This window comes from Neopsephotus bourkii, unplaced genomic scaffold, assembly GCF_033783945.1.
Source record: "Neopsephotus bourkii isolate Nb327-2 ecotype Australia unplaced genomic scaffold, CSIRO-AGI_Nbou_v1 NB_1184, whole genome shotgun sequence".
Lineage (NCBI taxonomy): Eukaryota > Metazoa > Chordata > Aves > Psittaciformes > Psittacidae > Neopsephotus > Neopsephotus bourkii.
Window position 1 is genome coordinate 52,013 of NW_026901669.1, and position 121,896 is coordinate 173,908.

Genomic DNA, 121,896 nt, shown 5'->3' on the forward strand with positions numbered 1-121,896 from the left:
TTATTGTCCTATTGCCTCTCCACAACTAATTCATTAGAACCACCCCCCCCCCCCCCCATCAGTCCCTCCTGAGCAGATCTCAAAGAAGATTTCTTGTAATACCTTTGCATTTGCTTGGTGTCTATAATAGCAGATGCAGCAGCTCCCAATTACAAAACATTCTCTGTTGCACCTTATGATCTTTTTGTGCCCTTTTGGCACCTTTTTGGTGCCCTCTTGGTGGTTGTTTCTTCAAGTTGTATTCAAATGCTGTCATACTTTCTGTCACACCATGTCCCTCATTTTTTTCTGATGGAATTTTCTTCTTTTTATTTCCCAGAATTTACTGTCAAGATAAGTGTCTCTTTTGGTCACCCTGGTTACAGACATCTTAAATAATTCTTGTCGTTTCTGCCCTTCTGCATCTCCCATCCATCTTTATTCATAGCCTAAGAAAGACTATGCTAGACCACACTGATAATTCCACTATCCCTGTGTCCTGTCCTTCACAGTAGCCAAAACGAGGTGACTATGGACATAATGATCTTAAGGTCTTTTCCAACCTAAGTGATTCTATGTAAGAATAGAAGAATAGATCAAGTCCTATGGCTACAGGATTTGTTGCCAACAACCTAAACTGTGTTAATACATAAATATGGTCTACAGCATGAAAAGGTGCACGTGCAAAAAGGAGCAGAAAATGCTAGGAATTTTCTTTCTGCACAGCTGTCTCACTGTGAGACAGGCTATGGGTGAGCAGTCACATCCTCTGGAATCTCAGTCTGCTGTGATCCATACTACATGTCACCTATTGCTAGCAATGAAACTGGGGCCAGCCCCCATTTACTGTTGGAAATCGGCATGCCTGAAGCATGTTTGTGCCTACAACCCTAAGTGTCTTATGAGGCTATGAAGTACTAGTAAAGATGATGTCCCATCCCTGGAAGTGCTGAAGCCCAGGTTGAATGGGGCTTGGAGCAACCTGGTCTAGTGGAAGGTACCCGTGTCCATGGCAGGGGGTTGGAACTAGATAACCTTTAAGATTCCTTCTAACCCAAGCCATTCTATGAGTTCTTTGGCAAACTGCAAGTTAGAATGCTTCATTCATCTCTGTAGTCAGAAAGACTTCACTTTAACCTATTTGCAAAAAGTTCTATTGAGCAACAACCCCATTTTCTGGACAGTCAGTGACAAGGCCAAGAATGTATGTTGCACATTGTTTTTGATTTGATGCCTTAGGTGGCATGGCTAAGAACTGCATGAGATTAAGAGCTAAGGAAATTTTCTTAGATTGGCCACTTGAGTCCTTTCACAAAGGACAATCCAAAGTGCACATGACCAGTTCACAGTGAAGAATAACTAGCCTTGAGCTATTTCACAGACGACAGGCTGGTTTCATAACATACCTAGATCACAGGGTCACATTTTTTCTTCAGACATATATGATAATCCCCTCTGAAATTGCTAAGAATGCGTTTTTTACATCAAAAGAGAGCAGTTAGCAGCACAGTTAGCAACCCAGTCAGGTGCTGAAGATGTACTGCAGTAGACAAAAGGTTTTGCTATGTTATAGAACCCCAGTTCTGGAAGTGTCCTTGTGTGCAAATGTGCAGAATGTCTGGGCCATAACCAGCATATTCTAGAGTACCTGGTATCATGGAGAGTGCTTTCTGGCTACTGATTTATCTAAATGATGTCTGTGCTCCAGTTCAGCAGGTATGCTCTCCTTCTGAATTACCATATGGCCATAGGAAGTTAAGAGATGCTCCTGCTACTTCCAAATCAGCTGATGCAAAGCCAGAACTGAATTCAGAATTCTGAATGCACTGCATTTCCTCACATTGGGTTTCATGAGGAAAATGAAAGTCTGTGGAGGCCACCCTCTAAACAATTTTTGAAGTCATGTATAGGACTTAAGTTTCAACTCCCACTAATGTCCCAGACTAATTATTTTAATATGCTGCTTAGGAGATGGCTTAAATGACATTTCCAACCTAAAGATACTGTTAACATCCTCATTACAATGATGTTCTACAAGCTATTAATAGTTACCAAAGAGGTAGTGCATGTAGTTATGGAAAACCATTGAAAGCTGAGAAAATGCTGTCATTTTTATTCAGTGTCAAAATTAATAGGAATTATAAAATTAGACTTGTGCATAATTCAGGTTATTCCTAATATAACTTGGTCATTTTTAGTCATCTGTAGAAAGAGAGAGCTGCAGTTTAACTCTGCTTTTTTATTATTTTATATATTTGCAGTGTATGTGAACATGCTGTACTGCATCAATAAAAGCTAGTTTTTTGCTATAAGCAAGTCCCACAAGTCCATCCACCACCTCCCCCCCGGGTTCATGGCAAAACACGAAAGTACAAAATCCCTATTTTCTTTAGGCTTGATTTCACTAGAAGATGCCTACTCATCACGCAAATAAGAAATTGAGAAGGATTTTTCAGTAAGCAAGCAGAGAGCCTCAGCTGGAGACAAAACTGCCCAGAACTTCCCAGAAACAGAGGCTTATTAAAGTAGGAAAGGGAGGGCAAGCAAAAGCAAGTTTACCCAGAGACAGGCTTCTGGAGAGGCTGAAAGAAGCCCATGGAATGGTATTCATAATCCCAAATTGGCACCAATTGTGATGTGATGCTCAGCAGCTCAAGACATGTTTCACAGGCTGCTTCCAGTAACCTATGGGAGTGATAGGAGGTGAAGGCCTACATCAGCTAAATGTTCCCATCATTTGCACTCCAGTGTTTGTGACTCAGCATTCAGGGTCTTCTGCTGACCTGGGGGCCACCAGACTGATTCAGAAATCTAGCTGAATTCTTTTGTCTCTTGGATCTGAAGAAACAAGTTTAGGTATGCACAAAGGAAAACACTCCTGATGCAGGCTTGCAAAGCCAGCGTGGTTATTTGTGCTCGCAGGTTTACCGAGGAAAACACATCGAGACTGGTAGCTGCCAATGAAGCAGTCCCTCCCTAGCACTCAGATTAATTCTGTGCTGGGGGTTGGTGTGAAATTGCCAAAGTACTCACAAAACCTGGTGTCTTATGGATTGCATAACTGATGGTCAGCATCAGCTTATTCACGATTCCTCACAGGACCAATTACTCTTCCGTTAAAGAAGGGAATTCCCTGAAGAGCATAGCTTCCTAGTGGTTCCCACACTGACAGAAGCTTGTGTTGAGAGGTAGAAGTTGAGCCACTATATCTTCCCTATGGCAATTTCTCATTTCCATCTTCTCAGCAAGCTTCAGCCAACTAAAATAGACATCTAAGGCTATTGTGTAAGAAGCAGAGGCCCTGATTCCTCAAGTACATAAGCATTTAGTTACCTATCTCAGCTTATTTCAGCCACTGGCAAATCCAAGATACAAAATTTCTACATGTTTCTTGAAAATAGGTAGCTTGAGAGGGGCTTGCAAATCAGAGCCCCTGCTGCCATAAAACTAGAGGCTTAATTTGAACAATTATGGTTGTTCTGTGAGCCAGCCCATCAGCCTGTGTTTGCCAGCCAGCCAGTGCACACGTCAACAGGAGCTGCCACTATCCCTCCTAGACAGAAAAACTCATTCTTGTTTCTCAGTAGCAACAGTAAATCACACTGGCACAAAAGGTTAAATGTCTCTCATGTTAGAGACCTGGAAAGAAAAGAAAGATGTGCAGCCAGCTGGAAAATGAGAATCAGGACCTGAGTGCACCAATAGGCTCTGCAGCTCTTGCTCTCTAAGGGTCTGGCTGCCTATATACAAGACCAGCTCTAATATTGTACAGACTTGCAAACTGGGACTACTGAGAAAAAGCTGATTGAAATGGTCAATGAAAAGCCTCATCTTGTACTTCCACCCTTCACCCATTGGCCTGGGAGCTTCATTGATCCTTGCCTGAGACATTCTGCAAGTATGCTTCTGCCTGACCATTCACCTTGCTGAGCCCAATCATGTACCTGGCTTGACTTGAGACCTGCCTCATCACTGTGGATTTGTCTGGCCAGTACTGGATTCTGGGCTGGCTCTGGCTACTGCTCTCTCTTATCAGGTGCTGTGTGAGGGTGAGCTGTCAAGGAAATCAGTATTCCTGCCCTTAGCTCATGAATTCCCTTCCCTTGTGAAGTCACACTCCTCTTGCTGCTCTTTGGACAGCAAGAGAGAAAGAAGCATCCTGAAAATTTCACCTTTTCTCCTAATCTAATAGTTCCATTTCACCAATGAACTTTAGTGACTTAGGAAACCTGGAAATGTGTCTTGCATCCTCCTGACATCAGTCTCCTTGGTTTTCACAGTATTTCCACAAAGCACACTAGTCTTTTTGTGATTCCACTGTAGAAAATTTATTCATGTTAGAAAACCTTAACATGCATAGGAATACAGCAAATGCTGCTTTCACAACACTTACAGCTGAAAGAGGGATTTGGGTATTATTGGAATTCATTGGTGAAGGATGCTGTGTGTGAAAAAATGTTGGCACATATTTAGAAGAAAAATAGGTAGGTATTTGCATAAGACTTACTAAATAGAAAACTCACAGCATGTTCATGGAGTATAGCGAGCTAAAAAAAGCAGGATACTGGGGAATACTCAAGGGAAGCGTTATTTATACATGCTCCATTCTCATTCTTCTCTCAGCGTATGCTTTGCACAGGATTAGACAGGCTGCTCAGCAAGAGGGACCTTCATCTGAGGGAGCAGCAATACACACCTGTTCCCATATTGTTACGCTTAGTTTTGCATTTGAGAAATTGGGTCTGCAGAAGGTAGAGACATATCCATAAAAACTCACTCAGTTACAGTCAAAAAAAAAAAGAACAAAACCTCTTTTTGAGCTAAACCAGAATGTCAGTGGAAAAATTCTGACTATTTCTAATAGTTTGCACCCGTGCATCAGCAGATGGCAACCACAGCTTAGCAACTGTGATCAGAGTGCTTGTCTTTCAACTTCCCTATGAGAATTATAAAGTATGCAAATGAAACCAAGGTATTAGTTGTGCTTAAGTTATGTAAATTGTTACGTGAATATTGCATTGTCACTCCTTGGAAAAGAGTAATTCATGTTAAACTGAAAAACCTGTAAAATCAGCAATCACAGAGTAGAAGAGAAGGTATGTGCCTGCCACCAGTTCTCCCTTATCACTGGCAAACTGAACAGGCCATTAGAGGCCTGATACAAGACTAAGGCTCCTAAATCCCTCTCTGTGATACATGGAGTGAATTGTGTGTGTGACACATATTAGTGCATCTAATAAGCACCTGGACTTAAAAGCAATATACAGCTTCAAAGGAATAAGAATCCAGCCTTCAACTGTCAGGTAATATCTCATTTCCACAACTGAGCTTCATTTCTAGTGTATCCCACACACAACAGCTCGTGGAGCAGCACAGCAATGATGAAATTAGTTGAGATGCTCCCATGTGGGTTCATCAGGCCTCTCCTAAGAAGCAGGTGGAACGTTACGACACGTCACCCCACCTGGAATTCTGGAGAGACTGCTGATCCTGGACAAAGTACCATCTCCCAACTGAGTGACTGTGCATAATAGACAGCCTGCAGAGAATTCACTGCACATTCCCAGTGGCACAGCCCTGAGAGGGATGAGCATATGGAATCACAGAATCATTCCCTTCTCCAGGCTGAACAAGCCCAGCTCTCTCAGCCTGTCTCCAGAGCAGAGGTGCTCCAGCCTTCGCAGCATCTCTTTGGCCTCCTCTGTATTCACTCAAGCATATGGAGAGCTAGTATCTTCCTCTGCCTCCTTTTTGTCAGCAGGACAACTGCCTTCTTCACTCACTTTAAATGTCAGCAGAGCAGGGTCTAAATATCCCATCTTGGAAGGCAATGACCATGTGCAGGGAGGAAGAACAGGCCAGAAACAATCATAAATCCAGCTTCCCCATGAAATTACAGTGCAGACATAACATCACTAACAGCTCAGCTCATCCCTCAGACCTTGCCACTTGACCCAGAAGTGTATGGAGTGTGCCTTGGAGCCCCTCTTATTATGATTAAAATACCTGGTGCTGGCATTTCTCAAGATCTGCAGCTGTCCAAGGGGTGTGAGACAGGTTTAATGTACCATTTTCTGTTTGAGCTCACTGTGTTGGAGGAGCACAAATGCTCCTCGTCAGCTCTGAGCCCAGCTCCATCCTGATGTAAAACATTTTCATTTCTGATGCCTCCTTAAGGTTACTTGAAAGTCAAGCTGGGAAACAGATCCCAGGATGGCATCTCCTTTGCCTACCTACAATCCCGTATCCCCATTCCCCAGATTTGCTCTGCTTTTCTGACTCCAGACAGTATTGGAAAAGACACATCAACCAGCCTAGCTTTGACTGGCAGAATCACTTCAATTGCAGTGAAACACCACAAGGATTACCTCCCTGGAGGAAGCAAACACAAAGCAAGATCAAATGATTCACAGTTGAGTAGCAAAAGTACAAAGCAGAATTTAAAGGTCTAGGAGTTTAAAAAGCTGTTACCCTGTCGGATTGCCAGCGCAGGGACTCTGCTATGGCAACAGCACAAACATTCTCAAAAAATCAGTACAGGAGTAAATGAAATCACAGTAGAAATTTCTGTGTCGCTGTGGGAAATATAAGAAAATTGACCACAGCATTTCCAAACTGCAGGACTTTGCAGTTAGCAAACTAACCCTTGCTGCTTACTGCATTAGACACTATAGAGATCCTCTCTCTGGTGCAGACCCAGGCATGACACTCACTGAGACATGAAGAACATCTTTCTAATGGATGGCTCTTGTTTACTTATTTTGCAGATTTACATAGAGGACAGATGAGTAGAGAAGCAATTTCCATACCAAAAACAAGTGATAGGACAAGGCAAAAAAACCTCAGGCTGCACCAGAGGAGGTTTAGATTGGATACTAGGGACAATTTCTTCCTCAAAAGCATGTTCAGGCATTATAACAGGCTGCCCAGGGCACTGGCAGAATCATCATTCCTGGAAATGTTCACAAACAGTGTAGATGAGGCCCTCAGTGACATGGTTTAGTCATGGTTTAGCACGGCCTTGGCAGTGCTGGAGGAATGGATGGACCTGATGATCCTGAAGGTCTTTTCCAACCCAGTTGATTCTATGATTCTATAATTCTGTGACTGATTCTGTATCAGCAAGCTTTCCAAATCTGTTTCCAGGAACCAGCATGTATGCATATATGTGTGTTTGTGTGTGTGTAATATGCCTATACACACTTACATACATGCACACCCAACTGAAAAGAGGCAAGAGCAAAGGATTTTGGAGATGGCTGGTCAGATGCCCTTCTGAGTTATTGGCACATACTGCTGAGCTAGATTTTCAGAGGAAATATGTTTTTGTACCTCCCCGAGTCCAAACTGGCTTTGAAAAAAAAAAAAAAAAGAAAAATAGAAAAAGGTTTTGTCAGGGCCATTCAGCTCAAAACCAGCCTTTCAGAAGACCTTTTTCCTTCACCTCAGTGTACCACAAAGCCCTTCTGAAAAGAAATGTCTGTACCCCAGGAAGCCTGCTGATCACTTATGCATTGAAGGCACAGAATTACGTTGGTTCTTACACTTTGAGGCAATCCTTGTGTAGTCAAGAAGGGGTGAGCTGGGTTCTCATAGTTTAAGCACAGCCAGTAACTCAGAACCATGCAGCTGCTTGCTCACTCCTCCCCTTTTTTCTCCCCTACTCCCAGTGAGATGGGGAGGAGATCGAAAGCATGTAACTCCCATGGGCTGAGATAAGAATACTCCGTAACTAAGGTATAACACAAACCACTACTGTTACCAGCAATAATAATAAGGGAATTGACAAGGGAAGAGAATACAACTGCTCACCACCCGCCAATCGATATCCAGCCTGACCCAAGCAGTGCTGTAGCCCTTCCAGGTAACTGCCCCAATTTATATACTGGGCATGATGTCCTGTGGTATGGAATACCTCTTTGGATAGTTTGGCTCAGGTGTCCTGTTTCTTCTTCCTCCCAGCTTCTTGTGTCCCTCTTCACTGGCAGAGCATGAGAGACTGAAAAGTCGTTAATCAGGGTAAGCACTACTGAGCAAGAACTAAAACATTGGTGTGTTATCAGACTGAAGTTGAAACACAACACTGCACCAGCTACTAGGAAGGAGAAAAATAACTGCCACAGCTGAACCCAGGACATGGGTGTACCATGACCCCTACTTCCTAAAACCCCTTGTACTTTCTCCCCCACATGTTGCTCTTTTAGGGCACCAGTACAGAGCTCACATTTGCCTATGCAATGCCATCCAAATCTGGAGAGAAGCTAGGCATAGATACCCAACAGCTTCACCATCTCCAAATGGCATTTAGAAACTTCATGTAAGGTGGTATCCCAGTGTTGTACATTGCCTTTTCATTCCTGTAGAACTCAGGAAGCCAATTGGAAAGGGACGGGATGAATACTTCAGCAATATAAATCCATGGTTATAACCAAGCTCTTTGCTAGCTGCCTTTATGCTTCACTAGGGATGCAGAGAATTTTCACTCCCTTATGCACTCTCCACTCAGAAAACCCATCACTAATACTGGGTTCAGTATACAGCACCTCCTTAACAGAGTGAAAGAAGACCAGAAAACTTTTGGAGAAGAAGAGGACGAAGATCTTGACGTACTGTGTTGAAAGCAAGGCTGGAGGTAATTATCAGTAAGGATGTATCCATGTCCTTCCAACACCAGGGTCAAGGAAGCTGATCCAAAATGCAGTTTGCCACTGACAACAAAGTGTTGGAGCTGTTGTCACATGGCAATAGACCTTGAGGCATTGTCAGGCAATGGCATTTGGGAACACCTTTCTACCGAGCACTTTCTCCAAGCGTCTTTCTCTAGTAGGTTCTCCACACAGTGTTTTCATTGCCTCTGGGACCTCCAGTATGGACCTCGGGGGCACAGCACACTGTTGTGGTATTTCGGTTGTCAAGCCTGTACCCTTTCTCTTATCATCCCATGCCTGTAATCCTTTACAAAACAGAGAATGAATAATATAATCACAGAATGGTTTGGGTTGGAAGGGACCTTAAAGATCATCTAGTTCCAACCCCCTCTGCCACAGACAGGGACAGGACATCATCCGTCTCCACTTCTCAAGGCCTCTGCTGTCATACCAAACCTGTGTTTCTCTACACTACATCACTATGTTAGAATAATAAAACCATACAAAGCCAAGCAAAAGTAAAACAAATCAGCACCTTGGCAGTCAGAAAAATTGCTGTTGCAGCTAAATCATATAAAATGAGCTGCAGGCACACCTCACGAAGTTCAGGTAAAGCAAGTAACTTACTACCAAGGTTTACAAAGGTTATGGCCTGTTACTAGCAATGGCTATATTTCATCATCATGGCTTGACTTCGCGAACGAAGATTTGGGAAGGGCATTTACCCACGCTTACTACAGGCGCGCTGATGACTAAGAAGGCCAATGTGGGATAGGCAAATCCGGCTACAAAAAGCACAGCAGAAGGTCTCCTTGGGTGGAACAGGTGGGGCACGATTCTTCCTGCGTTGTCTTTTCTCCTCGAGACTAGTTCTTCGTGAACTCTCAAAGGAGTCAGCGGCATTATGTATGGTGTGCCTCCAAGTCTCCCGATTGGAGGCCAAGGTGGACCACTGATGGTAGTCAATATGGCCAAGGCTAAGGCATTGTTTCAGGGAGTCCTTGTATCTCTTCTTTGGGGCACCTCTCTTGCGGCTACCGGTGGCAAGTTCACCGTAAAACACGATCTTGGGGAGGCGGTGATCCTTCATTCTAGAGACGTGCCCTGCCCAGCGCAGCTGCAGTTTCAGCAATGTGGCCTCGATGCTGGTGACCCCTGCCTGTTCGAGGACAGTGACATTAGACACATAGTCAGTCCAATGGATGTTTAGAATTGTACGGAGGCAGCGCTGATGAAAGCGTTCCAGGAGTCGCAGGTGATGACGGTAGATGACCCATGATTCAGACCCATATAAAAGAGTAGACAATACAATGGCTCTGTAGACACTGATCTTTGTACTTTTCTTCAGGTGTTTATTGCACCAGACTCTTTTATGGAGTTTTCCAAAGGCTGTATATGCCTTTGCTATTCTGTTGTCTATCTCTTTGTCGATCGTGGCATCCGAGGAAATGATGCTTCCCAGATAGCTGAACTGCTGAACTGTCTTAAGCTCTGACTCGCCGATGGTAATATGGGGATGGCGATAATCTTCTTGGGGTGCAGGTTGGTAGAGAACTACTGTCTTCTTCAAGCTGACTTCCAGCCCAAAAACCTCAGCCGCCTCCGCAGAGCAAGATGTTAAACGCTGCAGAGCTGCTTCTGTGTGGGCAACAAGGGCGGCATCATCAGCAAAGAGCAGTTCACGGACAAGATGGTTTAGGGTCTTAGTGTGGGCCTTCAGTCGCCTTAGATTGAACAGGCTACCATCGGTACGATATCGAATATAAATGCCGTCTTGTTCGTCGAGGTCTGCTGTAGCCCTTTGGAGCATCATGCTGAAGAAGATTGTGAATAAGGTCGGTGCGAGAACGCAACCTTGTTTCACCATTGGTTATTGGGAAAGGCTCAGAGAGTGCATCACCATACCTGACTTGGCCTTGCTGATCCTCATGTAACAGAATAATCATTTTCAGGAACTTGGGGGGACAACCTAATCGTTCTAAGATCAGCCACAAGCCTTTCCTGCTCACAGTGTCAAAGGCTTTGGTGAGGTCAACGAAAGTTACGTATAACCCCTTATTCTGTTCTCTACACTTTTCTTGCAATTGTCTGAGAACAAATACCATGTCTGTGGTACTTCTATTAGCCCTGAAACCACACTGGCTTTCAGGTAGAAGTTCTTCTGCGATAGCAGGTACTAGTCTGTTCAATAGTATTCTTGCAAGAATTTTACCAGCAATGGAGAGCAGAGTTATACCACGGTAGCTTGAGCAGTCTGACTTGGCACCTTTTTTCTTATACAGAGTGACGATGATTGCGTCACGAAAGTCTGACGGTATTTTGCCTTGTTCCCAACAGCACACAACTAGCTCATGAAATTTAGCGTGGAGTGCTTGGCCTCCATGCTTCCATATTTCAGGTGGGACTCCGTCAACCCCAGCTGCCTTGCCAGTTTTCACCTGCTGTATGGCCTTAAGAGTCTCTCCCATGGTAGGGGCTAAATCCAATTCGTTTTTCACCGGATGTTGCAGAATGTGCTGGATTCCTTCACCTTGGACTACACGATTAGCACTAAAGAGGGTTTGAAAATGTTCAGACCAACGATTCAGGATGGAGATTTTATCTGTAAAAAGCGTTTGGCCATCTGCACCAAGTAAGGGGCTTTGAACCTGGAATGTGGGTCCATACACTGCCTTCAGAGCCTCATAGAATCCTCTGTGGTCACCCAAATCTGCACATAGTTGAGTCTTTTCTGCTAGGTTGAGCCACCACTTGTTCTGGATGTCTCTAAGTTTCTGTTGGAGTTTGCTACATGCAAGACGAAAGGCTGCTTTTCTTACATGGCAGAGTGGCTGAGCGAGGTGTGCTTGATGAGCAGATCTCTTTTTTGTCAGCAATTCCTGGACCTCCTGGTTGCTATCGTCAAACCAGTCTTTGTTTTTCTTTGAGGAGAACCCAGTGGATTCTACGGAGGACTGCAGGATGCTGTTTTTGATATGTTGCCAAAGCGCTTCAGGAGAAGAATCTATAAGTTGGTCTTCAAGCCTAGTTTGAAGGTTAGCCTGAAAGCTGTCCCTCACTGCAGCTATTTGAAGATTATCAACATTGAGCCTCCTCCTCGGAATGCCGCCCCTCTTAGGTTTGGGCTTGAAGTGGAAATTAAGTTTGCAACGCACAAGGCGGTGGTCTGTTTGGCATTCTGCACTAGGCATCACTCTGGTCTGGCAGACATCACGAATATTTCTCTGGCGCACTAAAACATAGTCAATAAGGTGCCAATGTTTAGATCGTGGATGCATCCAGGTTGTCTTCCAGCTGTCTTTCTGCTGGAAGATAGTGTTGGTGATGGTAAGCTGTTGCTCTGCACAGAACTCTAGTAAGAGACGACCGTTATCATTGCAGTTGCCAACACCGTGCTTGCCTAGTACTCCTTTCCAGGCTTCAAAGTTCTTACCTACTCGGGCGTTGAAGTCACCAAGGATTATGATCTTGTCTTCTATAGGAACTTTCTGAGTGAGGTGACGCAGGTCGGAGTAGAATTTTTCTTTTTCTGCAGGGTCAGCTTGCAGAGTTGGAGCATATATGCTGAAAAGAACAACGTGTTGCTTATTGTGCAGTGGAAGACGTAAGGAGATAATACGGTCGGAATGACCTATTGGCAGATTTTCAAGTTTGGAGGCTATGGAGTTTTTAATCATGAAGCCGACTCCAGAAAGATGACTTTCAGTTTTGGGTTTGCCTGACCAGTAGAGTGTATAGCCAGCACCATGTTCTTTGAGGCTAACTTTGCAAGTGTGGGTAAACCCTTCGGGCCTGCGCAGTGGATTTATTTTAGGTGAGGCACAGCGTGCGCAGAACTGGCCTCACCCTTTACACCTGAGGTTTATCTGCCAGGGCCTAGCAAGCTTGGACGGTGACAGCAAAGTCCTCAGGTCGTAGGTTTAATTAGAGTATCCTTCTCTTAGATGGATGGCCTTACAGGGCTACACGAGCTCCATCTGCCCGGGTTTGAAGTTGGAGTTGTCCTTCTCCTAGGATGGTTGCCTGAAGGCTAGTGAGCCCATCCTGCCCATGGACACACTTTGTCTGACCCTTCATTTGAGAGCTGACTGGCATGGGAGACCCTACCGGAAGCATAAGCCACCACCAGCATAACTCCCAACTTCACAAGGGCACGCAAGCTCTTTCCCCACGACAAGGGGGTGTCCGTGAAAGAGATTTCATCATAAGGCTACAAAGTACTACATAATTCCCAAATACACCTCTTGATCAGAAGGCCGTCTGGCCCAAGGTCTTGTCTCATGGTATGGCCAAAAATGGGAATCTGCAGGACAGTTCAAAAACAGGGGAGCCAAGGAGCAATCCTTCCTCAGAATATTTTTCCAGCCTCCAAAACTGTGTGTGTCAGTGATTCCAGCAATGTTCAACAAAATATGTCATGACTTCTCAAACATGGTGGATAACAGCTTAGCAACTTCATCTGCCAACTCCTTCAGGACCCACAGATGCATCTCATCGGGTCCCATGATGTCCCTTCAGGTTCCTTAGATGATCTCAAACTCGATTTTCTCCTGCAGTGACAGTTCTTCATTCTCCCGGTCCCTGCCTTTGCCTTCTGCAAATTGAGCAGTGTGGCCGGAGCTCTTGCTGGTGAAGAGCAAGGGTTAGGGTTAGGGTTAGAGTGAGGGTGAAGAGTGAGGCAAAAAAGCCATTGACTACCTTGGCCTCTGCATCTCCTGGGTAATGGTGTCATTTTCCCATGTCAAGGAAGTGATGGAAAAAGGACCTGTTTGGAGTTCTTCTACTGCTGGTTTTATGTCTAAGCAGTTCCAGGAGCTGCAGCCAGGCTTTTGGGTGGGTTTAACCCATGTGCACTTTAGTGACAGAGTGCTCCCAACAGGCAGCAACAGCTCAGCAGACATAGCTAGGGTCTATGTTTCACTTCTAATCTGCAGATATTTGCAGGTCGGATACACAAAGTCGTTCTTTCTCCATCAAAGACCTGAATTCGAAGCAGGACTACTACGCCAGACTCAGCACAGCACCTGAATGTGACCTGAGGTTAAGGTGCCATCTTTCATACACATATTGCTCTTTGCTTCTTTAAACCATCACTCTCCCCTACCACCAATCCCTATTTGGATTGCTCTACTGAGATACATGAAGCAGGAGTATAGGTACCAAGCTGCTAAGGTCCCAATCTCTTTGCTTTTTTAGACAAAGAACATAACTATAGTAGACAGAGAACTGAGTGTTTCAAAAGCCACTTTCAGAAGGAATATCTGTGTAACTGAAATCACAAATTACATGAGTGTCTCTTGGTTTATGTCTCTGTTCTATGGCAATAAATGCTGTCCTGTGAGGAAGGCAGCTTTTACTTTTCACACAGGCAGCTTCATACAGCCCATGAGTGTGGTAGGTTGTATCCAAAGGAATTCCACATATCAGCCAAAGGCTGTTAATGCCCAGGATATAAAAACACAATAAGGTGTGGTGGTTGTCATGGTGAATTTCCCTTACACTGGGCATTTGCAGATACTTGGGAATAATGATTCAGGAGTTGAAATGCAAGGTGCTGTTTCAGAATGTGGTATTTTAAAAGCTGCTCTTTGTGTTAAATAGAGTGTCTCTTCTGATTTACCATGGCAGCTTAAAAAAAAAAGAAAACAAACAAACAAAACCAAACAAAAAAAACAAACCACCAAACAAAAAAACCCAACAGACTGAATGTACTTGAATCCCTTATTTGTAAAGAAGAAAATCCCTTCTTTATAGTTCTGCTAACAGATTTCAGCTTCTTCAGTCTAGGAGCTTTCAGGAATTTTGTCCTGTAGAAAGACTTCAGATACCTCTAACACTCCTTGACATGACATAAAACCTTTAAGCATAGTTCTCTTGAAGAACAGTAAGGAATAACAAATACCAGTTTCTGCTGAAAGGACCATCAAGAGTTTTTAACTTGGAAAGGTAATAAGGACCCTGAGGACAAACTACCACTTCCCTTCAGAGGAAACATGGTATTCATGTACAATGATATAGGAATAAATTGTAACTAATAACTTTACTGTAAGGATGACCTTGTCAGCCATCCAGACTTTTGTGATGATGCACCTCCTTTCAAAATTCACAAATATTTTAGATGCCCTCTAAACAATTTCACTGAAGACACGTTATGTGTGTTCACCTCCTGTGTTACCTTTCCAGGTTGTGACTTTGCTTCCTGAGAGGCAGCTGAAGGATGAGCAGAGCTAATGTGATAAGCTGCATGCATGAAGCAGCTCCTGCTATATGCAAATGTGCGTAGCCATAACCACAACAAGTGCCCGTTTCTCTGACATTTGCCAATATAGATGAAGATGGGATCCATCCACATTGCCTTGTCCTGCAGCAGGGTGCTGTTATCAGTAACACAACCACAGCACAAAAGTCTCTCATCAGACATGGGAACGAGGGTCATCATTTGCAGGTCAGTGGTAAGCTGGTACTTCACTACACATTCTCTACTGTGGTGCTCTTTTGAGTATGACTTGCTGTCCTCTAACAAACATCCCCAGCACATACAACCCTTGCACACCCCATAATCTTCAACATTCTTATGTCAAAGGTGTGATGAGTGGGTAAAGAAGAGCCTCACCTTGTTGTGCTTTATCACCCCTGATGGGTGACCAGTGCAGAGATGAAAGGAGAGATGAGCTCAGTCCTTCACAGAGTTGTTATTCCTGAAGTCATCTTCAATAGTCATGTCTTTTCCTGGCAAAGAGATGCTCAGGACATGTACAACAGGTTGTAATCAAAGAATCATTGAATAGTTTGGATTGGAAGGCACTTTCAAAGGCCACCTAGTCCAACACTCCTGCAATAAGCAGACATCTTTAACTCAAGCAGGTTTCTCAGAACCACAGCCAGTCTGTGTGTGAGCAGCTGCTTCCCAAAATACCCCCAGACTGAAGCATTCACTCTTCAGTTGCCTTGGCACTTGACTTGTCAAGATGCATTCATCCAGGGAGATTCTTCAAGCTCCTTGCTGGAAGGTGGGATTATCCCAATGCCCATCCCATTGCAAAGGGAAAGTTAACCTAAAGGAATCACCCTCTCATATGTTTATGTGTCTCACACCAGCAACAGAGACTCACCCTGCGGTTTCCACATTGGCATCCTGTTCTGGGAGTGAGCTCAGAGCCCTGCCTGCTGCACCAATAGCTGGGTCACAAATCAGTGTTAGCATTAACTGACCCCGAGGAGTGATTTGTGAGGTCCAGCACTTCCCTCTGGCTGGTATCTACAGAAGTAAGAAGGAGTGAGGACACAGGCTCACCAGAAAAGTCTTGGGCAGAGATCACAGTACCACCACTGCAGAAAACAGGAGGGGAAAGAGTTTTGTAATACTTAAACAGACAGTGAGGGAGACATGAGGAAATACTGCACAAGACACCTGCCCAAAGACCAAACAATACCTTCTGTCTGGCTCCATGACATCTAACACTAGTGTTTCACCTGAACAAACCTGCCACATAGATCCCTTCTCCAGCCTGTAATTACCCACATTGCCAAGGTAGTCTTGTGGCCATTGTAGCCCAAATAAGTGGGCCTGTGGCCATTTTCTACTGAACTAAGCCTGAAGTATCCTTGAGGAAAAGAATTAAGACAAGGTCAGGAAGCAAAGATTTTGGAACAGAAGAAACTAAAGCAAATAACGGCCCAAGAAATTACAAGCTAAAGGGTGACAAAAAAACAGAAGGTGGAAGATGGAATTGTCTGAGAAATACCAGGGAAATATTAGCTGGAAAATGCTGCTTTTCATGTGTAGGCACAGGCAGGTGGAGAGAATGACCTAGAACAGTTTCTCAGACAGGTGGCTGCTTTACCAAAAACAAAAACTGGGGATAAAGTAGAAGACAAAGGAAAAGGAAGCAACACCCCATCAGATGAAATAACAGTTAGGAAGGTCTTGTTTAAAAACTTAGCTTCTAATTCAGTAGGAATTCAACAGTGACCCAGTATTCAACAGATTCTACAGACAGATCCACAAACTAGTAACCTAAGATGAGGCCAGCTCTCTGCAGGTCTACATTTAAAGGCTACAGAAAGAAGAGACAGAAAGGGGCTTCTCTCATCATCAAAACCAATCCCTCTATAATGGGCAAATACACCACTGAATCCCTTCTGTAAATCCACAGAAGGGAGACGAGTCTTTTGGTGTCTTTTACTATTTTCTCAGCCATGATGACAGTATCTGAGAACTGACAAAACAACTGTCACAAGACATTCCAGTGAGAAGAGATCAGCTGGGTTGAAGGTCTTCATCATGGTCAAAATCAGATTAGAGGCTGGAATGAAAACTGATCATGAGGTCGTGTATCAAAAGAAACTACCCACTTTCTTCTTCCTTCCCAATACCACTGTCAAAACTGTCTCCTCTGTTGTATCTGAAAAAGAACATGCTTTCAAGCATATGGAGAAGAATTAAGAGGGTGATCTGAGTTTGTGTCTTGGACAACCAAGAATTCAGCTTACAGTCCCAGTCTATACTACTTCAGTGTGTTTGTAAAATAAAGCCTTATGGTTTTACCTAATACAAGAAAAGTCTGTAAGAACATGTTGAAAGGGAAAAAAATACAGAATTGAAGTCTCTGTAATATGTGAATTAAAAAAAAAAAAAAATTCATTCTGACAAATTCAGGTGTCAATTTAAGACAATTCCTGCTTCAAAGCTGTGTGATGAAGCCAACATCTGAGCCAGCCATTGCAAAGACAACAAATGCCCTCTAAAGAGGGACTGAGATCTAGGCCTAGATTTCTGATATGCATGGGACCTCACAAATTCTAGTAAGTTTTCAGTCATGTAAACTGCATGCAAGAAGTTCTATCCATGCAGCCTAGCATCTACAGGTGGGTTAGCCTTATGCAAGTTAACTATATCACTTTTCAGTAGACTGCTTCTTGGATTTATCAGATATTCTGTACTAGCAGAAAGAGATCTTTTGTTTCTCAAAGTCCATTCTGACCTTGTCAGTTTTCATCAATATCCTATGATCGTCCCCTTTTACTGGGCACTGGTGAGGCCGCACCACAAATCCTGTGTTCAGTTCTGGGCCTCTCACTACAAAAGACACATTGAGGTTCTGGAGCGGGTCCAGAGAAGGGCAGCAGAGCTGGTGGAGGAGCACAACAGTGATGAGGAATGGCTGAGGGAACTGAGGGTGTTTATTCTGGAGAAGAGAAGGTTCAGAGGGGACCTTATTGCTCTCTACAACTGCCTGAAAGTATGCTGGCGCCAGGAGGTGGCTGGTGTCCTCTCCCAAGGAACAAGTGACAGGACAAGAGGAAATGGCCTCAAGCTGCACCAAAGGAGGTTTAGACTGGATATTAGGGACAATCTATTCCCCAAAAGTGTGGTCAGGCACTGGAACAGGCTGCCCAGGGCAGTGGTGGAATCGCTGTCCCTGGAAGTGTTCACAAACTGTGTAGACAAGGGCCTTAGTGGGATAGTGGTAGACTTGCCAGTGCTGAGGGAATGACTGGACTTGATCTTGAAGGTCTTTTCCAACCTGGTTGATTCTATGATTCTACAATTCAGTTCAGCTTCAGCATCTTGTGCCTGAGTATCTATTTCCTGCTGGGGATTATGTGTTTAATTTGTTTGAATTAAGTAGCTGTTTCTTGCTTCACTGTAGATTTAAAATATCAGTAACTATGTGATTGCACTAACACTGCACTTGGCCAAATAGTATGCAATGAGAAAGTACCTTTAATTAGACCACCCAATAGCACAGGGAAAACAGGGAAGTTTGGGAGAGAAAGGGTCCTTCTTCCCATTTGGACAGTCTTTTAGAGACAGTGACAGAGACAGAAAGGGGTAGGGGGAGTTGGAAGAGTGGGGGAGAAGGAGAAACAGAAAGTCTGAGAGGCTGAGGAAAAGAACAGAGAAACACACAGAGTTAGAAAGAGTGGAGGGAGAAAGACAAGACATGCCACAGGATATGGACAGAGAGAAAAGCAGAAGGCAGGGAGAGATCCACAGAAAGTAAGAACATTAGTGTGCCACAGCAAATACTTTGGTGTCCCCTTTTTATCAAATAACATCATATCTAGAGTTTGGCCATGTTTTATCATAAATGCCTGAAAATTTGTTTTCTATTCTTTCTCTGCATTTAAACATTCTTCTACAATAAATCTAGTGTAAATCTATTGGACTTCAATCTCATTCTTCATAAATACTCCTGTTCAGCCCTCAAACTTCATTTAAGGAGCTTAATTTTACATTTTACATGTATCTACTTTTAGTGCCTTTTTCTTTTCAGAAATCAAGCATGTAATTTGAAATTCGCACAAACTCTATTCATTATTTCAGTCACCCAAGGAAGAAACTGAAATAATCCAAAAGGTGTTCTGGACTGATCAGAGAGGACTGTGCATATTTACAATGAATAAAGATTAGCTACAGAAATTTCACAAACACTTAGCAAAATAATAATGATTTTTTTATTACTTCACAGACAATTAATGAACTAGAGGGGGTAAAACAAGTATACTTTGTTATACAAATTTTACACTGTAGAACGTTCTGTACTGATATCTGGGTGATACACGCCTGGCAGAGAGAAACAACAGGCAGATTTTAAAGGCTTTAAAGGAAGATCAGCTCCCTCTGTAGGGCTTAGCAAATAATTGAGAGTAAATATTATAAACTATGAACTATTTTTTCTATTTGCAGATTGCCTTGAACATCATATAGTTAATTATTTGAAGGCAGATTCCGCCCATCTAGCCCAGTAACAGAGAGGACATTTTAGACCTGGAGTTGGTTTTCATTTTCCTTTTCCACAGAAAACAGAGGAGGGGTTTTATTTATTTATTTAAATAAATAAATAGATAGATAAATAAATAAATAAATAAATAAATAAATAACGCGTAAACAAATAAATACATAAATAAAATACATATTTTTGAGAAATACCTTTGACTTCAAAACCTTATTTTTGAGAAATATTCTAGTCTGCCAGAGTAACCTGAAGCATGTCAAGAGTGACCTATGGGGCAAGGATGAAAGTGAAGGGGATGGGTGGGCAGGGCGTGTTTCCTGAATCCCACCAATAAAGGGGAAAAGTTTAAGCAGAATTTGACTTATTGAAGTGAGTAAGCAGCAATGGTAGGGTGCTGCAATGGAGTGATACAGGCTTTTCATGAGCGGTAAGGTGGGAATATGAGGAGCAGAGATTGCACCAGACATGAAGAAGTAGCTTGAATGTATATTGGTTTGCCTTTGGACAGGTGACAAAGCAGTATAGAATTTGTAGGTAAGGATGAGAGGACAAACCAGCAAATGTGATGCTTTCGTAGGTGTCTACTACCTGAGCAGGAAAAGGAGGCAGACGAAACCTTATTTAGACAGCTGGAGGAAGCTTCACCATCACAGGACTTTATACTTCTGGATTACTTTAACCACTTGAACAGCAATACAGCTGGTGGCATCACCAAACTCCAGGAAAGAAACTCTCCAGCCAGAATGACAGGTTTGTAACTGACATAACTTTATTATGGTACCGCGTGCATGGGGGATCAATCCTCCTGTCACACACATCGAAGAGACAGTTCACAGCTCATGTATCTTCATTACATACACATTCATCATAATTCTGTGAAATCCCCACCCAATTCCTGTTACTCATTGCATATGGTAACTTGGGCAGATAAGGCTGTGGGGAAGGGGCTGTGAGCTTGAGGAGTTTTCTCTGGGGGTTGCAGTGCTTGTCTGGGGAGAAATACCCCCACTTGGTTTACCCTTCTATGAAAATCCATTAGTTAAGGACACTGGAATGTGTTTAGTGTTTCCAATTAACTACATGCTCTTGTTTGGGCTAATTTACGACCCTGAGACGCTCCTCGAGCTGTTTTCTTTCACAGCCGTTCACCTATGTGTCGGGCCTTACCAACACCGAGGAAGGCCTACATTGGTTTGAGAGAAGACATCTGGTTCTCTTGTTGCATGCCTTATCTCTATATCCTCTATACACAGTCTCTATCTATAAAGTCTCTATGCCCAGTAAAATTCTAGTTTAAGAATCCTTGTAGCACTGTCTATGTCTAAGTCTCTATATTAGTGACATACTATTTTCATTTGATATAAATTGTACAGTGAAATACTAATTTAATTTGCTAACAGTGGCAAGGCAGCACAATATATTATTTCTACAGCAAATATAGGGCTGTGGAGTACAAGATCCTGAGAGGAATGAACAAGACAAAGAGCAGAATTACAACCCTGAACGTGAGATGAACAGAATCTGTATTGTCCAGGGACCTGCTTGGAAGAATCCCAAGGGGAATTGCCCTGGAGGTTAAAGGGACCTGGGAGAACTGTTTGATCTCCACAGTCAGCCCAATGCAAATAAAGTCAAGCAAGCACGGCAGAGTGATAGTATGGGTAAACATAGAGGTTCTGACTGAGCTCAAACACAGAAAGGAAGTACACAGCAGATAGAAGCAAAGGCAGACTACCTGGAAGGACTACAGAGACACTGCCTGCTAACACAGTTATGGGAATGAGAAAGCCAAAGCTCATCCTTCCCTTCTGTGCTCCCTGGTCATCTTAATGACCTGTACTGAACTGCCTCCAGAATGAATACCTTTCTTCTAAGGGGAATAGAGGTGGGTTGAGATCTGTCTTGCAATGACATTTGCATCCTGCTGAATGTATGCCATATGGTCCCACGGCCTTGGTGATATATATCACCACGGTCTAGGTGATATATAACTAGCCCTAATTTGTTTCCTGCAGACACTACTTAATTCCCTTAGGGAAGCTTAGGGACCTGAGAGGTCTGAGGACACGTCTTACCATGCAAAACTGAGGCAAAATGGCACTGAATGTGTCAGCCCTTCCCATGTCCCTTTTCATTAGATCTCCTGCCTTAAGCCCACACTCTCCTTTGTCTTTCTTTCGCTGCCCATTTTCTTATACAAATCTTTCTTTTTGGTGACATAGACAGTGGGATAAATACCCTCAGCAAGTTTCTGGTGACACCAAGCTGTGTGGTAGAGTTGATACACTGGAGGGAAGAGATGGGATCCAGAGGGACCCTGACAGGCTGGAGAGAATGTGAACCTCGTGTAGTTCCACAAGGCCAGGTGCAAGGTCCTGCCCCTGAGTCAGAGCAGTCCCAAGCACAAATGCAAGCTGGGGGAGGGACTGGATGGAGCAGCCCTGAGGAGAAGGACTTGGGGGCATTGGGTAACAGAAGCTCACCATGACCCACAGAGTGCACTTGAGCCCAGAACCCTGCCATATGCTGGGCTGCACCCCAGATCGTGAGCAGCAGGTTGAGGGAGGGATTCTCCCCCTCTGCTGCACTCTGGGATGAACCCCCCTGCAGTTCTTAGTCCAGCTCTGGGGCAGCAACACAGGAGGGACGTGGAGCTGTTGGAGAGAGTCCAGAGGAGGCCACAGAGATGCTGTGAGGGCTGGAGCAGCTCTGCTCTGGAGACAGGCTGAGAGAGCTGGGCTGGTTCAGCCTGGAGAAGAGAAGGCTCCTTAAGGGGAGACCTTAGAGCAGCTCCCACTGCATAAGGGGATTGACAAGAAGCCTGGGGAGGGGCTTTGAACAAGTGCCTGTAGGGACAGGACAAGGGGAATGGCTTTAACCTGACAGAGGGGAGACTGAGATGAGCTCTTAGGCAGAAGTTCTTCCCTGTGAGGGTGGTGAGGCTTTGGCACAGGTTGCCCAGAGAAGCCATGGCTGCCCCATCCCTGGCAGTGCTCAAGGCCAGGCTGGAGAAAGCTTGGAGCAACCTGGTCTAGTGGAAGGTGTCCCTGCCCACCATAGCAGGGGATTGGAACTGGATGAGCTCTAAGGTCCCTTCCAGCACAAACCAGTGATTCTATGATTAGGGTGCTCAAATATCAGATGACTTTGCCCACAGAATTTTGAGCATTTCCATCCTTAAAAGTAGCTCCAACCCAGCTGGACACAGCCCTAAACATCCCAGTCTGTTTAGAGCTGCTTTGAACAGGCAGCTGGACTACACGACCTCCGGAGGTCTCTGCCAATCTAAATTATTCCCCATGAGTCTGATACCAGATTGGCCTTTAAAACAGATGCAGACAAGTCTTGCAATTGAGGTCTGAGCTGAGTTTCCCTTACCAAAAAAAAAGTATTTTGGCTAAACCCACGCTGTTATTTAGGATCAGTACTGATTAGCCCAGCCCTCAGGAAATAACCTTCCCTTCAGTGTTCTCACCAAACCTGCAGTAAGGTTTGCTCTTCCTTTTGCATATCGGCACTAGGTTTTAGCACAGAGAAAGAAGCAGGGGTAAGGACTGAATAAGGGCCAGATTAACTACCTCTAAGGCAATCAAACTGCCAGAGCTATTCAGAGGGAGCCATGGGGTTGCCCTCTTTGAGGGTATCTGCTTAAAAAAGCACCTTTTTACTTCACACGCCTGATTCAGAAATATATACACTTTCAGCCTAACTTTGTCTCTCAAGAAAGGCTACAAGGCATGATGTTCTTAGAATCATGATCAACTAGCAGCATCACCACATAACGTGTGGTCACAACTCAGCGGAGTCGAATTTTATGTATGACATTTAAATGCATTTCAGTTACAAGTGATGAACTTGAAACTCCAGTCTCATCAGCAGTTTACTGAGTACCAAATATAATAAAAAAAGCTTGAGAAGACTGTAGTTCATAAAAATGAATACAAGTCTGATCTAAGCAGTTAGAGGTGGCCTAAATGAAATTATTTACTAAAATTGAATTCATATAAGCAATGACCTTTCTCAGCAGCCTTCATTAGCCAGGTTCTGGATTGATCCTTCTATTTTTGCTCAATATAATTCTGTTGGAGTTGAGTGAGGTGAATTGGGGCTTGGGCTACACAGTAATTCATAAAATCACTGGATGGGAGCATATGTCACTCAGAGTAGCAATGATCCAGTTGTCTTTTTTTAATGCAGAGGAAAAGTATCCACCTATTACTGTGAAAGAAAAGGTCTGGCTATCTTGAGCACATCATAACCATAGTGCAATCATAGGGAAGACAGCTCTCTCCTAACTTTTCCAGTAAATATTGCAGGGAATTTCTTTTTCCATTTGGAAAACTGTCTCCACAGAGCACCTTTGGATCATCTAAAAGCACAATCCTTGAGATCCTCTTGAGTGGTTACGGAGTGAATCTTCTAGCAGGAGTTTTGGGAAAATTTGCCATTGGGCTTCTTTGTAAAGCCTGCCGTTTCCTTTCCCTCTCTAACAGGAAGCGTCTGACTTGCAGCACAGCAGGTAACCACATGGAATCCCAGTGGACCATGCCTATCTGGAGCACAGAAGAGAATTGCTTTCCAGGGAAGCCTTTTGCGAAAAGCACACCTCAGCATCTTATGCTTTCCTGTTCGTCTGCCTGCTATTCGCTGCACTTAAGACCTGGCTGATGACTGTGGTTCTATGGCAGAAACACAGATAAACAAATGCTGCGCTCCTTATGACTCCATTGAAAACATGAACAAAGGAGCAAATTTGCACAGTTTCTCTGCATCCATAACTGAAAAACTATTTGCTGTTACCAATGCAGCTCATGCTACCTGATTTTGTACGCTGCTCCTCCTTGAACTCTATTCTAGTTGCCATGCAAAACAGAAAACATGTAATCCCAGGCCTAAAGAGCTTAATTTTTAAGCATGAAGCAGGAAACAGCCTGGGAGAAGCCACAAAACATTTTTAGGTAGCTAATAACATCTGGAGTTTCAGTATACCACCAGCTTCACGTATTCGTTTTTGCTTCCTCCTAAGCATGGAGAAAACTCTTTTGTGAGGGTGAGTAAGAATACAAGGATTGTGACTGAGGAAAAAGATGTTGTATGATCATGCAGGGATGGGATTAGAAAAGCCAAAGGCCACCTGGAGTTCAATCTACCAAGGGATGTGGATGGCAACAAGAAGAGATTCTACAAGTACATAGTGAAAGAAAGGCTATTTTATGGTGGGCTCACCACTAAATGGAGCAGGGACCATGGTGCAAAGGAAAAGGCCAAGGCACTCAATGCCTCCCTTGACTCAGTCTTTACTTGGTAGGACTAGCACTCAGGGACCAGAAAGAAAAATTCGAGCTGGGGAGACTGACTCTTGGTGGAGGAGGGTCAGGTTAGGAACCAGACAAATTGTACACTCAGAAGTTAGCATGACCTGACACCCTGCACTTACAAGGTGCTGAAGGAAGTTAGTGGATGACATTGGGAGGTCAATCTTGATTATCTTTGACAGGTAACTGGGACAGGTTCTGGGGATTAGAGGAAAACAAACGTTAACCCTATCTTCAAGAAGAGCAGGAAGAGTCAGGGAAGCACAGGCCAATCCAGCTCTCCTTAATCCCTTACAGTTGATGGAACTAATCCTGGAAACCATTTCTAGATACATGAAGGACAAGAAGGTGCTCAGGAGTAGTCAGGATGGATTTACAATGGGAAAGTCATGTTTAACTAATTTGATAGCCTTCTCCAACAAGTTGACTAACTTGGTGAACAAAGGAAGAGCAATGAACATTACTTACCTTGACTTAGGTTGGATTTTAATACTGTGTTCCATAACTTCTTAGAAGAGAAACTGGCAAAAACCCACAGATAAAGTAAGTGGGCACTGATGTGCATTGAAAACTGGTCAAGTGGTCAGAGGTTGTGAACAGTGGCACCAAGTCCAGCTGGAGGGTGGTCATCAGTGATGTACCCGCTAGTGTCTGTCTGTTCAGTATCATCTTCATTAATGCTCTGGACAACTAGGCGCAGTGCGCCTGCAGCAAGTTTGCAGCAGTCGCAGAAGTGGGACCAGTAGCTCATGCACTAGATGGCTAATGCTGCTGTTCAGAAGGACATCAGTAGGCTGAAGAAATCAAACAACAAGCATTTAATGATGTCCAACAGAGAGAAATGTGAATTTATACATCTGAGGAAGCATAACTCCAGGCACATGGCCAGGTGAGGGAGGTGATTCTTTCACTCTGCTCAGCACTGGTGAGGCCATGCCTCAAGCACTGTGTCCTGTTCTGGGCATCTCAGTTCAAGACAGACATGAACATACTGGAGAAAGGACAATAAAGGGCCATTAAGGTGATGAAGAGACTGGGGCATCTGACATGTGAGGACAGGCTGAGCAAGCTGGGACTGTTGTGGAGACTCAACTCCTGGAGCTTTTCAAAATCTGACTAGGCACAACCTGCTTTAGCTGACCCTGACGGGCAGAGGAGTTGGACTGGATGATCCCAAGTGGTGTCTGCCAGCATCAACATGTCTGTGGACAGGCCTAGGCTTGGTAGGCTGCAAAGAATCTTCCAGCTTTGACTATAATTTTGATAGCAATGTGTTCTGCTTGCACATTTTCTCAGATGGAAAAGGAATAAAAGAAAAGGGAAAAGGAAAAGGGATAAAACCTACTGATGATCAGACTAACTAAGGTCAAGCACTTGCCTCCTACTGTAATGATAAACTGGATTATGTACAGCACATCTAACTCCTGTCTTCCTAAAGGTTTCTGGGCAGCTCTGGGGTATGTTGTTACAAATCCCCACCATTTCAATCTTCTCCTACTTGCTAGGGATTATAAACTGGGTAGAGCTAATTTAGGGAAGCAATTTCTTTTTCTATTTCTAATTTCCACCCTGTTCCTAAGATCTGATCTTTCATGCCCCAGAGATATTTTATTCTTGTGTAGTGGCATTTGATTCCATAATTCCCAGGAGGCCAAGGAACTCTGTTACTCACGTTTTGTTTTGGGTGGCTGAGCAAGGTGTGAATGACCTGAACGAGGTTGTGTGAAGACTTTGGGGGTGTCCTGTCACTGCACCGTGTGTGTAATGTTCCTGCAAATGCACCTACAAGTGGGCAGGAAGGAAATACAGTCATTTCTCGAATTTACTTGATGGCCACTGGGTGTCAGTGCTACTCCATAAGAGCTTATCCTTGCAGAACGAAAAGGGCCGGTAATGTCAGCAGCGAATAACGAGGCTGTTCAGGGAACCCTGCAGCCGTTCGAAGCAGACGTTGTCTGTGAAAGTTCCGTGACGGCTTGATGAAGGGTGATGGTGAGTCAGAAGGAAGTAAGGTTTTCCAAAGCAAGGAAGTAGAAATGGGGTGGGATGGTTATCAGAGAGCACTGGAGTTCAAGGTGGGGAAAATGTGAACCTTACTGGGAGTTTCAAATACATCATCAGCAGAAAAGCTGCTCTCTTTTGTGTAAAGAAGGGCAGTCCTGGAAAGACACACAGTTTAGGAGACCATAGCCTTGCTGTTAGCCAGGTGGTGTTTGTGCTTGCACGTCCCATGGGAGCAGAGGGTGTGCAGGTTCCCACCTATATAGGCTGCAGCCATGCTATCACTCCGGTTGGCTGGAGCATCAGTGGGAACAGCCTGGGTCTCCTCAGGCTCAGCTGTATCTACTGTACCACCGTATCTCAGCTGTGGAGCAGATGGTCCAGCTTGTTGCCCAGGGTCCTGCCATTCAAGCGCTTGCTACTGAAGGCTTCACAGGATGCTTCCTGGCACTGCCACTTCCCCATTCTTTGCCCATGATCTGCCACCTTCCGTCAATATATCCTTCCTCAACTGCAAAACATTCCCTCCTTGTGCCAAGCATAACACCGGGGTTCCCAGGACCCTGCTCTTGACAACCAAGGGGTTACAACAGCCTAGAGATTCCCATCACTCAGATGAGAGTGTGACACTGACAAATTAAGTGTAATAGGATGCAGGACTGTAGTTCTGCATTCAATTTTTTAGCTGTACCAAAGCAACTCTCAGGATGGTATTTGGATAGAGTGAGACGGTGGAATTTGTCTCAGTGGTGAACGAACTCAAGTCTGAGTGCTACCTCTGAGCTCCCTATTGTGAGGAGCCCAAGGCGGCTGACACAGGCATGTACAGTACAAGCTCTTTCCCCAACAACAATTTAGCTCCACAGCTGTCAACATTTTTGGAGGATCAAGGTTATGGAAGATCTTGGTATCAGAGGTTACTACTGTACTAAATAACAAGGCATAAGGAGGAAGAAGAACCAAAAATGTAAGACTGAAATTCTTGATAGAACACACAGAGCCCTATTGTCACTCTGTAAGAGCCAGCATAACTTCAGTTTCATTATTTTGGGTCACTAGCTTTAACTCCAGCACCTATTGGGTTTTATTTCTGTACAGCCTTTGTCAGTACCTGTTTGCCTTCTCTGACTGGAGTGGCTAGCTAAAACCTAAGGTCTTTGGCAAGTATTTTCATTAGGAAAAGAAACGACATAAGAAGGAAGGTAACGTTCCATTTCTAAGGGAGGCACATTATACCTATCCTAAAGGACAACAGGAGGTAAAAAGTGGGAGTGCTAACCTAAACCCCCCACCTCAGCCAGCACTTAAACCATAATCTCTCAGCTTCTTGTTTTTCCTCCAAGTCAGGACTCTGCACAGCTCTGCCTTTCCCAGAAATCACTGCCAGGGCCATGGGTGGGTATGTGTTTGGGGTGAATGATGATTTTGTTCCAGTTTTCTGACTGCAGCAGGGAGTGAGAAGCCATCAGACAAGGGTGGGACCAGAACTGTTGTGAGGTCCTGCCATTACGTGGCTTGCCAAGAGCCATGTTCCAAGCAACATTCAGGCCAGGATGATTGCTATATAAAGGTCTAACGTCCAAGACTCCCTGTTTCCTCCACCTGTCCCACCACAGCAAGCAGCCCAGGAAGGTAAGGGACACTCCAACAGGCTGAGCTGTCTGGTTTCTGTACCTGCTTTGGCTTAGTGCACTGTCTCATTGCACTTCCCCATACTCAGTGTGAGCTGAACCTTCCTGTTCCTCTCAGCTGCAGAGATTAGAACTGCTTGCTTGCTCCTCCAAATGAGCTATCCCCAGGCTCAGTGTACCAAGGAAGACTTCCAGCTGGCAGGAACACTGTGACTTTTTCTTTTCCTTTGGCTGTCATAACACCCAACATCTCTCTCAGTGACTCATGTGCTGCTCTGCCCTGTTCAGGAGTCTCTTCTCTACCATGTACAAGCTCATCTCCAGACATTTCCCATAGGTCCCCACCCTGGCTCTGCAACCCCCAAGTTGTGCAGTGTGCTCAATGATAGACAACACTTGGAGGGAACAGAGGAGCGGAACCACCTTTCCTAAGTGCAGAACGAAGACACACAGCTCCACTTGGGCTGAGCTGTGCTTTCTCTTTCTTCTCTTCTTGACATGTTGTAGCTGTGGTGAGAAGTTCTGAGCACATGTGGTTCTTCTTCAGTGTCCCACTAAGGAAGGACTGGCACTTTACCATTAATTGTCTCCCTCATTCCCAAAAATAGGGCATAAGGCTTTGCCTTTCTGTTTTCTCCTTTTGGCAGGTGTCTCCTGGAAGCACAGGGAATAGACAAAACCCTCATCTAGGCAGTGCTGAGAGGTACAGCTCCATAAGGGCTACAGGAATGCTTGGTTCCTGCACGGTGAATGCCAAGATACGTGCTCCATCCTCCTCTTGGCTCTGTGGCAGCAGGAGCTGTATGCATGGTTGCATGTATGCATGGCACCAGCCTGGCTGCATGCAGACCAGACCAGCATGACCCTGGTGCACCAGAAAAGAAAAGGCTGCAGAAATAATAGGAGGTGGATGATGAAGGTCTTCTATCCCTTGCATTTGCCAGAGATGGCAGTTTATAAGATGTTCCATGACAGGAAGCTAGTCTGTGGTACTGTGGGACACACACCCTGCGTGGTACCCTAACAGAACAAACAAAAAAACCCCACAACTATTATATTAATAAAAAATAATAATAATTTAAAAAAGGACAAGATTTCTCACCGCTGCCCATGGACAAGAAGTTTCTCAGGGATCAGAATCACATGAGCTGAATGCCTTTTTTGAGTACTCCTTGTGGGATTTGTTTTTTAAAGCCTGAGTTAGAATTAATCCTTAAAATTATTTTAAGTTCAATTTATGCACATTTAAACAACCTTCTTAGAGAAGGGAGCTGAGAAACCTCTGGAAATGCTCCCTCTTCTACTAGTTTACAGTGTAGAGGTTTGTTGACTGTGTCTCCCCATAGGTCTAGCATTTTTCAGGACAAAACCACAGTGAACTCTCCACAGCTTCTGGAGTCTTTGGTTATTGTCTTATTTTGATTCTATTAGGAGAGGGTTTATGGTATCAATAATGTCCAAAACTTACACCAGGCTACTGTAGACTGGTTGAGCCAGTTTAATTGCAATGACAGCAACAGTGTAAGTGATAACTGCCATATACTCGGCACACACCTTTATGCTTTTATCTGTGTTAAGGCATGCATGAATTACTTCATGCTAAGTACAACTTCATACCATCTCTGGCCTAAAAAACACCCCAAGTTTCAGCCACATTTATCATGCAAACCTATCTCAGCAAACACAGTTGTCTGTTGACATCGTAAGAGAAACAAACTGCAGAAAGAGATGAAAGAGAAAGAAGGTATCACCGAAAATAAGACAAAATCATTATCCAACTTTTACAACATTTTTAAAAATGTAGTTTTTTTCACTGCAGAATCCAGTTTACAACAAAAAGGTTTAGCATGCCAAGGAGATCAAATATTTAGAAAAAATCCAACTACTCCACTTAAAAAGAGGAATGGGAGAAAATCCAGTGAAAATGTAGATACCTAGCTCTTTTAGCACCTCTTTAAAGACAAAAGGTGGTACCCACTGAGTAGGCTGAAACTGGCAAGAGAAAATTAGGGCAGATTTCAGTTTCTCCATCAAAAGGTGAAATCAGCCTTTTCTGCTCTTCTCACTGGATAAACACTGGGTTTCTGCCTACAAAGATTAGTTGTTCTGTGTTCCAGATAACCATTTTCCTTTGCAACTTGATTAGACAGATTACAAACGTGGTCTTTCCTTGTGAAAAGAGGAAAATAAATACTGCCATTCACCAGAGTATCATAGAATCATAGTTTTGTTTGGGTTGGAAACAGTGATGAAACAAGGGTTAACGGGTTCAAATTTACACAGGGGAGATTAAGGTCAGATATAAGGAAGAAATTCTTCCCTGTGAGGGTGGTGAGGCCCTGGCACGGGTTGCCCAGAGAAGATGGGCAGGGGGTAGAAACTGGGTGAGCTTTAAGGTCCCTTCCAGCCCAAACCAGTCTGGGATACTACGATTCTATGGTTCTATCATGAAGTGTTTCATTGGACGTTTGTTTCTAGAAAGGCAGGTGGATTTCCAGGGTACCCTGCTATACTGACTTAGACCTACAATGGTCTAAACCTGGGAGAGAGAGCCTTAAAATTTACCACACGCACACTGGGGAATATTTTGGAAGGACCCATTCTTCTCTTTCTAGATGGAAAATATGAATGGGCTTGTCAGTGAAGAATGTAGGCGGAATGGAATACAGGAGCACAAGGTCAAAGAGTCTAGTCCTTCTTCAACACATCACAAGCCTCTGCCCACCATGCCTACGCTATATCTGCAACAACATAGCACCCAGGGGATGATAAGAGTGAAATCATAGGAATGCGGCTCAACTTGGAGGTGTGGATACCTGTTTCATCCACTGTGAAAATGTGCAAGGGAAAGCTGGCATTGTTCTCCACTTTTCCTACAGACTAACAGCAGGGTCAGCTAAGCTTTCTGACCAGTGAATGCTGGGAATGTGGCAGGGTTTGGTTGGGTTTTACCAAGTCAAACAGGAATTTCTGCCCTATATATAAAAAGGAATGATTTGTGCAGAGTCACTTGATCTGTGGTTTACACAAGCAGCCTCTGAAGCACATTGCCCACTGAGCAGATAACTAAGGCCATTCCAGGAGACTGGATCCTCAAAACACAGTTCGTACTGTTTGAAGACACAAGATGCAACTAACTACCAGCAAGTACTGTGGTTTTGCCTAAAGTCCTAGCTCCTGAAGTCACATCATCTGACTTGCTCCTTACTAACAGAAAATTAAAGTTCTGTCCTTCACAGTTGGGAAAAAAAAAAAAAAAAAAGAGATTTCAGGAAGAAGGCAGAATGTATTGATTTACAATTTTAAGTAAATTTCAGTATGATTTGAATGCAGAGGACTGAAAATACTTTTCAACACAAATAGTTGAAAATTACTTTGCAAAATAACTGAAGTTTTCTGAACTCTTGGGAATTAGAAGTGCACTGTTTTGCCCAATTTCTTCTTATTAGGAACTTAATGTTAAGTTCCACTAGGAAACTTTGTAAACAGACTCTCAGTTTATAGATAATGGTTTCTAAGCTGAATTTAGTAATACCCTTTTGAATGGAACATGATAATGAAGCACAGCTTGGGTCCTTTTCATAATGCTTGAAAAGTCTTTCCTCTCCTGAATGACAGATTACGACCCATGCACAAGCTTTGAGCAACACGTTATTTTGTGGCATATGCTCTCTGGGTTAATTATCAGGAATGGGTGTTCTTGGAGCATCTGATGTGCAAAAAACAATCCCAACAATAAAGAAGCATAAACTACACTAAAGCTCCTGAGTTATATTATTCCCTCTTCCATCAGAAGGTAAAAAGCTTTAGGACAGGCTTTCTACTGGACTTGGAGAAATGAGAACATCGAGAATGGTGCTACTGACATAGTGCTTGAGGTCACAACAGTGTGCTTCCTTGCCAGCACTTGCAGGACAATGGTTGGCTTCTGAGATCACAGCAAGGCTGAAAACCTCCTGTGGGATTTCCACTGTAGAAGCATGAACCGCTTCTTGAAAGAATACAAGGGTGCTTGTTGCACCTCTTCCCAGATCCGCCAATGATGGTGGAGCTTGTTACAGCTCCCGCAAGACTCTGGGCATTATCCCCCTTGCCATGTTGCTTGTTCCTTTGATGCACTGACAAAGCCACTGCCCCGGGACCACTACAGGACTGCAGCAATCACAAAGAGCCAGGCTACCCTGTTTCACCAGTGAAACTTTCCAGCAATTGCTGTTAAAAAGCACAACGTTTCACACATCTGCTTCCCCTCAACAATGCATGATTGCTAGATATGAAGCATAACCAGTGTTCAGACAAAATGTGACTACAGCAGGAGAAAGGAAAAACCTGTGAGGGAGATCTTCCAACCCTTTCATTTTTTTCAAACAGCCTCAGCAACTGGAATTTTCTCTGACATGTGTAGCTTCATATCCTAGTCAGCAAATGCTATGAGACAACCACATAGGTTTGGTTTGGTTAATTGCAGACAGCTCTTTTTCCTGTTGAGAGAGAGCTTTTTATATGACACCACCCTCTCTGAATTATGGAGACCAGAACAGAGCAAAAGAAGATGTTTGTCATGCCAGGCAGGATTTTGGCAGGTGTTCCCAGAAGGAGCTCATGAATGTTTTCTTAAGCCCCAAGAGTGGAACAAAAAGATTCAACTGACATTTTTTGTTTTGCTGAGAAAGGGGAAGATTTCAGTGAAACAGGTTCATTTGCTCGAATGCAAATCTATCTGGTCAGCAAGAAGGAAATGGTTTGGTTTTCTCCCAAAATGTCAGATATTCATGGTAAAAAAAAAAAAAAAACAAACAAAAAAAAACAACAAAAAAGCAAACAACAACCAACCAAAACAAAATAAAAAAGAAACAAACCAACAAAAAAGATTTTACATTTTCAATCTGTAACAAGAATTAATTTCTTTGGTTTAGCTGAATCTTAATCAAAAACAAGAGGCATGTTTTGCTTTTGACTGCAACTTTCTGCCCCTCATCAAAACTCTTAAGGGCTTCAGGTGGTCAGCAAGACAGAAATTATTATTTGGTTGGTGAGCTTTTTGTCAAACTAAAATGAAATGATTTTTCATCTTGGCTGGCATATTAAAATCTCTGTTGATTTTTTTTTAGCCTTTTTGCTATGGAATACTGTTTCTAGTAATGTGCACCCATCCCAAGCCCACTATTTTTGGTTGTATAAAAGTCTACAAGCTAAAACTAAATTATTTGTTCAGGAATTAGGACTCTGTTCTGATAACTTAGTATGGGGACCTCCAAGAAGCTGGAGTAACTGCAGTGAGGATCCAAGTGTGAACTGAAGACTGTCCAGATCACAAAAAAGCTCATCAGATGACAAACCAGCCATATAGGAAGAGATGAAATAGATGAAAAGGGAAATTACATGCCCTGGCACTTTAATGGCAGGCCTTGGAACTGAGGTTCTGCTGCCTATCCAACATCATCCTGAACACCACCTCACCACTCTGCACAGCCAGCAAAAAGCTGACAAAGAGCCAGGCTCAGAACCATAAATTACACTTGAACTTTTTAAACAAACATTTGCACAGAAATAATGACCTTTAAAGAGACTAGTTGCGACTGGCTTTAATGGAAAATTTGCCTGCATGACTGCCTTCCATTTGAGAAACACCTTTTAGCTACCTTGTGTAAAACAAATGATATTCTCACAGGTACTGCGCTGTGTTCAGTTTTAACTCACATGGGCTGCTCTGAGCTGGTGGTAAGAAGACTGGAAAGATTCCCTTCACTAACAGTAGCAATCAGGACAATTTATTAAATGTTCCAGAGCCTGGAGCAGCATGGCCAGGTGAGAACAGGAAGTCCTGTGGCCCCTTCTCTTCAGAGCTGTGACTCTGACCTACAACATCTTTGTAACAGCTAAAAATTGCTCAGAGGTGGGAATGAACTACACAAAATGTGGCATTTTTGCCGCTTCCACACTATTTCTAGGCAACTAGTCATTGTCCACACATCCTCCTGCAGAAGAGCCAAGACTTCTCCTTCCAAGGTGTGTATGTTGTTATCATGTGTCAATTTCACTCTCCTGCCCTACCCATGTAACAGTAGCTTTGGTCCTGAGTCTGTCTGCCGTCTAAGATAGGAGCTATGCGCTGCATTTACTACCTGTACCTTGCACCTTCATCACCTTGAGAAATATGACACCAGCAAAACTCTGAATGGAAAGCAAATGTAGTTCTACATTTACAAATGGGACTAATGAATGCAAACAAACCAACCAACCAACCAACCAAACAAACAAAACCAAACAAAAAAACAAACAAAGGCAAGGAAACATGTGAAAGACATCAGGGAAAATAAATCCTGTGGAGGAGGAAAACATTTATTGCCTCCATTTATTACAGTTTTTAGCACATGTGAAGCAAGCAAATGCCTCCACGGGCTCAGTTTTTCACATGAAGCACTCTGCTTGAAGATAAAGTGACAGTTCCTGTTTGCCAGTCCAAGGCACTCAGGACAGCAGAATTTATCACATGTCTTCAGAGTTCCATCACCTTTTTGCTCATTAACTGTCCTGGAAACAGTAGAAAGGTGCTAGGGAAAAGAACCCCGTGCTTTACAGCACATCAGCTCCAAGCACACATTATCCTATGTGTCCCTCAAGCCCTGAACAAGCATTGCTGCAACTCTCCTGTGTGGTGCTTGCAACTGGAGTTCGAACAAAACCTTGGGCTAGGCAGACCAAAGGAGCAGTGCTAGAAAATGCATGAGTTGGTCCAGTCAGTATCTGAGCCCCATAACAACCTGCTCCTCCCAGCATGCTAGGCCCTGAGCCCCACCATCCTGCCAGTGATCAGAGCTCTTGTCCACCTGGACTGCAGGATACTTTTGCCATATCAACAGTATATATGTCAGGTCCAAAGCTCCAGCATGTGGATTTTTATTTTATCTTGAAGGTTAACATTTGATTCATGCTGGCATGGAACATACAGGTAGGAAATCAGGATTAGTCAGACAGGGACACAGAACAGGATCACAAGAATGCCAATCCCAGTCAGATTTTTATTATTATGATACAATTATGATGATGATGATGATGATTATGATTATTATAAGTCCTCTAGATCTCACTTTTCCCTGTACCTTCAGTGAACATTTCTCATACCCCATTCCCAAGAACTGGGGTATGAGATTTTTACTGCTTCTTTAAAGTGCACATTCAGCCATCAAAACCTATGAGTCTGGCACTGCTAACACTGATAACACTGCTTCTTGGTGACTGTCCTAGGAAGCAGCTTCTCACCAAACCCGAATTTCCCCAATGTGAAAGACTTAGCTTTATTTAGGAGAACCTGCCTCCAGCTTCCCTTGAAACTTGGTCTTACTGTCCATAACCTGTCCTTTCATCTTCTGGGGAGGCTGTGTTTACCTTGATGTGTTATGACACCCATGCTGGCTTCTACTGCTGTACCCACAGTAGTGAGATAAAGAGCTGTGGAGAACTCTCAGTCACGTCAGTGAAGAGGTAACAGTGCCAGAGCCAGCCAATTTAAAGGGAACTTGGCTTTCTTTAAAGCAAATTTGTCTTGGTCCCTTCCTTGCTGCTGCAGATGAATTCTGGACACTTGTCTACAGCTCTTCTCAGTTTTTGCACTCCTCAGCTCCACTTCCACTTGATACATCCTAGCACAGTCTAGATGGCAAGACCTGAATAAAATCCTTTGATGGCCTTCTTTACTGTCCCTAAGGTTAGTTCATGAAGGACTCACTGAAGTACTCTCTTATTCTTTCATCTGCAGGTATGCAGACTTTCAGGATATGGCACAAGTTTTTTCTGATAGTATCCTTGGATCATAGGGTCCTTGCAGTCTTGGGAAATGTATTCGTGTTTCTCCTTCCAAAAAGAAATTTGGATAGAATTAAGTGAGAGCATGAGAAAGTGGAGCAAATCCAAGATACTGTCTTTTTATTGTCTTATTTCCAAAAGAGACAGTGGAGGATTTTGATTCCATGTATTTTATCTTCTCTTACTTTCTAGAGAGCAAATCTCTTGTGGTCTCTCTTAGAGAACATAATACTCTCCTGAGTCCTTCTGAAAGACGTACTGAAAGAGACACAGGTTAAAGAACAAATGCAACACACCTTGATTAAAGTACTAACGGACTAACAACAAACATTCAGGTGCAGATCATCTGGGTGTCTGCTGAAAAGGAAAAGGGAGTCATTCTCTGCTGACCTCTTCAGGGCAAATAAAACTTAAGTCCCTAGAGACTAAGTAAATACAATATAAATAAAAGGAAGTCTCTAGTGTCAGTGGTGGAAGGGAATGAAATCACTCCTTTTCACCTGTCTTAAAGAAGCAGCATTTATTTCTCTCTGGCAAAAAGTTAGTATGTGCTGCTCACATGGTCATGACTAACCTAACCAAATTTGGGCTCAGGGGTGAATTATTTTTCCATTTGACATAGAAAGGGACTATCAGGGCTTGGGTGGAGGCGACAAGAGTACAGGATTTCCTGCAGAAGTGTGGGGAGCAGTTCCTTGTGTTGAGTCCTCTAGGAGTTTTATTCAACAGTTCTCCCACTGCTCTCAACAATTGAGCACCTTGGACTTAGATATTAAATGTTCTATGTTTCTGGAAGTGGCTATAGGTACGAAATACTGCTATTAATTCTGATATGAATGATACCACTTACCAATACATTCTTCCCTGTGAGCACACTGATAAAATTGCACAAATAAAGGAATGTTATGCACATAACATTTGCACTTCTCATCTGTACATCTCTGTGTACAGAAGCCACACCCTAGAGCCATCAAATAGCCTTACGAGGAGAACCCCTAAGGACTGAGAGAGAGATGTAGAATTGAAGTGGTAAGGTTCAAAGTTCTCTCAGAGAAGAAAGGCCCAACAGTACAACTAGAATGAATATGAGAGAGCAACAACAGTCAGCAAAATAGCAACGTGTGGGTTTACTCCATACCGATTTCAAGAGGGAATAAGCATATGTTTAAATTCCAGGAATTAAACTCAGAATACTCCTACACATTCAGTCTGGACAGTAAAACTCACACAAGCAAATGCAAATGGATGTCAAGAGACCTAAGGTTAGGTTAGCTTAAGCCTAAACTGGGTCATATGCTTGGCTGTGCCAAAGAGCAGCCACCTGTTAAGTGCTGATGGACATCCCAGATCCAATGGAAGTGGCTGGAAGTTGTCTGATCACCAGCAGCCAGAGCCATCTGTGGTCAGAGCCCTCTGACTGCTGTCCTGTCCTTTGACCTGCTCCCTTTGGAATGCTTGAGGCAGTTCTGAGAGCTGATTTTTACTTGCTCTCACCTGTATCTTTCAAAAAGGCAAAGATTGGTCTGTGTCAGGTACCAGATTTAGCCAAATACTGTCAATCTTGTCATGTGCTGGGCATGCCATTCTCACACAAGTATCACAGCTTCTCTTCCTGACTGCAGGTTTTTGCCATACAGCAAAGTTGTGATTATCTTTTGCTGCTCATTCACTGAGTACTATGTGCCCTTGAGTTCTGCTGCTCAAACAGAAAAGCCAGTCATCTGCAAGGTGTAAAAGCACATACATACACCCCTTTTTCTCTAGGCCGTTAGACTGTCTACAAAACAGAGCAACAGTTTGCTAAACACAGTGGACTGCATCACCAAGAGCATGGAATTGGAGTTTGGTGTGATAACTGTACCTCCTTGTTAGAACAACTCCATGACCTAAAGGGAAGAAGGAAGCAGGAGTCCTGCTTACCATGCCATGTCCCATGACATGCCACCCCTGAAATTCCTCTGACAGAGGAAGAAGTTACAGCCCATACAAGTGGTTCCAATTCTGAGCCCTCATGCAGGTTTGCTAATACTTTCCTCACCTTCAGCTGGGGCTGAAGTCCAGAATGACTGCATTCTCAGTTTCTCAACAGCCTCAGAGCTCTCTGCTTCAGGACAAAGTCAGCTTCTCAAATACACTATGGCCCCTATGGATGAAGGAAGATCTTGGTTGAGTTAGATCCCAATTGGCTAGGTACTAGAGGGAAGGGAAGTTCTGAATTTCAACGCTTTCCAGTGCATATCCAAAAATCCCAGTGGTGTCTTTCTACATTTTAAGTGCAAAGTAGCTTTAAAAAGCTGACCTCCCTCAAGTAAAGACTGGCGAGACCTAGCTATTAAAATGGCTTTCAAAACTAGGCTGACAAGAATTCAGGTAAGCCTACTGTGTGTTTCAGCATCTCTGAATTTCTTTTGGTTTGCATAACTTCATAGAATCATTTAATGCTTTGGATTGGAAGGGACCCAACCCCCTGCCATGGGCAGGGACACCTTCCACTAGACCAGGTTGCTCCAAGCCCAGTCCAACCTGGCCTTGAACACTGCCAGGGATGGGGCAGCAACAGATTCTCTGGGAAACCTATTCCAGCACCTCATCACCCTCACAGGGAAGAACTTCTTCTAAGATCTGAATCTCCCCTAAGTTTGAACTCATTACCCCTTGTCCTATCACTACACTCCCTGATGCTCAAAACAAAAAACTTTCTTGAACAAAATCTTTTTCATACTAAAATGTTCTTGTCCACTCTCTCAAAGGTGATATATATTGCTCCTTTACGAAGTATTTCAATTTGGCTATGCTGGGGTAACTGAAATACACAGAATAAAACATTATAAAAATTATTAGAATTTTTCAAGAGAAGAGAACACTTCTGTTTTGTGGCAAAGTGGGTAGATGTTATCCTAAACTACGCTACGAGGAGTGTTGCCAGGAGGCTGAGAGAGTGATCATTCTCTATTCAGCATGGGTAATGTCTCACGTGGAGTACTGCATCAAGTTCTGGGCTCCTAGTACAAGAGGGATATGGAGCTACTGGACAGAGTCCAACAAAGGGACACAAAGATGATGAAGGGCCTGGAGCATCCTTCATATGAAGAAAGTCTGAAGAGATAGTACTCTCGCAGAGAAAGCTCAGGGGTATCAGCAAAGTGTATAAATATCTGAAGGGAGGGTGTAAAGAAGAGGAAGCCAGGCTCTTTTCAATGGTGTCCCATGACAGCCAGTAGATGCAAACTGCAGCACTGGAGGTTCCCTCTGAACACCAGAAAACACTTCTTTACTGTAAGAGTGACTGAGCACTGGCACAAGTTGCCCACAGAGGTGGCAGAGTGTGCCTTCTTGAAGGCCTTCAAAAGCTGCCTGGTCATGGTCCTGGGCACATGGCTCTATGTGGCCCTGCTTGGGTACAGGGGTTGGACCAGCTGACCTCCAGACGTCCCTTACAACCTCAGACACTCTGTGATTCTGTGACAGATGTTGTAAAGTATTGAAGACATGCAAAATATCCTACATGCCACTGAAAGTCATGATGGACCTTCTAAAGGTCTCTAGAATTATACCAGATACATGTGTTTAAACACCTGAATTACTCCTTGAGTGCGTCTTGCCAGTAACTTATCCACAGAGCAAACCTGTTAACGCTCAGTGTTGCATCTGTGGAAGGGCAGGGCCAGGATGTGAATCCTGTTGAAGATGTTTGACTTTAAGGTGTTGGTTTGTTTGGTGTGCCAAACAACACTGAGGAAATTCCTGCTGATTTTTTTCCCAAGCTTGAACTACTTACAGTTGTTTTTTCCATGTGTTTGTGTGGTTTTTTTCCTTGGTCAGGTTTTGATTCTACAGTTTGGCAGTTTGGATTCTTGTAGGATCAGGTAAGTGTTTAGCTTTTATGGTGCCAAGGGACAGCATGAAATGTGTGGCCTCAAGTGTCAAGACAGAAAAGGTCTGGGAGCCTTTGTCACATTAATAACCTTGATTCCTGAATGGATCTTAGACCTCTTTTAACATGTAAGGGAGCTAATACTCATCATCTGTTTAAATCTGAGCAAGCTACTTGGTTGTTAAGCCTGTAAGCCTATGGATTTTCCACAGAGTTCCCATACATTGCCCTCTAAACCGAGTCCCCCAGGATCCCCTTTCCACTCCTGTCAGTCTGTCCAGGCTCTTACATGGGGGATGCAAAGAACCAGTGGAAGGCCCCAGACAACCTGAGGAGCCCCTCACCACAGTACTTGGTAGAAAACACCTTGTTCTGTCATACTGGAAGCTTAGACCTTTCATTTTCCATTGGTAACTCAACTGCCCTGACAGTTAAACTGGATTAATGCAGTGTTGCAACTGAGCACCCACGAACTACATAAGAGTACCTGCTCTTTTCTGAGTGGTTTTTGTACACCTACCATTTTCACAGGCACAGCCTGGAGGCAGATAAAGGGACAAAGAGAAGGGTAGAACAGGAAAAGCAAGTATAGCGAGGTTAATTCTTTAATCAGATATTGCTTGAAAAGGGCCTTCTATTCCTCCTTGCCCCAACGAAAAGGGAAGTAAGTATATTCCAGAAGGTGTCAGAAGAGTTAACATTTACTCTCAACTTCATGCATCACCAGCTCAGGGGCTCTGAATTCCCACACAGAAGCAGAAAATTCCTTCTGCAAAACTTCCAAGTCCGTGTTTCAGTTGAATTGAGTGAATTCTGGTTGAATTGAGTGAACAGTTGGGAGGAATTCAAATTTCTGCCAACTTAATAAAGAAAATATCAAAATGTTATTAAAAATGTAATGAATTGTTAATCTGTGGACTGAGTGGGAATGGGGCAACAACATTTTACCAAGTCTTGTTCCTTAAAAAAGAAGCCAGAAGACAAGGCCAGATATGGCACATGAATGTCTGGTTTTGTGTGAAAAGATAGGCACTCAGGCACAAAGAGAGTGCACATCCTTAAAGAACTCACAAGCCCAGTCAAGATTAGGGAGAATACAACCACATAGAAGTTTGTCATTTGTGCAGAGAGTGATGGACATACTACAGAAATGACCTGTTGCTACTCTGAGCAGAGGGGCAGTGAGGGAAAAGCTTGTCAAAGGTTTATTTCATGCATTCACCAGACAACACTCCTGCATAAAGCCTTACACTTCATAGAATCATGGACTCACAGACAGCTTTGGGTTGGAAAGGACCTTAAAGTTCATCCAGTTCCACTCCCCTGCCATGGGCAGAGAGACCTTTTACTAGACCAGGCTGCTTCAAGCCCTGTCCAACCTGGCCTTGAACACTGCCAGGGATGGGGCAACCACAGCTTCTCTGGGCAACCTGTTCCAGGGCCTCACCATCCTCACAGTTCTTCCGAACTTGTGCCTAAGATCTCAAACAGCTCCACATCCCTCTTGTGTTATTGACCCAGAGCTGGACACAGGACTGCAGGTGGGGGCATCTCCCCAGAGCACAGCAGAGGGGGCGAATCCCCTCCCTCAACCTGCTGCCCACGCTCTGGGGATGCAGCCCTGCCCACAGGGGGGTCCCAGCTTCAAGCACAAATGACCAGGTCATGTGCAGCTTCTCCTCACCGCACACCCCCAAGTCCTTCTCCTCAGGGCTGCACTTGGGTGTTAACGTGCCTCTGCACATACATGTGCAGAGCCTGCCTGAGAGTAACAGTGCCCTTCCAGCTTTCACAGCCAAGACAAAGGTACACAGTAATTTGGTGCAGAGCCTCAGACACCTTCAGGGCACTTTACTGTACCTGTGAAGCCTATGGCTGTGTTTTCCTGCCCACTGGGGAAAACATCAATGCAACTTACATGGCATAGAGGACCAGGACAAGAACACTTGACTGTCCCTACAAGCACCTGAGCATGCTCCATTGTCTGAAGGTGTTTGCTCAGTTTTCAGAGTGGACTCAAGAATGTCTCAGGACAACATCCCATGTTCTGGGGCTCCAAGCTTCAGGGAGAGCAAAGGACAGAGACCTAGCTGGGAGGTAAAGCTAACATAGAAATGGCCCAGTGGACACAGTTCCTGGCAGACTTAAATTTTCCACACCAATACATAACACAGCACTAAAGGAACAATTGAGTTAAATAAATGACTTTACATTAGTGTCAATCCAAAACAAAGGCCCGTCCTTCTGGGAGTGGATTAATCATCCAGACAGTAGGAAGTAAACACCCTGTGCCAGAAGAATTATGAGTGAGATTTGGAGAAGCAGGATGACAAATGCTAATGTGGAAAAGTACAGTAAGAAGGGACTTGGGCTTGAGGAAGACCAAAAGGAAATTTGGGCTCTTTTTTCTGTGTAGTATTGTCCCAGGAAAAAAAAATGGAGCCTCAAGTACAAAACCTAATATCCTTTTTTTGTCAACAGTGGAGATATTTTAGAAGCCAAGTACCTGATACAGTGAAACGTGAATACAGCTTGTTTTCTGAAACCTCTCACAAGATACCTGCTTATATACTTACGTGTATGCATACACCTACCAACATGCATAATGCAGCCCCAAGAGAAGAAAATATTAACAGCAGAGCTCAAATGAATGTTCCAATGCAGAGAATCACTCACAGCCATAAGCATGTGTGGAGCATGTAACTTCAGACACAGAGTATAACACTGGAGGGCTTCTGATTAGACTGCAGACAACTAAAATGTTTTTCTGAGACAGAAAACAGCAAAGGATATCACAGTTAAAATGCATTGTGAAAGAAGAATCACACAGATATGTAAGTATGTGAGAAACAGGGAAAAGAAAATACAACATACAGATCACAGCAAACTAATGAAGTAACTCCTTGTTCTCTGATCCTACAAGTGCCCACTCTTGTGAAGTCTTTTGTTCTTGGTTTATTGTTCTTCTTTTTCTTCTGATGCTTTCTTTAGCAGCCTGCCTTGTAGATATATAATAGGATAAAACGAGCAGTTAGAAACACACTGTGCTAAGAGAATGCAAAAACTTACAGAATGCCATGGCTACAGAGGAATGCATTAATACAGACCTTAGCAGAGCAACCTTGATCCCATGTTAGGAATGGTTTGAGAAGGGCGATTACAGGAGTCCTTTGGGATAGGGCAAACACGCAGGCCACAGGACCTGAAAGCTGTCGGAGCTGCAAACAAGCCATGGCAAAACACAGCTTGAAATGGTCTGTGTGAAGGCAGGAGGAAGCTGGAATGAGATTTCTAAAGGCCTGGCTGACTCTGTCCTCCATATCCGTGCTTGTTTGAGGTAGGTGCTTTACATGCTTCCCAAGATCCTTGCCTTGACACAAGGTGCTGGTTCCTCTTCATGGAAGCACAGACTGGTTTGGGCTGGAAGGGACCTTAAAGCTCATCCAATTCTAGTCCCCTACCATAGGCAGGGCCAACTTCCACTACAGCAGGTTGCTCCAAGCTCTCTCCAACCTGGCCTTGAACACTGCCAGGGATGGGGAAGCCACTGATTCTCAGGGCAACCTGTGCCAGCGCCTCACCACCCTCACAGGAAGAACTTCTGCCAAGAGCTCATCTCAATCTCCCCTCTGTCAGGTTAAAGCAATTCCCCCTTGTCCTGTCCCTACAGACTTCTGTCAAAAGCCCCTCAAAAGGTTTCTTGCCAGTCCCTTTATGCAGTGGGAGCTGCTCTAAGGTCTCCCCTTAAGGAGCCTTCTCTTCTCCAGGCTGAGCCAGCCCAGCTCTCTCAGCCTGTCTCCACAGCAGAGCTGCTCCAGCCCTCACAGCATCTCTGTGGCCTCCTCTGGACTTGCTACAACAGCTCCACATCTCTCTTGTCTTGGAGGCACCTCAAATAATCATAATGCCCCTGTACTGGGCACTGGTGAGTCTGCCCCTCAAATCCTGTGTTCAGTTCTGGGCCCCTCACTACAACAGAGACATTGAAGTGCTGGAGTGAGTCCAGAGAAGGGCAATGGAGCTGCTGAAGGGCCTGATAAGGAACGGTTGAGGGAACTGGGGAGGTTTAATCTGGAGAAAGCTCAGGGGGGACCTTATCGCTCTCTACAACTGTCTGAAAGGAGGATGGAGCCAGGAGATGGCTGGTCTCTTCTCCCAAAGAACAAGGGATAGGACAAGAGGAAATGGCCTCAACCTGTGCCAGGGGAGGTTTAGACTGAATATTAGGGGCTATTTATTGCCGAAAGAGTGGTCAGGCATTGGAACAGGCTGCCCACGGCAAGGGTGGAATCACCGCCCCTGGAAGTGTTCACAAACTGTGTAGATGGGTCCTCAGTGACATGGTTTAGTGGTGCCCTTGGTAGTGCTGGGGAACGGTTGGTCTTGATATTAATGGTCTTTTCCAATCCGGATGATTCTGTGATTCGATGGTTCTATGACACCGTCACGGCCTTCGGAATCGCGGTCTTACCTCTAGGTCCCCACTTGGGCCGCCTCGGTCTCACCCGCCTCAGCCGGGGCTCGAACCACCCACTCTCCGCTCCCCTGCCCCGCGCTGGCAGAGGGGGCGGTGCGTGCTGCGTGGGGCGGGGCGGGGCGGGGCAGGCGCCCCCGCCGTGTCCGCCGGTCCCGCTTACGGTGCCGCTGCTGCCTGGCCACGGAGGAGCCGCCGGAAAGGGGGTCGGTGCCGCGGTCCCGCCGCTCACCATGGGAACCAACGCGCCGCCACGCAGGGAGCCGCTCTCTCGCGGCCCGCACGTAAGTCACCGGTAACGGAGATCGGAACGGGTCCATAAGCGGGCGTGCCGCCACGCCGGGGATGCGGGAGCCTCCTTGCCCCCGTTTGTTACCCGGGGCACGGGACTGCAGCCGTGCTGGAAGATGTGCCGGACATCGGGAAGCTCCCTAGAGAATGGAACTTAGGGGCTGGCTGTTCCCTCTAAGTCCTTGTTATTCAGTCCATAGTGAGCTATGGAGAGCTAGTGTTCCATAGCACTTTATTCCTTCACACTGACTTCCTTGTCTGTATCTGGGAGAGACAGGGTTTCGACCTATTAGGCTGCTAACTGGAGGGTGTTCTCGTCAGGGTCTCTTAATGTGTGCTTGAGCCCAGAACCACCACCACCACTACCACCCCCTCCCCCCCGTGTCTGTGCTGGGCTGCACTCTCAGAGCATGAGCAGCACGTCAAGGGAGGTGATTCTTCTCCTCTGCTGCGCTCTGAGGAGGACACCACTCCCTCGGCCCCCCGCCCTCCCCGTAGTCCTCCATCCAGCTCTGGGGCAGCAACGCAAGAGGGACTTGAAGCTGTTGGAGCCCAGAGGAGGCCACAGAGATGCTGTGAGGGAGACAGGCTGACAGAGCTGGGCTTGTTCAGCCTGGAGAAGAGAAGGCTCCTTAAGGGGAGACCTCAGAGCACCTGCCAGTGCCTAATGGGGCTACAAGAAACCTTTCAAGGGGCTTTTGACAAAGGCCTGTAGGGACAAGACAAAGGGGAATGGCTTTAACCTGACAGAGGGGAGACTGAAATGAGCTCTTAGGCAGTTCTTCCCTGTGAGGGTAGTGAGGCCCTGGCACAGGTTGTCCAGAGAAGCTGTGGCTGCCCCATCCCTGGCAGTGTTCAAGGCCAGGCTGGAGAGAGCTTGGAGCAACCTGGTCTAGTGGAAGGTGTCCCTGCCCATGGCAGGGGTTGGAACTGGGTGAGCTTTAAGGTCCTTTCCAACCCAAAGTGGTCTGTGATGTCTGTGATTCTGAAATACTGCCTCAACAGCCACGTTAGTCAGAAAGTGATCTGTAACTACATGATTTTGGGTGACCTCCTACACCCTGGCACATAGGTGGCCTTGGGAGAAGAGACTGCTGCTCTTCTGGTTGTGCATGGTCTCTCCAGAAGGACGCAGCATAGCCCACGAGTGCCAAACTTAGAACATTTGTAGGGAGAGTTGTCCTTCCTGCAAAATCAGGGAATATTTTAGCAGTTGCTTTTGTTTCTATGTAATTCTGCGCTTTTATTAAAATAAAAGCTTTATTAGAGGATTATGATGGCAAATCTAGCCGAGAAAATTAGACCACTGAAAGTTAAGTTATAATAACAGCTGACTCTGACAGTCTTCATGAGTGGTTTTTTTCTAGGTAAGTATCAAAAAGAAGGAGGAAGTAAATGGCCATTTAACATGCTTGGTTTGGGTTTTTTTTTTCTTTCCTAAGTGTGATCCTACACTCCAGAGCTTTGCTCTTCATTCACAGGGTCCTGGCTTCCTGTCCATTTACATAAGGTTTGTGGTCGAAGGCTTTCTGCGTGCTCTTTAGAAACAGTAGCAAATTAAAGTTGCATGGTTGTTTTTACTTTTCCTTCACTTCTGTTTCTTGTTTGGGAAAAAAAACCAAAACAAAACAAAATAAAACCCCCCCAAAACAACAACAACAAAAAAAAAAGTTGCTGGTAATGAAAATAAGGACTATGGATACCCTAAATAAAAAATGAGGACATTTTATTGCTGACCCAGAATTAAAAGCAAAGATGGACTTTTGTGTAATGCCTGATACAGAAAAAACTGTGCTCTTGACTGGCATTTGAGATAAAAAATCTGAAGTTATTCCAGGAAATTGTAAGAGTCATGTAATGGTTTAAGATTTATGAGTACTCTGAAAGTCACATGAGTAAAGAAGACATTTGAATAACTCAGGTAACGATACCTAGTGTGTCACAAGCTCCCAAGAGAGGAAGATTCACCTTTTGTTTTATTGAACACCTATGCTACAGCTACAGTTCCTTGCCTATTTTATATTCTCTGTCACTCAAAATTTCCTCATCTGTCTTTGAAACTGTAAACTGATTATATGCTTTGTGCTGTAACCATCTTTAGAATCACATTTTCTTCTTCCATCACATTTTTTTTTGTCTTTGTTCATATAACATCCGAAGTAAAAATCCACAGACTACACACAAAACATATTATATGGAAAAAAGGTGGAAATACATGTTTACTGTTACCATTCTTTAGTTCTGTCATTACAGCTCTGCCTCACGGGGCTGGCTGGGTTTGCTGGGTTTTTTTTTGTAATTATGTAGTAGCATTACTACCCCTTAAAATTAGGAATTACCAGTGAAGACATAATATTTGACATATTTATCAGATGACAGTCACATTGAAAACAGCCACATGCAAGCAGGATGCCACAGAGCCTCAGAAGGGATAGGAAAGATGTAAAAAAGAGATACGAGTTAGACAAGTGCGAATAGGAACTTCTAGATCTGTTTGCAACAGAGGAGGTATTTAGTATGAGGCAAAAGTCTAATGCAGTATTCATTACTGCCAGCCATTTAGCTTCCTTTTCAACACTGTATGTCAATTTTAAGTGTAAAAAACAGGCAGTCTTATTAGATGATAATTTCTGGCTCCTCTCCTCCTTTTCTCTCAGCTTCTGGCCTGTTGCACTTCCTGCTCAAAGGACAGTTCTTGCACCTTTGTTAAGAGCTTGCAAGGCTCTGCACAGCCACAGACACAGCAGTGCATCTCTGGACAGGTAATACGATCTACACTCAGTCTCTCTGCACTCATTGGAAGGAGTGTTGGAATGAGGGTGGAGGACTGCACGGGGCAGAGGAGAACACAAGGTTAGAATCACAGCAGTCCTGGAAGGTGGTAATTTTGGTGCCTTCCATCCTTAAAACTGTAATAACACTATAGAGCAAAGCAGGAACAACATAGGGTTTAGCTTCCACTGAAAGCTGGATAGAATTAAGCTCAGCCTTGCAAACGTGCCTCTTTAAAGAAACCTACACAACTTGTGACTCTGATAAAAGCCCAGAGTGAGCAGAACTGAGAAAGCTTAGCAGAACTTGTTTTCTGGTCTTTCATGTATGACAGCATTTGCAAGCAAGTTGGCTGTTTCTTCTGCATGGTTTCCTTGACCAGGTTTGCATAACAAATAACTCTCCCACCTGTAGCTGAAGCGGAATCTGGACTCTTAGATTTGGCAAATTGACCTATTGTCTTTCCTAGTGATGACAGCTTCCAATCAAACTGATCCCTTTGTGGCATTTGTCCAAATACTCTTGAGTACATACAGCAGCTCTATTCATCCCGGTCTGAACATACCTTGAGTTGTTCCAAGTAACCATGGAACAACTTGTCTGCTGATCAAGGGGTTTAGGTGCACAGTACAGGTACCAACACAGCAGGAGGAAAAATTCCACCACAAGAATCGCCCCAGCCTACACTGCCATCACTGTCCAAGACCAACTGGTTTTGAAGCCAGCTTGGGTACTATTCCCCATGGGTATTTGATGTGAGCCATCAGCACGAGCAATCATATTTATTCCAGCAGGACTGAACAAGGAGTTCAGAAGTAACAGACAAACCATGTGCTTAAGAGCTTTTAATCCAAGTAAAGAAAGCAGACCCTTCTGAAGGATTAAACAGATCACACAGCAGAGAGAATCATAAGGACAGCAAAAAGGGGATCAGTTCCACTATTTTATTTTTAGAGAGATGGAGTGGGTAAGTTTTGGTTTCAGATGAAAATAAGATAAAGGCTTAAGTTGTTAAGAGATTGAATGAATCTATTGAGGTAGCTAACACTCTTTCTAGTGCTTTGCATGGGTTTCAGATGCACACTTATCCCACACCCCCTACCTTCAACTAAGGAAGCCCCTAGAATGTTGTTTTTCATCCAGTGCCTCTATTGCATCCTATAACTGCCTATAACTTGATTCAAATTTTATAGGATATAGACAAATTAAATTACATTGTAATATACCAGACCGGCATATGCAATTTTTCCAGTAAGAAAGAGGCTTTTCATGTTACAGAATGTTGGCAGCTCTAAATATGTGAGAGATCTATGTTGTGCTGAGGAAAGAAAAAAAACCCGAATCTCCCTTTGCTTAGCATGTATGTCATTGTCTTATCTTCAATCTCTTCCCTTCCTCTGAGACATCAGATAAAAGCTACAAGCCCGTGATGTGATACTGGCCTCACTAACACACTGGTGTGGTTGCTTACAGTTACTATTAACTGCACAGCTCACCCAGTAGCTTTAACCAGGAAGAACAAACAGGAAAATGCAGGAAGGTGATATCTTGTTATGTTTTCCTTACTGTGTGCATGTTTATATTATCCTATATCATGTAGTATGCATTACTTGGTCTTTTCCTGCAAGAGATTTTCATAATGGAGTGCATTCACAGCAGCTCAGCATTGCTGTGCCACAACCTCCACAAGTTGTTTGGCTGTGTCAGAAGTACCTGCTCTTCTGAAAGCACTGTGACCCATACCTTTAAAATTCAAGTTTCAAGCGTTTTAGGCAGGAGAGTACAGAGTTGACATGGACATATGCTTCTGTGATTTTGAAAATCTTAGCCTAAGTTTTCACTTTCTTACACTCAGAAGCTATTTATGTTTTTTATAAATAAAACAGATGTAAATGACAAGGAAAGAATTAGAGCTCAGCTCATGGAGATGTTGATTTTAAAAATATATACCCCTTTGCTTTCAGGAGGGAAAAAGTAACATGGTGCTTAGCCCCAGAGGAGAAGATCACAGCGCTACTGACACTGTCTACACTATCCATCTCTGGATTTAGTCATGCACTGACAAATCCCTGTCAGACAGTTTAGCACCTTTCACCTCTTTCAGGATAGATTTCCAAAAAGTCTGATCTTCGAGCCAGCAGCAAACCAAACCAGATGATCCTGGTTCTTCTGTTCAAATCTGAAGCAGCATGACCTCTCTAAAAAGTGTGTTAATGTTCATTTAGTCCCTGAAGGGCTGTTACCATTTCTGCATAGCTTTTGATGAGAAGGCCAATCATAGAATCAGCTAGGCTGGAAAAGAGTTTAAGATCATCAAGTCCAACCTCTACCCCTGGACTGCCACATCCACCACTAAGCCATGTCATTAAACCATGTCACTAATAGATTAATGTGAATAATGACACCCTTCTCTAACAAGCCCCAGTACTGCCTAAAGACTTGGCAAGCACAGGAGGTCATCTCAGAATCAATCATAGAATCAACTGGGTTAGAAATCAATTTGATTGACCTTTAAGACCATCAAGTCCAACTGTTAACAATCTGATCTTCACAGTGCCAATCTTCACAGTGTCATTAGAGATTTTGAGCAGCAAAGGGCAAGGCTGCCTGGAGCAGGCAGATTATCATAGAATCACAGGATCACAGACTGGTTTGGGTTGAAAGGAACCTTAAAGCTCATTGAGTTCCAACCTGTGCCATGGGCAGGGATGACTTCCACTAGACCAGGTTGCTCCAAGCCCCATCCAACTTGGCCTTGAACACTGCAAGGGATGGGGCAGCCACAGCTGCTCTGGGCAACCTGTGTCAGTGCCTCACCACCCTCACAGGGGAAAGAACTTCTTCCTCAGACTTCATCTCAATCTCCCCTCTGTCAGACTAAAGCCATTCCACCTTGTCTTGTCACTACATTATGAATGAGGCTTCTCTTCCCATTTCATTTTTCTGGATAGCATTTTCTCTCTGCTGTAGAGATGACTTGGGGCCCAGCTCAGTAACACAAGATAGATTTCATCCTATACATGTACTATGTGAGGTCTGTGGGGGAGAAATAACCCCAAAGGAGCATAAACTTTCACCCTTGTTCTGTAGCTTGTGTTGCAAAACACCATTACAACATTTGTGGGGAAAACACATCACAAAATGCACTGGTTTTGTAAGAGTAATTAGCTCTCAATGTCGTAACTATGTAAGTACTAGTATAATTCAGAATTTGTGAATATGTACACTTTCATACACTCATGCACAAACTTGATTCAGGCTCTTCCTCAGCATTTTGTTTCAGTGAAAGCTGCTGTAGATTAATTGCTGAACTTATCATAAACCAAAAGCATTTACAGGAGATAGTGCCAACTTACTTAATAGTGACATCTCCAGAACATGCACAGGTTTTTAAGCAACGTGCAATATACATAAAGGGAATCTAGTGATGAAGGGAACAATGAGTGGAATATGAATTGAACCTAAGGTGCCTTAAAGTTTCTATTACTACCACTGGTGAGCATTTCAACTGAAGATCCCTGCTAATAGGAGATGTGGGTGTGCTGCTATGTTCTCAAAACCCTTGAGGATGTCAGGACCTGACTCACTGGACCACAGCTGTCTAAGGACTTTCCAAACGTCACCATGTTATTTCTGTCTCACTTGGGCAACAGTAAATTCAGAATTTTAAATTCCCAAGAGCAGGTCTTAAAAGTTTTGGGTTTTGGTTTGTGTTTTTTTTTTTTTTAATTTACTTTTAAAATTACATTGCCATAGTTCCTGTTTTATATATATATGTGTGTGTGTGTTTTTTAGTGGTATTTGTTCCTCAAAGGCTTTCTAAACAAATATTCGTAAGTGCTAGAAACATCAAGTTTTTCTCACCAGTAAAGGCCAGGAATGCAACCATTCGCAGTTCATAGAGTGATCTGGGTTGGAAGGGACCTTTGGAGATCACCTAGTCCAACCCCTAGGGTTGCAAGGCGTTTCCACCACTCACATACTCCACACCCCTGGACTTCCACACAAATTGTGAAAATAGGGATTTTAAATCCTTACCTATTCAGACTTCATTGCACTTTCTGAGCCTCCTTGTAACCCTTCCATGATTCAGTGCTTTATGTGTACTGAGATGGGACCCATTCCTGGCATCATGCACATTCCTTACATCTAGTTTCTTCTACGTGTGTGAGAAACAGGAGTCACTATTCAGGTTAATGTTTTCTGAAAAGTAGAGGGTGAAAGCAGAAGCGATTTGAGACACCTCATTATTTTATGAATGAATAAAGATACGATTTGGACTGAAAAGCTGTGTCAGGTACCAAACATCTGAGTGTGGCACATGATTGTTAGGGCAGATGGCCCTACCACGCTGGACAGTCACGTTTCAGCCACACGAAAATGAGATCAACCAGAAGGTGGAAATGGGTGAATAATTATCATTTTGCTGTGATTGTGTGCACCAGCCACCTTTATTTATAGGTGCTTCCATAGTAAAATACAGTGGGCATGGGTTGCTGCTGATACACACAGTGCCTTGGGTATTGAATCATAGAATCGGCTAGGTTGGGAAGACCTGTAAGATCATCAAATCCAGTTATGCCAGCACTGCCAAGGACACCACTAAACATTCCACAAAGGACCCATCTACAGTTTATGAACACTTCCAGGGTTGGTGATCCCACCACTGCCCTGGGCAGCCTGTTCCAATACTTCATGACCCTTCTGGGGAAGAAATTGTTCCTAATATCCAGTCTGAACCTCCCCTGGTGCAGTTTGAGGCAGTTTCCTCTCTTCTTGTCACTTCTTCCTTGGGAGAAGAGCCCACCCCCCCTCCTGGCTCCATCCTCCTTTCAGGCAGTTGTAGAGATCAATGAAGTGCCCCCTGAGCCTTCTCCAGACTGAACACCCCCAGTTCCCTCAGCTGTTCCTCATCACAGTTGTGCCCCAGGCCCTTCACCAGCTTTGTTGCCTTTCTCTGGACCTGCTCCAGCACCTCGATGTCTCTCTTGCAGTGAGGGACCAGAACTGAACACGGGATATGGAGGTGCAGCCTCATTAGTGCCCAGTCCAGAGGCATTATGATTATTCCGTATTTAGACCGGCAACGGCAGCCTGTCCTAGTCTGAGATACGCTTCCTCGTTCTGAACCTCGGAGCCGCTCGCAGACCTGGGGTTCGCCAGCTCTTCAGCAGGGCCCGGCCCTCAGCGGCTCGGGGGCGGGACGGGGCCTGCGCGCCAGCTCTCATTTGATGTGCTGGGATCCAGCGCCGCTGCTGCGGACTCGGCAAGGGGCTCGGTGACCGCGGAGCGGAGAGGAACAGGATAAGACAAGAGAAGAGAGGCCCAGGCCACGTCACGCCGGGCCGCTCGGGGTGTCCGGGCGGCCAGAGGGTAACAGCGGGGGAGGGGGAGTAGCGCTGCTGAGCCGCGGGTGCCGCGTCACCGAGCGGAAAGGGGGGGAGGGGGAGGGAGGGCAGGAAGGGGGGGGGGGGGGGAGGAGATGGGGCGCATGCGCCGGGTGGGCCGGAGGGGTGAAGCCCTAGCGGAGGAGCGCAGCCGCTGAAGGGTCGGGGAGCTTCTTGTGAGCACACCGCTGAGGGGCTGGGATTGCGGGGCGGGGGGCGGGCGCGAGAGGTGGGAGCATGCTAACCAAATATAGTTTCACAAGGCCAGGTGCAAGGTGCTGCCTGGGTCGTAGCAGTCCCAAGCACAAACTCAAGCTGGGGGAGGGAATGGATGGAGCAGCCCTGAGGAGAAGGACTTGGGGGTGTTGGGTGAGGAGAAGCTCCCCATGACCTGCAATGTGCGCTTCAGCTCAGAACCCTGTGTCACGTGTGCTGAGCTGCAACCCCAGAGCATAAGCAGCAAGATGAAGGAGGGATTCTTCCACTCTGATGCACTCTGGGATGAACCCCCCTGCAGTCCTTCGTCCAGCTCTGAGGCAACAACACAACAGAGACGTGGAGCTGTTGGAGAGAGTCCAGAGGAAGGCACAGAGATGCTGTGAGGGCTGGAGCAGCTCTGCTCTGGAGACAGGCTGAGAGAGCTGGGCTGGTTCAGCCTGGAGAAGAGAAGGCTCCTTAAGGGGAGACCTTAGAGCAGCTCCCACTGCATAAAGGGGCTACAAGAAGCATGGAGAGGGGCTTTGGACAAGTGCCTGTAGGGACAGGACAAGGGGGAATTGCTTTAACCTGACAGAGGGGAGATTGAGATGAGCTCTTGGCAGAATTTCTTCCCTGTGAGGGTAATGAGGCCTTGGCACAGGTTGCCCAGAGAATCTGTGGCTTCCTTGTCCCTGGCAGTGTTCAAGGCCAGGTTGGACAGGGTTGGAGCAACCTGCTGTAGTGGAAGGTGTCCCTGCCCGTGGCAGGTGCTGGAACTGGATGAGCTTTAAGGTTCCTTCCAGCCCAAACCAGTCTGTGATCCTGTGATTTAACAGGCTTGTAGAGGAAATGACCCTGCAGATGGGTAGACACACAGAGGTATGTTTCATGGAGGGAGTGTTTTCCATGCAGGGGTGTTTCTAGTTTGTATTGTGGGTGTGGAGCAGGAATGGTCTGTTGCAGTTGTGTGAGTAAAGGAAGTTCACAACAGCAGACCCTACACTTGGGTAGTAAATGTCTTTATATAGAGGGGTTGATCTCCTGTACCACATGGGGAATGATGTGTGGTGAAAACATTCATCCCGTTCCTGGGGGGAAATGATGGGAAGAGTTTCTTGCCTCACCATGGGATAGCATGTGCACAGAGTGATGGTGAGAGTCCTTTTGCCTCTCATACAGATGTGTTGAAAGACCTGGTTTTGTTTATGGTCGATTGCCAGAACAGGCCCTGATGTGTGTGTATGAAGTTGATACAGAAGTAATGGTTCCAAGGGTGGCGTGAAGGCGTGAATACTTACACTAGTACTAGTTCTCCCTAGTACAGATGTGGGAAGAGTTTTAGGCAGAATCATCTACATGCAAACCACACACCAAAGCATATGATAACCATAAATGACACCGCAGACACACAGGCATATACAGAGTGTACAGACTGTAAAAGAGGAGCTCTCTGGTTTTGAAAATCAGCACTTTGGAAATGTCAGCGTGGAATATACGGGTGATATCCTTTGTTGGTGAAACACTAATGGAGTTTTCCATGCATTTGAGACTGCCAATAAAAATAGTAGCTACTTGGTTGCTGTAAAATCTGATGCAGAATTTCCCAGCCTTAAAAAGTCCTTAAACTCTAGTAGTCTAAAAGCTTTAAGATGGAATATGGAAGAGCAGTAGGCCAAACCAAGTAGAGATTAATTATCTCAAGTAGTCTTTTGTAGAGAACTGTCTTACTTCTCCTCCTTTCTGCTGAAGAGTACCAGTCCCAGCAAGATGAAGAGGTGGACCTGGGAACAGGACAATCCTAGACAAGAGAAGGCTGTGTAAATCAAACTCAGTGTATCATCCGACATACAGAAACTAGCGAGCAACTGTCAGTTGGGCACAGGATAAGGGAGTAGCAAAATGAACTTACCCAGAGTCTGCTCACTCCAAGTTACTTACCTGAGCTAGAACCATCACTTCTTGTCTGACAAAGCAGTTATCTTTTAATTCATGCAAAGCAGGTTTTTAAGAAGTGCAAATTTTCTGTCCTCCTTGCTCTTCAAGCAGTGTCTATAATTCTAGAACCCTCATTCCAAATCCAGAAAAAATACTGTCTCCTAAAATCGTAGGTTAAAAAAATGAAAAAATATCATGGTTCACCACAACTAGAGATGTACCAGAACTGAACTGCTGGATCACACATCTTCCTGGCCGCACAGATCACATTTAATTACAGCTGCTAGTGGCAATTTTGGAGGTAGATGTAGAGATGCTTCACATGCATATGAACTGACCAAAATCAGAAGCAAACCTTTGATAAGTTGGGATAGATTCTTGACCACCCTAGCATTACTTTCCACCAAAACATTTTGTGTGATAAAACCTAATGAATGTTAAAAATAGGGAAATCTTTGAAAAGTTGTTGGATTTTATAAGTTAAGAGTGGGATGTCACAATAGCCTTTCTTAAAAATAATTATGAATAAAATACAAATGTAATGCACAAAGAGCATGAAATTGGATGTCAGTATTGTCACACCTGCATAGCAGCTGCTCAGAAAGAGCTTCCTTAGTGATCTGAACCAGCACAGAGAGTGATGCTGCTCAGAGATGAGCAGTCCTTGTTCGTTGAGCTGGAGTAAAAATCTGATGTAGCATTAGATTTCATACTGAAAGGATTGTGCTTACTTAAAATAGTTATTTTCAGAAGGAGAACAACAAAAACCTTATAAATGGCTGGTCTGACAACCTCTGCTACCACCTCAGTAGTTTCTTTTTATCAGGGAAAGGAAATTCATGTTATTTTGGGGAGTTAATTACTGTATCATTTTTCAATGGGCTTTTCTTTTTCTCTGTGTGTTTTTTTTTCCAATTACTAAATGAAAACAAAAAAGAAAACCCACTAACCTATACAATAAGAACAAGGCAAAATGGTAAATGGAGGATAGGTGAGCATTTAAAATTATTACATAATCAGAGACTAAGCAAGCTGTAAAACTGGATTATAGAAAATATCTTGTTACAGTAGCTGTTGATGTTGCTTGTGAAAATGCTGAGTTTGTGTGGCATTTCAGTTGTCAGAAAACTTTTTGGTTTTGTTTAGTAGCCTCCAAATTGCCTGATGCTAATCATTATTTGTCTACTTGTTTACAGAAGTTGTGGCCTTAATGTGACCTGATACTGTATTACTGAATATCTTGACGTACTTTGGCTTCCAAAACAGTATGGAAGGATTCATAAGTCAATGGTTCACCCACTTCACCTCACCAAAGCATGTTTAACATAAACTGACTCAGGAAAAAACTTTCTGTTCACACAGCCTGTCAATGGATGTCTCTTTAGCAGTTTGTCCCATTCTGTGGTTTTGGAATATTAGATTTTTCATTTTTTTCTTTCATTTACTAAGACATCAAGAATTTTCCCATTTATACAGAAGTTTCCATCTGGACAGGGAAAAGTCATTTTACTATTTAATTGCAGTTGAACTTTCACAGTACTTAAGTTTGGTTTATATAAAATTTTTATATATTATTTCTAGAAAGAGAGGTGTTCAAATTAAGTGAGTTTGAACTATAATAAATAAATCTGCCCTTTTCTAAAATCTTCTAATATTCCAAGATATCAGCTGCCTGTTATCAGTGGATGAGTTAGTGTGTGCCCACTATACTGGTCTGCACTTGTGTATGCTGTTCATGAAGTATACCATTCAATTACTATAAGGATTATTATTCCTTTTTTTTCTGTTTGTTTGGAAGGGTTTTTTTCCATATCATTTCAGGAAGTGTACTTCAAGAACCTTTCAAAGCAGAAACAAAAAGAAGTCATGGAGAAGAATGGAAACAACCACAAACTTCGTGTTTGTGTTGCAACTTGCAACCGTGCAGATTATTCCAAGTTGGCTCCCATTATGTTTGGTATTAAGGCAGAACCACAGTTCTTTGAGCTCGATGTTGTGGTGCTTGGTTCCCATCTGATTGATGATTATGGGTAAGGTGCATTTCTCCATCTCTGCTGATCTGTTTCTGGGATGTCAGCGATAACATAATGAACATTAGGTAACAAAGTCCTTGTTGTTACTAATGTACACAGCGAATTTTTTTTTTTTCAGATTTTATTTAATTTTGCAGCTCCTTCTGAGATAGCATATTTATGGTTTGGGGTTTTTTTTGTTTTTTTTTTTTCTTTTTTTTTTTTTTTGCCAATCTTGGTTTAGAAAATTTTTTGTAAATGCTGTAATTGAGATCTTCACCAGGATCACAGACTAGTTGAATTGAGAAACCCAGCTTACGCAGATATCCCTGAGAGTCTGATGATTATCGAATGAAGATGTGCTACAGTTCTTAATTTTCACAGGGAAAAGATAACCTTCAGTCATTTTAAGTTGCAGCTCTTTTTTGCATTAAAGAAAGTACTTACATATTCCATATCCCAGAGGAATATTTTTAGTTCTTACTTCTAGGATTGTGGAGAAAGGAAAGGGTGGTTGTCTCTTTCTGACAAAATGAATAACTGATAGATATATTAGGTAGGGTTTTGCAGGAGAGTTTAGGGTCTTTTCCATAACACCAAGTAGGCAGTTGGATCACCTGCCTGGGAGGATGGAACGTCTTGGTCCAGATCCCTTCCTTTGGAAGGACTTCCCACATTCCTAATGAATATCCCTGTGTTTGCTGGGGAAGAGGCAGAAGGAACAGCATGCGAATTGTTGATGGTGGTGCGGTAGTTTGGTTGGTTTTGCTCAGGCTACATTTACCAGTAAGTGGTATAGATTGGAAAATGCTTACTTTGCAATCAGACTTCGGGATAAGACTGGCAGCATATCAGCATCGTTGAATTTTTAGAAATATTTTGCACATCTTCAGTTGAAGATGTATTGTGGACTTTCCAATGGGAAATTTTGGCACTTCATAACAATTCATAGTATTCAAGGAATGTTTTAATTTTATCACTATGAAATGAAGCTAGTAGTATGTGTGGAAAACCTTTTCCCTTTCATTTTAAAGCCTGTTTCCTTTGAACTTAAGGCCTCTGTGCAGTGATTGCTTAAGTGTGTGAGTATACAAGTCTTCATATATCTGAAATACAGAATCTGAAAAATGGATGCTAGCTGCAGGATGTCTTCCTTGAACATACAGGCCTCACCTTTGCATAGCATCTGTTGGGATTTATATATTTGTCCAGCAAAGTCAATACACTGCTCAGGAGTCAACACACCTTTATTGAAAGGAAATCTTATGAAGTGCCAGAAGTTCTCATTGGGAAGTTGAAAACGTGTCTAACTGAAGATGAAATCTATTATCTGAAAGGCTCTGAAAACACATAAACAAAGAGTTTGATATATGAACACATTCATCAAAGCTTCTGCTTAAGGGTGTCTAGAAAATCCTTATGCTTGGAATATAAGGGAACATACTCATATATGTCCATATTTTAACATTCTGTTAAAATCTTAAAAAAGTTATCTCAAGTGAAGGAGATGCTGTAAGTGGGCCTTTGTTCAAACCCAGTAGAACTATAATACACACTTACTTTGTCAAACTGTGTTGCTGTAAACCCAAATTTTATTTACTCTAACCCCTTTCCTTTCCCTTCAGTAATACCTATCGTATGATTGAACAAGATGACTTCGATATCCATACACGACTGCACACCATTGTGAGAGGGGAGGATGAGGCAGCAATGGTGGAGTCAGTGGGGCTTGCATTAGTCAAGTTACCAGATGTCCTGAACCGCCTGAAGCCTGACATCATGATTGTTCATGGGGATAGATTTGATGCTTTGGCCCTGGCCACATCTGCAGCCCTGATGAATATTCGCATTCTTCACATTGAAGGTGGAGAAGTCAGTGGGACTATTGATGACTCGATTAGACATGCTATAACCAAACTGGCCCACTACCACGTGTGCTGTACAAGAAGTGCAGAGCAGCATTTGATAGCCATGTGTGAAGACCATGACCGCATCCTTTTAGCAGGCTGTCCCTCATATGATAAGCTTCTCTCTGCAAAAAACAAGGACTACATGAGTGTTATACGTATGTGGCTGGGTGAGCATACTACTTCTAATGTTTTTCATATGACTTTCAACACCAGACAAACTCAGTAACTAGGTTATGAGCTTGCTGACCAGTGGCTCTTAAGAAAAGTACAGGGAAAAAGAGACTTTTTGATAGGAAATTCAAGTTTGCTTAATTGGAGTTAAATATCAAACACCAACCTGATGCTTCTCAAAAAAACAGTGTATTTATTAATAGTTTCTAGTATTTCTTTGTTTCTTTATACATTTTCACTTGTTCTGTGTTTTACTGTCTATACCTAGAAAGCTACAAATCTGTTCTGGTAAACACATCTGGTCCTTCTGCCACATCAAAAAATACAATTCCTTAAATCGGTTATTTCTCTGAGCTGAACAATTTAAAATGGAATCATGGAATCATAGAATAGTTAGGGTTGGAAAGGACCTTAAGATCATCTAGTTCCAACCCCACTGCCATGGGCACGGACACCTTGCTCTAAACCATATCACCCAAGGCCTCGTTCAGCCTGGCCTTGAACACTGCCAGGGATGGAGCATTCACAACCTCCCTGGGCAACCCAGTCCAGTGCCTCACCACCCTAACAGGAAAGAATTTGCTCCTTATATCCAATCTAAACTTCCCTTGTTCAAGTTTTAACCGATTACCCCTTGTCCTGTGACTACAGTCCCTAATGAAGAGTCCATCCCCAGCATCCCTGTAGTCCCCCTTCAGATACTGGAAGGCTGCTATGAGGTCTCCACGCAGCCTTCTCTTCTCCAGGCTGAACAGCCCCAACTTTCTTAGCCGATCTTTGAATGGGAGGTGCTGATCATTCCCGTGGCCCTCCTCTGGACTTGTTCCAACAGATCCATGTCCTTTTTTTGTTGAGGACACCAGAACTGAACACAATACTCCAAGTGAGGTCTCACAAGAGCAGAGTAGAGGGGCAGGATCACCTCCTTTGACCTGCTGGTCACTCTCCTTTTGATGCAGCCCAGGATACGGTTGGCTTTCTGGGCTGCAAGCACACACTGCTGGCTCATGTTCATTTTCTCATCGACCAGCACCCCCAAGTCCTTCTCCGCAGGGCTGCTCTGAATCTCTTCTCTGCCCAGCCGGTAGCTGTGCCTGAGATTGCTCCGACCCAGGTGTAGGATCTTGCACTTGGCATGGTTAAACTTCATGAGGTTGGCATCAGCCCACCTCACAAGCATGTTGAGGTCCCTCTGGATGGCATTCCTTCCCTCCAGCGTATCAACCGAACCACACAGCTTGGTGTAATCAGCAAGCTTGCTGAGGGCACACTCAATCCATTTGTCTATGTCAGCGAGAAAGATGTTAAACAAGACTGGTTCCAACACCGATTCCTGAGGGACACCACTCGTTACTGGTCTCCAGCTGGACATCGAGCCATTGACCACAACAATTTGTGTGCGGCCATCCAGCCAGTTCTTTATCCACCGAGTGGTCCATCCATCAAATTGATGTTTCTCCAATTTAGAAACAAGAATGTTGTGTGGGACAGTGTCGAACGCTTTACACAAATCCAGGTAGGTGACATCAACTGCTCTACTCCTGTCCATCACTTCTGTAGCCCCATCATAGAAGGCCACCAAATTGGTCAGGCAGGATTTCCCTTAGTGAAGCCACGGTGGCTGTCACCAAGCACCTTGTTGTTTTTCATGTGCCTTAGCATGCTTTCCAGGAAAATCTGCTCCAAGATTTTGCCAGGCACAGAGGTGAGACTGACTGGTCTGTAATTCCCTGGGTCATCCATTTTCCCCTTCTTGAAAATGGGGGTTATATTTCCCTTTTTCCAGTCGTTGGAAACTTCACCTGACTGCCATGATTTTTCAAATATGATGGTCAGCGGCTTAGCATCTTCATTTGCCAGCTCCTTCAGGACTCATGGATGGATTTCATCAGGACCCATGGACTTGTGCACGTTCAGATTTTTAAGATGGTCTCGAACCAATACCTCTCCTACAGTGGGCCCAAGGTCTTCATTCTCACAGTCCCTGCATCTGCCTTCCAAGACTTGGGTGGTGCGGTCAGAGCCTTTGCTAGAGAAGACTGAGGCAAAGAAGTCATTCAGAACGTCAGCCTTCTCCAAATCCTGCGTAGCTAGTTCACCTGAGAGCTTCCTGAGGGGGCCTACGTTCTCCCTAATCTGTTTTTTATTTGCTATGTACCTGTAGAATCCCTTCTTGTTATCCTTAATATCCCTAGCCAAGTTTAATTCTAACTAGGCCTTAGCTTTCCTAACCTGGTCTCTAGCTTCCTGGACAACATCCTTGTACTCATCCCAGGCCGCCTGTCCTTGCTTCCGCTTTGTATAAAATTATTTTTTCATTTGAATTTTCCTCAGGAGCTCCTTATCCATCCAAGGAGGTCTCCTGGCCCTCCTGCTGCACTTCCTTCTGGTTGGGATGCAACACTCCTGAGCTTGTATCAGGTGATCTTTGAAGACCAACCAAGAGTCTTGAGCCCCCTTGCCCTCTAGGGCTATATCCCATGGAACCTTACTAAACTTCCTTTTGAAGTTTAGGGCAGTGAGCTTGCTGCACACTCTTCTCACTGTCCTGAGGATCTGAAATTCAACCGTCTCGTGGTCGCTGCATTCAAGGCTGCCCTGCAGACCCACGTTTCCAATGAGCCCTTCCCTGTTGGTGAGCACAAGGTCAAGCATGGCACTTCTGCTTGTCAGTTCCTCTATTACTTGCAGAAGGAAGTTTTCTTCCACACAATAGAGGAACTTCCTGGATTGCTTGTGCCAGGCCGTACCGTCATTCCAACAGATGTCAGGGTGGTTGAAGTCACCCATGAGAACAAGGGCCTTTGAGCGTGAGGCTTTTCCTATCTGCCTGTAGCGTGCTTCATCTGCAGATTCCTCTTGATCAGGGGGTCTATAACATATCCCCACAGTAATGTCTCCCATCGCTGTTTTCCCTTTAACCCTGACCCACAAGCTCTCTATCAACTGCTCACCAGTCCCCAGACAGACATCCATACTCTCCAGCCTATCCCAAACATAAAGGGCAACTCCCCCTCCGCGCCTGCCAGGCCTGTCTTTTCTAAAGAGTCTGTAACCTTCCATTCAAACACTCCAGTCACAGGAGCCGTCCCACCATGTTTCTGTGATGCCTATAATATCATAGTCCCGTAGACGAGCACACATCTCTAATTCCTCTTGTTTGTTCCCCATGCTACGGGCATTTGTACAGAGGCATCTGAGCCGAGCTCCAAATGAAGCCAGCTCATTGGCTGGAGCAGCCAGAATATCTCTGCATTGCTCCGAGCATTTATTATAGGTGCTGGCAACTGACTGGGAGTGTTGGGATGGAGTGATGCCCCCCTCCCCCAACACATCTAGTTTAAAGCCTCCTTGACCAGTCTGGCAAGCCTCCTACCAAAACTGCTCTTCCCCTTCTTGTATCGGACCAGCTCCACCAGCCCCTGCTAGACTTGGCCTACAAACTTGGGTTCCATGTTCAAGACGCCCAAATCCCTGACTGTGACACCACCCTTTTAACCATTTATTAACCTGGCTAATCCTCCTAGCTTTTTTTAGGTCCTCCCCTGTGTCCTGGAGAATAGACGGAAAGACAATCTGAGCTCCAGAGCCCTTAACCACCTCTCCCAGGGTGCTGTAGTCCTTAAATAGTCTTGTATGAACCATTATTTTGATATAAAGGATGTATTTAAGTAGAATCAAAGCTGTTAAGGGCTAATTAAAAAAAATCAAGGTGAATTTATATTACAAACATTCTTTCGATGAATGTACTGCAACAGGACATGTGCCAAATGCTTTTCATGCTTCACTGACTTTAAATTGCTGTGGACAGCAGGGTTATGTGTTTTATCATTAACAAAAAAGTCGCCTGTACGGCACATTAACCTGTGTAGTTGGAAGCTGGAATGTTCTTAGATCAGTAGGTGAATATTTTTCAGATAAACGTTTTTATCAAATATACTAAATCAAGTATGACCGACTTTTTTAAAACAATGGGGATGGAGTCTTTGATTGAGGATGGACAACAGACAGAAAACCTGAGCAGCTTCAGGGGTTTCATGTTATTCCAGATTATCACTGATGTGAGAACAGGCTGTTGATCCTGTTACAGTCTTGCAGAACTTCAGATGTCAACCTGCAAGTTAAAGAGTTTGTTGGGGTTTAGGTAGTGGTCTCTAAAGTTCGAGACTTGCTTAGAGAGGCAAATACCAAGCTAGATCCTCCTGTTACCCTGTTGAGTTCTACTGTAGGATTAAAGTTTGTGCTAGATATCCCATTCAGTGCCTTGACTGATTAGGATTTCACAGCAGTAGTTTCAAAAGTATGTCTACAGTTCTTCCTGCTGTTCTGTGCCAATTAAAAAAACTTTTCTTGGACTCCATTTGGACAGGTGAAGATGTCAAAACCAGAGATTATATAGTTGCTCTGCAACATCCTGTAACCACAGATATTAAACATTCCTTAAAAATGTTTGAGCTGACACTAGATGCACTCATCTCCTTCAACAAGAGAACGCTTATTCTGTTCCCTAATGTGGATGCAGGTGAGTAAAATACCTTCACAACAGAGGGACATAGATTGTTTTTAAAGCATGTGTTGGTTCTTCTGGAGTGCTTTTATTCCTGAATTTCCAGCCAAATGGAAATAGCTGATAGTCTCAGCATCACATATGCATCTGCTGCACCTCCATCTTCACACTGCTGAAGCATGTTGCATCTTTTCAATGTGGGTAGGAAGATGAACGGAAACCATGTAGGAGCAATATTAGTGCCTCTTAACTAAAAACCACAAACAGATTTTTGCAGTGTATTTTGGGATCTAACCTGGGCTTACATGCCCAACTCCGCAATGTACACTGTGAGGATAAAAGGAGAACAAAAACAAATGAAAGCTGGTAACTCCATGAACTGCTGCGAGCTCCTTTGCATGTTCGGACTTTTATCAGTTAAAGATAGAACTTGAATCATTCATTCTACCTCTTGTTTTTCTGTAGGAAGCAAAGAGATGGTTCGGGTGATGAGGAAGAAGGGCATTGAACATCATCCCAACTTTCGGGCAGTAAAGCATGTCCCATTTGACCAGTTCATTCAGTTGGTTGCTCATGCTGGTTGTATGATTGGTAACAGCAGTTGTGGTGTCAGAGAAGTGGGAGCATTTGGTACACCTGTCATCAACCTGGGGACACGTCAGACAGGGAGAGAAACAGGTACCTCTTTGCTTGATGACTTTAATTTCCTCATGGTTCTGAGTTTTTTTCTTTCACAGGATAAAGTCAAGTGAATGCTTGAGAAAGGCCATCTCACAGTATCAGTGCAGCATAAGTTTTGACCCATTTTAAAACTTCACTGGCTACTCCTGTATGCTAGTGCTAGTGTGTGTTTTACCTAAGATAATGAGGCTTTTGTCTACAGACACGCTAAAATACGTACCCATCTGCGTTGGATTCCGTTTAGCAGAATAGGCAGCTAATTGTTTTGCCTTATAGCTAGTTTGATGTGTGACGTGTATTAAGATTGTGAATTTTTCACCACTTCAAGAAGTGACTGTATTGTGATATTTCACAGATATGACACAAATAGCCAGTTACCCTGTTTTTATTTGTGTGTTTTTAATTTAATAATAGAATTGTGTTGAAGGCTAATATTCTACTCTGCTGTGTTGTAATACATGACAGTGTGTCATAGGTGTCACCATGGTTTCTCTGGGAGCTAGGGGAGGCATGTAACTAATGAAAAGCCATGTTGATCTAACTGCAGTCTTCTTCCCTGCTCAGCAGAAATAAAAATAGTTCTTAAATTCTAAAGCAGTTCTTATCCCATACTGTAGTTTGAGGATCTGATCTGTCCTATTATGTCTACTTTTGTCATCTAGGTGAAAACGTTCTTCATGTTCGTGACGCTGACACACAGGATAAGATCCTGCATGCTCTGCAGCTGCAGTTTGGTAAACAGTACCCATGGTAAGTACATTCATCTTGCTTCATTGGAGGGCATGTTAAAGCAGGAGGGTAGAAGGCTTTTAGTCCTGAAGTGGTCACTGTATTTAGTCAGAGAGCTTTTAATGCATTAATCTGAGGTTAGTTTTTCATTTCACATACCTCATTCAGAATTACAGCGCAATGTCTGGTATGCAGATTGGTATTTGTAGAGCAAAATGTAACTAGTAATGTTTTGATAAAACTAGTAATTTAACATCCAACAGGAAGTTAAGAGAGCAAAATTCATGTGTTAGCTTAGACTAGGATGGTTAAGAGACCCCATCCCATTGGAGCAGCATGGGGAGAACACCCTGTCTGCCTACCTCTGACTTGTGCCTGAGGGGCACATGGCTTTATAGCTGGGTTGACCTCAGGGACGATAGACAGAGTCCTGAGTACAAGCTTCCAGGGGAGTTGCAGGACTGTAGCAAGATGCTTTCACAGTATCACAGTATGTTAGAGATTGGAAGGGACCTCAAAAGATCATCTAGTCCAGTCCCCCTGCCGGAGCAGGAACACCTAGATAAGGTTACACAGGAACGTGTCCAGGCAGGTTTTGAATGTCTCCAGAGAAGGAGACTCCACAACCTCCCTGGGCAGCCTGTTCCAGTGTTCTGTCACCCTCACTGAGAAGAAGTTTCTTCTCAAGTTTAAGTGGAACCTCTTGTGTTCCAGTTTGTACCCATTTCCCCTTGTCCTATCATTGTTTGCCACTGAGAAGAGCCTGGCTCCATCCTCGTGACACTTCCCCTTTATATATTTATATACACTAATAAGGTCACCCCTCAATCTCCTCTTCTCCAAACTATAGAGACCCAGCTCCCTCAGCCTCTCCTCATAAGGGAGATGCTCCACTCCCTTAATCATCTTAGTTGCCCTGCGCTGGACTCTCTCCAGCAGGTCCCTGTCCTTCTTAAACTGAGGGGCCCAGAACTGGACACAGTATTCCAGATGAGGTCTCACCAGGGCAGAGTAGAGGGGAAGGAGGACCTCTCTCGACCTACTAACCACCCCCCTTCTAATACACCCCAGGATGCCATTGGCCTTCTTGGCCACAAGGGCACAGTGTCGGCTCATGGTCATCCTGTCGTCCACTAGGACCCCCAGGTCCCTCTCCCCTACACTGCTCTCTAACAGGTCGTTCCCCAACCTATACTGGAACCTGGGGTTGTTCCTGCCCAGATGCAGGACTCTACACTTTCCCTTGTTATATTTCATCAAGTTATTCCCTGCCCAACTCTCCAGCCTGTCCAGGTCTCACTGGATGGCAGCACAGCCTTCTGGTGTGTCGGCCACTCCTCCCAGCTTAGTGTCATCAGCAAACTTGCTGATAGTACACTCAATTCCCTCATCTAAATCATTGATGAATATATTAAATAATACTGGTCCCAGTACCGACCCTTGAGGCACTCCACTAGATACAGGCCTCCAACTAGACTCCACCCCATAGACTACAACTCTCTGGCTTCTCTCCTTCAGCCAGTTCACAGTCCACCTCACTACCCGATCATCCAGACCACACTTCCTCAATTTAGGTGCAAGGATGCTGTGGGAGACTGTGTCAAACACTTTGCTGAAGTCAAGGTAGACCACATCCACTGCTCTGCCATCATCCATCCACCGTGTTATTTCCTCATAAAAGGCTATGAGATTGGTCAAGCATGACTTCCCCTTGGGGAAGCCATGTTGACTGCCCCTCATAACCCTCTTATCCTTGATATGCCTTAAGATGGCACCAAGGATAAGGTTTCCATCACTTTCCCAGGAATGGAGGTGAGGCTGACCGGTCTATAGCTACCCGGGTCCTCCTTCTTGCCCTTTTTGAAGACAGGAGTGACATTTGCTTTCCTCCAGTCCTCAGGCACCTCTCCCGTTTCCCAAGACTTGGTAAAGATGATGGAGAGCAGTCTAGCAATGACCTCCGCCAGTTCCCTCAGCACCCGCGGGTGCATCCCATCTGGACCCATGGATTTATGGATGTCCAGATTGCTCAACTGGTCTTTAACCCATTCCTCATCGACTAAGGCAGACCGCTCCGTTGACCTGTCTTCATCTGAGGTCTCAGAGGTACAGGGCTCTTCAGGACTGCCTCTGGCAGAGTAGAAAGAGACAAAGAAGGCATTCAGTAACTCTGCCATCTCTGTATCTTCTGTCACCAGGGCACCCGTCCCGTTCATCAGCGGGCCTACATTGCCTCTGGTGTTAATCTGCCATGTATTTGAAAAACCTCTTTCTGCTGTCCTTGAACCCTCTCGCTAGCTTTAATTCCAAGGAGGCCTTAGTCATCCTAGCTGCTTTCCTACATCCTCTAGCAGCAGCTTTATATTCCTCCCAAGTGGCCAGCTTTCCACTATTCTTCAACCATACAATATTAACCCCTCAGTTCTTTAACACAGAAGTTCTTGAAAACTTCAGGACATAGTATCAGTCTAGTTAAAGACAAGATTCAAAAAGAGTGTTTCTGAAGAATCTCAGTAGAGCAATAAAACTGAATTCTGTAATACCAAATGTTTGATACCATGTATGATGGTATGTTAAAACCAGACTTGCATGTTGAAAACTTGACATGACTGTACAGTGTATTATTATGTAGTTATCACCTGTGTCATAAGTACTTCTTATTTGGACTTGTAGCACAAATGTAAACTTCTGTAATTTTAGAGCTTTACTATATGGGTCCTTTCATTAAACTCTTAATATTATTCTTTTTTGGCATCATTAACGTTCCAATTTTCTACATTCCCTGTGTTGTATTCCAAAATGGAACTAATACCAAACTTGCACTATCTGTTGTATGATACTCAAACTGACACTGTCTGCCATATTCCATGACAGACACAAGTAGTTTGAACTGCACTATTGTTGTAATAGCCATATCATACTTTTGTAATGATAGTGTTGCAGCCGTCTGTCATATCAAGAACTTTATAGATTGGAGTGTTATTTCCAATTTAATTGATTGTTTTTTTTATATTATAGCTCAAAAATATATGGAGATGGTAATGCTGTTCCAAGGATTTTGAAGTTCCTTAAATCTATCAATCTCAAAGAGCCATTGCAAAAGAAATTCTGTTTTCCTCCTGTCAAGGATAATATCTCTCAAGATATTGACCATATTCTAGAGACACAGAGTGCTCTGGCTGTGGATCTAGGTGGAACAAATCTCCGAGTAGCAATTGTCAGTATGAAGGTAATGTCCTGTTGTGCTTTTAGACATTCTGCAAACTCCACTGGGCTTTGTGTTTCTGTTCTGCAGTGGATATAGGGGTTTACGATGCAAAAGAGCTCCAAAACAAAGCAGTCATACTGGCTTTTGCTTTTGAAAGATAATACGGATTTTTCCCTTTACTGTACGATTGGTTGCGCCTTTCATACAGTCTCAATACAAGTTGCCTGCTGGTTTACTCTTATGAGACTGCTGTTAAACTAGCAAAGCCCTCCCTCTGCAGGGAGCCATACAGACCTCATATGATAGGACCACTTTCATATGCGTTGGTTCCCCATAAAAGGTGACTTAGTCACCTTGTACCTTTTTACATGTCAAGTGAAAAAGGGAGAGACTCCAAGAGCAGTCTTTTTACTTCCCCATTGCCTTACATGGCCATGTAATGGGCACACAGAACCAATCTGAGCAACAGCCAGCATTTAGCAAAGCTGAGGGAAAGTGGGTAGGTTCGGGATAACAGAGCTTTGCATCTCTTCTACGAAGAGAAGAACAGCCAGAGATCAAAAAAAATTCTCTTTATATTCCTGCTTGGAAATACAGTACTGAGCCTCAGCTGGAACAGTGGTCACTATAATGCATCACACCCCAGAGATGTAGCTCACTTAGAGAGAGAATCAGGAGAAAAACCAGCAATAATTATTACAAACATGGAAAACAGGGAGAAGTTGAAGAAACTAGAATTGCTTAGAGAATACTGACAGAAAAAAAAAGTAGCCTTCAGAATGTAAAAGCCTTTTCGATTAAGAGAAAAATGAGATTCATGTGTGCATGAACAAGCAGTAAAGTATATAAAAACAGCGGAATGAAAAATTATTTAAGTTTTTCTTACTATCTAGCTTAGCTGTCAATGCAAGAAAGGGCTGGAACAGATAGTCTGGAAGGATATGATGTTTTCATTGCTGAAATGATAAGAAAACATTTAAAAAGGTCTCAAAACCAGCTGAATTTTAGGTTTTTGATCTGCATTGGGAAAGAGTGGTGAATTTGAGTTGTTTGATGCTCTTCTAAAAATCCTATCAGGGCTTGGCTGGTTGGTTGTTTTCTTTAAATCAGAGTGAGAAGGGTCAGACTTTCAAAATAAAATTTATACAACAGATGTAAGCATTTAACAGGAGATGGCAGAGTTGAAGGTGTATTTCTTTTCATGAAGAAAAAAATTAGTTTCTCCTTTTAAAAGCTGTTGTCTGCTGATGTTTGCTGCAGCCTTGTCTTCCAGGATAATTTCCTCTTGATTCCTCTTACCCTCCAAAACAAAAGTGAAGAGGAAACAACCATAAAAAGTCCTCAGTCCAAACCATTCTATTATGGTGCTGAGATGGTGGGATCTAATTCTCAGACCACTGACATCTTGGAATTTTCTGTGTTGTTTTGTCAACAATGATTCAGGCATGTTGCACATAAACTTTTGTTATGCCTTTTTGCTTAGTTGTATTAATACACTGCTATTCACTTAGATATACTGTAAAGTACAAGGGATATAATAGGGAGAATATTATTGCTAAGCAGCACATTTTCTGCAGTTTCCTGGCCTAATCCTGTAACTTTCACATTATGTTAAGATTAGTTACTTACTACCCATGGATTCAGGCATCATCATGAATGCTTTCATAACCACTGTAAGACTCCAGAGGTTGAAAATAATCCTTTCCTCCTGGACCCTCCCTCCCCCATACAACATACATCATAGAAGATGCAACTCCAGAAATACTTCCAGTGACTCAGAAGTACAATTGCTGGGAAGAAAAGTTATTTCTGAACAGATAGGAAATGTGGCATTGAAATGTCTAGCATTTCTGTCTGTCTGATTCTCTCCTGCTGGTAAAAGATTAGTGTCTGTGACACATGCAAAACCTTCTTGTAGTCAGATTGGAAACATTTTGTTCTTCAAGTACTGTGGGATTTCTGTCCTTCGTAGCAATTGCTGCTCTCTTCCTCTTTTTTCCTTTTTTTAAATACTTTAATGTTGAGCTTAATTGCATTGCTGTATCATGGTTTACTCCTAGTAACAGTTTCAGTAGCTCCTGTAATATGTTTGCTTACACAATCCATGTGTTACTTCCAATATCTATTGTATTTCACATGGGGTGTTGATCACAGTAGCAGAATGTAATGTCTGATCTTGCAAAATTGTCCCTCAAGAGTTGTCAGGAATCTTGCACAGAACAGCCTGTAAGACCAAGATCTAAGGCATGCAGCTCTATTATTTTTCCAAGGAGACAAGTTATGACTGTTCATTTTCAAGTTGATCTCTAGTTTAAAGTGAAAAGAAGTTTCATCATGAAGTACATTTCTGTGGGGTACCTTTTGTTGGTTTTAATTTCTAGGGTGAAATAGTTAAGAAGTATACTCAGCTTAACCCTAAAACTTATGAAGACAGACTAGAACTGATTCTAAAGATGTGTGTGGAGGCTGCGTCAGAGGCAGTAAATGTGAACTGCAGAATTTTGGGAGTAGGTAAGTTAACAAACACTAACTTTGTCTTTTCATCCAAGTTTTTCGACATGAAATGAAATCGCTACTGGTTAATTTAAAACACCTTTCTGAAACAGATTTTGTCTATCTTAAGCTCTTAAATTATATTCTTCACACACATACTTTTTTAAATGTCTGAAAATGAGAGGCTGACTGCAAAGACTGAAGTTGTTCCAGTCTGCAACAGCAATGAAAGCAATCTGAGTTATATCTAAACTATATCTAAAATGTGTGATGTATAGACTTTGTGTAGATTTTCCCTGCAGTCTCAGAATGATGAATCAGATATTTAGAATATATTGAAAAGCTCTTGAAACAAACGCAGCTGAATCCTGTACTGCCTGTGAGCCTTTCCTCATGGCCAGGATCAGGTGCAGCAGAAGTCTCAGTTGCACGAGAGCAGACGAAAAAGGCTAAAACCTTAGATTAAATCTGCAGCTAACAAAGACAAAAGCAGACTTTTTGTTCCTTTCAAGTTTACTTACACTGTAGTATAGTTTCAAGTTAAACTTTGTTTTTATACAAGGCAGAAATCAGTTAATGATGATGGGGGCTTTGGTCTTAGATACTACAGTATATTAATGTGACCATGATTTTTGAAAAGGACATAAAATCCTCATTTAAGCTAAGAAATGCTCCAAAAGAGAAGTAGTTTGCTCCAGACAAAAGCTTGCTCGAATCACACAGTATGAAGAAAAGTTAATTTGAACTTCTATTAAAAGTATTTTTTCAAAACAATGTTAAGTACACAAAGCTGTAGGGAGAAATACGTCAGCCCTTCAAACCAAATCCTCCAGATTACACAGTGGGATACACATGACTTAACCACCCTGATTATCGTGTCCTAATGCTAAATCTAAAACCTCACAGTCCCTGTGGAGAGGATGGTGATCTCTGCAGTGCTCTACTATTGGAGATACCGAAGAAAATTTTACAGTCAGCTACACTTATTATGGTAATGAAACAGTAAACTGGTTTACAGAGGTTTACATGTTGGGGAAAAAAACTTGCCTTTTGTTTGTCATTTTACGGAAATTACAGTCTTATTTATTCTTCAGTGCCCTTCCCTCTGCAACTCATTCTTTACAGTTCAATTACTGACTTATGAGGGGAAAAGTTGTACCACAGAATAAAAAATTTCTCACCTGGATATTTCTATTAGCTGTTCTTTGCCACATGCAGACTCATAGTTTGAATCGGAATACTAGCTGAAATTGAAAGTTCTTTTTAAAGAATGGCATGTAATTCCTTTGGGAATAATTAATGTATTAGATTCTAGTCATTTCCTTAAGATTAATAATCATAAAAAGGAGAGTTCCCGTAACTTTGGAGAAATTTTTGCAAGACCGAGCAGAAGGGCTGGGGTTAATCATGGACTTTATCAGTAACACTGGATTTCTTCCAGCTGTCATAGGTAAGGGCAGAAGTAATAGCCACTGGAAATGAAGAAGCAGGAAGAGCTAGCAGAAAGCAGTGAAAAAAAAAGTGCTTTCCTCCGTTTAGTCCTATAAACTGCTGTCTGCACTCAAAATACTGTGTACATGAGCATAAATTTGATTGAAGAGCTCTCACTAATACAAAACAGGTTTGCAGGGTGGTTAAAAATTAGGACTCTGGAAAAAATGTAATTTTCAATATCTTTTTGTAACGATCATCAAACAAGTTTAGATTGCAACAGCTGTGCAGTTAGTTTTAGTTTTGTTACATTTGGTGGGTTGTTTTTTTCTTTTTTCACTCGATTTATATTAAAAACAGCATTCTGAAAATGGGGGAAATTAAAGACTACCAGGCAAAATAAACTAGCAGCTGTTACTGATGTTTTGGGGGTTTTGTTGTTTTTACTTTTATAAAACAAAGGAGACCCAGATCTATATACAAATGATAGAAGTACTTAGGAAAGCTGTATCTTTATATATATCTAATATAGCTATTATTTGCTATATTAGGCAGTATTTAAGTTACCTTTCTGGAGGTGATAGTAGAGAAAAGAAGATGAAGAGATAACTTCTGCTAGTTCCTATAGCTGTTTACATCAGTTACAGAATCATGGCATTTAGACATGTTCTACTAAGCTGTTGCCGAGTTAGCAACTAAGCTAACTCCTCCCCCAGGCTTTTAATATTCAATTCAGCTGTTTTCCCTGTTGCTTACGTGGCTGCTGTCTATTACAGTATTAACCCTGTGACTGTTTTATTTTTGTCTGAGCATCTTTAGATAAGGGACACAATTATATAATCTCTGTACAAGAATAATACATAAAATGTTCAAACTTTTTTGTCCAGAACTAAATACATCCATAATAGAGTGTCTTTTTGAAATGTCCTGACAGAGTCCATTAACTTTGGAAGCATCTCCAGCTAGAGAAAGCTGGTTTGGCTAATAATGCCTATTACTAACCATTACCCTGTTCAGTACAGTACTGAAAAGCAGTGTATTTTTTAAGTAGAAATCACTACTCCAAGTCCAGCTATTATATTTAGTCATTCTAAATCTTGAGATTTACAGGAAATTTCAGGACAGTTCTACTGTTCCAGGGTTTTAACAATTTATTTTGTACAGTTTGTTTTTGTATGTCTTTCATACATGACTAAAAAGAAACACAAGTATTATGTGATTTGCTGAAATCTTGCCTGAAGTAAGAACATTAACTCTCTGACTAACACTAACCATTACCTATTTAGTTAGTCTTAAGATAATGGGTGCATTGTGATTCGAGCAATGGAGTTCTACGTATTACTTTTACGTGCCAGAAATTGCACTGACTTAGAAATTTGTATTTTCACAGTCTGCTTCAAAGCCTCATACTAGAAGAACAAATAATTGTCACTGAAAAGAGAAAAACAATTATTTATTTAAGTGTAATGCAGACTTAATTTTTGTATCTGGTATTTCTGGGACTTAGGTATTTCCACAGGTGGACGGGTAAACCCCCGAGAAGGAATTGTGCTCCATTCTACAAAACTCATTCAGGAGTGGAGCTCTGTGGACCTCAGAACTCCAATATCTGATGCTCTGCACCTGCCAGTCTGGGTGGACAATGATGGAAACTGTGCTGCTCTAGCAGAAAGGAAATTTGGTCATGGAAAAGGAATAGAAAATTTTGTAACACTCATTACTGGTACAGGTGGGTATGTTATTATAGTAACTCAGGGGCTCAGCTGATCTTAAAAGCACAAACACCACCACTCTGCTAGGAAAATATTATTAGATTGTTAATATTAGGTTCTTAAACCAAAAATCCTTTTGCCACTATATCTATTTGTTTCTTTTAGGGTACTTTTTAATAGATTCAGGGAATTGAAACCTTTTGCATAGTATAAGCTTCTTGATAAAAGAAGTTACGATGATACAGCTGTGCAGGCTAAGCATTTTTTCAAAATTGGGGAAATCTGAGCAACTTTAGCTGGAGTAACTTTGCTTTTTTCAGCTTTATAGCTTAGTTCTCTTCCAGCTGCAGGGACGCAAGTCAGCTCAGGATGTATATTTAGGAGATGAGGAACTGAATAGAAGATATGCTTATTATAGCTCAGATTCAAATGTGGGGTAACTTTTTTTATTTGTTAAGCACATGAATCCACCCACGGTTTGGGAAGGGGCAGTAGAGCATTGCAGATTTAAATGTCCTGGCTTTTTAGCACACAGGTTTAGCTGTCTAAATACAGCATTAAAACATCTCCTGTGACATGCAAAATTGTAAGGCCACTTGAAAGGTTAGTTTTGTGCATAGAAAGCACGGCTCACAAGCTTGAAAGAGCTGTCAGTACCATCCATATGCTTCTTAAGAAAGGAGCTTTATATAACCATTCTGATATCCATGTGAACATGAGGGAGCTGTGAGTGTGGTTATCAGGTGTGTCAAACAGAGAACAGTTCTTCAATAACTGTAATTTTCAGTTTCCAGTGCAGAAGATCACAGATGCACATATTTTGTCTTGTCTGTATTAGAATAAGCAAATGTCAGTCTACTGCCCAATTGGGACCTTTAAAACCTGTTTGATTTTTGTATATTTTTTTTCCTAATCTTTGCAGGAATTGGAGGTGGAATCATTCATCAACATGAATTGATCCATGGCAGTTCTTTCTGTGCTGCTGAGCTTGGGCATATTGTTGTATCTTTAGATGGACCAGAGTGCCTGTGTGGTAGCCAAGGATGTATAGAAGCATATGCCTCTGGGATAGCATTACAGAGAGAAGCTAAGAAACTGCATGATGGTATCTGTGTACTTTATTTCTGAAAACTTGATTGCTAAATTTCAGCATAAAAAGACATTTGCAAAGATGACATTAAGAAAAAAAGACTTGGCATCTTTTTGTAGGAGTACAGTCAACCAGACAGGGTTCCTCCGTAAGGCCACCCAGGAGGCACCACAACCTGCATAGCACAATGGAGTTCTTTTTCAGTAGTGGCAGTACCCAAGCAAGCCACATTTAGAACGTCTCAAAGTTAACAGAAGCAAGTAGTAGACTTTAGTCTCTCCCTTTTAAGCATGCTGTAAGGTAAATCTGACAGGCATTCTGTGAGGTTTGGTTTCACAGTGATTGTCTTTCAGCAGTGGCTTCTCAGTCTTTGAGAACATTTGTATTTTTTTTTACAAAGCTTTGGGGATGACAGTACTAGTGAAATAATTATACTGTAACTGTTTGAATTTGATGCCTTGGTTCTGCAAGCAGTTCCCTGACTAACACAGCTGTGACCACTTACCTAAACTCAGGGTTGGACAGATGGGTGAGGATTCAGACTTCAGTATGCAAGTAAAAGAGATGTAAAGATCTTAAGTGCTTGTTTGTCACCCTCCATGTCTTCACTTAACACATCACCATGTTTTTCTCTTGGCTTTCTCTTATCTTCAAATAGAGGATCTGCTTTTAGTAGAAGGAATGTCAGTGAAGACAGAGGAAGTTGTTAGCGCTGCACATCTCATTCAAGCAGCTAAACTGGGGAACTCAAAAGCAGACAGCATCCTCAGAACAGGTGAGAACACATCCCAAAGGGTGGAACCTTCCTATTACTGTATTTTCAGGAATATGGAAATGGTAATGACCTGTAACGCTACAAACACAACTTGGGGCCTCGCTATAAAAAAATTACTAATGGCAGTGAAATGTTAAATATAAAAATTGAATAAATTGTGAGCAGAAGTGTGTAATAAAAGTGTTCAATTAGAAGATGAAACGTTTCTGCAAAGATCAACAAACATATTGGAAAATCTGAGGACATTTCTTTGTAGGGAAGTGAACGGCTAGTCTGAGCAAGCAAAGACAATTTACATACTATTTTGTGTGGGATAGTTTACTATTTTACTAGCTTTAAAGACAAGCCTCTTCCTCATACATAGCTAATAGCATTAAGATGGTAGAGTAATACTTTCCTATTTTATCTTAGCTTACAAGTTTATGGTAATGATTTGCTTTGCCTTTCGCATCCGTATAATTGAATAATGCATTATTGTGCAATAAGATTGCCTTTTTTATCTTTTACTTTCCGAAGAAAAGTTAATGGCAAACTCATATTGTCTGCAACACTATAAGCTCAAAACTAACTGCCATATGAAATAGAACACTTTCCTGACAGTGTCATTTGCTGCTAACAGACCTGTTTCAACTGCTGATGCCTGGACTGCTTTGAGTATTCTCAATTTCTCTTTTATCTTTTCAGCGGGGACAGCATTAGGCCTTGGAGTTGTGAACATTCTGCACACCATGAACCCATCTCTTGTGATCCTTTCTGGAGTTCTAGCTAGCCACTATGTTAATGCTGTCAAAGATGTGATAAATCAACAGGCTCTGTCCTCTGTTAAAACTGTGGATGTGGTGGTCTCAAATCTAGCAGATCCTGCTCTTCTTGGAGCTGCTAGCCTGGTACTGGATTATACTACACGTAGAATATACTAGGTACCTGGAAGAATGACAGAAATGGTCTATTCAGATTCCTAATGGGTGGAGGGAATACTTTGCCCCAGATTTTTATTTGACGAGAGCAGCTGCTGATTCAGAGTAGTGTTCTGAACAGTTAAGTGACTACTTCAGCATTTCCTATTTGAGGTATTACGTTTTTGTATTTTGCCTAAAGTTTATCTGAATTCATAGGAACTGATGTACAATTCTGTTGTTTTTAATCTTAAACCCTTTCTGGGGGTGAGCCTGTATGTTGCTTTTAAGTGTATCTGAATTATTTATGAGAGTATCTTGATGTACGGTGGGGAATGTTGGTATGGTGTGTCTAACTATAGCTGACACGTGGGGATCCATATCTCATTTTCCACCTATGTGAAATGAGAAGGCTACAAGGTGACCAGCTTTTCCGTTTTCAGGCTTCCACCCACAAAATAAACACAGTGTAATCACCAATAGCAGGTAATAGTTTCAACAGTGGCTGGAAACAAGGAAAGTTGCCTCTACAATCAGAAAAGCTGCATCCAGAAATTGTGGTTCATTAAGGAGCTGGTAGAGGCAGTTATTTATTTTTATTACATCATTTTTAGAGGGCAGAGTCCCATTTTGGAGTCTTTGCACATGAAGGAAAAACACAATGGTCTACAGAGCTTACAGCCTGCAGAGTAGTCCAACCACACTGACCGGTATAGCAGTGAGCATCTTTGTCCTCTGGCTATGGCCAGCAGTAAATTATTTCAGTTTTATTGTTTAGGATTTCCTCAAGGGACTCAGTCCAGTACTTTGGCAAATGAGCAGAGAGGGTACTTTTTATTCTGTGGCAGCCTGTTAGCTGGATTTCAGCTCTGTCTCACATCTGATCATAAAGACTCTACTTTTCAAGAAAACTCTTTCAGTGCAGTGACACAGGGCCTCTCCTCAGCAGCTCTGGTGACTGGAGGTACGCTGTTCTTGTCCTGCATTCACCATCAGATCACAGGATGGAAAGTCAAATCTGAGCCTCATCCTCACCTTCAAGACATTGGGAAGGCTGGGAGCAAAGTTTCTGAAATGCCAATGAAGGTTTGCCTGGCTAAATCACGGTCCTTCTTGATATATGGCTCTGTCTTTATTCAGCTGGTTTTCAGCACACTTCCAAGATACTGTAGTAATAACTAATTGAAACAAGGAGAAATTAGAGAACAGACTCATCTAGCTAACGGGCCATCCCAGAAAGAAGGTACCTGTGGAGAACAGTCACAAAACCATCCTCTCTCATGCATTTAATGGTTTGTTTTGACATCTGACTCAGCCACTGATGATATTCTCAGAAGCTAGTACTAGTACTTTAGGGGAATTAGAAGAGGCTCTTTCCACATTCAGACTTCTGCAACTATAATGAACCAGTTTTCTGCAACCACTGCCCTCTGCTGCACAATAATCTTAGCCTGAATAGCTGTTAGTGGTGAACGACTCCAGTGGCTAATTCTGGGATATAATCTACACAAGTTGCCTTCACTTCATCCTCTCTTACACAAGGAATGCTTACTGAGAACTTGCATCTTTACAGCTGATTTTAGAACCACCGGATCTCCTTGATGTTTCCAGGAATAACACTGCAGCCTCTATACCATAGTTTTTCTCAGAATCAGCAAATACTGGCTCTTAACCATTTGCGAAGTTGTAGTAGGCTTTGTGGCACCAAGGGTTCTTACTTCTTTTCCCTTTTTGTCTTGGTTTACTTGGTGATTCCTATTGACTTCAGTACCAGAACGGCAGCTCCTCAAGTGGGTCAAGGAGAAATAGCCTCTAGCATCATAAGTAATCCTGAATAAAAATGGGACCAGACTTTTGCTTTCCAGACCTTGTGAAGTTCTGTATTTTTCCTGTCTCTATTTCAGATATGTTTTTCCTCAGAAGCTGAAGGGAGGGTGCAGGCACAAAGAGACTAAAACACATCTGAAAAGTTTTCTGTAAACACCTTTAATGTTTTGTGTTTTTAAGAAACTGGTTAAGTGTATTTGAAAACATTGGGGGATTTTTTGTCAACTGGACAAGAAGCTGCTGCATATGTGCATGTGGTGCAGAAGTCCTTGCAGTTTTCCCTGAGAAGTTTGTGGGTTTATAAAGTTAGAAAGAATTAAAAAATCATATTTAATAGCATAGTAGTGCTTTTACTTGGTTTTCCTTCCTTCCCTGTTCAGAAACCTCCCTTACATTTCAGGGGCTTTCATGTGGACCAGAGGTTTTAGGGACATGAGGTCCAAATGGTATCTTTCCAACCCCAGGGGAAGTGAACATCAGATGCTCACAGAACATCTGCAGGACTGTGTGATCCCTGTTTACTTGTTGCTGGCACTGTCTCCTTTGGAACAGCCAATACCATGGAAGTCATAACTCCAGTGACAACAAATCTTTACATCCATTTTCAGGAGGAAAGAAGGGGAGTAAAAACATAAGACAATGGCCAGAATCTCCTTCCCAGCTGTTACCACCATTTGAGAGCTTAAAGCTGCAGTGTGTTCTCATTACCTGCCTATCTATCTGTTGGAGGAGGAGGTTAGCTTTTGCAGGCAGTATCCTAACTGCTGAAGCTTTAGCAAGTGTGCCACTTTCCAGCCCTTAAAACAGAACTGCATAGGACACTTGAGCTTGGGTAGGGGGAGACCTCTCATGGACATGCGTGTTTATAGTCAGCATTGCATGAACAAGTACCAGCAGAGTGCCAAAAGATTAGAAAGTGACTTGAAATTGGAGTTGTGCTGTACCTTGTAATCCATGTGACCAGTGCAAGACCTCATTGCTCCTTATCCTTGTACATGGTGAAACTCAAACTGCTCTGATCAAGACAGCTCTGCCCAAGCACAGAACCACAAACAGCACGGACTTGGGACCATAAGGAACCCCCTTGAATTTTGTTAGCTATTTTTTTACAGATCATTGCTGATGCTTTGTAAGCCACATAGCAAATCTGTACCACATCATCTTTTTGGTCTGACCAGCAAGATTAGTTATTCAGTGTTCTGAGTCTCATATCTGCCATGTAGACCATGCAGGATTAATAAATGCCTCAGCCTTCTGGTGGTCACTAAGCACTGTCCTTCCTCCATTTGAGTGTATCAAACACAGGCATACTACCAGTGGAGTCAATGTCAAGTTTGTATCACAAAAACGCATCACACAAGCAAGGTACAGATGGAGCTTATGCTCCAGTCTGCATCAGTGAAATCTAGTCACTGTGTCCTTGTGGAATGCTGTGGAAAGCTCACTGGCATTAGTAAAGGTCAGACACTTGGGCTGTATGTGTACCCCTCAGAGTATTCCAGATAGGTGTTTGGAAAATGGTTTCTCAGAGGCACATCAGAACTATTGCTTTGGCAGCTGACATGCTGGAGTCATGTTTTTAGCACAGTTGGTTTAGTCAGGCACCAAGCTATATTGCTTCATAATCTGAAAGCAGATGCTTTGCACTGTGGGCACACTGTATTCAGTAAAAATTAAACATGCGCATGAGATTCTGAAGAACACACAAAAACGTTTTTCTTAGGCCTTGCTTAAGTTTTTTTTTAAGCCTTGACAAAGTTTGCATGTACAATTGTAGCTGGATTTCTGGGCTGGATCATTTGGCAAATTCACACAACACAGGATCAACTCATGTACTTTACGGTGGTGCCAAAACCACCCACTGCCATTTGGTACAAAATTGGATGGAAGTGACTGCTATTTCAGGCCGAGCATGGCAACAAGACAAGTAATACCAACAGTTTTTTCTGCTGCTTTCATAAGTGAGGAAAGCTTTTGGTTTCACACAGATTATCAATAAAACCCTTAACTAATCACAAACCACTGTTAGGCTGTTGCCACTGACTGAATAAAGCTTTGCATGCTGGAAAGCATGCGCTTTTCTTTGTCAAGTCTAAAAAGAGGTAATTTTTTCCACATCACTTAGGCCTTGCTGGTAGTACTAGACCACCACTGCTGTAGGTCTGTATCTGCAGGTGTTCTGGGTACTGGGTCTTCCAGCTTTTTCTTCCACGAAGCACAAAACGTGCATTTAAAATTTCTGTATAAAGTGACAAATTAATAAAGTGTGCATAGACTGCATTTAAGGTAAAATTTTGGAGGAATAGCGGGATATTTTTTTCTTTTTGTTACTGAAAGTCTCTTTAATTTCACAACCCTGTGATAAATATGGATACAGCACCTTAAAAAGCTGGTAAGATTTTACCTCATCCATAGCTCAGGGCTCAAGCCAGGTAAATTTTCTGCACATTGTGACAGGCTGTAGCCGGTAGAGAGCCACATGAATCAAGTGGTAAAATGTGTGCTTGTAACTGCAGCCAAAGAATTCACAGCACGGGAATCACCCATCACCATCTGTGAAACTTGCATTACTGATGCAAGGTCCAAAGCAGCACTCCTGTTCAACAGTGATGAGCTGCCCTTCCTTTCTCGGACTACAACATACTAAGCATTCAAACAGACGATTCCCTACTAATCATACTACTAGGGCCTAGAATGTCAGCGACACATGAGGATCCTGCAGCCCGAGGCACGGTACCACCCAGTGCCACAGTGTGGTGTTGCAGCACAAACTTCCTATACGGAACGGGCAAGTCCACAGGACAGTGAGTAACAGAGGAATCGTCTTGTCAAAGGCAGCAGACAGCCACCTGCTCCATTCTAAAATACAAGCGAGTAAACCATACATCTCCCTATTTACCAGCTGCTCAGAAAAAAGCATCAGCAAAAAAAAAGCAAACAGACAAGCTGCAACATGTTGGGTTATGGATACCTAAAACTGTTGCCCATGTTCCTCACGCTCAGGGGATGAAGATGCAGCACTATCATCTTCTTCAGGTTCCATGACCTCCTCATCCCTCCTGTTCTCTATGTTACTACTTCATACTGGTTTGCTGCTGGCTGCCATCCCATCATAAGCTAACTCTTGGTTGATATTCAAGGATAACCTGCTACAAGCTCAGGAGTATTGCATCCCAACTAGAAGGAAGTGCAGCAGGAGGGCCAGGAGACCTCCTTGGATGGATAAGGAGCTCCTGATGAAAATGAAAATGAAAAAAGAGGCTTATAAAAAGTGAAAGCAAGGACAGGCAGCCTGGGATGAGTACAAGGATGTTGTCCGGGAAGCTAGGGACCAGGTTAGGAAAGCTAAGGCCCAGTTAGAATTAAACTTGGCTAGGGATGTTAAAGATAACAGGAAGGGATTCTACAGGTACATAGCAAATAAAAAACAGACTAGGGAAGCTCAGGGAGAACTAGTTACAGGATTTGGAGAAGGCTGAGGTTCTGAATGACTTCTTTGCCTCAGTCTTCTCTAGCAAAGGCTCTGAGCACACCACCCAAATCTTGGAAGGCAGATGCAGTGACTGTGAGAATGAAGACCTTGGGCCCACTGTATGAGAGGATCTGGTTCAAGACCATCTTAAAAACCTGAACATGCACAAGTCCATGGGTCCTGATGAAATCCATCCACAGGTCCTGAAGGAGCTGGCGAGTGAAGTTGCTAAGCCACTGTCCATTATATTTGAAAACTCATAGCAGTCAGGTGAAGTTCCAAACGACTGGAAAAGGGAAATATAACCCACATTTTCAAGAAGGGGAAAATGGAAGACCCAGGGAATTACAGACCAGTCAGTCTCACCTCTGTGCCTGGCAAAATCTTGGAACAGATTCTCCTGGAAGGCATGCTAAGGCATATGAAAAACAACAAGGTGCTTGGTGACAGCCACCGTGGCTTCACTAAAGGGAAATCCTGCCTGACCAATTTGGTGGCCTTCTATGATGGGGCTACAGAACTGATGAACAGAGGTAGAGCAGTTGATGTCATCTACCTGGACATGTGCAAAGCATTCGACACTGTCCCACATGACATCCTTGTCTCTAAATTGGAGAGACATCAATTTGATGAATGGACCACTCGGTGGATAAAGAACTGGCTGGATGGCTGAACACAAAGAGTTGTGGTCAACAGCTCAATGTCCAGCTGAAGACCAGTAACAAATGGTGTCCCTCAGGGATTGGTGTTGGGACCGGTCTTGTTCAACATGTTCGTTGCTGACATAGGCAGTGGGATTGAGTGTGCCCTCAGCAAGTTTGCCGATGACACCAAGCTGTGTGGTTTGGTTGATACTCTGGAGGGAAGGAATGCCATCCAGAGGGACCCTGGCACGCTTGTGAGGTTAGCTAATGCCAACCTCATGAAGATTAACCATGCCAAGTGCAAGGTCCTACACCTGGGTCAGAGCAATCCCAGGCACAACTACAGGTTGGGCAGAGAAGAGATTCAAAACAGCCCTGGGGAGAAAGATGTGGGGGTCTTGGTCAATAAGAAAATGAACACGAGCCAGCAGTGTGCGCTTGCAGCCCAGAAAGCCAATCGTATACTGGGCTGCATCAAAAAGAGTGTGACCAGCAGGTCAAAGGAGGTGATCCTGCCCCTCTACTCTGCTCTTGTGAGACCTCACCTGGAGTATTGTGTGCAGTTCTGGTGTCCTCAACATAAAAAGGACATGGATCTGTTGGAACAAGTCCAGGAAAGGACCACAAGGATGGTCAGGGGACTGGAGCACCTCCTATATGAAGATAGGCTTAGAAAGTTGGGGCTGTTCAGCCTGGAGAAGAGAAGGCTGCATGGAGACCTCATAGCAGCCTTCCAGTATCTGAAGGGGGCCTATAGGGATGCTGGGGATGGGCTCTTCATTAGGGACTGTAGTGACAGGACAAGGGGTAATCGGTTAAAACTTCAACAGGGGAAGGAGGAAATTCTTCCCTGTGAGGGTAGTGTGGCACTGGAACAGGTTGCCCAGGGAGGTTGTGAATGCTCCATCCCTGGCAGTGTTCAAGACCAGGTTGGAAGAAGCCTTGAGTGAGATGGTTTAAGTGTGAGGTGTCCCTGCCCATGGCAGGGGGGTTGGAACTAGATGATCTTAAGGTCCTTTCCAACCCTAACAATTCTATGATTCTGTGATTCTATACCAGGACATATTCACGAGTCTCCAGCTTCTCCTATGTTCAATGAAATCACGGTGCACATGCAGTGGGGGTTTGTTTAAAGGACAAGAACAGCCCAGGATGTCTTTTTTTCCAGATTCCACTGACGCTAATGCAGTTTTCTGCATCAGCTACATGGTATGGAGACAAGCAGCAACACTGGGAAGTTAAGGAAGGACAGAGGAGTGAGTGTGGTCAGCTAGGCCAGAGGTAGCACAGAATTGTCACATGAAATCACAGCACAACAGATGTTGCTCCTGAAGGAAACCTGTCAGTGTTCAGAAGCACAGAAAAGGGCTAGGATTTGCCCAAATAAAGCTGAGTATTCTTTTGTACAGTGTCACAAGATCTGAGTATGTAAAATAATTCCAAGACACAGAAGGTCTGAGTAGAGCTCTAGTAAGGCAGCAGTACTGGCACAGGCCACATCTATAGTGCTGGCCTTATCAGTACAAAGACATGGACAAAGTGGAGAGATTCCAACAGGGGCCCACAATGATGACAAAAAGGACAGGAGTGTCTCTCCTGTGAGGACAGGCTGACAGAGCTGAGATGTTCAGCATGGAGAAGAAAACACTCCAGGGGATCTCATCAGTGCATACAAATACCTAAAGGCAGGCTGCAGAGAGGACAAAGCCAGACTCTGGTGGTGCCCAGTGACACCACCAGGGGCAATGGGTACAGACTGAAACACAGGAGGCTCCACTTTCAACATCAGCAAACACTTCTTCACAGTGTAAGGGTGACTGAGCACTGGCACAGGTTGCCCACAGAGCTGGTGGGAGTCTCCCCCCTCAGGGACCTTCAGAAGCTGCCTGGACGTGGTCCCGGGCACATGGCTCTAGGTGCTGACCCTGCTTGAGTAGAGGGGGTTGGACCAGATGACCCACAGGGCCCTTCTAACCTCAGCTCGTCTGTTATTCTGCAACAGCACATATACATGAGGTAAGAAAAAGACAGTGAGCTAGCACACACGAACAGAAAATTAAGGCAGAAGAAAAAAAATCTACAGAATCTCAGCACAAGAGCTAGAGGAGGCAACCAAAACCCACACAGCTATGTGTGAAGTGCTTCAGCTGGATGGTATACACAAAACCACCTGCACAGTTAGCTCCTGCAAGCTCATCTTGTAAAATGCTGCTTTAACTTCTGTAACATTGCTTTGTCCTTCAACTTGAGTGTCTGCCCATTCTCTTGGACTGCGGTTCAAAAGCATGCCTTCGGCAAGGTAAGTTGTCCTAGAGATAGGACAGTGTGGTGATTAGTAAGTTCCATAACTTAGTTTGCAGCAACCCCTCTTAATTGGTGATCTTCTGAATTCCCGTAAACTGAAATTAACAGTTTAAACACTGTATATGTAATGCAGTGGACTTTATTTCCCAATTCATTTTAGAGGCCTTTGCAGAATTTTGGGTGGGTAGTAAAAAGGATGTTTTCAGTTCAGGTGAAGGCTAGCACTGAGTACCAGTATTCCATGTACTTGCTCTATGCTTCAGTCCTGTTAAACTTACCTGTGGTATCCCTGTAAAGTTCAGAAAATAATTTCCTGCTTTAATCTTCCACTTCTAGATTCAACTTCTAGACTTCTGGTCTACTGTCATTTTCATCACCACTTATTAGTAGCTTGTGAATACACGTGCAAACACAAGCTTATCACCAACAGACACAGACAACAGCAAAGTATTTAAGCCCAAGTGGCAACCGTTTATGCAGTATTTTACCCACCAAAGGGACATAGCTGCTGCACAGCACCTCCCTGAATGTTCGCAAGTTTACATCTGCAGCCCTCTTCAAACTGCTTGGATTAACCTTTACAATGGGTACTGCAGCAGTTCTGTGACACACCAGTGAAGCTACTGTGTCTTTGATAAAAATAGTAAAAAAATCATAGGATCAGTTAGACTGGAAAAGACCTTTAAGATCATCAAGCCCAACCATATATCTAACACTGCCAAGTCCACCATTAAAAAATGCCACCGAGCATCATGTCTACACATCTTCCACATACCTTCAGGGACAGTGATTCAATCGCTGCCCTGGCCAGCTTTTTCCAATGCTTGACCACCTTTTCAGGGAAGAAATTATTCCTAATATCCAGGCTAAACCTCCCCTGGCACAGCTTGAGGCTGTTTCCTTTTATCCTATCACTTGTTCCTTGAGAGAAGAGACCAGCCACCTCCTGGCTCCATTCTCCTTTCAGACAGTTGTAGAGAGCAGTAAGGTCCCCCCTGAGCCTTCTCTTCTCCAAACTAAACATCTCCAGTTCCCTCAGCTGTTCTTTATCACACTTGTGTTCCAGGCCCTTCACCAGCTGTTCCGCTTCTCTGGACCTGCTCCAGCACCTCAATGTCTCTCATGTAGTGAGGGGCCCAGAACTGAACACAGGGTTTGAGGTGGGGTCTCACCGGTGCCCAGTACAGGGGGATGATCACTGCTCTGGTCCTGCTGGCCACACTATTGCTGATACAGTCCAGGATGCTGTTGGACTTCTTGGATGCCCGGGCACAAGCTGGCTCATGTTCAGCAGCCATCAATCAGTACCCCCAGGTCCTATTCTGCTGAGCAGCTTTCCAGCCACTCTTCCCCAAACCCAGAGCATTGCATAGCGTTGTTGTGGGCCAAGTGCAGGACCTGGCACTTTGTGTTGTTCAACCTCACACAATCCTGTGATCCAGCCTGTCCAGATCCCATTACAGAGCTTTCCTGTCCTCCAGCTGCTCAACACTCCTGCCCAATCTGGTGTCCTCCGTAAATTTACGGAGGGTACACTTGATACCCTCATCCAGATCATCAGTGAAGATACTGAACACCAGCCCCCGTACTGAGCCCTGAGGAACACCATTAGTGACTAGTCACTGACTTGATGTGATGTCATTCACCACCACTAATATAACATGAGACTAAACAGACTACTCTCACAAGTCTTACCAGAGCAAGGCTAGAACACAGCCTTTGTGAATGCTGGGTGATAGTAGAGAGCCAAGGAAGCAGCAGAACAGATTTTCTGGATCAGTTTGTTTCAAAATTTAACCACCCTGGCAGACAGAGCTCCGAGCTAGTAAATAACGAGTAGTAAGGTCAAGTCTTCCCTTCTCTCACTCTCCAAATCTTCAGTACACCACCTTAGTGGGAGAAAGTGTCTGCAAGAGTCAGTAAGGACAAGGACACAGTTAAGAAACACCGAGACAGCCCCTGCACAGGAGGACTTTTGAGTGTGAAGCCAGGACTGGGCACATGACACGACAGAACATGCAGTAGAATGTCAAAGGCATTTTAACTGCTCAGTACGTTGTACTGTATTTCCAGCTTAAGATGTGCACCTGGAGTGACAGCAGGAAACTACACAGGACTGCTTACCTGAAGAAGACATTATCCTCAGTTCCACTACATGTGAGATAAGCTCCTTAACCAGCCTGCTGCTCCAGTTTCTTACAGCTTCCAGTTTCTTACAGCTTACATCTTGGGCGATAAATTGGATGGAGAAGCAGTTTTTAAGCTAAAGCTCTCAAGAGCTTTAGGAAAGCTTATAGAGACATGCAGGACAGCCTCCCGGAGATGAGGAACATCACTGGCTGGACAGTCAGTAGCAAGGTGAAATCAGCACCAACTGAAATAAATATCTGCACACACTCAATTCAAACACCTCCTGTCGAAAGGGAGCAGATCTTAATTCACCCAAAGTCAAGACATTTTGCTGTTTAAAAGATCTTTAATATCAGTAATGTGGGAAGTGACATCTCTGTGCACAACAGCACAGAGACTAGTTTTGGAGATTGTGCTGTTTTAGACACAGAAACGAAACACAAGGAAGAACATGCAATCAAACAATCATCAGCTCTAGAAACATGATGATGTTTGGTCCAAAAAAAATAAATTGAAACAATTAATCAATTACTGCAAACGTAGCTTCTCTGAGTAAGGTCAGGATATTGCATTTGTAGTGTTTTCATCATGCTCTCCTTCAGCGAACCAGCGGAGCCTGCTTGAGTGAGATGAGGACTGAACGCATGCGGGACACATCTTTTGCCTGCTTACTAGACTTGGGATTAAAGTCACAGAGCTGAGCCACACGTTCCCACTCAGTGCCCGGAAAAATGTCTTCTGCATCATTCACAAAGGCTTCTTCAGCTGCCCTAAAAGCAATGCAATGCACCTTGTGTTAATGTCCAGCACAGAAGGCACTCCTTCCCTCTTACAGGATGCAGTTTCAGCATGTTTCATAAGAAATGTGACCTGGCAGCTGCTGGCGGACATTATGGCCACTTAAGCTCCCACTGCCCTAATGCTGGAGATGAAAGTACGTTGCAGTAGTGTGCTATGCACAAGCAGAGATTGCTATGTAAAATGTTGGAATACAGGTGTTTGGTTCTAAGAATCATTACTGAGTCACCGTGCAAACTGCCAGGCAGTAAGGTACCCCTATGTAGGCATTTTATTTATGGAGAAACACGCAAGTCTTAACTAGTTAAGACTTTGCCATCTGACAGCTTACACTGGACACTTGTCAAATGGAAATTTACAACCCCTTGCAAGTAAAAATAGATTCCATTTGAGGGTTCACATCAGCCCCAAGACCTACAGGCCATCATAAAACTATCTGCTGATTACTCCCAGTGCTGTAGCGAAGCAGCATGAATCAAAAGGAACTTAAATTAAGTCCCATGCTTGTGGGTGCTACAGCCTAATGCATCCCTTAGCAGAGGGGATGACTCACTGAAGTCAGCCCACAGGAGCTCCCTAAGGGGACTCTAAAGAGGCTTTGTACATAACATCCAGGTTAGTGCCAGTGGCTTCCCAGCTGTATCCTTTCGTCATCACTATGCTGCCAGCAGCATTGCTTCAATGCAGGGGTAACATTCCAGCATCAAGTATACATGAACTCCAGGGCACTGTCAGTTGTCTGAGTGCAAGACCATTAATGCATCAAGAGATCAAACCAAATCCATCTACTCCAACAAGCAGTACAGAGAAAGCAGTGAAGATGACGCTCCCATGAGCACTATTCACAGGGATGAGGAGGTTACAGACACCACTGAAGACAAGGGTCACTACGACACTGCTATTTTATATGACACGACACTTTTAGGGGGCAGCGAAGATTTTTTTTACTTAACTGTTCTAGGCTGTAGCAAGGATGATTTATGTTTGTGCTTAAAGGTGAAGAGAAGAAAAGAAACAAGGAGAGAAACTTTAAGTCAGATATAGAAAATGAGAATGAAGATGATCAGCAGACTGTACATGCATCAGTAGCTTAGCCTACATTCAGGAAGCAGGCTGCTTGTTTTATGCAGCACTCTCACTGCACAACTGAATTGGATGTATGAAAAGAAGGGGTTTACTGGGAAAAACATCTATTAAAATCAACTCCAGGAGAATTCCGAAAAATCAAACATCACCTGTAAATCCATTATTTCACAAGTCTTGTTTTACATCCAGCAACAATTAGGTAATGAATTCCACACTGGACCATCAATATTGGTGCACTCAAAGCCACACCATGGCTCACCAATACACCTTTTAAAGGTGCCACCTTTGTGACATGGCTATCTTTTAATTCAAGTCTATAAACTGAGAGAAAAAAATAAAACAAGCCAATGAACACTGCTATCTTTCCATCCCACAGAAGCTGGCATAGTCATGGCTGCATTCCCATTGATACATTAGGCTTGCAAAATGCCTACAGAGCTACTCCTGTATGTTCTCCCAGCAGCTAATGCTGATTTTGAAATACCACTTGCTGTACTTTTCATGTGCGCTCTCACAGTATCCTATTCCTATATACACATACCTCTTCTAATCTGATTTGTGGCAGGTGATTCCCTTCTACCTTTCTTGGTTTGTGGAGCATTTGAGAAAGCACAGCTCGAATGTTTTCCTGATTATGTAGGCAAATGAGCGCAGTGGCTGTTACAAAGAAACAATTAAACATCGTGTTGCTTCGTGGAGGTTATTAGGGCTAAGTAAAGAACCCACGTGAGACTGCAGACACTAACCCACACACCCAGCAAAGCATCTTGTAAGCAGTGCTCACTGGCCTGGAAACAACTGTAAACCCCTACACTTAAAGACTACCGAAGTCATCACCATAATTCCAGTAGTATGTGAACTACATGACTTCATCTGAAAGTGCTGGCTGTTGTGCAGTGCATAGACAGGAAAACTGCAGATCAGAGTCAGTCTAAAAAGTAAAGGCTGTTTAATGGCTTATACTGCCTTGAAGTAATGAAGCAGTCACCCTCAGGCATTCCGCACTATTTCTGATCATCCTTATTTGCCTAGTTGACTAGCAAAACAGAATTAGTAGTTAAGCAACATACACATAACCAATCACGTCAGCGAAGGGTTGTTTGTAGAAAGCTTCATCTGCCACCCTATGTAGCAAGTAGTCCAACAGGCAGGCAAGCAGGCAGGAGAAAAGAGATAAGGATGAGAAGTACAGAACAGAGCTGAAGTCAGTTTTATCACTTTAACCTTGTTGCATCAAGACTTACTACAGGAAAGCAGCTATTATAGGGAATGTATCCATTAAGCCCCTACCTCAGAGGGGCACACAAAAGCTCTGCTACATCCTGCAAGTTGGGACCAGCTAGTTTAGGACTAGAGTCGCAGGGTGCGCATTGGGCTGCTTCCAGTGGATAGGACCTACATTATGACAGATGTGAATGCCAAATACTGTGTAACACTTGTGGACCCTGCTCCAGAAGGTATACCCACATTCAAAACACTGGCCATAATAAAGTCATAGGGGCATCAGGCCACCAGCTAGAGCAGTGCCAGTCCCGTTCCCTTTCTTGGCCTAACCAGTAGACTACACTTCAGTGTATAGACATGTCAAATCCAGACTTCTGTAGAAAGTAGTCTACCCAGGACTCTACTTACCTGCTGTTCATTTTTGTAAGAGAAACAGCAGTTCAGTAAAACAGTTTATCTTGAAATTTGTGGGTTCCCAAAGTATAAAGCAGCCCTGATGACTACCTGGACAGAGTGACACTAGTAACCCTGGGTTAGAACTAGAGACCCAAGTGGTATTAAGTCAGTACCATCATATTTACCTTTACGTAGCTTGAAGTCAAAATCCCACAGGGAACCTTCTAAGAAAGTCGAAGTGCTTACCACAGTAGTAGTCATTAGCTTTTGCCCCAGTCATTAGTTTCTGCCAGGTTGGGTTGAAGTGCACAATTCAAACCCAATCTAGGCAGAGTCAGCATTTAGCTCTTCACTAGAACTGAGCCAGGTTATTTCTCAAATGTTTCCAAAAGGAGCAGCCAGAGGTTTTAAGATACCGAAATGATCTGTAGCAAAGACTAACTATAAGGCCACTTAAATGTATCCTGCTGACAGCAAATAAGATTGCAAGTCTCAAGGCAAGTAATTACAGTCACTGTAAAGCTTGAAGCGTGCAACAAGTGAGTAGATAAAAACTTTTTCTCACCATATTCAAACTTGGTATCTTAAAGGATCTTCAGTAATTCTGGTTCATTACCTTAATGCTTTCTTTTGGTATTCTTGGGACATGTTATCTAGATAAGAAAACCTAAAAAGATGGTCTACTACAAGAGACCCATTTCTTACTAAAAGAGGTTACTTCAATGGTCTGAAAGACTAGTGTCATAGGACATACTATAACTATTCTCACTCTGCATTGCTTTCATACCCAGTACCATAGTTCTTCAGATGACTGGAGCAATCTTACCTGTTGCTGGCTTTTGTTTTCTGGAGCTTTTCATCTTGTCTTGCATACCACTCCTCCAACTCCTTTACTGCTTTCTCCTTCCATTCTGCTTCCTGCTTTCTTGAGTTTGCATCTGAAAGTTTAATTACTTTGTCAGTCCTTTTTGTTCCCGCTGTATCTTGCTAACATCTCAGCTGATGGCTCAACGTGCACTCTAGTGCAGACAGTTGCTTGATCTACTCAGACAAGGGTTAGGAGATCTCCTGATGTAGGCCATGAGGACTCTAAATACCAGGAATACTCAGATAATTAGCTGAACAGAATGCCTGTAGTGCTTAGCTGGGACAGTCCACTTCAGTTTAGGATATGCATTTGTAGACTAATTCGGGTCCAGTGGGTCTGTTGGCCTGCAAACTTTTTACAACCAGAAACAGTGACCTTGCTATACTAGTGCTAGAACAAAGTTAAGTAAAACCTCTGTGCTTAGACAAAGCAAATGAGCCTGGCACTCAGCACACTCCTGCACCCGGCTTACAGGTCAGGACAAGCTCTTCAGCCATAACTAGCTCAGAAGAGCAGCAACAGGGTAAGCTCTGTCCAGAATCACACTGCCTTCTCACTAATTTAAGTGGAAAGCATACCAGTTTGTAGGCTGTCAGAAGCTGTCGACAGACAGATATCACTGCATTTGACAGCTGTTTAGTTACCAGTCCATTGCTTAGCTCTTCGATTAAAATCTGTGACAAGTGACAGCCTCGGTATTAAAAAATGAGCAATCTTCATCCTTTGAAAAAAAACAAAAGTGGCTGCAGTGTTCATTCACTTTTCTGCTGATAAAAACTGTTCATTTTCTGTCAGTTTATTTGTAAGTAAAGGGCAGGATATAAGAACGCTCTTTAAGGTTCAGGAAGCCACTTGCTTGCTAACTCCTACATTAGTACTAAGTCTGCTTCATGGAAGACTTAATTCAGACCTGCTGCTCAACCTCAAGAAGCAGTTTTCAGTTCACAAGAGCTGGAAGACATAGTTGAGAATTCTGCTGCTGAAAAAGCTGCCTTTAAGTTATTCACAAGCAAGAACATTACTTCAACAATCTCCCTCCTTACCAAGTTGCTCCAGGCGCTCCTTTTGCTCATCTCTCCACTTACGAATGCTCTCTGGCTCTGATTGCAGTCCATCTACCTGGCACGTGGCAGCAGAGGAGTCATTTGTACCGTTACTCTCCTTAAAGAAAGGGAATAGCAATGTAGTTTATATATGACAATTGAATATTTCAGCCACGTGGAAGCTACATAAAATTGGACTCTACTTAAACTGAGCGCATAACACATTTATCTGATGTGATACCACATTTAACATGAAAAAGGTCTGACCAGATTACTGCAGAATTGAACCCCATTAATACAGCACTGCCTCTAGCAATCAGGGCTCAAACACAAGTTCAAGCTGACAGGGAAGCCACGCTGTGTCAGAGCTCTACAACTGAAGAAAGCAGAAGAAAATGCTGAGCACCACATTGAGCCGTGTAGCACCTAGAGGTCCCCCAGTTTGTTTCACCTTAAATATTTGCTGTAAAAGTAGTCTTTTTATTTTGCTGCTGTTTTGCACATAGGAGTTTAAAATGTTCTCTGTAACTTATTTGTCTGCTTCAGAGACATTTATGAACTTACTCATACTAAAAGCCAATGTCCTTTTAAAGACATAACAGAATTTGGATTGCATCTTTTCCATCCCTAACCATTCTGTGATTCTGTGATCTCCTCCCTTTGTCATTAGTATGGATGACTAATGTGCTATGGTTGAGCTATTTAGCCACCAGCTTAATTTCATGAAACTTCATGTCACAAAGAAGTGTATAAAGTTTTCAGTCAAATACTTATGAGACCAATCTTGACAAATTATATCTTTAAAGAACAAGTAATTGAGAAAACCCTACTTTAAACTAGGAAGTCAGAGCATGCTTCAGCTTATTAGCCAGTGGCAAGTCAGTGTTATGTCATACCAGAGCCTGTCAGTCTGCTTACAGCTACGTCCTATTAAGCCATAATTCAAAACGGACTGCTGCTTTAAGTTGCCTCTAAGTTCAGAAGAGAGGCATACTAATAACTTTAAGAAATGAGCTGACAGAAGCTCCTCTTCAGAGATGAGATAAAAGTACAGTACCGACAAGAAACTGAAAGTAATAGTCTGGATTAAGATAAAGTTCTCAGAGCAGAACAGCACATAATACTTCTGTCTTACCTGACAGACTTCTCCATTAACCACTCTATCAACAGCACCTGTAAAGAAGTTACTGTAGTTTAGCCATTTGAGAAAAGACAGAACAGCCAGATTTACTGATTTCAGTAACTTGTATGGAAAGCTTTACTGGAGTATCTAACATGGGAGTTTGCAAACGGGTGTTACTTGATGCCCTACACTTTCTTATCTCTGTGCTTTTCTGGAACAAGAAACTAAGTGAGCCATTATTCTGCAGAACCAGTAACACACCATCATTTCTTCACCACTGAGATAATGCTTCAGACTACATAAACAGCACCGCTGATACTGCTGACAAGCTGCCATGGACAGCATACAGTTCCTCCCACTTTCCCTGTCTCAGAAGCTGATTCCTAGACAACTGTTCAGGAGGTATGAAGTGCAACTCGCTGCTTTAGTCTCTACCTGGAAGATTAACAATCCTGCAGCCAACACTTGGTAATTCTCATCCTACCCAGGTTACCTCCTAATTTGTAATCAGCTCAGAAGATGTAATTAACACTCCTAGCAAAGTCACCTCCTGTGATGACTGACATGTTTGATAGGTTATTGCTGGCAGCATTATTCCTTCTGAAGCGACACCAGCAGCAGAGCCTCATGAACAGCATCAGCTAGGAGTCCTTGCCACAGAACCCTACAATTTCATGTTATTAAAACACAGCCATAGTGAACACATCTCAGTTACGAGACAAACACTTGAGTGTGTGAAACTAAATCTCCAGACTATGCAAAACACACCAAGATTTTTCAAGAACTGATACATCTCAGCAAAGCATCTCTCTGGAACAGTGCTATGTAACATCCGCCTGCATGATACAAGTCTGTTACTATGTTTGTTTCACCCATAAAGCGGCCATAGATAAACTTACCACACAGAAGTGTCTCTGCCCTGTTAATACACTCTTCAGTAGAGACTGCACCAAAGTAACCCAACAGTGAAGAGAAAAATCAAGTTATTTTGCCATCTTAAATGACAGCTAATTTACCTAATAGCATTATGCTGCTGTATCCTCTATTCCTTTGTGGCTGTGTATGCCCTAGTTTTCCATTAGTAGTGTTAATGGCACACTGGCAGTTCTTCATGCTCATTTATGAGGGAACTAGACAGGTATTATGAAGCCCTTATCTCTGAGCCCTGCACAGCAGTCATTAACTGTATTAGGCAGAGGACTGTAAAGTCATCAGTTCAAACCTAGAAGCTAAGTTGGAAAACACTAGTCTCCAAGAGCATAGTTAGTAACTCCAGTTAACAAAAAAAAAACAAACAAAAAAAACACAAACAAACAAAAAAAAACCACAAAACCCCAGACCATAAAAACCACACACACACACAAAAACTTAAAAAACAAACCACAAAACTTTTCAGTTATGAGAACCTGGACTACTATATCTGAAAGGTGGTAGCTGCTTTGTTTGATTGCTCCCCCTCTGCAAGTTATAGGAGCCAGCAAGAACGGGTCTGAGAAGCACACAAAGCTGACAGCATCTATCTGCTCCACAGCAGCCACCCTGAGCATCACTTCACATTGGTATGTCAGCTCCCTCAAAGCAGGTTTGTAGAGATCACTGCACAAACTCTGACTTGAGCAGTTACAGTTCTGCTAAACAAGCTTATGAAGACTAAAGCCCACAAAGAAAACATGCTCACACTTCACTGTCCTTCAGTTTAATCCCATCTGCACTACAGGTGCATGCTGTGGCTGTTCACCTTGTCTTGACAGGGCTGAATTTAAAAGCCAAGCCAGTGTCTGCAACTCAGACTGATAACTAACAGCTTGGATAAGCCAGATGCCCACTCTGTCTGCCTTGGAAGAGCAGAGTAGCTTACACATGATCTTGAACTTGTCCAGTCTGATGGTCTGAACAAATCCCAACAGATGCTAGCTTTTTAATACATGAAGTTCTCATCTCCAGGGGAAAAGCAGTTTTTTCGTGAGACAAACTCCTTTGGAAGCACTGGCTCACCAGACAGGTGAAAGGGATGAGCCTTGAAGATTCTTCTAATACCTGTGAGAATATAACCAGGTTTTTCTGTTACACCAAAACCCAGGAATTAAGGTTTCAGCACTTCGGCTGGTCATCTGCTGAGGACTGTAACTGAGATAAAACACGCATTCGTATTGGGGGTGCTTTTCTTTTGCATAGAAAAAGCCATTAAGTGGCACACAGCAAAGTCTCTCCAGAGAGGACTCGCATTAGAAGCATTAAAACTATTATTAAAACAAGCTTCCCATCTGTTCTGAGATCCCCAGAACTAGTGATTAAGATGCAGAGTCAGCATGCTGACAGAGTGTAACACCAGCAGAAGAGGAAACGGATTCACAAGCACACTAACTGGAACAAGACCAACAGCCAGGCCTTCTCTTATTTCAGCTCTCCAGTCTCAGTACTTGCATAATTCAGGATGAAGTAAAAAATCTGGCTGCTTCCCAGACTTCAAAATGCTGGGTGCGTGTCAAATTTCTTTGTCCACAGAAATATTTCATACCTGACCCCCCACAAAAAAAGTAAAAAAGCCTAATACTGTTGCTGCTATCCTCGTGTTTTCATCAGCCATAAATAATGTGCACACTCCACCGGCTTCAGAGTCCATCATAGTCTATCACAGCATTGCACCTTGAAGCTCCTGAAGTTAGCACTGCACACTGTAGTTAGTAATGATCCATGTTCCTTGGTGTTCACTTCTGAACTTAAGATAAAGTTTTATTTCCAAGAATATTGTTTCAAAGAACATGTCCAACCATCTACAGCTCTAACACATGCTGACAATAGCATAATAACAAACTTCCACACAGCAACCCAGATAGTTTAGAGTCTGGAAAGGTTTGGAGAGGATAAACTGTATCAGTGACCTTGCATTCACAGGAAAGAAACAACAACACAGCTTGTCAGAAACAGACAGGGAGTGTCACTGCCCTTCACACATACCATACCTTACCAAAGGAAGGGCTGGGTAGGCTAGGAAACGTAACAACAGCTTGGTCACTTCAGTACTACAAATAAACATAGGGCTTCAGAGGCTTATCACAACAATTATCAACTGCTCTGAATGCAACTACTTGCATTAATACCAGATTTGGTACTACCTGCCATATAACGACTTTTGCTTAACCTTGTTAACTAGTCTCTCTGAAGCCTTACTTTTAATGTAAAAAGACAACAGCTATCAGGACAGAGGCAGGACTTCGCAGAGGCAGCTCTTCTAACATGAGTCCAACCACTTCCTAACATATCAATTAGATCCTCCTAAGGTCTTCCTATCCATCTGTACTTTGGACAATAGCCTTATGCAGGAGAAATGAGCTTCAGTATGACCACACAGTCCTCACGATTAGAGGACTGACACATTTTTCTTACGTTATTTTAAAATAAAAGTATTTTTATGAGCTACTTTCAGTATTTCTTTTAAATAATAAGTACTCTACTTCTTCATTGCTACTTTGAGTGAACTAGTACCTACAGTAGAAACAACAGAAGAGCATAACCAAGTTTCTTATAATCCGGCATAAGGTTGAGTAACTTCAACACTCAAAGCCTAGATTGTCATCATTTTTCTTCTGGGCACAAATCATTCTTCCTCTTCACATACCTCTCATCCATAACAGATGAGAAAGAAAAATCTTACCCAAAGATTTTGCTTAGATAGCCATGCAAGAAACTTTGAACGTTATTCTCCTTAAGATGCTATTTGACAAGCTGTCACAAGGTTTTTGTATTGACATACTGGTTCTAGAAGCAACAGCACTTCAACCTGAGCTCATTCTCTCCTGCTCAGAGGATACAGCAAGTGAACTGCTATAACATGAAGACATAGTACTGTCAGACCAGGGAAACTTAAGGAATTTCACTGTAGATAAACGCAGGTATTGATTCATCACCAAAACAAAAATCTCATAAAAGACCAAGTTACTAATAAGTAGGCAACAGGACTGTATTCCTGTTTTCTGAAGCAGTAATTCTGGTTCATCTTTCAAGGGAAATTAGATTAGTTTTCATGTCAACAAGATGGCTATTTACATCACCATAAAAGTCCAACTGGTTCAGGCCCGTATTACAACCCTGGCCAAGGCAGTATGAAGCGATGCTGAGTGAGACACATGAGCATGGCAATATTCTGCCATTCACCCCATACTCACCCAGTACCCACCACTACTGCCATTAACAGAAATACAAACATCAGTTTTCTGATATTGATATTGACAGTTCATGAAGTCCACTACTGTCCATGTACATGTCTATTCTTTAAGAGACTGCAGTTTAAAAACTGTGTCTTGTATGAGGCACCGTGTTTCTTACAAGTGTATTTCAGGAAGTTCATGACTGCTTCTCACAATATCTGAAATTAAGATTTTTGAACTTCAGTTAAGAGTTGCCTGAGTTAGGCCTTCTGGGCCAGTATTTAGAAAGAAAACTCACCCAACAGACCTGTGAATAAGGAGTTAAAAAGGTTACGGTTAAAAAAAGTAAATCCACAAATCCCTGGTCATGAGGCTTAAAGATTAACGTAATTACAATACAGTTTAATAAACTAATATGCACTAGAGATAAAAGCTGTTCAGATGGTAAGAAATCTCAAACACAAATGGCAACAGAAGTCTTTAGATCATGTCACCATGCCTGGACCAGTACATTTTGCACAGCTGCAGTCCACATTAACAAGGAGGGTGTGAGAACAGGCTCCAACAGTCAGCAAGTGGATGTTCTACAACCCACAGCACAATCTGCTACACCTCCTGAACAGCCCAGAGAATAAATGTAACCCCAGTGCATACAAGAAAGCAAGATAACATACAGATCACATCTTCACTTCCCAAATCTTGAGATCATATTGTACTGTTTTATGGCTCTCTTTCCCTAGGGAGTTCTCCAATAACAGCTTTGTACTCCATGTCACCTGAACTTATGCAACTTGAGTAAAAGATCTTGAGAAGCAGGCTTAAGAACTGCTTTTACATAGTAAGACAATCTAGAAGAATTTAATGACTTTTTTTTTTAAGGAATCATTCTGCAACAGCCACACTGCATGCACAAAGAGAAGAGATGGATCTAGTTGGTTCTAATAACTTGTAAAAAAGGCCAATGACAGAACTTTCTCCAAGCAAATTAGTCCTTAAGCAGCTACTTTAATGTTCTAGAGCCTGTTTAGAACCTGAAGACTACCCAATGCATAATGTTTGTCTGACGCCTCTGAAAGCAGGAGGGGAAGTGTTCACTGTGCCTGTTCCTGCAGTATACACAGAATACAGAAGCCATGTGTGATACTAAATCAGGATGTGTTCTGATAACAAGCTGTGCCTGGGGGAGTTTAGGCTAGATATTAGGGACAATTTCTCTCCTGAAAGGGTGGTCAGGCATTGGAACAGGCTGCCTAGGGAAATGGTGGAACTACCATTCCTGGAAATGTTCACAAACCATGTACATGGGTCCTTAGTGACATGGTTTAGTGGTCGACTTGGCAGCGCCAGGGGAATGGTTGGACTGATGATCATAAAGGTCTTTTCCAATCTGATTTTATTCTGTGATTCTATAAATAAATCCTCATGTTCCAGCTCTTGAGGAAGTGACTCCACTGCAAACACTCTTTTTACAGTAAGCACATAGTCTGTGTATTTGAACTCCATGAAGGAGCTAACTAAGGGCTATGCTACCACTGAATAAGCACTGAAAGAAGCAGTTTGTCTGTTTATCTAGTTGGGCTTTATTCCAAAGGATACTATGAACCTACATCCTCATACATTAAGATATGACAGTAATATCAGAAATCAAGTTGCATAATGAAGACTTAATTCTAAATATGTTCTAACAGTGAGCTGGGAAGCAAAGATATTCAACTTAGCCTGAAGAAGAATGGAATCTTCCCAAAGTGACAAAGGAATGTCCCAAGAGCAGACACATTCTTATGGACCCAGTGACAAGCACAAGCAGTCTTCCAAGAGTGTTGAAACATCAGTTAAGTGCAGTGCCATCCTACATTCAGAATTCCTTTCTACTTCAGTTAAAACCCCTAAATCCTTTGTAATCACAAGTATCCAGAGGGCTACTGTAGCTATTCTGTTAGACTAGCCTCCAGCTCCCAACATACCTCCTCTGAATCCAACAGTGTCAGCCATCTCACATGCAGTACAAAGGTTACGCAGGAACAAAGGCGAGAGGCCTAGTAAACACTAGCTCCTCTGCTTATACTTTGAAGACTAAGATCACTGCCTTTGAAAACAGAAGAGGCAGAACACAACATCATGACTTACCCTGCTTCGTTTCAGGCACCCCTGGATCAGTTACCCAGCAGCGCTCTCCACACTTGGGGGAGCGTGAGCCCTCGGGCGCTCCTATAAAATCTTTCAGAAGCGCCTGTTAAAAGCCATGACCACTCCACCCGCCGGCGCTGGCAGATGACCTGGCCGGAACACAGCACATAGCTGCACGGCCCAGCCCAATCCAGGCGCATCCCCAGCCCGCCTGCTCGGAGCGAGGGCCCCGCCAGCCACGGCGCCTCCACGGGAGCAAAGACATTGCGGAGCCGTGATAGCAGGCCCGGGACCGCTCCCCTCCCAATCGCCCGCTGTACCAGGGTCCAGGCCCTCCGGGATCTGCAGCTCCACCGGCACCTCGCCGTTCTCCAGGATGTTGTAGCCCTCGTCGTTCTCGATGCCCGCGATCTCGTTTTCCTGCTGCGCCAGGAAGGCGGCAGCAGGATCCTCCTCGGTGCCTTCCAACAACCCGTTACCGGCGGCCGCGGGCTGCTGCTGGCTGCCCAGGAACTCTAAATCCGCCATGGCGGCGATACCAAGCAAGACTGGCAGTTCGCGCGCTGCTGCGGCGCCACAAACCCGCGCGGAAGGGGCGAACGACCCGCCCAGCTCCTATCAGAGTCGGGGATCGCCGTGGCGCAGCCAATCAGTGAGCGGCAGAGGCGGGGATAACGGTACTTTATGCCTTATAACTTGGGCTCGAGCCAATCAGCACCAGCATCGCAGCTGGACGCCGGGAGCGCCTCGGCGCGGGTGGGCTCGTTTTCTGGTAGGCGGGAGGGTGGCTTTCCCTCAGATTTGCCTGCCAGGAGGAGCACAGTAAGGTCATTTATATTAAGTGATCTCCCACAGCACAGGGAAATCGGAGGATTCAGAGTAACAGCAATAGCAACAGAAGGGCGCGATCTATAACAACAGGAAACACGAAACGTCACAAGGCATGTGTTGCACTCATAGAAACCCGCTGGCCTTGTCCCGTCACCTCGTCTGACTCACTCTGCTGTCCTCATATCTAAACAAAGTTGGAGTATTCACAGCTTCCCTCTAACTGTGAACATTGGATTTTGGATGACAACTTCCTCTTCTGCCCTTGCAATGGCTCTCAGGCCCATGGGGGACTTTTGATCACTTAGTGCCACAAACACAAATGGAATATTATGAATTAAAATGAAAAGCAAATCTAGTTACTTACTTGTCTTAAGGTTGCAGGACAGGGAGGAAGGCATATGAAATATAAGCAGTACTACAAGTTTGCAAATGGCCCAGGAAAAGCATTATGTGTGTTCCACCAGAATGGGAAACTTAATGTTACTATTTTCAGATGCAAAGATAAAATACACTGACTCAGTAGCTCTTTTTTTATGATGAATGCCAAAAACTGTATGCTGGCTATAACTCGAGTACACACTTTTGCACTATTAAAGCCTTTTTTTTTCTTTTTTTTTTTCTTTTTTTTTTCCTGCTTTCTCACCCTGCAAAAGAAGTAAAGGTACCACCTTTCAGGGCAGGTGTTAGAGACCATTACAGAACACCATCCACAGTGGTTTGTTGATGTGTCACACTGAGGTGAAGAGTGTATTGCAGGAGAATTACATGAATAAAATCTTCATGAAATGACAAAAAGGCAAGCAGACTACAAAAGGCTTTCGGGATGGATCTGTTTCTCTCCATTCTGTGAAAGAGGTGACATGTAATTCCAATTTCCAAATGTACTGAGATCTGGTTTACAAGTAGTTTAAAAATATGATTGTTCCAAGCCCTGTCCAACCTGTCCTTGAACACTGCCAGGGATGGGGCAGCCACAGCTTCTCTGGGTAACCTGTGCCAGGGCCTCACCACCCTCACAGGGAAGAACTTCTTCCTAAATCTCCCCTGTGTCAGGCTATAGCCATTGACCCTTGCCCTGTCCCAACAGGCACTTGACAAAGCCCTCTCAGGGCATTTCATCAAGCTCACATATGTAGGCCATGAGCATGTAGAACACGCAACATTCTCCACAAGGAACCTGATGTTAAAACCAGAGCTGTGAGCTTTCAGGGAATCACACTTGTGCTACATTCCCATCTTCATCAGATCCTCCATAGTGGTCCAATTTGTTGTTTTCTCTTCTGTGAAATGCATCTTCTCACATGGAGGCAGAGATGACAGCATTCTGCCTGTGCCTATTGTCTATGTGGTCCACTACAAATGATGCTGTCATTGCTAGTCAGAAACTGGAAGTTACCCTTGTCAGAACACAGAATTGGTGAGTTTTCAGGCTTGTTTGCAGCCTGTGCGAATTTGCAGTGTAAACTTGAGATTGGTACCAGGTGTCTTGTTATCATGTGAAGTTTAAGTGTGGGATAATGCCAGACACCTTGAAGATACATGCATAGCCTGAAAATAGAGGCCACAGGGCTGTAAACATCTCACTGGCAGTCAGCTTGTGGTTATTGAAGAATTATAACTTCAAGAGCTGGGGACGCTGCTGTAGGTATAACAAAAAGGATAAAGCAGTCAAAACACTGGAAAAGGCAAAGGGTGAGCTCAGGGGAATTTAACTCCTACCAGCATTGTACATACAGCTTATAGGCCAAGGAAAGGAGGCAAAGACTTAAAATCCACCAAGAAACTCAAAGCATTTTATAAATGGACTAGATCTTGGTAGTTGAAAGGGATTGCAACTGGCAAATGGTCATCATCACTGAATCATCATGGAATTCTTTTCCTATAAACTGCTGAAAGTATATTACCTGCTTCAAGTACCATGACTCTTCATAGGTTTTTTATCACACCAGCCAAGCTCCAGAGCTGTATAAAAGTCTGTTTGTGTCTGAGTGCATAAATTACATGTGCTTGTTGTCTCAAGCTTTGTAATTCATCCGTAAATCATGTAAATTCTGTTTGGCTAGCGTGATAACTGTCCATGTGGCAACTATCACTTTGATCAGCCTTGAAGTGGTCAGACAGTTGTACTGTAGATGATACTTTTAGGTCCCTTACAACTGGAACTGGTTTGCTCTGTTCTGTTCTATTTTATTCTACTCTTAGTATACTTATTATTGTGTACAAATACATCCATAAAATCCCCAGTGTGGGATGGCTCTCCCACTGATACAGAAGAAAACCCTGGTTTAGAACCAGGGGTTTAGAGACCACAGAAAGTTCCACAGAATACAATTTTGGTGCTTTCATGCTTTACATTAGAATTGTATATGTATGTATGTGTATATATATATCTGCATAACCTTTTATCTCCAATTCTACTGCTTCAATACAGGATAAAGAGGAGCACAGGAGCTCAATCTTCTGTTATTTTAGTTTGTGATAGGCAAAATGGTATTCTGGCATTGTAAAACCATTCTAGAAGTTAATTATTTGTGTTCTGGAGGCATCTTTTTCCTGCTGCTTTACCTGACGGTTGAACAAGGAACTTGCCCAAGAAAGAAGGGTGCTCCTGTTCTGTGGGGCTGGTGGTAAGCTTTGTGTGAGAAGAACCTAGAGAGCCCAATGAACTTGAGGAACAAGTTGGGGCTTCGGACTGCAAGCCATATTGTTTGGTTGGAGGAAGGTCTCATATCATGGGTATCCTGTAGTAGATTTGAGTATAAAGCAAAAGTCAGTGAGACATAGCACATTAGAGACTTGCTTCAAATATTACAATTAAGAAATACTTTCTTAATGAACAGCTCTTTCAACCAGCTGCCTTTTCAGGGGACACTTCTTTATATTTTTTCCTCAGCATTAATGTGCATTCTGCATTAAGGTTACACTCACAAGTTGTTCTGCATGGACAACAATAAGTGTGGGTGTTTAAATAAATGGTTGGTTTATGTTTAAAGTCTTAACATCCAACAGACTATGGTGTGGCTTTCAACCCTATATAATTCCTGAAATCGTATTATTATTATAACCAACTGTGGGGTATATTAGTAATGCCTGCAATGTACTTTAAACTTTTTGTGTTTTCTCTAGAAACTGTGCATGAACATACAGAGCGTGTATTACCCATTTCACAAAAGGTAGTCATTTTTGTAGGTACTGTATTTCGCTCAGACCTCTTTCTGTACCTGTGGCCTAGCATTCTTAAATAAGCTTTTCCTGCATTTGTATCCACCATGACGGTAGTCAGTGTCATTGACCAGTGAATATTGATAATAGAGATACAGTTATCATGAAACTTTCCTGGCTGGTGAAGGGCCTGGAGCACAAATTTGATGAGGAACAGCCGAGGGAACTGATTGTTTGGTCTGGAGAAGGAACAGGCTTCCCAGGGCAGTGGTGGAATCACTGTCCCTGGAAGTGTTTACAAACTGTGTGAATGAGGCTGTCAGTGACATGGTTTTGTGGCAGCCTGGCAGTGCTGGGGCAATGGTTGGACTTGATGATTTTGAAGGTCTTTTCCAACCCATTGATTATGTGATTCTACTCAACTTGGTTAGCTACTGGATGATATACATAGAACTCCATTACACTGAAAAGTGACGACATTAAGCTTTGATAAAAATATTTCCTGACTGCCAGAAACAGGAACTCATTAGAAAATGAGATGTCTACACCAATGTTAATAGCTCAGCATCAGCACTGTGCATGCTGCTGCTGCAGAGCAGAAACACTGCTGCAGTTAACAATTAGCACGCTGCTTTTCTGAATACAGATTTATTAACTGTAGGTCTAAATGAGTTTCAGTGCTGGTTTAATTCCATAATGCCATGTACCTGCTGAGTTCAGAGGGGCTTTGCAAAACCATGTGTAAGGTTTGCCACCGTGTCTTTGATTTATTTTGGTGTATCACTGACAGCTTTAGCTAAACCAAGCCCTTCCTGTAAACCCTCTATCAACCATCATATGGGGTCTCTCAGTGTGTGTTTTCTGGGAAGGCGGCCCGTGCAGCTGCCCCGGACCGACCGGTGTCCCACAGGTGAAGCCCAGGGCGGGTACGTGGCCGAACGCTTCTCGGTCCTCAGGCCGGGCCGCTACGTGTCACCGGCACTGCGCTGTACATCTCCAGAACCCCATGCCTCCAGCGAGGCCAGGCATAACCCGCCGCGACTACCAGGACCCCGCCTGTCCCCGCCCTTGCCTCACCATTCCCTCAGCGCTCCCCGCCCGCACAGCGCCCCCTGGCGGCCCAACCAGCATGGTCTCCGGCAGCCGCGCTCCCTCCCTGGAGCTGGTCAATGGGGAGTGCGGTGATGCCGTCAAGCCCCGCCCTGCGCGGCGCGGATTGGCTGTTCCGCCGCAGGCCGAGGCCGTGGCGCTGCGGCAGCGGGCGAGCTCAGCGCGGGTGGGCGCCATCATGTCGCGGGAGTTCGAGCTGTGTCCCGGGCGGCGAATTGGTGGCGATCAGCCATGCTTCATCATCGCAGAGATTGGGCAGAACCACCAAGGCGATCTGGACATCGCCAAGCGCATGATTCGCATGGCCAAGGTGCGCAGCGCTGTTTTGCCGCCGCTAGCCGGGCGGTGGGCGGGCGGTAGTGGGGCTGCCCCGCGGACGTGGACGCTGCCTTCGCCTCTGGGTGCTGAGACCGAGGTGCGGGGCAGCGGGAGTGCGGTGGCACCGGCGGCGGGCAGGGAAGCCGGGGAAGGGCTGGAAGTGTTCTATGGAGGCAGTGGGGTGGGATAGCAGGGAGAGAGGGGGCTCTGCCCCTCTGCACCGCTCTGTGAGACACACCCCCCCTGCAGTCCTGCATCGAGTTCTGGGGCAGCAACACAAAAGGGACGTGGAGCTGTTGGAGCGAGTCCAGAGGAGGCCACGCAGGAGGAGGTGCTGTGAGGGCTGGAGCAGCTCTGCTCTGGAGACAGGCTGAGAGAGCTGGGCTGGTTCAGCGTGGAGGAGAGAAGGCTCCTTAAGGGGAGACCTTAGCGCAGCTCCAGTGCCTAAAGGGGCTACAAGAAACATGGAGAGGGGCTTTGGACAAGGGCCTGTAGGGACAGGACAAGGGGGAATGGCTTTAACCTGACACAGGGGGGAAACTGCGATGAGATCTGAGGCAGAAGTTCCTCCCTTTGAGGATGGTGAAGCCCTGGCACAGGCTGCCCAGAGAATCTGTGGCTGCCCCATCCCTGGCAGTGTTCAAGGCCAGGCTGGACAAGGCTTGGAGCAACCTGGTCTTGTGGAAGGTGTCCCTGCCCATGGCAGGGGGTTGGAACTGGATGAGCTTTAAGGTCTGTGACTCATGATATACAGGAGGAATTTGTAAAACACAGTAGCTAGCAGGAGGAGGTGTTGGTGGTGAGAAGCAGCAGAGCAGGTGATGACTTTGTAGCCCTCGGTCTGTATTTTGCAGTCTGTGGACGTTCTCAGGAAGCCCCCACCTCATTCACAGTACATGTATCTCTCTACACACAGGCAGATTACACAGCCCCCGTGGGGCTATCAGCAGCCTTCCAGCTGTGTCACAAGATAACTGTGAACACTGGAAGAATCAAGTAACTGCCCCTGATGAACCTCAGATTTGATTCCGTTGCAGTAGAGTGCTTTTAGGCCATGTCAGCCTGTAAGGCAGCCAGGCTGCTTTGAAATCTGGTATTGTAACCATTAGATATACTTCTGTTAGAAAACATCATCACTGAAGAAGTCAGGGCATGATGAATTTAGACCTGTGACTGGAGTATATGTACAAAATAATGTGGTCAATTTAACTGCACCATTTGTGTTGCTTCAGAAAAATTTCAGGTTTGAGCTCCTTGCTCTACAGAATCCTGTTGCTTGTTTTCATGTCAAGTTACCATGTGGCAGCTACGCTTCAAAAACACCACAGAAGTCCACTTCAAATAAAGAGGCATGCATAGAAAGAGGCAGTTCAGTTTTTTAGTTTTGGTGTGTTTTCTTTCTAGACTGCTGCTCTACTGCATATGGAGGCATTCTGAAATAGAAAGACTTATGTGTTGGCAGGCTGTCCGTCACTCATTCCTGTTCATACCAGACTGATGTGATGATGATGTTGAATTTGATGATCTTAAAGGTGTTTTCCAACCTGGTTGATTCCGTGTGAAAACTCCACTGCACACAAGCCCATCAGCTGCACGGTCCTTGTGCTCAGGCTCGGGGTCAGCGTTCAGTGTGTACCCACTTGTTTTACAGGAGTGTGGAGCAGACTGTGCCAAGTTCCAGAAGAGCGAACTGGAGCACAAGTTCAACAAGAAGGCTTTAGAAAGGCCCTACACGTCTAAACACTCGTGGGGAAAGACCTACGGAGAGCACAAGCGCCACCTGGAGTTTAGCCACGACCAGTACAGAGAGCTGCAGAAATACGCTTGGGAGGTTGGCATTTTCTTCACGGCTTCTGGCATGGATGAGGTACGTAAGCTGTGCTGGAATGACAAGCAGAGTCTAGCTGTTGTGTCGTGTCGGTTGTTCGGTGTTCTTACATAAGAATATAAAATACATGGGAATGTTGAATTTCTAAATCAGAAGAACAGAGTAATTGTAGTTCTGCAAGGTCACTTGTATCTACTGAGTGATGGCTGAACATCTAGTGAGATGACTGAACATCTTGGGAGACCTGCATGTATGCTGAGTTGTTTATGCACAGTAAATTATATTAGAGAAAAGGCCTCTGTTGAACTTCATAAACAATCAAAAGCTTTGAGAGTTTAGAACAAGACTACAACCTGACCTCTCTCCAGTGTTGACTGGTATATTGGCACCAAGCATTTCAAACCCCTGTATTTAAACCAGATTCCTTTCTCAAGTTATTCTCAACATAAACCCTTTTATTTCTCTCTTTTTTTTTTTTTTTCCCTGTCTGCTGTCTACTAGGCCCCAGTTGGTATTTCCAAGCATCAGAAATGCTTCTATTCCTTTTCTTTTACTTCTCTCATGGGGAGGGTCTCCACTTTGCACTGTTGCTACTGAAGCATTTAGTGCTTTTTTGTCAGTGGGCCACTGAACAGTCAGTCACCAGCTTGTGGACTCCATGGAGCTCATCTGGTGCTTTTCATCCATAGGGTATGAACAGTTTAATTCTTATACATTACCTGTCTCAAAATTATGTTAGTTACATTGTTTTGCAACTAATTTTACATCATGCTGCAACAAATGCAGTGCACAGTTGAAATGTGTAAACTGGAAAGATCAGGAGCAGTTAAACTGCAGTACAGATCAGAGGTTACAGATTGGTTTACTTTTCTTTGTGGCCTAGAAAATGCAGAGAACCAAACAAAGAAGTAAGCTAGCCACTCTTGCATCAGGTAGGCACAGCAATGTTCCTGTCTTTCTGCAAGTAGCCTTATCGAGGGTAGGATTTGTTCAATGTTTTAAAGGTGATCTGTTCAGTGCTTCTTTCTCCTCCCTGATATATCAGCTTAAGCTCATTTCTCACAACTGACAAAATTTCATTCTTTCTTTGTATCTCTTCCCTGTGTATTTGAGCACTATGGTCACATCTCTTGGTTTTTTTTTTTTTTTTTTTTTTTTTATCTGGACTAAGCAACTTCAATTCATTCAGCCTTTTTATCCTGTCTTTTCTAGTGCTCTGGACATTCTCACTGCTTCTATCAATTTACTGTCTGTTGACCAAGATCCATAAATTGCTGTGCCCCAGCTAAGATGATAGGAGCACCAAACACCATGAAAAAATTACTTCGCGGTTTGACAGACAAAATGATATTTTGCATGAATTGCCATAGCCTGATGCCATGTGCTGAGAAACAGATCTGTGAAAAGAGGGTGTTGTGATGCTTCTTTTGTTGTACTCTTCATGTCCAGAGGTCCTCCTGAACAACACATACTCTTTTAAGAAAAGAATAGTTAAGTCCAAGAGTCTTGGAGTATCTGGAACCTTGAAGACCAAAATGCCTTTAGCGGGGGGGAAGTCACACTCCTTGATGTTAAAGCCTCCAGCTTATAAAGGCTATCGTGCAGTGCAGAACACCTTTCATGTGCAGCAGCTAAGATCACTTTCCACCTTTAGGATCCCTCTTTTTTTCAAGATGTTGTGCTTCTTTGTGTGTGACCTCATCAGCTAATTAACGGTACTGATACATGTTTGTGTCTTTTTTTCCTGGTGGCATTTCTGTTAGATATGAGCTTGGAACTCACATCAGACATTGCATAAATGGATGTGATGAGTTCCTGAGAATACATTGACTTCTGTAAATTGAACATGATCTCTGGAACTCCAGCTATGTTGAAAAGGTTAAATTGTGTGTTTAACTGTGTGATGAAATCAGTGAAGTGATGTGTGAAGTAAATATAGAGTAAACACCTTTATCTACCTTGTGTACTGGAGACAGAACAGGATCCTGTGGAACCACTCCCTTTAATGTCCCTGTTGTTTAAGATTACTTACTGATCCTTGAATCCCTTGCAGAAAAGCTGCCACTTTTCAAGAGATATTTACCTAATGAAGTGACTTTAGATAAGGGGGTCTGTCAGTTATACTTCATTTTGTGCAGACTTCTTCAGATATCTGTGGTTTTCTAATAGCGTGAATTCATTGTCTTCACAATGCATCTTAGTGAATAAACTCTATTGAAGAGGTGTTATGCACAACAAAAAGTTGAATCCGCATCATTATGATGGTGGAAAAATTAGGCTGAAGAGGATGTGATTCTCTTCTGGACATTGCTACTCTTTCTCTGGCAGGAAGTAGATTTGGCTGCCACAGTTAGAGCGGAGGAAATTAAAAATGCTTGTGGGTGGTTGAAGGGGGACAAAGTTAGATAACTATTTCATTGTTTCCTCTGGATGTGATTAGAGAATTTTTGTATCTTGCCTGTGGTAGATTTGTGATTTTCTTCCTTAAAAGTACCACACAGCTTGGTGTCATCATCAAACTTGCTGAGAGTGCACTCAATCCCACTGTCAAGTCACCAACAAAAATGTTGAACAAGAACAATCCCAACACCGATCCCTGAGGAACACCACTCACCACGCTTTCCACAAGTCCAGGTAGATGACATCAACTGCTCTACCCCTGTCCATCACTTCTGTAGCCCCATCATAGAAGGCCACCAAATTGGTCAGGCAGGATTTCCCCTTGGTGAAGCTATGCTGGCTGTCACCAAGCACCTTGTTGTTTTTCATGTGCCTTAGCATGCTTTCCAGGAAAATCTGCTCCAAGATTTTGCCAGGCACAGAGGTGAGACTGACTGGTCTGTAGTTCCCTGGGTCATCCATTTTCCCCTTCTTGAAAATGGGGGTTATATTTCCCTTTTTCCGGTCATCAGGAATTTCACCTGACTGCCATGATTTTTCAAATATGATGGCCAGTGGCTTAGCAACTTCATTCACCAGCTCCTTCAGGAACCGTGGATGGATTTCATCAGCTCCCATGGACTTGTGCACGTTCAGGTTCTTAAGATGGTCTCAAACCTGACCCTCTCCTACAATGGGCCTAAGATCTTAATTCTCAGTCCCTGCATCTGTCTTTCCAGACATGGGTGGTGTGCTCAGACCATTTGCCAGAGGAGAGTGAGGCATTAAGAACCTCACCCTTTTCCAAATCCAGGGTAGCCAGTTCTCCTGATAGCTTCCGGAGAGGATCCATGTTGCCTTAGTCTGTCTTTTATTCACTACATACCTATAGAATCCCTTCCTGTTATCTTTCTCATCCCTAGCCAAGTTTAATTCTAACTGAGCCTTAGCTTTTCTGACCTGGTCTCTCGCATCCTGGACCACATCCCTGTATTCTTCCCAGGCCGCCTGTCCTTGCTTCCACCTTTTGTAAGCTTCTTTTTTCCCTCTTAAGTTTCCCTCTAGGGTTCCTATGGAACCTTACTAAGCAGGTTCCTGAAGAGGCCAAAGTCTGCTCTCTTGAAATCCAGGGCAGTGAGCTTGCTGCATGCTCTTCTTACTGGCCTGAGCATCTTGAACTTGACCATCTCATGATTGCTACAACCAAGGCTGCCCTGGAGCATCACATTACCAGCCAGCCCATCCCTGTTGGTGAGCATGAAGTCAAGCATGGCACCTTTCCTTATCGGCTCCTCTATTACTTGCAGAAGGAAGTTGTCTTCCACACAATTGAGGAATCTCCTGGATTGCTTGTGCTGGGCCGTACTGTCCCTCCAACAGATATCAGGGTGTTTGAAGTCCCCCATGAAGACAGGGGCCTGCAAGCATGAGGCTGTTCCTATCTGTCTACAGAGTGCTTCATCCACAGAGTCCTCTTGATCAGGGGGTCTGTAACAGATCCCCACAGTAATGTCCTCCACTGCTGTTCTCCCTCTGACCCACAAATTCTCTGTTGACTGATCACCTATCCCCAGACAGAGTTCCATGCTTTCCAGCCTCTCACTGGCATAAATAGCAACTCCCTCTTCCCGTCTGCCTGACCTGTCTAAAGAGCCTGTAACCTTCCATTCCAACACTCCCAAGTTATGGCAGCTATCCCACCATGTTTCTGTGATGCCACTGATACCATATCCCTGTAGGGGTGCACACATCTCTTAACTCCTCTTGTTTATTCCCCATACTACAGGCATTTGTATAGAGGCATTTGAGCTGAGCTCCAAATGAACCCAGCTCACTGGCTGAAGGAGTTGAAGTATCTTTGCATCACTCTTGAGTGTTTATTACAGGTGCTGGCAGCTGACTGGAAGTGTTGGGATGGAATGATGCTCCCCTCCCCTATTACATGTAGTTTAAAGCTTTCATGACCAGCCTGGCAAGTCTCCTGGCAAAGCAGCACGCAGACCAGCTACACCAGCCCCCAGTAGACCTGGCCTACTAAATTGAATCCCATGTTCTAGATACCCAAACCCCTGGCTATGGCACCACTGTTCTAATAATTTATTAACCTGCAAAATAATCCTAGTCTTTTTAAGGTCCTCCCCTTTGTCCTTCAGAATTGATGAAAAGACAGTCTGAGATCCAGAGCCCCTAACCACCTCTCCCAGGGCTCTGCAGGCCTTAATGTTCTCTGGGCTACTGCTATCTGTATCCCTAGCACCCGCACGGACCACTAGAATTAAGTCAGTGGGGCTTCCTAGACCAGACAGCCTCTCTGCAACATCCCTGATCCGTGCCCCTGGAAGGCAACACACCTCCTTTGAGACTGGGTCAGACCGACAAATGGATGCCTCTGTCCCTTTCGGAGTCCCCTACTACTACAACCTGCTGCTTTTTCCTGGCAGCACCGGTAGTGATCATATTTACCAGTGCATCAACCAGTTGTTCATGTAGTGAGTGTGTTTTCTCGTTAGCCCCCTGCAGAACTGTGCAGTGATTCTGGGTGAAGACAACAGATTTAGGAAGAAGCCACTTGCTGTTAATTGTCCTCTTCCTCCTCTTTTTTTTTTTTCTTTTTTTTTTTCTTTTTTTGTTGTTACTATTTCCCATCTTCCTCGGTTAATGCTCTCCTTTCCTGCATGAGCTAGAGTGGACGCTTGAAGCCCCTGCACAGTTTGGGCCTGGAGCAAGCAGTGCTGCTTCCTCTCAACTTCCCTGACATCTTTCAGCCTAGTGACAGCGTCCCGCAGCTCAGCCCTTGCTGCAGGAGGAACTCTGCCAGGGAGCACCGAGTGCAGCCCTGCCCATTGTGCAGCCTCCCCTCACCAGACCAGTGCAGGCACTCTCTACACCCCGAGCTCTGCGCTGCAGCCTCCCCTCATTGAGTCTGTCTGGTGCCGATGTTCCTACTGCCGGGGCAGCCACAGCAAAGCTCCCAAAGCGAGAGCAGCCCGAGACCTGGGCCCTGACGGTCCCCCCCCCTCCCGCCCACGCCAAATGCTGCGCCACGCTCTCCCTGGGCCGGGTTTTCCCCGCTCGGAGCGGGGCCGTCCCTCCTGGCTCCGCCCGCTGTGAGTTCCTGCTCGCCTGAGCGGAGCTGCGGCTCCTTGGGCAAGGCGGGGCGAGGGCTCGAGGCTCCCTCGGTGGCTCTGGCCGCTCAAGAACTGAGGCTCCTGGACGCTGAGCTGCCGCGCGCTGCAGGGTTGACGGCTGCTGTCTGGCTCATTTTGGATTTCCCTTCTTGGGGCACTGTTTCCCAGGTGCTTATTCAGTATACTCACACAGGTTTTCAGAGTGACAGACCTATTCAGGAAAACTTCTGTTTGCAGTGTAGTAATTCTGTCCTGCAGGAAGTGTGTGGCAAAAAGACTGCTTGTGTGACTAGAGTGTGTTTTTTATTCTGCGGGGAAGGTCCCATCTGCAGGTAGTTGCTGTCTCTGATAGTACCAAAAAGAAAATGCTGTGGCCCACAGGCTCATTTTGAAGCTAGAGAAGCAGCTGAGCTCACCTGAACTAGGCAGCTGTACCTACAGCTTGACCAGCTACGGCTGGGAGACCAGAGAGCCTGGCTGGAGACAGGGATTCCAGTCAAAAACCTGTGTGACATCTGCTTTTGGAATAGAGGTTTGGAAGAAAGCACTTCGTTAATATTTCACCTGGAGGGAAATGAGAAACTAATCTCCTTGCAATAGTAAATACTATTTCAGGAGCTACTTGGGATATATACATGTATGTCCGTGTGTATGTATATAGGTATACACACATATATATGTGTGTGTGTATATACATGTGTATATACGTATGACCTACTAAATTTGGTCAAAACTAAATTTGGTTTTGCTGTTTTGAAGGGTTGTTTGTATTCCAGCATGGTAGTTCTTCAACTTTGATCCAGCTGAAGTGGTGAGTTGAAATTCAGTGATGTCTTTTCCTTGCAGATGGCTGTGGAATTTTTACATGAACTGAATGTTCCATTTTTCAAAGTAGGATCAGGAGATACAAACAATTTTCCCTATTTGGAGAAGACTGCAAAGAAAGGTATTCATTTCCTTTCGAGCTGCCCCAGTGTGTCCCAGTAGATCAGTTATTAGATATTTCCTCCTGTTGATTTTGGGAAAAAAAGTGTAAAAATACCTTTAGAGGAAAATCCCCCTCAGACTCAGAGAGGCAGGGGGAGCGGGAAAGGTTCACCCAGCTTTCTTTCCTAGTTTAACTGAATTAATTTACCTCAAAAATTTAATTTAATCTCACATAGCTTTCTGACAGACCTAGGACAAAACATGTACATATTTTCTAATGGGTAGGTCGCCCGATGGTGATTTCCAGCGGGATGCAGTCAATGAACACAATGCACCAGGTTTATGAGATTGTGAAGCCCCTCAATCCAAACTTCTGCTTCCTGCAGTGCACCAGTGCATACCCGCTTCAGCCAGAGGATGTCAACCTCCGCGTTATATCGGTCAGTAACCCAGAGTGTGCCCTGTGCAGGGTACCACTTTCACTGAGATCCAGATCTTAGGCATGCTGGAATTTGCCTCTTAGAAGTTAGAAAGATGTGTAATTTTCCTGTAATTCATGCAAGTGCTGAAGTAAAGATACCCACTGTATCCTTTTTCAGCAGAACTCAGCTTTAAGGAACATTATAAAGGGTATAACCTGGAGTATTCACGACTAAACAGGGAAATATGACATATGGTTATGTCATATGACAGGTCAGCTGCTGGTAGTGCGAAGAAAAATTATGTAGACTGTTACCATTAAGAAGGTACATGGAATTGATAACATAATTTTAAACAGCGGGCTAGAAGAGAAAACTGTTTAAAATGCTTCATGTGAGTATCAGAGTAATGAAGAAAATGGATTAGGCCCATGTATAGTTTCCTTGGCTGAAGATATTTCTTGGATATGCCCAATAAAAATTCAGGAAAATTTTCCAAAATTGGCCAGTGTTCAAGCACATGCCTATCTTTATGCACATATAGTCTGTTATTTTTTAGTAGAATTTTTAGTGACTGTGTTTAGTTGACTTTATGATTGAGCAACTGTCCCTTATGCATGGATGAAAGGATTGCTTCAGATTTTAAATATGTGGTTGAAGGAGTCTGCTTTGGCTACAGGTTAAGTTTAACTGGTCCACTGTTTTTGTGGATGAAAATAGAGCACTACTCTGTCAGTGTAACTGACAGTGATGTTAGTTACGTTTTGAACCTTTCAGGACCTTGAGGAGTACAACTGAATTAAAAGGAAAAGCATAAGTGAAGTTGTAGAAAAAAACACACCATCTTTTTCTTGTCAGCACTGAATTCTTAGTAAAATTCTTAGAACATGATGATCAGTAATGCAGTGTGACATGTTGAATGCAAGAAAGATCAATTTTCAGCGTAACCAACTGCTTGTTTTGTGGCACAGTAATTTGCCATGATTTTTATTGCAGTTATCACTGTTAAATTTGCTTTGTCTTTGAAATTGCTACCTTGATAATTCAGATCAACTCTGTCACGATTCAAGGCCTATCAGTCAGCTTTTCCTGATATCCCCATTGGCTACTCGGGGCATGAAACTGGCATCGCCATTTCGGTGGCAGCGGTTGCGTTGGGAGCTAAAGTGGTGGAACGCCATGTGACTCTGGACAAAACATGGAAAGGAAGTGACCACCAGGCATCCCTGGAGCCAAACGAATTGGCAGAGCTGGTGAAAGCCATCCGTACTGTGGAAAAAGCAATGGGATCTCCAGTCAAACAGCTACTGCCCTGTGAAATGGCTTGCAACGAAAAGGTAGGTTTAGATTTGTTTCATGTATAGCTGGAACTTACTTAGACCTATGGTTAATAAGTCTGTATTCAGAAAAGCAGTGTTTTAATAATTTATTGCAGCAGTGTTTCTGCCTCTGCAATCAGAAATCTCTACTCTGCAGCAGCATCTTGCGCAGTGCTTACGTTGAACCGCTGGAGTGGGTGCAGACCTGTCATTTTCTGAGAGTGTTTCTGGCAGTCATGAACTATCAAAGCATAATGTGGTCAGTGTTCATTGTAATGGAGTTCTGTGTCTGTCATCCAGTGGTTAACTTAGTTGGGTAGAATCATGGAGTCATTTATGCTGGAAGGGACGTTTTGAGATCATCGAGTCCAGCCATTGCCCCACGACTGCTAAGACCACCACTAAACCATGTTGCCTGTACATCTAAATACCTCCAGGGACGGTGATTCCACCGCTGCCCTGGACATCTTGTTCCGGAGCCTGACCACCCTTTCAGGGAAGAAATTGTTCCTAACATCCAGTCTAAACCTCCCCTGGCACAGCTTGAGGCCATTTCCTCTTATTGTATCATGTGTTCCCTGGGAGAAGAGACAGCCACCTCCTGGCTCCATCCTCCTTTCAGATTGTTGTACAAAGCGATAAGGTCCCTCCTGAGCCTTTTCTTCTCCAAACTAAACCCCCCCAGTTCCCTCAGCCATTTCCCATCACACTTGTGCTCCAGGCCCTTCACCAGCTCCGTTGCCCTTCTCTGGACCCACTCCAGCACCTCAATGTCTCTTTTGTAGTGAGGGGTCCAGAACTGAACACAGGATTCAACGTGCAGCGTCACCAGTGCCTGGTACAAAGTACTTGGTAATAGTCATAGGAATATTGGTTCTCTGTGACTGTTTATGAGCTACTATTACACTAAGCTAGAATACCAGTTAGTCTAATGAGATTCTCTCTACTCTGATTCTGAAAAATTACAGTGATCCATTATCTAATTTCAGAAAGAGAGCCTAGTTACAGTGAGGTTACCACTCAGCCTTCACTTGGAATAGGAGTTAATGAGGAGGGAAGTTCTATACAACTTATTCCCAAGTAACTGCAGAATATTCCTTAGCCTTTTTTTGCTATACTTTTTTGCCTATGAATGTGCTTGACTTATTTTTTAATTTTCTGTTTTCCTCCCCTGTAGCTGGGAAAATCCATTGTGGCAAAAGTAGCAATTCCTGAAGGTGCAGTACTCACACTTGACATGCTGACAGTGAAGGTGGGAGAGCCCAGGGGATTTCCCCCAGAAGCAATCTTTGATCTGGTGGGCCAGAAGGTTAAATTAAATATTGAAGAAGACGAAACCATCACTGACCAAGCAGTGGAAAATCACGTCAAAAAAGTAAAGTGCTAAATCAGAACACTCTATTCTGTATTTCATCATATATATTTAAGTATAGCAGCATTGTAGATTAGAAGGAAAGAGTGTAATTATGAGGATTCAAGCAGGTTAGAATTTTCAGGTTCTCAAGTTGCTGAAGCAAGTGGAGATAAATTACGAAGGGTAATTTTATTAGAAATAGTATAGCATTGCATCTAGAAAATACTGTGCTCCTCCTGTCTCCATTCCTTTTAACCTAGGTTAATTTGGAGGTTTGCCACATGTAGAACCACAGTCTGCTACTGTCTAACTTCCTTTTCTGGTAAGAACACAGTAAATCATGATAATTTTGTCTGCAGTTTGAGTTGTTCTAACTCTGTACTTTTTGGTGTTCCTCTTTATTTCTTCCTCACCCTGTGATAACAGCATGCTAGTTGGAGTTGAATTTAGATAGATGCTGCTGAACAGTGTAACCTGCAGTTCTTAGGAGACAGTACCCAGAAAGGAGGCAAATGGGATATGTACAAAGGTCCCATTTAAGGGGCAAGGAAAGAGCCTTTTTGTACTTTTCGTGAACTGAAAGGGGAGAGGGCAATCAGACAGATTAAGGAGGGAAGAGTAGATGCAAGATGGATCTGTGGAAATAAACTTACCATACACTTCAGAAACATGTCAGAAGAGTCTGTTGTGAACTGAGTGAAGCCTGAAATCTTCAGTCAATTTGGATACCTCTGGGGATACTATGTTGGGGCAGCTTTTCTGGTAGGAAGCCAAAGGCTGGTGAAGATTCAGCAGCTCCTTTCCTGGACTAAGCCAATACATTGGGTTGGGTTATTTCCCCTAACCCTGATTTTGGAAGCAGCTGAAGCTGAATGCTTGACCAGATCACATAACTGAGCTTCAGCTTGTGGTCAGTGCTGCTCTTGTGTTCTCTGTGCCTGCAGCACAGCTGCTTGCTTTTCAGGTATGAAGTGCAATCCTACTTCTGTCAGCTTGCTGCTCTTCCCTTTGTCCAGGAACGAGGCCTGTGACAGCAGTTGAATCTCTCAGCACTTTTAGTACAGAGATGCTTTGGTGTAATTCATCTCCATTTTTCTTTAGTGGAATCATTTACCTAGTGATGGTTATTTGGAACTTGCTACCTCTTGGTCATGAGCTGATGAAGTGTCTTGAGTTTGGTGGTAGTGTTTCTGTGCCTGTGAGCTGTTGACTTTCAAGACGTTTACCCTTCTGCAATTCTGAGGAAGCTGTGTTTGCACCTTTAAACTGAGAAGCAGAGATCATTCGAGTCATGTGCTTGACCATATGTGAGCTCTGACTGATGCAGTACGCTTGCCTTACATTAAGAAAACTGCTCAATTGTTAAAATGATTCTTTGTTTCAAATTGAAAAATAAATTTGCTGTATAAAACAAGGTACTGTTTCTGCGTTTCAGCCTGTGGTCAGACCTTGCCTTTGCCAGCACCAGTGCCATGGTTTCAAGGCCTTCAATATTTGAATACTGTCAGGATGACCTGACCTCGTTCAAGCAGCAGTGGTTCTTCACTCCAGCAGGGCTGGTTCTAGAGCCTGCTGTAAATGTAGACAGAAATGTGCAGGAACTTTAATAATGTATTGGGGAAAAAAATAAATTACCCCTGTACAGAAACTTGGAGCTGTCTCCTTTTATGAGAGCATACCCTTGTGCAGTTGCAGTTAAAGAGCCTTTGCAAATAGGACACACAAATAAATGAATCGCTGACCCAGTGTTTTTATTGCCCCTGTGAGTCCTCCAGGCATCTCATCTTCTCTTGGGCGTGGTACATGATTTCCTCATGGTTCTGCTCTGTGCAGGAAGCACAGGGCTATTCAGAGGCCCAGTTCAGGGTCTCTGTCACAGGACCAGCTAGCTAATGGCTATTGAGCAGGGCTGCAGAAGCTCCTACTTCAGCTTTATGTGAAGGGACCATTCCAAAAGTTGGTGCCAGTCTTTGATTTTTATGAGATGATACTTAATTGTGAGCGAATTTGCTCAGTGCACTTATTATCCAAATCTGACCTTTTCAACTATAACAATATGCAATAATATTGTTATATTACATACACAATATGTTACTATATACAGACTTGAAGCCTGAACCGACCTAACTGCAGATCCTTCCCAGAGCCTCAGGGCTGGGTACACGAGTTTTATGAACCTGCAGCAGAAGGTGTTCAGGTGAGCCATGCCATTGGTGACATTGTAGAATGAAAGGATTCCTGCTTCATAATCCAGGAAAACACCAGTGTGATTGGGATCATCTCCTGTGCGGAGGGATTCTCTCCCCCTAGTGAAATGCTCAGTATGCAAACTCATTAAAGCACCAGGATGCTCTGTTCCAGCCGCATTGGCAGGTTTTGGAGTCTCCTTTCTTGTCAATGGAAGGGTAGGCTGCACCAGCCCGCCATCCTGCTCCAGTGTGGAGCAGGTCCGCTTCCCAGTAATGGCTTCCAGAGAGGAAGGCATCCCTGCTCAGCACTTGCCATAACTTACTGAATGTGGAGCAGGTCCACTTCCCAGTAATGGCTTCCAGAGAGGAAGGCATCCCTGCTCAGCACTTGCCATAACTTACTGAATGTGGAGCAGGTCCACTTCCCAGTAATGGCTTCCAGAGAGGAACGCATCCCTGCTCAGCACTTGCCATAACTTACTGAATGTGGAGCAGGTCCACTTCCCAGTAATGGCTTCCAGAGAGGAAGGCATCCCTGCTCAGCACTTGCCATAACTTACTGAATCTCTGGGGACCACAAGGATAGAACAACCTCCTCCAGTTACAGCTTATTGTCATCAGACAGTTACAGTCATCAGACAGTTACAGTCATCAGCATCAGGTGAAGGCTGTCATGCTCCTAGCTGCACAAAACCAGGAGAAAAATCACTCATGAAACTGAACAGGTTTGAAATGACAGTCACACAGGACAGGTCAAAAAGCTACAGGACTTTGAAGAGATTTTTCTTTGAAGACACTGTCCTACAACTGCAATATTGAACTGCCACATGTCTCACACAGGTTTTCCTTTCCTATACCTCAGTAGTTTACTGTGATGTCATATGCTGTTTTCATGTTATAGAAATAACCCCAACGTGATCTGGCATCTTTAAAACAACCCCCTTCACTCTTTCTGTCAAGCCTGATGAAACCAGTGTCAGTACTTAAAGGACACAGCACATCTATTTTTTCTTGTAAGTGAAATACACAGGACAGAGAGGATCCCCACCAGAACCCACACACCACAGAGTGAGGACAGCTCCACCACTAGGTAAAGACTGTAACAGACAAGTCTCCCTGCGTTCAGTCCGCCGATTAGCTTGTTAGGCTGCACATTAGGTCCTCCTGCCGGCAGAGCAGGGGCTATGTCAGCCAAGAACCTAGCTGTTGTGGTTGAGGCAGGGCCTGCCAGAACACTGCAGGAATGAAATGAGATTAACCCGTTGGCTAGGACCTTTTGGGGGGAATCCCAACAGTGAAGAAATAAAACCTCTAGGTTTTAAAAGCAATCTAAAGAATAAAATTCCACCCCACCCCAATCTCTCCAAATCCATGTTTCCTATGTGGGAGATACGTTGCTAGCACACACAGCAGAATGCCAAGGCCACTCACAGCAATGGAAACTTCCAAGTCTGCTACAGTGCAAGGATGTGAAAATGTACCAGAGGCCTTCCCATGAAGAATGGGATCCTTTGGCTTCTGTCAGGGCATAAGCACGTGGCCACACACCCTTACCAAAAGGGTGAATGTCATTATCAAAGAGAAACTGACATTTCCCTGTAGGCAAAAGGAAAAGCACTGCCCCCTCCAGTAAAATGGATGTTGCTCAGGGTAATTAGGATCTCTTTCTGTTAAAGAAATCAGACAATTTAGGCTTCCTCCTGCTGTTTCCAAGAGGGTTGCCCTTCCTCAGACCTTCATATTACACTGCAAAAAAGAAGACCTAATACAGGTCCTCAAGATTGAAAGACTCGTGACTCTTCCATGTATGTTTAAAATTATTATGAATTTCATACAGACCTGAAATCAATGCTATAGCAGGAACACCTGACAGCTCAAAAAACAGGAAACTGGTTCATCAAAATACCAACAGAAAGAACATTAAAAAGCAGTGAGAAAGATGCTACTTCCATACAGAAGGATCTACGGAAAAGGTGACTAGAGCAGTTTACTTTGAGAATAAGAGGTAGAAAGAGACCATACAATACCACCTCCAGCAAATGAATAGGATCAGCGTGCTGCTATATTTGGTCCGACGTAAGAAGGCCTCTAGGGCTGCAAGCTTCTCTTGACAGGCCCCCAGCTGCTTTGCCTTCTCAAGGGGGATGCAAAACCCATCAGAAGCAAAGTTATGCATTCACTTCGGAGAGATCAACTGCCAAATCCCACTTCTGAGGCAATCCCTGGAAAGGCAGGCTTTGGTACACATGGATTCCTAAGAAATATCCTTAATCAGCATGAGCAAATCTTGTGTGTGCTCCAGGTTTCTGATACCCTGGGAAAGATTTACAAGGCATATAATGAGTTCTTTTCTTAACAGATTAGGACAGATAGTACCTCTTGCTTCAGGCATGGAGTTCTTGCAAAAATCACTTCTGCCTGCTGCCACAGAATGAGCACTGTGTGCAGTTCTGGTGTCCCCAACATGAGAAGAACATGGAGGTGTTCAAGCAAGTCAAGAGGAGGCCACGAGGATGATTCCGGTATGAAGACAGGCAATAAACACTGGGACAGACCACAAAACATGCCTCTTCCACAGTACAAACCATACAGTTTGTACACATAGTACATGGTGAGTTTAGGTTAATTCTGTTGCCAGAAAGATCAGTTTTCTGCTGCTGGGAATACTGCCTAATCCAGCAGAGCTCACAGGAATTGGATTTGGCTGCTGCCTGTGATTAACCTGGTGCCCAGAATCTCGCACAGGCTGGTGCTGCACCACAGAAGTTGTTTGCAGCACACACACATATGCTGGAGCTGTCAGTGAATAGCATCCAGAGAGAAAGGGACAAAATCCTGGTACGGAGGCAGCAGCTAAGCTGATGTCAGCTTCACTTGCGTTCATCTTGTCACTAGTTCTGCAGGGCTCAGGTTTTTTAACATTTGCCTAGATTATCTGAATGCAAGAGTCGTAGAATCACAGAATCAATCAGGCCGGAAAAGACCTTTAAGATCATCAAGTCCAACCGTCCACCAGCACTGCCAAGGTCACCACTAAACCATGCCACTGAGGGCCTCATCTACGCGGTTTTTGA

At 43.7% G+C, this 121,896-nt stretch overlaps 3 protein-coding genes across 6 annotated transcripts; 2 read left to right on the forward strand and 1 right to left on the reverse strand.

Moving 5' to 3' along the window:
• The first annotated feature begins 44,663 nt into the window (after positions 1-44,663).
• On the forward strand, positions 44,664-78,836 carry GNE (glucosamine (UDP-N-acetyl)-2-epimerase/N-acetylmannosamine kinase). Of its 2 annotated transcripts, none has more exons than XM_061364062.1 (12): positions 44,664-44,754; positions 56,875-57,083; positions 58,691-59,142; positions 63,516-63,668; positions 64,119-64,331; positions 64,997-65,084; positions 68,082-68,292; positions 70,653-70,782; positions 73,703-73,924; positions 74,830-75,012; positions 75,656-75,772; positions 76,457-78,836. In XM_061364062.1, the coding sequence occupies exons 1-12, from the start codon at positions 44,704-44,706 to the stop codon at positions 76,690-76,692; spliced, it is 2,265 nt and encodes a 754-aa protein (XP_061220046.1). In that variant the 5' UTR covers positions 44,664-44,703; the 3' UTR covers positions 76,693-78,836. The 2 variants fall into 2 exon arrangements, with proteins under 2 accessions (XP_061220046.1, XP_061220047.1); XM_061364063.1 differs by lacking the exon at positions 44,664-44,754 and adding an exon at positions 55,984-56,044.
• Positions 78,837-87,371: 8,535 nt separating this feature from the next.
• CLTA (clathrin light chain A) lies at positions 87,372-100,450 on the reverse strand. Of its 3 annotated transcripts, XM_061364052.1 has the most exons (7): positions 100,179-100,450; positions 93,596-93,633; positions 92,461-92,578; positions 91,376-91,487; positions 90,000-90,053; positions 88,797-88,832; positions 87,372-87,815 (listed from the first exon to the last, which is right to left on the reverse strand). In XM_061364052.1, exons 1-7 carry the CDS (start codon positions 100,384-100,386, stop codon positions 87,644-87,646), a joined length of 738 nt encoding a protein of 245 aa, XP_061220036.1. In that variant the 5' UTR covers positions 100,387-100,450; the 3' UTR covers positions 87,372-87,643. The 3 variants fall into 3 exon arrangements, with proteins under 3 accessions (XP_061220036.1, XP_061220037.1, XP_061220038.1); XM_061364053.1 differs by lacking the exon at positions 88,797-88,832; XM_061364054.1 differs by lacking the exons at positions 88,797-88,832; positions 90,000-90,053.
• A 4,611-nt stretch (positions 100,451-105,061) lies between these two features.
• Positions 105,062-117,100, forward strand: NANS (N-acetylneuraminate synthase). Its single transcript, XM_061364070.1, has 6 exons — positions 105,062-105,271; positions 106,931-107,146; positions 113,461-113,560; positions 113,827-113,981; positions 115,031-115,297; positions 116,457-117,100. The coding sequence occupies exons 1-6, from the start codon at positions 105,140-105,142 to the stop codon at positions 116,664-116,666; spliced, it is 1,080 nt and encodes a 359-aa protein (XP_061220054.1). The 5' UTR covers positions 105,062-105,139; the 3' UTR covers positions 116,667-117,100.
• Positions 117,101-121,896: the final 4,796 nt, after the last annotated feature.

What these genes read in the sequence shown, in the direction of transcription:
- GNE (XM_061364062.1), top strand. Translation starts at nt 44,704, where the DNA reads ATGGGAACCAACGCGCCGCCACGCAGGGAGCCGCTCTCTCGCGGCCCG. An exon ending in CGCTCTCTCGCGGCCCGCAC is followed by an intron (nt 44,755 to 56,874) that starts GTAAGTCACCGG and finishes ATATCATTTCAG; the next exon opens with GAAGTGTACTTCAAGAACCT. An exon ending in AGCTAAGAAACTGCATGATG is followed by an intron (nt 75,013 to 75,655) that starts GTATCTGTGTAC and finishes ATCTTCAAATAG; the next exon opens with AGGATCTGCTTTTAGTAGAA.
- CLTA (XM_061364052.1), bottom strand. Translation starts at nt 100,386, where the DNA reads ATGGCGGATTTAGAGTTCCTGGGCAGCCAGCAGCAGCCCGCGGCCGCC. An exon ending in CCCGGAGGGCCTGGACCCTG is followed by an intron (nt 93,634 to 100,178) that starts GTACAGCGGGCG and finishes ACTTCTTTACAG; the next exon opens with GTGCTGTTGATAGAGTGGTT. An exon ending in TTAATGGAGAAGTCTGTCAG is followed by an intron (nt 92,579 to 93,595) that starts GTAAGACAGAAG and finishes CCTTTCTTTAAG; the next exon opens with GAGAGTAACGGTACAAATGA.
- NANS (XM_061364070.1), top strand. Translation starts at nt 105,140, where the DNA reads ATGTCGCGGGAGTTCGAGCTGTGTCCCGGGCGGCGAATTGGTGGCGAT. An exon ending in CGGCTTCTGGCATGGATGAG is followed by an intron (nt 107,147 to 113,460) that starts GTACGTAAGCTG and finishes TTTTCCTTGCAG; the next exon opens with ATGGCTGTGGAATTTTTACA. An exon ending in GGAGAAGACTGCAAAGAAAG is followed by an intron (nt 113,561 to 113,826) that starts GTATTCATTTCC and finishes TCTAATGGGTAG; the next exon opens with GTCGCCCGATGGTGATTTCC.